Source organism: Pogona vitticeps, chromosome 3 (genome assembly GCF_051106095.1).
Source record: "Pogona vitticeps strain Pit_001003342236 chromosome 3, PviZW2.1, whole genome shotgun sequence".
In the NCBI taxonomy this organism is placed as follows: Eukaryota; Metazoa; Chordata; class Lepidosauria; order Squamata; family Agamidae; genus Pogona; species Pogona vitticeps.
In genome coordinates, this window is record NC_135785.1 from 180,585,622 (window position 1) to 180,729,800 (window position 144,179).

General features: G+C 41.3%; 1 protein-coding gene across 5 annotated transcripts; it reads right to left on the bottom strand.

Annotated features, from left to right (window-relative positions):
• Positions 1-23,681: 23,681 nt before the first annotated feature.
• PNPLA4 (patatin like domain 4, phospholipase and triacylglycerol lipase) lies at positions 23,682-60,325 on the bottom strand. 5 transcript variants are annotated; one of them, XM_020786989.3, is made up of 9 exons: positions 60,036-60,325; positions 55,927-56,241; positions 47,943-48,069; positions 37,656-37,840; positions 35,082-35,176; positions 34,758-34,893; positions 32,402-32,467; positions 29,007-29,159; positions 23,682-24,846 (listed from the first exon to the last, which is right to left on the bottom strand). In XM_020786989.3, exons 2-9 carry the CDS (start codon positions 56,080-56,082, stop codon positions 24,715-24,717), a joined length of 1,050 nt encoding a protein of 349 aa, XP_020642648.3. In that variant the 5' UTR covers positions 56,083-56,241; positions 60,036-60,325; the 3' UTR covers positions 23,682-24,714. The 5 variants fall into 5 exon arrangements, with proteins under 5 accessions (XP_020642648.3, XP_078246491.1, XP_078246490.1 ...); XM_078390365.1 differs by having other exon boundaries at positions 37,751-37,840; positions 60,036-60,299; XM_078390364.1 differs by lacking the exon at positions 37,656-37,840 and having other exon boundaries at positions 60,036-60,233.
• Positions 60,326-144,179: the final 83,854 nt, after the last annotated feature.

Below are 144,179 nucleotides of genomic sequence, written 5' to 3' on the forward strand. Positions count from 1 at the left end.
GTGGTGCCATTGAGGGTGTTGTGGTCTGTAATATGGGTGGTTATTGAATGAACGAGCTGTTTTCTTCAATTTTTGCAGGTTCTCCAAGATCTCGTCAGTCTTCTGATCAAAAAGACTGGAACCATCAAAAGATAAGTCCTCTATTCTCATTCTGATGTCATCTGAGATATGTGTGGATCTTAACCATACATATCTGCGTAGGGCTACTGTGGTAGCCATGTGTCTTGAAGAGGCATCAATAATGTGCCGGGCTGTGATTCTTTCTTGGCGTGCAAGAGCCATGGCCTCCTGATGGAAGGTGAGGCCATGGCATTTGTACTCGTCTGCAGCAGATTGGAGGGATGGGAGGGACTTGTTCCACAAATAACGGTGTTATACTCCCATAGCTGTGATGTAGTTCGCAGCGCAAAGAGTGAACAACACTAGGGAGTAAATCCTGCATCCTACAATGTCCAATTTTCTGCCTTCTTTATTGTTACGTGTCATGCTAGAGCAATTACATGCCCTGTTTTGAGTAGCATCCACAATCAGTGGATTAGGAGGTGGATGCTTAGACAAGAAAGCAGTGTTATCTCTGTGTGTCTTATAAAGGTTTTCAACCTTACGAGACATCTGTGGTACCAAAGAAGGTTTTGTCCAAGTTTGTTTAGCAAGGTCCAGAAAAGAAGGGATAAACCTCATGCTTAGAGGCAGAGTTTGTTGTTCATTGATATCTTCAAAGACTATGTCTGATTGAACTTGGGAAGGCTGTTGTACATCAAGTTCCATGGCTTTGGCAATACATAAGACTAATTGTGAGTAAGAAGAGAAATCATCAGGTGGAGAAGGAGGATTGTTGGTACTGATATCAGAATCTGGTGTTGGCAGATTGGGCGGGGATTCTTGATCCAGTATGGAATGGGAAGAATTTGAAGAGTATGAATGGGAGGAAGAACATGGAGAGACTGGGTAGTATTGTGAGAGGGCAGGAGTTGGTTCTGGCAAATCACAGTGAGATCTTGATGAGGTGCATTGAGGCGGTACCGAGGTAACCTGTGCTTTGATGTTCTCCTTACGAGGATGTTTGGTACCGGAGGGAGGAGGTGGAGGACCTGTGTAGATAGTGGTTACCTGTACTGAAGGGTGAGATGGCTGAGCTGAAGCAGATATGCGGGATAACTTTGGTACAGTAGATTGGATTTGAGGAATATCACAATGTTGTCTTTTCCTTGATTTATGTCTTGGTATCGGGACGGGTGATACCGAACCCTCTTCTGATGAAGACTGAGACTGGTAAGTTTCCTGGTATCGTGGTCGATACTGGGGTGAAGGAGATGAGTTGGAGAAGTCCAAATCGTAATTGTATCAATGTCTATGTCGACAGTCGGAGTAAAAGTCAAACTCAGACGGATAGTACCGATATGCTCAATATTGAGAGTGTCTGTAGGCAGGGTTGTAGTACTCCGGAGGCTAGTAGAACCTGACCCTCTTGGACTGCCTGTATCTCACGGACGGGTCTTGGGACAAGAAAGACTCGGTTGAAGTAGTGGGTCTCATGTAATCGGCACCAAGACAAACTGGTTGTGACATATGATGTTCTTTCCTCGACCTCTTATGGGGAGGAGAAATGTTGGGTGCCTGGTACACCGAGTCCAAATCGTTCACCGAGACGGATCAAACTGTTTATATAGGACTCAAACACAGTGATGTTGGTATCATCGTGACTTCGGCAGCATCAGTCAGTGAAGATGGAGACTGAGCAAGAATCGGAGATTTGAGTTGATCGGATGGGGCGATGGGTTGTCTTCTGGGGAGTCTATGTGTACAGTGGGTTGGTCTTGGAGTGATGGCTGATGGTTTACATGGATGGGGATTAGCAGAAGATTCCTTATGTTTTTTAGACTTGGATTGCTCCGATATCAAGGGAGACTTTGGTACCGAAGTAGATTTGGTTGAACTTGGAGGTTTAGATTTTGATTTCTGAGAACTTTTAGAAATTGATTTAACAGATGGAGAGACAATAGACAGGACCAGAGATTGTGGATTGTGTGGTTCCATGACTTGAGCAGTTGTGTGGTTCCATGACTTCAGCAGCTCCTTAGGTCATTTCCCAAAGAAAGGACCTAAGGTGCTGTTGCCTTAACTTGAGGACCTGCTTGGTAAAATGTTTGCAGTACTGACATGAGGAAGTTTGATGGGATTCTCCCAAACAGAAAAGGCAGATGTTATGGCTGTCTGTCAGAGGAATTTTATTTGAGCACAAGGTGCACTTTTTGAAGGGGGGAAGGGGTGCCATAAATGGCAGGGAAGAGGGGGAATGGTCCAAGGAAATAAATAATCTCTTACAATTCCTGAATTAGAAGAAGATTGTAATAGAAGCTTGAGAACGACAGAGACGATTGAAAACAATTTTATTCCTTTTAGAAAACACAACGGACAAATGCAGCTTGACCAGAGGAGAGACCTCTGCAGCGGCCAAAAGGAACTGAGGTGATTGTGAGGGCAGGCAGACCTCGTGGGCTAGCGGGGCGGTCCTTGACAAATGTAGCATAAAGCTCTAGAATATTCCTAGACCTCTGCGTAGGCGCAGATTAAACCCATTAGTGTGCATTCACAGAGACCACGAAGAATAAGCAATATTAAATAAATGTCATTTCTGTTTATTTGATTGACTAATTATCTGATTGATTGATTGTACACCACTTACCATATTGGATGGAAACAATAATTCAATGCAGTTTACTGTACAAAATGAGGAAACCAAAGCAGATATTAAATTGCAGTACATATTCATCAGTTTAGATTAGGAATATGTGTCCTTCCATATTAAAACTGTCATGATCCCTAGTCAGCATAGGCAATGGTGAGGAATGCTGGACTCCAGCTAGGTTTGCTGTATTAGATGGTGAATGGGTTTACCTGTGTTCTAGGCACACAACCCAGTGTTTGGCTAGTTCATCTGGTAGCAGTGAATTTAGACTTCTGGAAAGAAGTTGAAGCCACAGCAAGGAGATAATGACTTTTTATCTGGACTAATTTTACATTTTCTTGTCTTGGGATTATGACCCTTTGAACTGCTTGCTCAGATATATAGCCTGTTGAGTTAAGTGGGTATTACACCTCAGTAAATACTCATGGGAGATTAATATATTTGTGTTCATTAGGAACTAAAGATTGAAGCTGGCTGGACAGCTCAGTGGTTTAGATATCTGGCTGCGGAGCCAGAGGTTGGAAGTTCGATTCCCCACAGTACCTCCTATGAGTACAGTAGTCTGTGTGGCCATGGGCAAGTTGCACAGTGCCAGAAGAAGGGAATGGGAAACCACTTTTGAGTATTCTTTGCCTAGAAAACCCTGGAAATGGTTGCCGTAAGTCAGAATTGACTTGAGTTAGGCATCCTTCAGTCTCGAAAGACTATGGTAACGTGCTCTGTATGGAGGACTTGGAACAGCATCTAGTGTGGCTGAGGAGGCCAATTCAAGAGTGACAATCTCTTCCACACTGAACACAAATCCAATCGGTCCCCTGTCCAGCTCCCTGGTTTTGCTGCTTTTGTGATTTCCTATTTGCCTTGGCCTGCTGGACAAGGGTCTCTTCAAATTGGGAGAGGCCGTGATGCAATGCCTGCCTCCAGGCTGAACGCTCAGATGTCAGGGTTTCCCATCTGTTGAAGTCTATTCCTAAGGCCTTCAGATCCCACTTGCAGATATCCAGCTGTGGTCTCCCTCTGGGGCGATTTCCCTGCACTAATTCTCCATACAGGAGATCCTTCGGAATCCAACCATCAGCCATTCTCACGACGTTCCCAAGCCAACGTAGACGTTGCTGTTTCAGTAATGTATACATGCTGAATATTCCAGCTCATTCTAGGACTGCTTTATTTGGAACTATGTCCTGCCAGGTGATATCAAAAATCCGTCGGAGGCAACGCATATGGAAAGTGTTCCGCTTCCTCTCCTGCCGTGCACAAAGGATCCAGGACTCACTGCAGTACAGGTGTGTGCTCAGGGCATAGGCTCTATAGACCTGGATCTTGGTATGTGTTGTCAGCTTCTTATTGAGCCATACTCTCTTTGTGAGTCTAGAGAACATGGTAGCTGCTTTGCCAATGCGTTTATGCAGCTCGACATCTAGAGAGAGGGTGTCAGAGATGGTTGAGCCAAGGTACATAAAGTCATGAACAACCTCCAATTCTTGTGTGGAGATGGTAATAGAGGGAGGTGAGTCCACGCCCTGGCCCATGACGTTTGTTTTCTTCAGGCTGATTGTTAGTCCAAAGTCTTGGCAGGCCTTGCTGAAATGATTCATGAGTTGTTGGAGGTCTTCAGCAGAGTGGGCAACGATGGCTGCATCATCTGCGAAGAGGAAGTCCCGCATGCATTTCAGTTGGACTTTGGTCTTCGCTCTCAATCTGGAGAGATTAAAGAGCTTTCCGTCTGATCTAGTCCGGAGATAGACACCCTCGGTTGCAGTTCCAAAGGCATGCTTCAGCATGACAGCAAAAAAGATCCCAAAAAGGGTTGGTGTGAGGACACAGCCCTGTTTCACTCCACTTTGGATGTCAAAGGGATCTGATGTTGAGCCATCAAAAACTACAGTGCCTTTCATTCCCTCATGGAAGGATCTGATGATGTTAAGGAGATGAGGTGGACATCCAATCTTGGGAAGTATTTTAAAAAGGCCATCACTGCTAACCAAGTCAAATGCTTTAGAGTGGCTGTTGTTGTTCCCTGCGTTTCTCCTGCAACTGTCAGAGGGAGAATACCGTATCAGTGGTGGATCTACAACGCTAAGAAGAGAGATGCCACGGTAGTTATTGCAGTCGCCCCTGTCTCCTTTGTTTTTGTATAATGTGACAATGTTTGCATCCTTCATGTCCTGTGGTACTCCACCTTCCCTCCAGCAGAGACAAATGACTTCATACAGTTCGGTGATGATGATCTCCCTACAGCACTTCAGCACTTCAACAGGAATGTTGTCCCTTCCAGTTGCCTTGCCGGAGGCGAGGGAATCCAAGGCCGCTTTTATTTCTGCTAAGGTTGGTTCGCTGTCCAGCTCTTCCAAGACAGGCAGGCACTCAATGTTATTTAATGCTTCTTCAGTTACTACATTCTCTCTGGAATATAGCTCGGAGTAGTGCTGCACCCAGCGTTCCATCTGCTGTGCTCGGTCCTGGATGATCACACCAGTAGCAGACTTCAAGGGAGCAGATTTCTTCTGTATTGGACCTAAGGCCTGCTTGATACCGTCATACATTCCCTTGATGTTACCTGTGTCCGCTGCTGTCTGTATCTGAGAGCAGAGGTGAAGCCAATAATCATTGGAGCATCTCCTGGCAGCCTGTTGGACTTGGCTACAAGCAGCTCGAAGAACTTGCAAGTTGTACTCGCTAGGACAGGCTTTGTATGCTGCTAGAGCTCTTCTCTTATCCTCGATGGCTGGCATTAACTCCTCCGAATGGGCTTCGAACCAGTCAGCCATCTTTTTGGTCTTCTTGCCAAAGGTGGACAAGGCGGTGTTATACACAGCGTTCTTTAAATGTTCCCATCGTTCAGGTGCATTTACATTAGCCGGACCTGGAAGGGTTTCCTGAAAGACAAATTCCTTTTCACTTTTCTTTGATCGCAAGTCTTGCTGATGTCAATACATGGTCTTCCTTCCTTTTTTGTGTGATACAATCTCTTTATTCACAGTTTGACTCTGCTACACACCAGGGAGTGATCAGTATCGCAATCAGCACCCTGATAACTGTGTGTGATCATAATACTACAAGGCTAGAACTTCTAGTGAGGATCAAATCGAGCTGATGCCAATGCTTGGACCTTGGATGTCTCCAGGAAACTCTGTGCTGAAGCTTCGTATTAAAGAATGTGTTGCTGACACAAAGACCATAATAACAGCAAAACTCCAGCAAGCGTTGGCCATTTTCGTTCATCTTTCCAATGCCAAAACGGCCATAGACAAGTGGGCCAAGAATTGTGATCAGCACCAACTCTAGCATTAAAGTCTCCAAGAATGAACAGTGCCTCCCTTTCAGGGACTTTTTTGATAGTAGCTGACAGATCGTCATAGAATTTGTCTTTCATTTCTGTAGTGGATGACAGTGTTGGTGCATATGCACTAATGAGGGTGACTGGTCCTGCTGATGAGTGGAGCTGCAGAGACAGGATTCTTTCACTCCCCACAGTAGGTGGAACAATACATCTCAGAAGAATATTTCTGTCTGCAAAGCCAACACCATATTCCCTGGTCTCATTTGATGGTTTTCCCTGCCAGAAGAAGGAGAAGTTTTTTTCTTTGACAGATCCCGAGTCTGGCAATCTTGTCTCTTGCAGGGCAACCATGTCCATCTGCAGTACTCAGTTCCATGTCAATGACAGCTGTCTTGCACACATCGTCTGTTTCTTGCAGGTCATGATTATTATTCTTGCAGGTCATGATTATTCTTGAAGGTACATGATTATTATTATTAAAGATAGAAAAGATTACTTTTTTTGGACTTAAATCCCCCAGACTTCATGGTCAATGATTATTCTGTTTCGGCAATTCTGAATTCTGTAGTCGAAAAAGTAACTTTTTCAAACTCTGTTCTGAATTTTATTTTCTATATGTTGTCGTAAAAAGCAGCTAGTGAGGTGGAAGATTAGAAAATATTTCTACTGAGACCTGGAAACAAAATATGGGAGAATACTGTTAAATAGGTTCCATACTGGATTGGTTCTTGCTTTGATCACACACCATTCACAGTTTTTTGATATAGTTGTGTTTGTCTATTGCAATGAAGGTATCAGAATATCTTCTGGAACCTTGAAGACTAACAAGTCGTATTTGTCGAAAGGCTTTGTGGACTCCAGCCTACTTCATCAGATGCATGGAGTAATGCTCCAGTTTGTAAATTATGATATACATGCTTGAATGGATGGGTGTAATTCAAATTAATGTGTGGTTAAGCACTTACTTTCTTCATCTGCTTCTGGAGACTGCTTTTATTTCCCCAGATGTGAGAAATTTCAACTGTCAGCATGGCGTGAGATATGTGGGAAGTCTCCTCAGCTCTCAGTAAACAATGAATTGGCTGAATGAAACTCCTTCATCTTTAATATGGGTTGAATTTCTACAACACTTACTAAATAACAGAAAGTAACCATTCTTTGACCATTTAAAAAGACACACTATTTAAGGGGTAAACAAATTGGCAATCTCAGTCCTATAAACCTCAGCCAACATAGGCAGTTGATAGGGATAATGGAAGTTTTATTCCAAAACTTCGTAGGAGGACATCATGTTTACATAAGAGTGTAACCTTTTCAACAAGGGCATTTTTTTCAGTATTGATTTATTATTTGCACCTTGTTACCCCCATTATTCAAAACAGAAAATCACAGATTGGTGAGAACATTAGTGCTTATCAAGGCTAAAGTCTTTCAAGGGATTGTGTTTTATGCAGAAAATTTTGTAGGCCACTTACGTTTGTTATTTCACTGCAGAAAGAGATATGATGAGCTATAAATGTATACTCATGTGTTTGACCTATTTCCATATGAAATGGGACTTAGGAGGATCACATCTAGTTAGGTGTTAAGATGTTCTCCAGAAGTATACATTTTGTAATGTTTGGGGTACCTCATGTTGCAAAATAAGTGACTCATGGGGTCATTTGGATGTTTTAAAATGAAAACTTCGTGTGAAAAGAATTTGTGTATTCTTAAACCTAACAAAAACAAGTTTTCTGAGGCCCCAAACAAAGAACGAAGACATTTTTCAATGTACCAATACACTGCCCAATGCACTAATTGAACTTCATTGCTCACCCCCATGGCAAGCTGACTGTATTCCAGAATTCCTTTAACCACTTTCTGTCACCCATGCTATGTCATGAAAACAATTAGAGAATATGTTTATTTTCTTTCTTGCAACTAAAAAACCAAAACAAATTGTTGCAATTAAGTAACTACCCTGTTCCCAGTGAAACAAAGCCATTCCGCCTTAAAGGATTCCTGCTAAACACGGTATAGCATGCCAATATATATTTATAGGTGTTTCCTGATGACTTTGCCTCCTCACTGCAAGCCTGCTTCATTAATTTATTGTGTGAGAAATAAATATTTGATGTGCAATTAACTGGAGATTAGTATGGAACTTTCCCATAGAAACAGATGCTCTGTGTGTTCAGCGGCTGAAAAGCATTCTACAATGAAGAAAAATATAATGTTATTGTGTCACTTTGGGCAGCGAAAATTGTTCAGAACATTTAATTAGTGAATAAAATGGCTGCTCATTTAATACTTTGGGGTTGATTAATTGCTGCTGTAGAGGGAAAAAATCCCGTTACCATGTGTTCATATAAAATAGATGCCAAGTGCCAGTCTACTGGAAGTTTTATTGAGGAAGCATCCAGCTTAGACAGTTCTATACTTCACCCAGTTTCTTTAAGGCACAGTTCAAGCATAGGGTGAGCAGTATAGTAGCTCTTGGGGAAAATGAATGGCATGAACCACCATGTTATGCAGAATAATGCAGTTTTATGAGGTGAAAAATACTGGAAGTAGGGGAATGTTTAAGGCTGCCAGCTCATCAGCATTCTGTTCCCTGAGATGTCAGGGTCAAAACTTGAGACCCAAAGCCAGTTTGTTGAACTCACTGGAGTGCATTCCTGTGATGCCAGAGCAGCTGAGGGTTTGGAAGCGATCCCAAAATAATGTGAGACAAGCAATTATGAAAATGGGTGTGGGGGGAATATAGACTAATGGTTCTGCCTAACCAAATGATAAGGAAATGCAGAGATGACAGGTGTTGTGTACCCCCAGTGACCCCTGTATGTTTTGTCTCTCACACAAGTTCACCTTTGGACACAACTTGTTCTTTTCCCCTTTTTCGCTGCCACCAGAGGATATTATCCTCACTTTAACAATTATGAGTCTCACACTCCTGTTGGCAAACAAAAACAAGCTTTATTTAAGGATTAATAAGTAAACCACAGAAGGAAAATCATGGACGTTCTAATCATTCATTCATTAAACGTGGATTTCATTATTTATAAGCTTCCTTGTACTAATTTACTTTAATCAAGCATTGTGCTTTATAACCAGTAAGGTAGGCCAATGCCTTTAGCTACAGTGGACGATGCTGTTCTGTCCTGAGTAGAGATGGGGACGAATATAAAAACAGATCGGCTTTTTCAATGAAAATGACCAATTCATTAAATATTCATTGATCTGTATTCATCAAATTTTAAGTCCCAACGAATATGAATTGATGAATATTTTCCCATTTTTATTTGTCTTCATAAATTAAAAAAAAAAAACATTCGGCCTACCGGCCACTGATCAACTAATCAGCAGGCAGATAGGCAGCCACCTACCTGCACAGCCACCCACCCCCATATGGCCCCCGCAGCCACGATGTGTAAAAAGGGAGACTGGCTGCCCTTTGCAAAGATGGTGGCTGCAGCTTCATTTAGGGTAGGGAAGCTGCAGCAGCCATCTTTGCAAAGGGCAGCCTGGAGTTCCTTAAGGCAGGCAGTGGGGGTGGCAACGGGGGGAGTGGCAGCGGAAACGGGTTTTTTTTTTAAAAAAAAACACCCCATGAATCGATGAATAAGTTCATAATTCATCGCTTCATGGGGGAAACTTCGTGCTTCGTGAGTCATCAACTTTTGACGACTCACAAAGTGGGATGACTTGCCAGAATGGTGAGTTGTCACCATCTCTAGTCCTGAGTGTTAAAATAACTTTAGAGTACCATTCCAGCTGACTTCCATATATGAATTTGCAAGGATGTGATTCAGGCAGCAAAACATCTCTGTCAAGCCTGATGGTGTCACCAAATGAATTCAGTTCCATACACTAGAAAAAACACCAGCACCCAGTGACAGGACACATGATTTCTGCAATGTAAATATTAGAAATCGGCATCATGGATTGTTATCTATGATTAAGACACAATGTATTTATATAATAACCTAATTATATGTTGAAAGCCACTTTATAGGCTGCAAGTGCTTTATGAGAAAGAGAGGGAGGGAGGGAGGGAGGGAGTATGAATTCCTCAACCTGAGAGAGAGACAGAGAAAGAGAGAGAGAGAGATCCATGTACAATTCCTGCCATGTCCAGATAGGGCTAAGAAAGACACCTCCCTGAAATTCTGCAAGGCTGCTGTGTACTGTTCTACTGCATTTATTTATTTATTTGATTTATTGATATATTTATTTGATTATTATACCACCCTTTTAATATGAACACTACTATGTAGTCCCCTTCATGGATTGCTGCCTTGTTGTAGTGAACAGACTTGAGTAATTCAGAGAAGCTATTGGCTATGCCCTGAAAGGACACTGAAGACAGACAGGTCATAGTGGAGAGCTCTGACTATACGCGATCCACCTGGAGCAAGAACTGGCAAGCCACTCCCGTATCTTTGCCAAGAAAACCCCATCAGCAGAAACAAAAGGTTACAGGATATGACATTGAAAGATGAGCCCCTCAGGTCAGAAGGCATCCAACATGCTACTGAGGAAGAGTGGAGGAAAAGGACAAGTAGCTCCAGAGCTAATGAGGTGGTTGAGCCAAAGCCGAAAGGACGCTCAGCTGTGGACGTGCCTGGAAGTGAAAGGAAAAGTCTGATGCTGCAAAGAAAAATACTGCATAGGAACCTGGAATGTAAGATCTATGAACCTTGGTAAACTGGATGTGGTCAAACAGGAGATGGCAAGAATAAACATTGACATCCTGGGTGTCAGTGAACTAAAATGGATGGGAATGAGCAAATTCAATTCAGACAATTATCATATCTACTATTGTGGGCACAAATCCTGTAGAAGAAATTGAATAGCCCTCATAGTCAACAAAAGAGTGGGAAAAGCTGTATTGGGATACAATCTCAAAAATGATAGAATGATAGATGATAGAATACAAACCCAAGCAACATCACAGTAATCCAGGTTTATGCACCAACTGCCAATGCTGAAGAGGCTGAAATTGACCAATTCTATGAAGACTTACAACACCTTCTACAACTGACACCAAATAAAGATGTTCTTGTCATTATAGGGGAATGGAATGTTAAAGTAGGGAGTCAAGAGATAAAAGAACAGGTAAGTTTGGCCTTGGAGTTCAAAACGAAGCAGGGCAAAGGCTAATAGAGTTTTGTCAATAGAACAAGCTGGTCATCACAAACACTCTTTCCCAACAACACAAGAGGCGACTCTACACATGGAAATCACCAGATGGGCAATACTGAAATCAGATTGATTATGTTCTCTGCAGCCAAAGATGGAGAAGCTCTATACAGTCAGCAAAAAAAGAGATCTGGAGCTGATTGTGGCTCTGATCATCAGCTTCTTATAGCAAAACTCAAGCTTAAAATGAAGAAAGTAGGAAAAACCACTAGGCTAGTCAGGTATAATCTAAACCAAATCCCTTATGAATACACAGTGGAAGTGAAAAGCAGATTTAAGGAACTAGATTTGGTGGAGAGAGTGCCTGAAGAACTATGGATGGAGGCCCGCAACTCCGTACAGGAAGCAGCCACTAAAACCATCCCAAAGAAAAGGAAATGCAAGGAAGCAAAGTGGCAGTCCAACGAGGCCTTACAAATAGCAGAGAAGAGAAGGAAAACGAAATGCAAGGGAGACAGGGAAAGTTACAGAAAATTGAATGCAGACTTCCAAAGAATAGCAAGGAGAGACAAGAGGGCCTTTTTAAATAAACAGTGCAAAGAAATAGAGGAAAATAATAGAAAGGGAAAAACCAGAGATCTGTTCAAGAAAATTGGAGATATTAAAGGAACATTTTGTGCAAAGATGGACATGATAAAGGATAAAATTGGTAGGGACCTCACAGAAGCAGAAGACATCAAGAAGAGGTGGCAAGAATACACAGAGGAATTAAACCAGAAAGATCTGGATGTCCCGGACAAACCAGATAGTGTGGTTGCTGACCTTGAGCCAGATATCCTGGAGAGTGAAGTCAAGTGGGCCTTAGAAAGCATGGCTAACAACAAGGCCAGTGCAGGTGATGGTATTCCAGTTGAACTATTTAAAATCTTAAAAGACGATGCTGTTAAGGTGCTACACTCAATATGCCAGCAAGTTTGGAAAACTCAGCAGTAGCCAGAGGATTGGAAAAGATCAATCTACATCCCAGTCCCAAAGAAGGGAAGTGCCAAAGAATGCTCCAACTACTGTCCAGTTTCACTCATTTCACATGCTAGCAAGGTTATGCTCAAAATCCTACAAAGTAGGCTTCAGCAATATGTGAACCGAGAACTTCCAGAAGTACAAGCTGGATTCCAAAGGGGCAAAGGAACTAGAGACCAAATTGCTAACATGCGCTGGATTATGGAGAAAGCCAGAGAGTTCCAGAAAAACATCTACTTCTGCTTCATTGACTATGCAAAAACCTTTGACTGTGTGGACCACAACAAACTATGGCAAGTCCTTAAAGAAATGAGATTGCCTGACCACCTTATCTATCTCCTGAGAAACCTATACGTGGGACAGGAAGCAACAGTTAGAACTGGATATGGAACAACTCATTGGTTCAAAATGGGGAAAGGTGTATGACAAGATTGTATATTGCCCCCCTGCTTATTTAACTTATATGCAGAATATATCATGCGAAAGGCAGGACTGGATGAATCCCAAACTGGAATTAAGATTGCCGGAAGAAATACTGTTATCAACAACCTCCGATATGCAGATGATACCACTCCGATGACAGAAAGTGAGGGGGAATTAAATAGCCTCTTAATGAGGGTAAAAGAGGAGAGTGCAAAAAATGGTCTGAAGCTCAACATCAAAAAAAACCCTAAGATCATGGCCACTGATTCCAACACCTCATGGCAAATAGAAGGGAAGATATGGAGGCAGTGACAGATTTTACTTTCTTGGGCTCCATGATCACTGCAGATGGCATCAGCAGCCACGAAATTAAAAGACACCTGCTTCTTGGGAGGAAAGCAATGACAAACCTAGACAGCATCTTAAAAAGCAGAGACCTCACCTTGCCGACAAAGGTCCACATAGTCAAAGCCATGGTTATTCCAATAACGATGTATGGAAGTGAGAGCTGGACCATAAAGAAGGCTGACCACCAAAGAACTGATGCTTTTGAATTGTCATGCTGGAGGAGACTCTTGAGAGTCCCCTGGACTGCAAAGAGAACAAACCTATCCATTCTGAAAGAAATCAACCCTGAGTGCTCACTGGAAGGACAGATCCTGAAGCTGAGGCTCCAGTACTTTGGCCATCTCATGAGAAGAGAAGACTCCCTGGAAAAGACGCTGATGTTTGGAAAGTGTGAAGGCAAGAGGAGAAGGGGATGACAGAGGACGAGATGGTTGGACAGTGTCAGCAAAGCTACCAACATGAATTTGACCCAACTCTGGGAGTCAGTGGAAGACAGGAGGGCCTGGCGTGCTCTGATCCATGGGGTCACGAAGAGTCGGACACGACTTAACAACTAAACAGCAACAATCACGAAGTCAGTATAAAGCTAGATGGACCAATGATCTAATTCAATGTAAGACATTTTCCAATGTGCTAGCATTGTTTGTAGAGTTGTTAGAATTTGATACCCATGATAGAAAAATTAGTATTCTTCCTTTGCTGCCAGATTTACCTCAGTTTCTATCCAGAGTAAATTCATTTGATAAGCATTACTAACTCTTTGGGGGAAGGTATGCACATTTCTAAATGGAGATAGCAGGAGTACATTCAATTACATTTCTGACAAAACACATCTCAATGGCATTACAATTCTGTGTTGGATCCTAAATTAGCTATACCAGAGCAGACCATTGGAATCAATGGAATTAGAGTTAGTGGTGACTAGCTTGCCCCACAGATTTTAATGAGTGTGCTCCAAGCATGATTGACTCTAGATTCAATTTATAATTTTTTTAATATAAATACACTGTGCAAGTCAGTCCATAGAATTGGTTTGAATCATTTTCATCTGCATCACAAAACAGCATCTTGTAGAATTAAGAGAAAAACGTAAAGGAACTTCATCTGTGTGTCAGTGAGAGCTCAGTAGCCAGGACAGATGCCATTATGACCTCTGTTCACTAAAACCTGACAGCTTGTTTAGGCACCATCTGCCACCCATTTAGGAATACTCACCAGGGAGTATTAAACTGTTGGTGCATCATTATACCAGGTGTCATAGTTGATCAGGTGCATCATTTTGGGTGCAATGAATGGAAATACTATTTTCCTTTAGCATTGCAGAAGATCTTGCTTTTAACCTCACTGCTCATTAAATTAAAAAAAAACCTTCATTTTTCTCCCCCGATGAGACAAAAAAGGCAGAAATGAAAGAAATGATCAATCTCCATGTGGGTTAATGCATATTCATATAATCATCTGCCATTCCAGGACTTCTGTGTGACCTGCAGATTTTTATTAAAAGCAGAAGCATGGAATCTAAAATAAAAAGTATGCCTTTCCAGGGTTCCATGGTAGACTGGGTTATTAAGAAAAGAGGCATTTTTAAAATGATCAAATGGGTAGAGGAATGAAATATTATTTAATCCATACTTTCAAACATTCACTGTTTCATACCAGTATCTTCCCCAAAGATATTATAAAACTGTGTCTTTGGGGAAGATAATTCTTCCAATCACTGGCTAAAAGGAAAGAAAAATCATTCTACCTTTGATCAAATAGTTATTCCAAGGTAATAATTTAAGAGACTTATTTATCCGTACCATCTAAGTTAAAAACCAAACTTATGTGTCAGTCGAGAAACTACTTTGTTGTGTCAGTCAGTCAAGAATCTCTCTTAAAGTGAAACAAAATAGTAGATAGTCACGTTGGCAGCATATTGTGTGTCCCATCTCCTAAAGATGGCACAAAAATTTGAAGAATATCATTACAAAGAACTTCTTACCTTTGTCAAATACAAAAAGGGGAGAGAAAGAAGAGGAAAGAAGTGGTTTGTGATGCACATACAAAGAGAGGTTAAAGTTACTGGACCATTTATTCAGTCAAGGGAGCTGCTGAAAAGAGTCAACATCCAAAGTGGTTGCTGGCTTTGGTAGGCACTCAGGAATAGCACTTTTGTTCCCCATCATTCAAGCCCTCCGTTCTTATTTACTATCATTACTTCCATCCATTCTTTCTTCCTACCCTCACCTGGAACTTTGAGGAGTAAGTAACTCTTTTGTAGTGTTTCTTATATTGCCATCTTCTGTCTTTCTTTTGCTATCTATGGGAAATGGGAAATTAATCCATAGTGGCATGAGAAACTTCAGTGTCAAGATGTCCAACATGACACAGCTTCTACTGTTGGAAGTCCATACTATGGCTGAGGATGATGGAATGTTCCATATTGATCCCTTTGGATGCAGGTTTCTGATTTGACCTCGGCTGTGAGTGGACATACCTGGGCAAACCAGGCTACTGACTGGAGACACTATAAGGGGATATCTCAAAAAGGTATTTTCCTTGAACATAGCTCCCATGAGAGCAAGATGAAGGAAGGAAGGAAGGAAGGAAGGAAGGAAGGAAGGAAGGAAGGAAGTATACACAAAAGCTGGTAGGAGCTTTGCCTACAGACTGAAGGTCTATCAGATTTCTCAAGGTGATGATGCAACATAGAGGCCCCCAATCATCCTAGGTCACCATCTCTTTATTTTCCTAAATTTCAGTGTATTCTCTTTCTGATTCAGAAACATACAGTGGTGCCTCGACTTATGAACATCCCAACTTACGACCATTTCGAGTTATGACCAGGTCCGGCCACAAAATTTTGCTTCTACTTGCGACCGGAGCTTCAAGTTCCAACTGGAAAAAAGGTGGGGGAAAAGGTGGGGAATTCAAGTGTACTAACCATTGGTTGGTAAAGAGGCTGCTTCTTTGTAGTTCTTTTGCCCCAATGGTTAGAGAGTGCGTTGGAGGAGGCTTTGGCCTGCCTGGTGCTGCTTTCTGCTTCTGAGTGAGTACATACAGGGTTTTGCAGCATGGGTTTGGGCTGGGGGAGTTATGTTTCTTTGTTGTGATTTTTTGTATTTGGTGTGTTTGCTTTTCCAGTGTTCCAATGGGGCTTGTTGTGTTGTTTATTTTTTCCCCCGGCCCCAGCGCGTACTGATGGGACTTGCTCTTTTTTGCCAATTCTTTTTCTAGTCCAGATGCTTCCCGATGGGGCTTGCAGTGGTTTCTTTCTTTCTTTCTTTCTTTCTTTCTTTCTTTCTTTCTTTCTTTCTTTCTTTCTTTCTTTCTTTCTTTCTTTCTTTCTTTCTTTCTTTCTTTCTTTCTTTCTCTTTCTTTTGGTAATTTTTTTTCTGGCCGGAATGGATTAATCACGTTCCAATGCATTCCAATGGGAGATGGTGCTTCGACTTACGACCATTTTGAGTTATGACCATCATTCCGGAACAGATTAAGTTTGTAAGTCGACGCACCACTGTATATGTATGAATGCTTTCAGAAAGCTGAGAGCAAACCAGTTCAGGCCACCTCCAAATCAGCTTGGAGTGGGCCATTTCTGATTGTATTGCAAATATTTGGCAGCAAATCAGATGGGAGGGCATTTGCACACCCCTAATGGTGACCTTTCATAGAGGCATTGAAGGGGGAAATGGCACTCATGTATGCTATGAACATTACTGTTGTCTAGAGGTTCACAGTAAAGTAGTAGGAAGGGGAGGAAAGAAGGGAGAAAGATACTTTGGCTATGGTTGTTCAGAAAGAGAACACTGAGACAGTTCTAGCTCCTGTCCTCTGAAGATGCCGGCCACAGAGACTGGCGAAATGTTAGGAAAAAAACCCTCCAGAACATGGCCAAACAGCCTGAAAAACTCACAACAACCATTGGATCCCAGCTGTGAAAGCCTTTGAGAACACATACCTTGGCTATCTTAATTTTTAAAAAATATGTTTTATTTCCTCAAATTAAACTCAATATTCATTGGCCCACCAAAAGACTATGTGATCACATCCTTCTTTTCATTTACATCTTGCTCCCCAATAAAGAAATGAACTAAATCCTCATACTTTGGTTTACCATTATTTGAAATAGAGTTAATTTACTCAAAGTGAGAGAATCAATGTGTTGCTGTGATGATTAAGCAATCATAACAGGTTTGATATTTACACACATTTATATATCTAAACAAGAAAAGGTGGTGGGGAGCTATATGTACTTTCTTCTGACACACACTACAGGAATCTGAATTATATTGCCTTCTGGCCCATCTGTCTCTTATATTTCTCCTTTTCTTCCTTACATGGAAAAACACCAGATATTCATTTGGTATTCCCAAACATCTGTGATTTTGCAATCTGAAGACACATTTATGGGAGTGAAAATATGAAAGAATAATCCTGATTTACCAGGCATAATTTATTTTAAACTGAATTTAGTTTTGAAGAAAGGTGACAGATTTTAAGTATTATTATAAGTACTTTCTTTGGCTACACTTTCCTTAAATTCCACAGCAGAAGCACAAAAAACCCTTTTAAAAACCATAATTGTTCTTTCATACCTCCCTCACCCCTTTTATGAATGTATCACTGTAAAATAAATGCTATCTGTGGAATGTTGAGGGCTCTGCTTATTACTTCTCCATCTTGAAACACACAACAAATCCTTAGGGAGATGGTGCCTACTCTGGGTTTTAATGGCAATTAGATGTTGGCCAACTTTCTTGGCAGACATATCCCTTGTATTATTAACATTACCATGTGTAAAACCTTTCTGTACAGAAACATTTTGTGGATTTTTCTCAAAGAAGTCAAGCAGACATTTAATACTGAACTGCACTAAATAATATATGGGCAGTTTTTCAGTGCCTGTATAATGTCTAAATCATGTTTTCCTTTCTGTTGAAGTTAAATTCAAAGAATTGAGCTTTAACAGTAAATATAATATCCAGAACAAGCCTTTTGAAAATATGTGGCTGTTTTCCCCAAGATCATGAGAGATAATAGTAACAGATTAGCAAAAGTGCTTATTTAACTTTTTTTAATTTCAGAACTTTATGTGATAAAGAGAAATCATATTCACAGTCAGAACAGCTAGAAAGCTAATTCCCCCTCAAAAAGGATTCTATCAGCTGTCTTATATTGAAATCTTTTAAACTATCTTTTTTATATAATGCATACTTAATGTTATCTGTCCAGCTCACAAATGAACATGGTGAACATGTACAGTACTTCAAAAAGGCATGTATTAAATAAAATAATTAAAAATAAATAATAAATAGGTGAGTGTGTCTAAAATGTGGATTACAGAACAAAAGTACCAGCACCATGCTGGTTTCAAATTTGCTTCTGCATGTAAACATGACTAACGTTGGCCTTTGTTTCCTCTGAAACCCTTTGTGAGGGATCTTCTATCCCTTGACTATATGTCTGCTGGCTGTATGACCACATGGCTCCCTTTTTTCCCCAACGGAATTAGGAAGATACACAGAAAAAGCTGTCCCTCCCTTATCAACAAGACACATGGATTCTCAACATCAATATAGGAGGACTACAACCAATATTTTGACATTAATTTTACCCCAATTGGCTGAACCTAGCGAGTTTATAAGTTATTATTCCAGTTACCAGATGGAGGACTTGGGTTTTCTGTGTCAACCTCTGCCTCCCCCCACATCCCTCGCAGCCCAAGCAGAAATGTGTGTTTTCAAGGAAAGGCCAAACAGGAAGATATGTGTGTGTGCATGGCCTGGGGTTCTTTGTTTGAAGAACTGGGGCATGATATCCAAACTACAGCTGCCTCAGCTGTAACTTTAAAACAACACCTCTAACACATCCTGCATCCTTCCCGACTTACATCTAAGAAAGATGTGCCTGGCAAAATCCACCTTGCCAAGAACATTTGGACTTTACATCTAAGAGTAACCTTCCTGGTAAAATCCATCTTGCCATATATATGCCTTTGAATCCTAAAGGAGGGATCAACAGAGTTGTTGGACTTCCAGTGTTTCTAGACTGCAACTCACATCATCTCAAGATAAAATACCTGGTGTGTGGGGTGGGGTGGGGGGTGCTGTGGGTTGTAATTCAATAACATTGGGATGGTCATAAATTGCTCCTCCTTCTGTTGAGACATATAGAAGCAGCACTGACAGATCTTTCATGTAACAGCAACAACACTGCTTAGCAATTTATACTGGAATAACAGCCTAGCACTATTCAGTGCTTTTTCCAAAACTCAAAAGGAAGCAAATATTGAGATTGAGCCAGGGCTAATTTCAGCAGTTTTTCCAACCTATTCATGAATCCCAAGGGGAATTTAACTCTCTAACCAGCTCCTAAGCGGTAGGTCTTTTATACTTGGCTTCAGTTGACTGACAATAGCTTAAGTACATGTGGCGTGGAGGAAAAGCGTTTGCCAATTTTGCTTTATAGTTATATACCCACTAACTGAGGGAGGTTAATTTTCTTCTTCAGAGCACTCATTAATATTACAAGTGCCTCTTACACAGATTTGACGAGACAAACATGACCGGTCACCGAAAGAGCTACATGGAATGGGCCTTCTAAAAGCTTTGTAAAGGCCTCCCTTGAGTTCAAACAACACAAAATGGTGACATCATTCATATTTTTCCATGTAAAATCAGAAGGCCCATTTTCCAAAAGGAGAGCAACAATGTCTGAAACGAAGCTAGGAAGCTTTAGATTTATGTGGCTGTTCTCTTCCTTGTAAACCATGCAGATTTAGATAGATTCCTGATTTGTTGTTGTTTTTTTTTGTTGTTGTTTTTTTAAGTGTGAGGCCAATATTTTACTAAGCAAAATTCAAAACTATTTTGCAGAGTATTAGCACAAAGCTTCCTCTAGGAAAAGTAGTCATGCTGGCAAGAGTACACCACACAAAAGGTGAATGCTCTTCTCTGTAATGATTAATTGCTGTAATTTCTTATGACGGACAACACAAAGATTTTTAAAATAATCATAAAAGACTGCCAGTATGTGATGGAAGATCACATTGTCATCCTGCTTAATTACACTAAACTATAGAAAATATTTTTTCCAAAATTCTATGACTCAAGGAAGCACACATGACTGCTATGGTATTTTAACAACAATTCACCGGGTTGTCCCTCTCTTGTCTTTGTTTCTTATTCATAAACTGAGATAGAATAGAAGGAAGAAATAGCTAAAGAATAACATCCCACTTATAAAACTAACAAGTACCGATAGAATTAAACTCAAATATGATATAAGGCAATAATGGTCATGAGATTGTGGCAAACCTTGAACTGAAATGGACTAGCTCAACAATTCTGGAAATACAGTATCTGAGGCAAAGTAGCTTCCTTTGACTTGTTTTAATGATAATCTAAATCTAGCTCCCCCTAAAACATGGAATAGTTTTGATGCAAAGGACAATTCTATGGCACCCAAAACTGATACATTTTCCCCTTAGGCTTTCAATATGGAAGAGAAGAAAGGGAATGTGGTTGATACTGATGGTCCTAAGTTTCAACCGGAGAAAAACTTAACAAAGCTCTCCTTTTTTCAGAACACAACATTTGGGGATGCGGAAAGAAATTATCACAGATTCTGTTTGTGATTTCAGTGCATTTTGTGATTCTCTGTGCTTGACAGTAGAGGCAGCTTTAGTATCTGTGAGAGCATCTGAGAAAGGCCTGGTTGGAGGATTCTGGAATTTGTAGTCCAAGTAAGTTCTGTGGGTAGACCTTCCTTGGCAGTTGGTCTTGGCCTACTTCCATATGAAAATGGAAAATATTATATGGATGTAGATGAACTTTCCCCAGGCAAAGGGCTTACAAAATCGCCATGAACTTATAATACAATCCTATTCTTCTCTACCTACAATTGCTTCAGTAGAGTCTAACTTCCAGGTAACTGCATATTATCTGTGTTTTGGTTTCATTTAAGTTCTTCACACTGATACAAGCCCAATGAAGTGTTGTTCATCCACAAAAGCTCATGTATTATATCAGTGGTCCCCAACCTTGGGCCTCCAGATGTTCTTGGACTACAACTCCCAGAAGCCTTCTCCACCAACTTTGCTGGCCAAGATTTCTGGGAGTTGAAGTCCAAGAACATCTGGAGGCCCAAGGTTGGGGACCACTGTATTATATGATAACTTTAATGGTTTATAAAGGTATAGCCTGCTCTTGCATTTGTATGTAAATATATACAATATTCTGAAGATAAAACTGACACAAAATACTGCCTTTGCATACAAGAAAATTAGCTTTCAGGCCTGTGGCAAAGAAGCCAATGAGTATGTAAGGCTGCTTTACCCAACATTTCACAGAGCTACAGTAGGCTCCAGCCTCTAGGCATTATGAGGCCAGCCTCCAGAACAGATGAACTGAAGTGTTTTGTCTCTCACTAAGAAGCTAGGAAATAATGTGCTGACATTTAAAACATAAAACATTACCATTAATTGGCATTAATTTAATCTGGGTTAAGATTTTCAGATGTTAATTAAATGCATTTATAGTACAATCCTCTTCTTATCTACTTAAAATCACTTCAATGGAGTTTGTGTTTTGGTTTCATTTTTTGTTTTATGTTGCTTTATTTCTGCTCTGGTGCATTCTGTTTTTATGTGATTAGATTGTTTAAGGTTATATTATATTAATTGTTGGATTATGTATTTTACTGTGAACCATCCAAAGTAGTGCTATGGCACTAGCAGGAGGAGTAGATTTGAATAACTGAAATATTTAATAAATAAATAACATATAGGATTGCTGTTTTAATTGGTCTTAAGAATGTCAAAGAGGCATCTGGTTGACTATGGTGAAAAATAGGATGTTACATTAGACCAGCTGTGGTCTGTTCTAGCTGGTCTTTTTATATATTTTTAAAATGCCCCTGGGATTTCAGTCATCATAAATGAAAGATACGTTTCCATCAAGGAAGGGGCTAAAAGCACGAGGATTCTTCAGCCTAGAGAAGAAGGGATTCAGGAAGTATTAAATGCAGAACATCATATACAGATGTACAAAAAATTCATGGCAGTCTAGTATTTAATCTTTCATATAAAACTGCAACCTTTAAAACTTTAGATACAATCAACTCTAGGAAAAGAGACTGCATTCATTTCAAACTTTTTAGGTATCAGAGCTTCCACAGAGTATGTCTGGAAATGAATGCCTTGGTCTTGGAAGAACATTGCTTCACACTATCGTAGTCATCTCGTCTGTAATAGAGGTCAGAGAGGATGCATGTTGTCAATGATTTTCTTCCACTGCTCTCTAGCTATTGCATATGAGGTTGAATTTAAGGTTCAACTCTTTATCACCTTTTTTTTTAAAGGGCCAAGCTGCTTCAAAGCTGCACCACACTGAGATCCTGACTGGTCAGATGAGGTCTGAAGCAAAAGAAATGGTGCCTACATAGCAGAAATTTAGAAGAACAAACCTGCACGAGGCATTATTGAAAAGCTGTCTTTATGTATCACCTCAACAAATCAATTTCATAAGCCACTTTAGATGAAAGCAAATTCTTCTATTCATGCACAGCTTAATTGTGGCCATGTCTGGAACAGTGGATAACGTACCTAACCGTCCCACTTCAAAAAGGAGAGGACAGAGTTGGAAAAGGTGCATGAAAGGGCACCTTTCCAGGACATTCATTAATTATGTGCTGTCAAGTCATTTATGAGTTACAGTGACCCTCCTGATATTCTAGGCATAAGGGCCTCAGAAGCAATTTACCAGTCCCTCTTTCTAATGGTAGTCTGGGAGCATGTAGCATGTCCAAGGCCACACAGGTGGCAGGGCACGTAACCCTGCCAGCCACACACACTCTGGGTAATCCCCATTGGCCCATCTCCTAAGAGGCACCAAGAGAAAGGCCTCTCCTGATTATGTTAATGCCTGGGCAGGCACATACAGGGTGACGTGGTCTTTTAGATAGCTTGGACCCAGGCCTTTTAGACTTTTATAGGTTGAAACCAGTTTGAATTGTGCCCGGAAAAGGATTGGCAGCCGGTGGATCTGTTGTAACAAGGGTTATATGTTCCCTGTAGCCAGCCCCAGTTAACAATCTGGCTGTAGTATTTAGGACCCACTGGAGTTTCCAAACACTTTCCAAAGGCAGCCCCACATGGACTGTATTATAGCAATCCAGCCAAGATGTAACTAGGGCATGTGTCACTGTGCCCAGATCAGACCTCTCAAGAACTAGGTGTAGCTGGCACACTAGTTTTAACTGTGCAAAGGCAATCCTGACCACTGACCAAATCTGGGCATTCAGGCTCACAGATGCATCCAGGAGCAGCCCCAGGCTGCACCCCTGTGTTTTCAGAGGGAGTATAACCCCATCCAGCACAGCCTGAATCCCTATTCCCTGATCTGCCTTTCAAGTGATGAGGAGCACCTATGTCTCAGGACAGAAGAGAAGAATCTCCTCATTCTGTTTGTAAAGTCCACATTAGAAAAAAAGATGGACATGCATAGTTATTTACAAAAATATTTGTAGCTTTAAAAAAATTACAATAGTTGCAGTGTAAAGTAGTAGTAATATATGCATGTTGGAAGCTCAATGAAATGCTGGAACTGTTCCCCACTTAAGCAGAGAAAGCTGCTATTCAACAGTGGTCAGTTACATTACAAGTAAGAATTTCTGTGGTGGAATCAATGAATGAAGCCCTGACTGCACATAATGTTCTCCTCTGTAACTTATTTTCAGCATCGTTGGACTGTGTTCCTTGTACCCAAATCAGTCATTGGAAAAGAATCCAGAAACTAAATAACAAAACACTGTGAAGAATTTGGAGCTTTATTCCGAGTATTAATAATCCATTAATATGCTGATAACACAGAAACTGAACAAATTTCAGATTGTTCCTACATTATGTTAGAAGCACAAATACTGCTGGAAACTCAGATCCTGTGACTTCTCAGCGGTAAAGAAACCCTTTTGGACAAAGTGACTTCCTCTGTAATTTGGGCCATTTCGACTAGATAAGTCAATTACCTGATGACATGTGGGCAATGTTTGCTTGGCATACCTAGGATCTGCAATGGCCTTTAATTCCTACATGAAAACAATTCCCCTACTATAAAAATTTGCCTAAAGTATCATCTTTTCCCAATGTAGTTTATGTAACAAAAAATAAAAGCAAATACTTTGAAACATTACAGTATGCAAATCAGTATGGAAAAAGTTACACAATTTATTTGAAGAACAAGATGTACTAATGGCAAAACACATATGCATAACAATTAAAAGATATGCAATTAAGCTGTTTTGTCTCCCACAGTCTCTGTGTAATTAGAGTTCATGCTTGAGAGTACACCCAGGACTGGGGGAGATTTAAAAATGAAAATGAATAAGTCAATTAATAAGCACATAAACAGGATTACTTGTGAAAGGATGTGAGTGTGCAAATCTCTGCAGACACTGTATATTTCCTTGTTACATTCAGAACATACATCTCAAATCCAATTAATGCCAGCCAATCCTAGTTCCAACGTTTCTCAAATAATTATTCCATTCTGTACTAGAATTCTGCGCTTTAAAAAGAGAATCCTCTAATTTTTACTAGTTTTATCTGTTCTAGAAAGATACAACCAGTTATTTCTCAAATTCAATTCCATTGCGTTTGAACCTGTTTACAAATTCCATCCAACACACCTAAACATAAACACTTGTTTGACAGTGACAGATGCAATTCCTATGACATTCATTTTAGATAAACAAAAATTGTGACAGCAGTCCCTTGGGCTCTGCAGAGCATTTGAAGCTTTGCTCTGACAGCCATCAGACTTTGTTAATTTTCGACACACATAATCTATTCAAACCAGTTTTCCTTGAGTAAGAAATGGATGGCATTGTCATATCCCTCTTGGTACAAGGATTTCATTTTCTCCTGGCCTGGTGGAAATAGAGCCTGATGAAGTCTTACAAGGTTGGTGGTGGACAACTACAACCAAGAAGAAAGACAAATGAAAAGGATGTACTGTTGTCTTAATGGATTAGTGAGGATTAGCTTTGTTTTGAGGCAATACATTGTCACTTATTGTGAGGTTCCAAGTCTCTATGCTGAGTATACCTTTATTGTACAGTGGTGCCCCGCTTAATGGGCGCCTCGTTTAACCATCGTGGGACTGCTATGCTTGCCTGATCCCCACCTCCCATTTTAAAAAGAAAAAGCAAAAAACCTTTTGTCCCATACATATATTGCTGCAAGAGAAACAAGCAGAGGTAGATGCACTTCCACCTTCAAGAGGCCAATCCAATGCAAAGCTGGCTGATTTTCTTAAATGTTGGTCCCAAAGGGAATCCTCAGAACTAAAGTGTTAGGAGGAGAGTGGTCTCTGAGATTATCTCAGATCCCACCCCATCTATCATTTCTTGTGTCCAAGGATCTCCCCCCCCCCCCGAAAGAACTGCAAAGAACTGGCCATTTAATCAAGAAAGCACAGATATCTCTGCTTGTTTGTTTTGTGGCAGTGGGGCAAGAGGGTTTTTTAAAGGCATAAAAAGTAGGGCCAGTTGTGATGGTGGCATGTGAGTAGTGTTTTTGCTATCTCTAGAGCCCCACCAGCGGAGGTAACTGCCTTAGTGAAGCTAATAGGCAGGCTCTCCAATAGCTAAATGCAATAACTTGTCCCAGCTTAAGAAGACCCACTGAATCAACTGACAAATGGTAAATCAATACTTAATTAGTAAAGGAGTTGAGGTGGGAGAATTAATGCTATCAAATGTTAACACTACGCGCACACACAACTCCACAAATACACTTTAAGTATTTAGTTGCTCTGCTTTTTCTAAGCAAGCATTGCATATTTAGAGCTGATTGCACAGGAAGCCTCTCATTCAGCCCACTACTGGAATACAGTGGTGCCCCGCACAGCGAGGTTAATCCGTTCCGGATTAACCTTCACTATGGGGAAACATCGCTAAACGGAACGGAAAAGCCCATTGGAACTTCGTTTAATGCGTTCCAAATGGGCCCAAAACTCACCATTCTGCAATATTTCCCCATGTTCCAGTGGCCATTTTGGGTGTTCTGGTGGCCATTTTGGGTGTTCCGGCGGCCATTTTGGGTGTTCCGGCGGCCATTTTGGGCGTTCCGGCGGCCATTTTGGAACTGCCGAACAGCTGTTCCCCCCGTCGCAATGCAATAAAACATTGGTATGCGATCGCATTAGCGATTGCAAAATCCGCATCACTATGTGGATATATCGTTAAACGGTGCGCTCGTTATGTGAGGCACCACTGTAAATGGTTACAGTCCTGGACTAGAATGAAAGAGACCAAGGTTTCAAATGCCAGTCAGATGCGGGGCTCACTGGTGTTCAAGTTCCTAATTATGTATCACAAGATGTAAATGGAAAAGGGGGAAGGGCAAGTCTAACTATGCTTTCCTGAGCTTTTAGAAAGAGAAGTGAGCTATTGATATAACAAACAAATGAAAGCACACAGCCAAGCATTTTGCTGTGCATTATAATAAAAATCTTAAATTCTTAGGCACAGCTTATAACTCTTACCTCCTGCAATGATAATGTGAGATTTAATGGTGTGAATAGTTATGGGTAAGGGGAAACAGGTTTACATGAACACTCAGTTGGTGAGCCAAAGAACATGTAGAATACATTTGTATTAATTTATATATGTATTTACGTACATACTTAATTTGCATTTATACCCCACTTTTCCTTTGATGAAGTCCAGATGGCACATGTAACCCTCCTGCTACCTTTATTTTCACCACAATCCCAATGAAGTATGGCCCAGCACCATTCAATGAGCTTCAGGCCTCAATCAGGATTTGAATCTTTCTCCTGAGTCTGATCCCAACATTTTGGTCACTACGACACCCTGGTTTCATATGACAATGAAGCCAATCTTTATGTATTGGAACTTGCACAATTAATGACCCAACTTATTTCCTATCATTTAATATAAAGGCTGAAATCCAATTGTTAATCCCAGCTAAACCACATTTGCTGAATCAATTGGGACTTGGTGAATCAACTTTGATATAAGTTACACTGACTCAGTAAGAATAGCAATTTGTTTTAGGCCAGAGTTCAAAGCACTGCATAGTAAAATGATACATAAGTCTCCTCAAATTCCTCCATAGCTTTCTCACATTGCTGTGGATGCTTGAAGAAATCAATCTTTTTGAATTCTTGAACAAAACAACATGATCTGTATTTTTCAGACTGATATGCAGATTGGAACAGTTATCTACACAATTTTACCAAGTAAATATAGCCATTATGTGTTTTGGGGGAAATGCAGTTGTAAATACATATTATTATAGAAAGGCCCATTAAAATATGCTTTTAAATACTATTTTGAGAAAGACTCCAAAAATAAATAAATAAAGCTTAGCACTAAAACCAATCAGACTGGATGGGTAAAAAACATACAAATGTGACACAGAGCAGAAACAAATCTGTCCCTCCCTATGCACACACTAAAATAAAAGCACAAGCTTGATGAATGGCTGAAGCATCAAACATTAAGAACTGTTAGAAAGAGAAATAAAATCATGCATAATTTCCTGAGGCTAGTGAATTATCCCAGTTTCTACATCAAACTTGCCCAGGAGTCTGAAAATGCTCTCTCCACGCTGTCTATAAAAAGCTACTTCCCTGATGTCTTCCACTGCTGTCCCATCCTTCCTCAGGGTAGCAAACCACCATTTATTTTATGCTCATGGCAAGCCAATGTGGTAACTTAGGCTACGAAATAGGAACTGACCCAGGATAATCGCTTCTCTGCATGGGAACTGTACCAAAGCAATCCTGGACATAACATAACAACAATAAGTCTCACTTAAAGTTACTGTATTGTAAATTCTTTTCAGCACCAAATCAAATTTGTTTTCCTAGGCTTTTAAAACTGTTTTATTAAGCCAGCTGAGATAATCTGTCTCAGGCACTTGCTGTCTTTTACTGCTACTGTTGATGCTGTTCTATTGTTTTCATTGTTTATTACATCACGGTCGTTGTTATATTTTATAAGATGAATGGTGATATAAAAATATTTTAATGTATTATAAATATCAAGTGATTGAGTCAAATAAGCAAGCCCTAGGAAGTGAGATGATATAAGGATATAACTTTGGTATCATCTATATGCTCATAAAGCTGGCTGGAAAGCTCAGTGAGTTAGGTACAGTGGTGCCTTGCTTAACGAGAGCACTGTTTAACGACGAATCCGCATAGCGATGCATTTTTTGCGATCGCTAATGCGATCACATTGCAATGTTTAGATGGGCTAAACATCGCATTGTGATGTTTAGAAAACAGCTGATCGGCGGTTCCAAAATGGCCACCGGGTGCAGAAAATGGCCACCCGCAGCGTTATCGCGCCCTGCCCTCACTTACCGGGCAGTGAAAATGGCACCTGGATGGGGGAATTTTCGCTTACCGGTGAGTTTTTCCCCAATAGGAACGCATTAAATGGAGTTTAATGCGTTCCTATGGGTTCCCCCCCCCCGCATAGCGACGAATCCGGATAGCGACGTTAATCCTGGAACGGATTAACGTCGCTATGCAGGGCACCACTGTATCTGAATGCAGAGCCAGAGGTTTGGAGTTCAATTCCCTGCTGTGCCTCCAGGGAGAAGAGGCAACCTGTGTGGCCTTGGGTAAGCAGCATAGTTTCGGGGTGCCCCCAGAAAAAGGGGATAGCCTAACAGTTCTGAGTACTACCTAAACAACCCATGTCAGAATTGACTTGACAGCACATTGTTGTTGCTGGCTCTTAAACATGGTTTTAGTTTTTTTGTTTTGTCATCTGTGTATTTTAAACATGCAGTTTATCCTTAAAGCGTTGACGCAGTAAGGAAAATACAGTACTACACTTCCTAAAGGAACTAAACTTTTCTTTCTCTTAATGAGATTGCTTAAACCAAACATCTTCCTGGTGCCTTTATTTGGGGAGCTGAATTTATTCATCCTAACTTAAGATGAGGAGACCAGGAAGTTGAATTGGGCATAATAATAAAGAAAAGCAACACGCCCAGAAATTTATGTAAAATCTTGGTATCCAGGCTTTTGCTCCCTTATACAGACAAGATTTTTCTGAAACAACAACATATGTTACTTCATTTGCACAACTCACCAGTAAGTCTTGTTTGGCAACTTTAGCATAGACATCCATACGCCCTTTGTCTTGTGGGCAGATGTCTAGTCGTCCAGAAAAAGGAGAAACAGTTATTGTTCGGCCCACTGACAAGATAGGGAGACCGTTGGTCAAACCACCATCAATCCATTTCTGTTAAAAATAAAATAAAATAACATTATTTGGACATTTAACCTACTTCATTGTTCTTTTGTGACATTGGCAAATCTGTTCTCTCAGGGCACATAAGCAGTCAACACTTTATTCTAAACTTTTTGCATAAATTGCTCTTATACAGCTTCAAAACCTCCCCTTTTGAGGATGTTAATCAGAGGCAGTATTTTGCTTCTCTTTCAGTTCTTCTGTCTTGTGAAGGATGCCTCGTGTATGTAATCCACTTTTTAAATTTGCCTACTCACTGCATTTCTACTGAGCTTGACAGCCAATACTCACTGGACAGTTCAAAATCAGAATAACACATACTTTACATTAAGACATCTACGGCAAGATTTTCTGACTAGTCTTAATTCCTTCTTAATCTTCTCAACCTCACAACACCTCAAAGTGCATCATCTTTAGAGTGGTACGAATATGTATGTACACTTTATTAGAACCCATCACATAGCCACAGAGGTATTATAAGCTGGCTGCCAATAATGCATGTTGAGGCCAACAGAGCACATCAAATTTGCTAAGATAATTAACTTCCCATGTGAGGAGGAATTAAAGTTAAGGAACAGGCCTAAATCAGAGGCTGATGTCTAGGGATAGCCCCATCTATATTGCTTATATTTCAAAGTTTAAGGAACCATTTATATTTTTAACTGGAGCAACTGGTACGCAAGACAAACAAAAGTTCCGCTTCCTCCCATTTCATTTTCAGTCAGTTAAGCTGAATATTTGGCAACAGAAGCTATAAGAACCTATAAAAATGAAACCAGATAGCTAAAAATGTCTCCTTTTCCTATTTAAAATGTGTGATTTCTTGATGTGTATCAGTGACATTTTCAAAAAGGCATGAGAAAAAAGCTGACCTGTAGATTAAAACATTGAAACTGCAGGAAAGGAAAGGGATATCCTTGAGCAATGCAACCCACATCTAAAGTAGCAATGCAGATCATTTAATTGTTAGGGGGAAACACTCTCTCTTTCTGCTGCACTGTTTCCTACTTCTTCATAATTCAGAAGCTGCTGCATTTTCAGATATTATTTCCAGTAATTCACACATACATCACAGGCAGGAGAGACACTGAAATAGTGTGTAGTTAAAATCCACTTAAAAGAAGCGCATGAAGCATGAAGACTAAGCTTAATGGAATATACATCTACCAGTAAATTCAGGTATCTAAATCTATGTAACTCTGGGCTGCTTCATGAACCACAAAAAAGTATAATACAATGGGTAAATGAGTAAGTCTGCCTTACTCATCCTGTAAGCTATCATTCAGTATGCAGTCCAGAAACTACAAGTATTCGCTACAACTAAAATCTGGTTATAAGGTGCCATTGCTATCTGGAGTCCAACTTTAACTATAGGGGCAAAAAGATTTCTCTGAGATTAATGAGGCCCTAGAGCTCTTCTAGAAAGGGGAAGGTTTCTCCAAACTTTGTCCACAATTTGTCCCTGTCGGTCAGGATAAAAGTCTTCCTCCGCTTCACATCTACTTTTGAGAATCTTTCAAAACTCTTTCCTTTCTAAGAAAATCTAGAATTCTGTCTGCTATGCATAAAAGCCAATCCCCTGCTAGATTCTTGGATGATCTTTTTTGGGTACAGATTTTTCCCATGTGGATTGCAAATTGAAAGCTTCCAAGCAGGAAGCTCTGACTGTAGAAATGAATTCAAAGGGGAGCAACATACCATTAAACTCAAGTTCTTGGGGAAAAAAACAAATAAACTGGGTCTTCATGAGTGGACAATAAAAATCCACTTTTATTGGCAAAGTCATGGAATTTGTTGTTGAACATACAGAGACAAATATTGCGTAAATGACAAACCAGATACATTATGGAAAACAATGATGTGAAGAACACACACAGTTATTTTTTGTTTTCATCAGTTCAGGCTGTATTGTGACACCCTGGTGAAGAAGAAGACCTGCAGGTTTCCAACCTTTCCAGAATGAGAGCAAGACAAGGAGCCCTTTTTCCCTGTCGCAATTTGTGCAAAATGTCTCTGGGATAGTTTTCATAATAGTGGTGTTCTTTCTCCTTCAGAAACACTGTGCATGCATGTAGACGCACAGATCAAATATAGAAGGACTGGCTGAGTGTTTAAAAATATGAAAACAACCCATTCAATGATTCAAATTTTTAAAAGTTCAAGCAGCAATTCAGCAGCTACTATGATTTCATACAATTTGCACAAAAATCACCACACTGAAACCATTAGAAAATATCTCTCCCTTTCAGAAGGTGAGGATAAAAGTTTTACAGTTTTTTGTCCTCCCCTGTAAGGACAAGAAAAACAAATATTTATATACATATAATGCAATCTGGATTTAAAAAACAAACCAACTTATTTTGAAGTTGTTCCTAAATGATACCCAGACAGAGTTTTGAATCTCGTATGATTCCTCTGTCCAAGTGGAGACAAAGGAGACTATGACACCTGCAGTAGCTCAACAGGGCTGAATACATTCATATTTTAATAGGATTTCATCATTTGTAATCAAGGTTCCCTGCAAACTGGGTGCGGGCATGCATGCCTTTGCCTCCCTCCGCATAGCTGTCTTCTCCTTTTGTGCAGTGATCGCATTAGGTTCCAGTCATGACAGAACCCTGCACGCAGGGGGGAAGTTGTGTGCGCGCACATAGGAGCAAAGTCGAGAGAGAGGCAGATCCCCGCCCAGCGGAGCTGAAAGTTAGAGGATACGTTGCTTGTATTCAAGATGATTCATGCAGAAGAGAAGACTCCTGTATCTTTAAAAATTGCACAGTGGGGACAGTTTAGCATATACAGCCTCTCTCATCTTTGCAGCATGACCTGTTCAAACTCTTCTCCAATATAAATGTCAACATATCCATATGCTATCCCTATGATTGGCAGAAAACAAACAAATAAATACACTCTCCTATATGTATAGATTGGATGGGTGACCCAGATGATGAGATGAATTTCAGCATCAGGCACAAATGGAGGTACAGCACCATTATGCTAAGCATGTCATCCAGATTGCTATCTTTATATGTTACCATGATAGCTATTTAAGCACAACAATAGGAAACCAGGTTTTAAGGCCACTACGCTACGAAGGTTAGCTGTACATTTTTACTATTACATTTACAGAAATTTTATCTGTTGTTGGATCTGATCTGTCTAGCTGAGAGGTCAATTTTGACAGTGTCCCAAAAAACATAGCCTTAAGACTGAATTACAAGTTTAACCATACAGACCTGTCCTTTATATTCCACTGGATTGATTCCTGCATATAGAGGAATAAAACTGCTTGCTAGAAGGACCTAAAAAAGGGGGGGGGGATGAAACAGTATTAATGTATTAATGTCCTTTTCTTTAATTTATCTCTATGAAAAGATACCTGCTGAGTAATAACTGTTTTTAATTCATATTTCACACTGCTCATATGTATTTTTACTGCCAAAAATAGGATGCATAACATAATGCTAAACATGAATTAGTATTATAAGAACAAGATGCAGCAAACACTGAATGTGTATATAGATATGTGCATATGCACACATACACATCCTTCTCCTTCTCTGGAACTGATAACAAAATATGAGACTGAAAGTTTCTCCTTGCAGTTTAATGTAACCACCAGCACGGATCACAAATTTATCAATGTAATCACAACACATAAGGGAACACATCCAAAAGATAGAGCAATGCATTAGCTGTCTAAACTCTAAACTGTGGCTAATCTTAAACTCTAGTTTGTTAAAACTAGCTAGTTTCCTAAATTCTTGTTGAAGATACAGTCTTGCTTCAACAAACCTATTTTAAGAGTAAACGCAATTGGCTCGATTCAGAAAAAATGGTAAGCCAAACATCAGCAAAATATTTCAAACACCTCCTTGCAGTCCATGATGGCAGATAAGGAGATCCCTTCAGTCTCATAATGCTATAGTTTCGTGTTGCATGAAAATAAGTTATTTACATTGCATGTATATATGGAGGCACTATATTTTCTGCAGAACTCCAACTATCTAGGGACTACCTATTGAATACAATTACCCCGGTTATTCAAGGAGACCGGTTGTGTTATGTTTTACAATATGACTTTCTACCCCATGCTCAGAATAAGGTTGTTGTTGTTTTGTGTTTCATTTGAAGTAGGGTGCCTTAAGTGACAATTCATCTTGCCTATTTATTTATTCGCAAGTAGTTTAAGGAGCTCTACAACCAGAGAAGATCACAGAGAGGCTTACACAGATCAATAACAAACAAAATAGTCCTTCCCAGGACTTACCATCTGGAAGACACAAAAGGAAAAAAAAAAAAGAAAGAAAAGGAACTGGGGAAAAAATGAAAAACAATCGAACTCAGGCACCAGTTTTTATAGTTACAAAGCACCCATAGTCATTAATTTGAATGGAAACAGTTTAGGAATAGAACTTTCTTGGGAGAAAGAATTGAATGGGCATAATTTCTATACTTCTTCCTCTGCTATAGTCAGGGTCAGCTCTTTTATCCAATGTAAGCTGAATCTGGCTGCCTTAAGTAATGGCATGGCCAACAAATCGTTACATATGATGCTTCTCAGCCACTAAAAAAAAATATTCTGTTTTCATAGGGAAAAAAAGAGTTTAAGCACCATAAAATCGGTGTCTAAACTGGCTACTCAGTTTTCCATGAAACAGCCTGATTTTCAATGAAGCAACACTCTGGAAAGGATTGATACTGAGCTGGGTAAATATGACGATAAAAGAACTCTACAGGTGGATCTAGGATGAAATGACTCCACCGTACCCCAAATACATGCTTTAGAGGGCTACAAAATCCTCCAGAACAGATTCTTAAGTAGCAGAGAGGGACTACTATTGAAGGAAATCAGGAGGACCTGGATGAACACAGGGATGTAGACATATATCTACAGGGGCTTGCTGTGCAAAAACCTGCTTCTGCACACAAGTGTACTTTGTTAGACTGAACTGACAATATCCTCCAGCTCTTCCTTTCATGGCATAGAACAGATCAGGATTTCCTTGGCCTATATCCAATGATGGAAAAGGCTTCAGGAGTTAACCTAGAGCCAAAATCCGGAACTGGAGTCCTGAAGGCAGTTCATTTCGTTCTGCCAACTCCTGCGACATTGCTGGAACCAGTTGTATTGGCTCTTGCCTTTCCATTGGATCATTTCAGCAATGGGGAAAAGGGGGAATTTGCTGGTTGGGTAACAGCCTATCCTCCATATTACTTTACCCAGGCTTCATGCTCTGGAGAGGACACGCCTCGATTCAGAGCATGTTACCATAGTCTCTCGAGACCGAAGGATGCCTATGGATGGTGTTTGATATAAAGAGTTGGTTTCTTTCCTTTCCTCACCCTCAAAGAGAGAGGGAGAACCATAAGGGATGACTTTTAAACAAATAATTAAGGCCCAGTTGCTTCAGAAGTGTTAAGTCAGGCAATTCTTTCTTGAAACATGTCAGCAGTCCTTCTTAAAGCAATGAAGTTACTCAAGTGAATAAAATGAAGCGTTCTCAGGCCACAGTTAATAAAACCCCAACACTTAGATCCTGGAGACACTTGTGCATTTTCATTTATAGAAGTGATATGCAACTCTCCTACCTTAACAAGATCCTCCCTGGAGGCAAAATTTGAAAGCAAATGATTCTTTCCATTTTTAGCACTAGTGACTGATACAAAAAGACGATTTTCTGCTATCTCATGAGCATTAGGAGGGAGAATCGAATCAATGCATCCCCTACAGAAAAACAGAATGATAAACATTAGTCAGCCTTAATAATTAAATACCATTTAAATAATTTAGGAGGAAAAGAATGTGCTGTTTCCCACACAGTACAAGAAACCATCCAAACAGATTCCCTTCAGCTGCATTTATCTAAGGTATTATTTGAAGCCAAATCTGAGGGAAATTATAAAAGCACTTACCTAAGTTTTGCCATGAGATCATAGCCTGGTGTTAGGGCTCCAAAATATAACTTCCTAGTGTCTTCTGCAAATTCATAGATGATTTTTGTACATTCCTGAAAAATGCCCCCATTACATATTTTATACTTATGTATAAGACAGACCTGCATAAGTAACATATTTAATATAAATGTGTTAACTCATTTTCTGTAGTGTTTAAATGTTTTCTGTCAAGGAATAAACAAAAATACAGCTATACATTCTATCTGTATATGGTAAATCCTGGGTACCAATATTGGCACATTGTGCTTCAGTTATGGATACACGGAATGGAATTCAGACTGAGTTTATCTTAACCACCTTGATGAAGGGAAAGTAATATTCCTCACACTGGTGGTACTCCAACACCATCAAAGCCTGTGCTACGCCTTGGGAATTGTCTGGCTTTTCCCTTGTTATTGAACCTCAATACCCATCAGCCTTATCAGTGAGGTGTGAACTGAGTAGCAATTCATCAACATCTGGGTGCTCAACGTTGCCAACCTCTGAACCTAGCCTCCTTCTGTTTTAACAGCTCCCTCACCCACTCAGGTTTGGAAAACAAAGTAAGCTGCAGAAAGTTAAAAAAAAACTGAAGAGAAAGCTTTTAAACTTCCTGCAGTCCTCAGGGATGCCTGTTCCATTCCCTTCAAGGTAAATCATGGTTTCTCATGGTCTACAAATAGACCAGCTGTGCAGAACATATTTCTGATCCTCCTGTTTTCCCCAAATAAGAACATCAGTTGGAACACAGGGTGAATAGGACAAGCCACTTTTGTCATTGCAATCTTACCTCTAATACTTAGGGTTTCTATAAGATTAATCTAAACAGTATCAGCCAGAATCCTGTAGGGTTTGTGAAACACAGCTGGACTATCCTGCAAGCACTTTTGCAAGCTATCCTTCATGCCCAAATTGTGCAGCTGTTTGCACATCAGAGAGACCACAAAATGCAAAAACCACTTGTGTGACTGGCCTTATATATATGGCACAGTTCTCAGCAGCATCTAGGTAATACTGAAAGTAATTGATATTTAAAAGAAGAAGAAAAGCAGTGATACTCATCAGTGATTTGAAAGAAAAACCTTAAGAGGGTGTGACTAAAGTCCATTCACAGTGGCCAAATATGCTACCAAGCGTGATAGCAAGTGTGCTTTTTAGGATAAATGATAAGATTGTTAGTTAAAATCTAACCAGACATGATGTTTTGCCATTCAGCTTCAATGAGAAGCATGAGAAATATTGAATTAACAAAAGAAAACATTGCATTATAACCTCTTAAAGAAAGCATGTAAGAAACGGGCAATAGGACATCTAACATCTAACACCAGCTGTATGCATTCAGTGCTTTATTTTGTTTTAGTTAATTTAAAAACAATGACAGTTGTTACCAAAACAGATAATGTAGTTCTGCTGGAGCAGACAACCACCAAAAATCGACAGTCGCATTTTTCTCTACTGGATAATTATTAGAGTGGTTGTCAGCTACAAGCCTATATGTAGAGTGGAGATGTTAACAATTGCGTCCCCATCTAAACATACCTTTACAGGGACATCCGATTGAATGTAATGAACACCACCCATATCTGGAAGCCTAATTTTCTACATTTCTTAAAAGGAGGGACCAGTGGCAGCTAATGAAGCATTTCACTAGTAGGAATGACTGGCAAGCACTACAGAGCATTTTAGACAGAAAAGGCACTATATATCTATCACAAAAAAAGGAGAAGAGTTCAAATTGATGGGGAACGCTAATTATTCACCCTGACATCAGCAGCCTGCTGTGCAGGCACCCCTGGTCTCTCACTTTGATTTCTCTGCAGCACTGGCTGGTGGTTCCTATTACAGAAAATAGCTCAGACACCACTGGCTTCTAATGATACATAAGATTATGGGACACACAGATAGAAGTCTACAGAAATAACAGAAGATGTACTGGACTTCCCCACATCTACCTATCACAGTGGATACTATGACCTTTAATTCTCTCCTTTCTGCCACCGGTAGCCTTGCTTTCCAAGTGATCTCCAGCTATTTTGTATAAAGTGTGAAAACTAAGAATTGCTGTATTTTTATTGTTGTTCGTTTCCACTGAGAGAGTGAACGTCTATGCCGGCTATTAACACACAAGCTGTAACCTGCAGCCCATTTGGTATAAAGTGCATTTCTACAATAAATGTTTTATGTCTAGATTGATAGAATTTTTATAGCCCCAGTATCAAGCTCGTCTCAGTAGCTACATGATAAATCTTTCCATGATAAATACTTGTCAGTGTGTGCTATAAAGTAATTAAATAAGAACTGTAAAAGGAAATGTATTTGCAAGAAATCATTGACCAGCATTGCCCAATTCTGCACATAAAATCTTGCGGAACAAAAGACATGCACCCCCCCCCCCCAAATACAACCAAACAGATAAGAATTTATTCCCCATCTTTGCTATAAAATGTTGCATCTGGAATAAGCTCTATCTCTATATATAAAATCTCAGTTGATATCCTAAATGAGTAGATTTAAGTTTGTCTTTCCAAGATTGCATATTCTGTTTCCAATTACCTCTATATTTTCTGGCACTGTTAAAAGAACAGTGGCAATCAAAGATCCAGAAGAAGCTCCTGCAAAGGCCTTGACAACCTTCAATAACTTCTTACCATGTCTGTAAAGAGCAGATGCTGCCCCCAAGTGGTATATCCCCAGAAACCCACAAGCTGCAAATGACAAGTTGAGATGCTTCATTTTTGCTGTGGAAAGAACATTTAAGATAGATTATTTTCACCAAACGCTTAGCTCTGATCCGGAACATAAGACGTAAAAGGCAGCAGGATATACTGCATTTTTAAAAGGTACTCAGCTTGGCAACATAAATGGATATGTAATAAGCACTTTGATGTGCAAGTCAGAGGTTCTTTGAAATACAAATGAACGAAATATCACAATATGTTAATTTTTCTAACCGGAACTTCTTTTTTCATCCATACAAAAATGTTGCAAATGTCAATCTCAATCTACTGAAAAATTAAATAAATTATCACCAATATCTCTTATTGAAGTGGGTGATTTTTAACAATAATTGGTTCCTTCCAAGTCCTTTAAAAATAAAAATGCATACAGTTTCTAGCTGCTACTACAATTACAGCTGGCCACCACATTTTCTTTAAATCTGTTTGCTGAACTTAACTAAGGCTCAAAGTTGAGCAACACCTTTAACTAGGACCAACTGAAATTTGACAAAGGAGTGCAAGTATTAGAAGTTCTACAGACTTACTCATCAGGCTAAATATTCCCCCACTTCCTGGAGGCGCACAGCACTGAAAACTCTGGGGCGTATTTCTAACCAAATGGATAGGATTGCTCTCAAAACTTTTCTGGAAAGGGTTGACTTCCTTCCCAGAGTCCACACATGCATTACAAAGTTTCTCTCTGATAAGAAATGCTGCCAGGGGCACCCTGGAAAACTTGACCTCCAACATTTCGTATTGATATTGCACGGGATGTATGCATGAGCACAAGTTATACCCAGGACCAGAAAAGACAAAATTAAATGGATCACAACAAATAAAGTGAAGGCACAGGCTGGAGCCAAAAACCAAGCAGTTATCAAATGGCCTGCACCCTCTCTTCCCTCTCATAATGTTTGGAACAATGGCAAAAAATAAAAGCACTGCAGTTTCTCAAGCCCCTTCAAGAAGGAGCCAATTAAGCGGTGCCGCGGTTGGGAAACTGACAAAGCAGTGACATCAAATCATACGTTTCACATTAATAACCATTACTGGGAAAAGAGAAGTCTGCAATTTTCTAAATGTCCACAATATATACTTTCAGTTACAAGATTAGCTCATATTGGACAGGACAGTTCGGCATAAAAGTATTGCAAGACAATAAGATGAAACGATTACTGCAAACCGGCAACAGCTCATCATCTGAATGGACCTTACCTCAAATTTCAGGTCAAAGTACTTCCCCTACCTTCTGACCACAGGCATACAAAAAGAAAAAAAAATGTGTGCACTGGAGGATGGGGGACAGCCTCAGCACTTCCCAAACCATCAAGGCAAAAGTATTGCAGCCCTCCATTTCAATATAATGCTTATGCATTATTAGTACATTTTTGTGGTAGTACTAGAAGCACATTGTTTATTTTTAAAAGGGTTAACGTTGCTGTTCCAATTCACATGATTTGGAATTACCAGAAAAAAATGCAAATAAAATGGAATTAAGATGAAGGAGATAAATTGTGATGAGGGGTGGGAGAATAAACAGCATATGGTTTGAGCTCCTCTCTCTGTCTCCAGATACCATTAGCTCAGAGAATACAGTAGCACACAAAAGATATGTAAATCTAATTAAGTATATTTTTATATTTCCTGTAGCTAAGCCGCTGCTTGCATTACCAAAATATATATATTCTCATGTAATCCACTTACTTCACTGTCTTCTTTTGTATGCTTTTTTAACATTGAAAATAATGTAAAGTAAATGGAGAAACTAATCTTTTTGGACTGCATTCTATTTTTTAGATTAAATGTCCCAAAATATATTAACAATATTGTATTACCAGGCACACTCAACCTCAGCTACTACACATCACCAAGATCAAACACACTGGCCCTGAGAATAACTTTGGTTGCTATCACAATATAATGCTGTATGTCTTCTACAGCAGTGGTCCCCAACCTTTTCCCAACTGTGGATGATTTGGGTGTGTGTGGCATGCTTGCGGTGTGTGTGGCACGCTCAGGTGTGTGTGGCGCATCCACAGCGAGGGTAGAACATGCTTGCGCATGCGCATGGCAGCACTCATGCATGCATGCGGCAGGGGGTGGAGCATGCATGTACATGGCACTTGCAGGGGGCAGGGTGTGCTCGTGGGGGCGCTTGCGCACATGTGTGCAGCGCACTCACAGGTTGCGGAGCATGCCTGTGCGCATTGGTGTTCGCGGGGGTGGTGCTTGTGGGGGGGGCAGAAAATCTGTGTCGGCGGCCCGGTCCTGCCTAGGCTGCGGACCACTGCTGGGTCACGAATCAGGAGCTGGGGACCCCTTTCCTACAGGACATGCTAGTAATGTTGCTGCTACCCTAGGCAAGTTTAGCAATTAACTGATCAGCTTGAGAAAGCAGAGCCCTGTGACAGATGGATTCTTAGCACTGCCTTCATGATAAGATTTTGTACCCATTTCCAACCAATCAGACTTAATATTTCATCCTAGAATTTCTGATAGAATGTTACTCTAGAACCACTGGCCAAAACTAGAAGCAAATCATACTTCTCCCTTAAATTGCATGGGTCTGAGCAGCACAGTTTTGGTTATAAACAGATTTTTTCCCAATATATCAATCAATCTAGCAATCAATCAAATCAATATGGTGCTGCTGTTTGTCTCCAGGAAGTGGCCCAAGAAAGGTGAGTCTCAGACTTACCGAAGCCCCTGTTGTTAATGGTGCAGGGCGCCCCAGTTCGATGGTGATGTTTTGTTGGCCACCTCTCCTGGCACAGTGACTCTATGTGGCAGCCAAAGAGGGCTCTAGGGCATGCCAGGAGGCTGATGCGGGCCACGGGAGGGGTGGGTGTGCATGTGATTCAACTGCTTGTGTTTTGTAGTTACATTTTTGGGGCCATAAGAGTTATACATGAATTTTGAAGTCTGGCACCCCAGCCTAACCACTGTTGAAGGGACAAGTGTATATATAATCAGAATGAAGGAATACACAATTTAACTCCTCATTTTCACCTTCTTCACAGCTAACATAGGATGCAAGATTTAAATTGTTCCCAAACTTGGAGCCTCAGATGTTCAGAGACTCCAAATCCCAGAAGCCAAATGATCAATACCCCTGAAAGTTGTGGTCCAACAACATCCACGTCTCCAAGTTTAAGAACCAGTGCTATATTTCCAGTTCACAAATAGGGTTTCTTTCTTTTTTCATTATTCGTATTTCAAAATCAACATAGAAAATGAAAAAAAAAATGAAACAGTAATACAAACATGGAAGCATGTACAACACATCTCGGGCGTAATGTTTATTGCTTTTGGAGTTTAGTACACTTTTGAGTTTATAACATATTCTGCCAAAGGTACAGGCAGTGTCAGTGTCATTTTGGTTTGAATTCCCCTATGGATTCCACAATGATTTTAATAAAGTCGTTCCATGTTTCAAAGAAAGCATCTTTTGACAGTCTCACAGTGGTTCCCAAACTTTTGTGAGTTGTAACCCGCCTTTTATGCTAAGCAAGTAACTTGCAAACAGGCCCACACACACGCGTTTGCAGAAAAAGGCATATTTAATAGTGTAAAGCCATCCCTTCTCAGAAAGCAGAGGCTTTTTTTTTTCTCCCCTAAAGGAGCTGTTTCTCATACATACACACTAACTTTAATATCCTGCTCTGAAAGGTCAAAAGAAGAAATTAAGAAACAAAGGCTACAACATACAAAAACACTTTGTGACACACTTTTAGGTCACAACCCCCAGGCTAGAAAACACTGGTCTAAGAGGATATGTTGATTTTTCTGCCAGCATTGTCTGCCATATTCTTTTAAATCAATTATCTGCTGTAAACCCCTTCAGTGTCGTCCACCCTGCTGCTAATTCTAGCTGTGCTGCCCTCACTAGGAAGGATATCAATTGCTTGTGCAGCAAGTCTGCATTAGGACCCATAAAAAGCCCCACAAAGCTCAATGTTTTGATTAGCTATTTCTAAATGTGGCCATCCACTTCCCTCCAAAATATTTTCACTTTTTTGGCATTCCCACAATAGCTTTGCTAATGTTTCCGTCTAGTCACGCTCTTTCCAGCATGCAGGGAAAATCTAGACAGGCATATTAGATAGCTGAACAGGGCTAAGTTCCAGTTCAGGACTGTTTCTCAGGCATTCTTCATCTGGGCCAAAAGTGTTTTTAATGGTGCATTTACCCAATTTCTCCCACTGCTGCTGTGTAATGCTAACCGAGAAGTCTGTTTCCTGTGTTACTTTGTCTCCCTGCATTCCTGCATATCTCATATTGAAATATATCCTTTGATTTGCATTGAGCAGAAGGTTGGATGAGATAGCCTTGTAGGCTCCTTCCAACTTCATTATTCTATGATTCTATGACTATCCAATTATATTTTGGAGACTTGACCCTTACAATTATTTTCTGCCTGTATACATAGTATTTCAAGCTCTGTGATAAGAGTGTGGTGGTCCTTTATTAACATCTGTGTTGCTGAATATATCTGGTTTGTTGCCAGAAATTTAATCATCATCATCATCATCATCATCATCATCATCATCATCATCATCATCATCATCATCATCATCATCATCTTAGAACTGCAGAGCTGGAAGGGACCCTATGGATCAAATCCAGCTCTAGTCAAGGAACGACAGTGGAGAATCAAATTCCCAACTTCTGGTTCCACAGCCAAATATGCAAACCACTGAGCTATCCATACCGGCTAACATTTTATTCATTTAAGCTTTGAATAGGCTCACCTTACTGTGATTCTAAATCTCTTTCATCCATTGTACTGTCCTCTCATTTTGTTATTAGCTTAGTTAAATGGTATACTTGAAAACTGCAAAATAATACCTTCAGTGAGGTATTACCAATCCTCCCTTTTGTCCCTTCTTGTATAGAACAGTCTGTGCTCGTCTGTTTTTTTTATCCAACCAACCACCCCAATTACAAATTAATTTAACAGTCCTTGCCACTTTTAAAATTTATTATTAATAATAATAATCTTTGAACTGCAGGGCTGTGAGGGATCTATATGTCATCAAGTCCAGACCCTCTCAAGGAGGCACAGTGGGGCACTGCTCTCTCTCTCTCTCTCTCTCTCTCTGGCTTTGCAGCCAGAGACTTACTTAGGTCTCTGAGCTATTCAGCAGTTCTTGTTCCCTGGGTTTAATAGAATAGTTTGGAATTAGAGATGAAAAATTTCCATCCCCCCCCCCCAGAAAACAACCATCAATCAGATGACAGATGAATTTTTCTCTGTGTGTGTAAAATAGGCTGCCTATTCCAAATAGGAATACAAGATTTATCTTGGGTAGTACATACACCATAGTGTTTGCTACACAAGGTCACAAGGAAATTTTTAATTTAGCCCATTTTTGTTTTGATTCATCTGCTGATTTCTTGATATTCAAGACAGACACCCTCAAGTACTTTACATTATGATACAAATACAACAGTATATTGGGAAAAGCCATTTACTTCCCAGTTACTATACGGATTACAGTTAAACTAACAGTAAACAAGTAAACCACAATTTCTGCTGTTCAGAAAGTCATATGGTTTGATCCCACACTGTATATCACTGACTATAATATGAAATGGTACAGCCCAGTAACAGATGCATCCCATGATGCATCTGCTCCTCTTCTGTTCATTCATTCATTCATTCATTCATTCATTCATTCATTCATTCATTCATTCCCATGTTGCTGGCACTACTCTAAGTGGTTAACATGTATTTACTTACCTAAGGTGAAGGCCACAAGAGCTTACTTTGCTATTCAGATAAGCAAAGTGCAAGATCATCAGGCCGAACTATTTCATACAGTATGTGATTTATTCTGGATTGGTCACAGTGACAGGCCTCCTAGTAGTATTTCCTGTGACCAATTTGCGGTATTTTTAAAATATAAAGTGGAGGCTATCTTTGACCACAATTTCCCTTCAGTAGATCGAGTTGAGGTGTTCACTGCACTGCCCTGTCCAGTGAGTTTAACACAATTTCAGCCTGTGATGTCAGTGGAGGTTGAATGGGTGCTGGATCACTGCAGGGCCACTGCAGCCTCCCTAGATTGTTGCCTGGTCCAGCTCATAAAAGCTGCCAGGCCAGTAACAACAGAATGGGACACTGCTATTATTAATGGCTCTCTCCTTGAGGGCAGGTTTCCCCAAGCCCTGAATGATATGCTCATCAGGCCCATTTGCAAAAAAACTAATTTGGCAGTGGATGATATTAACAACTACAGACTTGCTGCCAATGTGTCTTTCTTAAGCAAGCTAGTTGAGAAGGTGATGGCCAACAATCTACAGGCACTCCTGTAGGAAACTGATCCCCTTGATGCAGTCTATATTCAGGTCGTATCGTGGTACGGAATCAGCATTGGTCACCTTGCAAAGATGACCTTTAGAGAGAGACTAACAGAGGCAAAATGTCCTTGCTGGTCCTCCTTGGTCTCTCAGTGGCCTTTGATACCATCAACCATGGTATCTTCCTGGAGAGGCTCTCTGGGTTGGGGATCAGTGGCCCGCTTTCGAACTGGCTCCAGTCTTTCCTAGAGGACCATCCTCAGAAAGTGCAGCTTGGGGAGATGATATCTACCCCTTGGATTCTTAATTGTGGAGTCCCACAGGGGGCGATCATCTCCCCAATGCTATTTAATATCAATATGAGGTTACTGGGGGAGTTCATCAGGTGTTTTGGAGCTTTTTGTCACCAATATGCGAATGACACCCAGCTCTCTCTCTCCTTCCATCCCTCTGTAGAAGATGCCGTTCCGTCCCTTGAGCGCTGCCTGGACACTGTACTGGAGTGGATGAAGGATAACAGACTGAGGCTGAATCCCGACAAGATGGAAGTCCTGCAGGTAGGTTTCCCTAGTGTCTGTGGATTAGGGGCTTCCCTCTTCTTTAAGCACAAGATACTAAGAAGAGCTAGCAGTCCAGTTTAATTCATTTCACTAACTCATTTCTGTATTAAGCCATGGAGATTCAAAGCATCAGAAAACAGCTATTATAATTATCCGCGGCTCTAATTCCCCCCCCCCCCCCCGATTTAACAGCAGTGTATGCAGCCAGGGCAAAAAGTAATTCTTACTTAATTATAATTTATGTATGTGAATTTGCATTATTTTTGAGAAAGAAGAGATAGTCTGCAGGCCAAATTAACCATGTAACAAGCAAGAAAAACAATATGTAGAAGGGAAGTAATTGAAGAAAATGAATACTTTATGCAGACAGTGGGGAGTGGGATGAAACACGACAAAAAAAGACCTGTTTTAAAAAGAAAGCAGAAATATCACTGGAAAGAAATAAAACAAGTAACTGGGCCCTTGCCAGATAGGAACAATATTTTCTTTTGAAAACGCTCTCTATCAGCAAAGTTCAGCTCTCACACTACATTTTAAGATGCACAGTTCTGCCCTGCAAGCTATGAGTGCCTTGATTTGAGATGCTGGTTCTTCTTTTTAGGTCAGGATATCACAAACGGAATCAAGATTCAAAATGACCTTGACAGGCTAGGACTATGGGTTGAAATCAAAAAGACAAAATTTATTTCAGCACAGCAAATTGGACTTGCCTTCAAACACAACAAATGTACAGCCAAAGTCATGTATATGAAGCAAACCTGGCTTGGATGCAAGACAGGTGGAAAGGATCCAGGTGTCATACACAATCACGTGATGAACATACGTCAGCAGTGTGACACTAGTGCTAAAAAGGCTAATGCAGTCGTCAGCTGCATCAACCAAAGGTCCACATCATGACAGTATTTCCAATTTGTTCTATAGAGTTCATATGTAGGACATTCTGTTTTGGGTACCCCGTTTTAAGGAGGTTGTAGTGTCTATCAAGTAGAAAAAGTGAAGCATATCCAACCGTAACTGAGAGCACTATTTATTTCAGTAGCAAAAGGATTCATGGACACCCAGCTCGCTTACTCAGAAGTAATTTGTCCAAGACTGAGTGGCTGAAAGAGCTGGTTACATTTCACCCAGAGAAAAGAAGATGACAAAAGGCTTTCCTAACCTCTTCAGATATTTGAAAAGTCCTCATACAGAAGACATGCTTTTTTATAGTAATAATGATGCAGAGGCTCTATATGGACCATTGAGACCAGCCCCTGTCAAGAAGGGACAGGACAGAATCGAACCCCCAACCTCTGGCACTGCCGCCAAAGACGTTTCAGCTAAATCTCAATAGAAATTTGCTAGCGGTAAATTGCTGTTTGACAATAGAACTTACTACCTTAGAAATTGAACCATTCTGTCTCTCCTTGTTAGAGGCATTTACACAAGAGGTTGGACAACTAATTGTAAAGGATGAAGTCCCGGCATCCTGCAGAGGCCAGCACTATTTCACTCCTTTAAGATCGATAATTATTTTGGTACTTCTTTTTAAAAAAACTTACAGGAATCCTTATATTATACATAATATCTGGATTTACTATCTTAAATATCCAAACTATGCATATTTACTCACAGTGGACTTCACTCCAAGACAAATGAACCTAGGATGACAGCTCCTTTTTTTCTCTCAAACAAAAGCAGAAATGTAATATTACTGGCATCACAAATAATTTATTTTATTCATTTATTTAGAATATTTTTACCCTACCTTTCTCCTTAAAAAGGACCCAAGGTGGTTTACATCATTAAAAGACAATATTTAAAGGTAGAAACAATGAGGATATAAACATGCCTTAGATCATTAAAAGACAATATTTAAAAGTAAAAACAATACGTATACAAGTATTTAGAAAGATCAAATACCTCTCCGAGAAATGGTAAACAAAAGCAAAACTAAAAATCATTAAAAGCAGTAAGGCATGACAATCCATTTAAAAAATCCCACTGAAGAAGCCAGTCTCTCAGAAAAAGTTTGTCTGAAGTCTTTGTCTGCTTGCAAAAGAACAGCAAAGATGAGACCAGTCTGATCTCCTGTGAAAAGGAGTTCCAAAGTCTGGGAGAAGCAACAGAGAATGCCTCTTCCATGTCCCCACCAATCTCACCTGTGAGGGTGGTGGGATGAAGGAAAAGGCCTCTCCTGGTTATCTTAACACCCAAGCAGGCTCATAATGGGAGAGATGGGCTTTGAAACAGCATGGGCCTCAGCCATTTAGCATAATACTGGTGTGTTCCAAGGATCTTTTGTCCTTTTCAGGAGATGGGTGATCATGTTTATCAGCTTGGCTCCCAGCACTGAAAAATACAGCCTGCAAAAGGTCAACGAACTCTACCTAGCCACAAGGACTGGTCATCACTACACACAAAAGACCAGCTAACGACACCCATCAATCACAGTGACAGATAATCTCTCCTCCTCATCACAACAATACACCCACAACAAAATCACACTGATCACCCTAATCACCCATCTCCTGAAAAGGACAAAAACTGATCCCACAGCTATAAATACTCAACTCCCAAACAAACTGCACCAGAGCACAGAGTGCTACTCCTGTCCTCTGAAGATGCCGGCCACAGAGACTAGCGAAACATTAGGAAGAACAACCTTCAGAACACGGCCAAAAAGCCCCCCAAAAAACACAACGACCATTAGATCTCGGCCGTGAAAGCCTTCGCAAATACAAGGCCAAGAAAGCTTACTTGTTAGGCTTTCGTGTGCTGCCAATTTCTTTGCTGCTTAAGCAGGATGACACTGGAATTTTATAGTCATGGACACAGTGAAAAATCTGCTCAAATTCAATAGTATTCACTCCTGGGAATAAATGCCTACAGTAAAATCTTTATAGACCACACTCTCCACGTGAACTCAGAAGCAACACCCACTGAGTTTAATAGGATTTACTCTCAGGTGTGTAGGTATGCCAAATTATCTGAGAGTAAGCTCCACGGAACTCATAGAAGACGTGCATGGGATCGTACTGTCTCACTGAACTCTGAGGAACTTGCTTCCAAAGATAACGCCACATGATTAACACAAAGTATCTCAAATGTCTCTAATCCTGAAGAGAAAAAAAGATTGTATATATAATGTGCTGCAGAATATAGATGCTCATTTTGTTTAGCGATTTCCTTGAGGAGTTTTTTCTCTCTCTATTTTTATGCATTTTTTGCTTTAAAGGCAACTAGGGTTCTAAAAATAACATAAAGACATTATTAAATACCTTCCATCTCCTGGTGTTTTCCATCATGTGGTGTTTGGGATGCGTTATCATCAATAGCTTTGTTTCCCAACCCATTAACGGCTGCTGCTATATCCATTCTCCAGCAAGCATTCTGAACTGGGGAGATCTACAAATGCAGAAAAAGAGTTAATACCTTAGGATTCCCAAGCCAAAATAAACAAATTCAGCAGGTCACAGTGGGTTTTTTAAAAACAAAAAGAAATGTAAGGTTCGGTTCATAGTGGAGAACCATTCTCTGCCTAGTAACTACAAGTCTGTGCCATTCTAGGTAATATGATCAGATTTTTCATTAGGGTTAGAGAACAAGGGATTTCTCTGAACATGTTTGTACAGCGGGAGGAAGTCCCACGGATTTTAATGCATCTTGTTTCTATGTAATTACGCCTACAATCTGAGCCTGAAATCCTACCTGCATCTAAGTTTAGTTAGAAGACTCTCAAAATTCAGTAATAATAAAAGATGTAGCATTATCCCCCCACTTCCTTCATTTCCCTTATTTAAAAATATCTCTTCTTGAATTTTTTTTTAAAATCCTGTTATAATGAAATCTGATGCATCTTTACTTGGATGTTAAGTCCAACTCTGTTCAAAGACTTTCCCAGGGTAACTGTGTATAAGAATTGAAACTTAACTCTTACATCCAAACTTAACCAAGCTTTAAGAGCACCTCTTAACCTCTCTACATTTCCTTCCTAACCTACAGAACGTTATGTTTCAATTTCAAGGACAATTATGGTCATTTTCCTATTGCTTCTTCCCCCTACTAGTCGGAGGGGGAAGTTGCATCCTTATGGACATCTTTGGAACCGAGTGGGGCTGACTTGCAAGCACACATGCATTTGTTCTGCTGCTTTGTTGTCACCACACATGAAATATCTTGATTCCTCCTTTATGCTTTGCACTCTTCTGCCCCACACCTGTGACCATGACAGTGAGCTTCTGTTTCCCCAAGGCACTGATCCCTACCATTCCTTCAGATAAATTTAGAAAGACGAATGTTTCCTATAAATGAAAATTATCAAACTATGTTTTATGTATAGGCAAATAGAGGTAATTCCTAATTTCCTACAGAATACCTTGGTTAGTACAGTTTTTTAAAAAAATCCATAGATTTAGCAAGTTTCTTTTATGCTACTCAACATATCAAGAGGACCAAGCCTTAAACATTAAGCTTAATCTGACAGTCTGAACTGAGTATAATTCTCGGCCAAATGAATAAAAACCAATGGATAGTTCAGTGGTTTCAGTATCTGACTGCTGAGCCAGAGGCTGGAAGTTTGATTCCCCACTCTGCCTCCTCAACAAGGGCTGGACTTGATGATCCATAGCGTCTCTTCCAGCTCTGCAATTCTAAGATCATTACTGAATCTTGGAAGACCTATTAAATTCCCCAGGAATGCTTTCAATTGTTTCTTTGAGTGATCTTAAGCCTTGCAGCCATTATTCCTCTACAAATCTGTCCAGACAAAAATCAAGCCCTTACCTTTCTCTGAAACTGCACACTATCAGACACTAGAAACATCAGTTAATAAAGGGATCCTAGAGGTGGAGTCAACAAAATATGTACTGTGAAAAATATGTGTTAAGAATATGCCAAACAAATATGTTCTTTTTCTGTGGCAAGGGGAGAGGGAAATCACTTGATTAAACTGAGTCTTTCTCAATTTAATTGAAACCATGATTTAAAACTATCTACCTATCTGTCTGTCTGTCTATCTCAACTTGTATAATGCACCGTTAGTGCGAACACTTTCTGGGTGGTCCATAACACATCACATCACATTAAAATCAACAATACAAAACTACAATATACAATAAATGCCATAAAAATAAATAAAACCCTGTCACTAGCTTAAACAGCCCCTGCATTTAAACAAAATTAAACAAATTTAAAACCAATTTGAAGATCTCAGGTCAATGGTTAAAAGCACTAATAAAAGTCACCTTTGAATAACTGTGTTGTTACTAATTTCCTAAGGACTGAGAGGGATGGTGCCTTGAAAACCTCTGTTGGAAGCTTATTCCAGATAGAAGGAACCATGATCAAGAAAGTACGGTTTCTGACATTAGCTCTTTTGGCCTCCTCCAATGTAACCATTTTTAACATTAAGGAAGAACAGGTTACCCACCTGTAATTGTAGTTCTTCGAGTGGACCTCTGTGATTCACACTGTGGGTGATTCATGCCTGCATGGAGCCTCATCGGAGGATTCTATAGCTTCTGCGGTAGCAATGAACACATTAAAATATGCCCCTCCCCACCCATATAAGTACCTTGGCACAAAGCGTCCCCTTTCAGTTGTGTCAACCGCCGCTTAATAGTAAGCAAACAATGCTGTGACAGAGGGGAGGATGGGCAGGATGTGTGAATCACAGAGGTCCACTCGAAGAGCTACAATTACAGGTGGGTAACCTCTTCTTCTTCGTGGCCTCTGTGAATCACACCCTGGGTGACTAATAAGCTGTCTTACCTGGAGGCAAGGTGTTGTGCCAAGGTAGAGGCTAGAACAGCACGTCCAAATGCCACATCAGACTTCTGCTGGAGTCAAATCTATAATGATGGATAAACGTGGACAAGTGTGCCCAAGTGACAGAGGCACAGAGGTCTGGAAGAGGTACACCACAGAGAAAGGCTGTAGAGGCTGCCACTGCCCTGGTGGAGTGAGGGCAAACCACTCTAGGGGCTGGTTGTTGAGCAATTTGATAAGCCAAATGAAAGGAAGAGGAGACCCATCTGGAGACAGATTGGGAAGTCACCTGACAGTCTTCTGTAGGTAGCTGATGGCTTATGAAGAGATGAGATGACTGTCTAAAAGGTTGGGTACGATTAAGATAAAAAGCAAGAGCTCTTCTGACATCCAACATATGGAACATTTTTTCTTGGTTTGAAGAAGGCGATGGAAAAAATCAAGGAAGGACAATCGGCTGGGAAAGATGAAACTGAGAGACAATTTTGGGGAGGAAGGAAATGTCCATGAATAACTTCACTTTATCATGAAAAAATTGTAGATAAGGGTAGTCATAACATAAAGCTGCCAATTCACTAGCTCATCGAGCTAAGGTGATGGCTACGAGAAAAGCTGTTTTAAAGATGAGGAGTCTTAAGTCAGTTGTAGCTAAAGGCTCAAAAGGAGCTTTGGTAAGCTGTTCCAGAGTTAGTGACCATTGTGGAGAGGGAGGTCGAGTATCGGGGTAGAAATGAGAGAGAGACCTTTCAGAAAACGTTTTGTTGTTGGATATTTGAAGACGTTTGCTGCTGGAGAATTTGGAGGTTAGTATGATATTATTGTGAAAAGGTAGACTCTCAAGGATGAGATGAAGAGGCCCTTGGATTTGAGATGTAGGAGGAAGCGAAGAACAGTGGAAAGTGATGGAGTGATGGAGGATGATGAGGAAGATTTGGTAAAGGATTGAATTTTTTTTTTCCATTTATACAGGTAGGCTTTCCTTGTGGATGATTTTTTTTTGGCATGATGATGAATGATCATTAACGAGGGAGAATCCTCCACGCTGCCATGTGCAGAACAGGTAAGTACCTGTGTAGGACTTGGGAGTTGTTCTGTGTGAGAAGGTGTGGCAGGCGGGGGAGATGGTGGACATCTGATGAGAGACTGCAGAGAACTGGGAGCCAATTCTGTCTCGGCCACCAAGGGGCTATAACAATGGCATTGTTTTTGTCTTGTTGTAGACGGATGACAACTTTGTGGAGGAGATGGAACGGCGGAAAAAGGTAGGTAAGAGTCTTGGGTCAATGGCCAACAAATGTGTCTCCCTGGGAATGTTTTCCTATTCCTGCTTGGGAGCAATACGGTTGGCATTTCCAATTTGCTTGGGAGGCAAATAGATTGAGAGTCAGTGTGCTCCATTTCCAGCAGAGTTGATGGAATATTGATTGATCTAGTTCCCAATTGTGAGCTTGGGCATTGGTACGGCTGAGTGAGTTTGCTAGGTCGTTGTCTTGACCAGCAATGTGTAAAAAGTAAGGATGTGAGACAGATGTGATGTTGCAGACACCACTCCCAGAGGTCGACCGCCAGGTAGAGGAGACCTGGGGAGTGGATACCGCCTTGTTTTAGGATGTAGTACATTACCATGGTGCTGTCGGTGGCAATCTGTACCATTTGGCGTGGACTGTGAGGGATTTGCAATGAGCCCCCCAGCTGGTGCAACTGGCGTCAGTAGTGACTTAATTCACGGGCAAGGCTGTTGGAATGGTTGCCCGATAGAAAGGATGGTATGGGAATGCCAACACTGAAATTGAAAGGCCAGTTCTGGAGTGACTCCTAGGAGAGTGTGGGGAGAGTCTGTTGGTGGATCAAATAGGGCCAAAAACCAGGATTGGAGAGATCTCATTTTGAGACGCACGTGCTGTACAACTGACATCATAGAGGCCATGGTGCCTAGAACTTGTTGCACCATTAAGGCAGGTATCAAGGCATGCAGAGTGAAGCCGTAAAGTAAGGTGAAGAGATTTTGTCTCTTTTCTGTAGGGAGGAATGTACACGCTCGTGTGGAGTCTATGAGTGTGCCTATGTAATGTACAGTCCTTGTAGGTTTTAATTAATCCATACTTTTCTCTCACTATTTCACCATCCCCAAGAAAGACAGGGGTCTTTGCCCTATTCTAGATTTAAGATTATTAAACAGCTACATCGTCACCACAGAATTCCTCATGGTTACTCTAGAATCAGTTCTCCCCTTACTTCAAAAAAATGACTGGTTCACCGTCAAAGACGCAAGAGATGCTTACTTTCATATTGCAATAAATCCCGCGCACAGAAAGTAACACCGATGGAGTCTGCAGCCAATGTCCATGGTCAAAGCCATCGAGGTCATGTCTGGAGTTGATGGACTGTTGATCGACTTCAGTGTCAAGAGGCAGAGTTTAGTAGTATTGCTAGTTATGAGTCGGAAAAGCTGGAGGTGGCATGCTCATGGACATCTGTCGATGTCGAGGATAGCTGACATTGAAAGATGGTGGTTGAGCATCGACGGACTTCAATTGGTAGAGATGGACCTTGGTGTCGAGCTCAGTGTCATAACGGTATCAGGGTCAATGACTTGAATTTACCGGAGGACAGGAACTGTGTTAATGTAACGGAATGAAGTGAGTGTCCATGGACCAGGATGAATATCAAAGATCGTTGATATCAGAGCCTGTGTCTCTGTGATGTCGAAATGGAGGTTGCCAATGCAATGGCATAGCACTAGAATAAATGGATGCTGGCGATGCCGAGTGTGAAGAGTGATTTACATCATCTATTGTAGTAGGAAAGCATCGGGAGGCTGGGGCTGCAAAAGCCTACGTGTGGATAAAATTTGCTCAAACGTCCGAGTTTTTTTCGATACCAAGTGGGGAGCAGGTTGAGGTATAGTAACCTCTTGGTGATGTGGCCGCTTCAACACTGATGGTTGTTTAGAAGTAGGCTGACTACTAGATGGTATTATCGAACTGGGTAAAACACCTGGTCGACTAGTTGGTGTAGTTTGTCGAGCAGAGCACTGGTTGGGGCAAATGGCAACCCAATGTGCATGCTGAGCGTGGGTTTGAACGACATGCAATGAAGCGAGTTCTTGAGATTGTTGATGTTTATTTATTTATTTATTTATTTATTTATTTACAATATTTTTTAGCCGCACCATTGCCAGTGGCTTCTGGGCGGCGTACAACATTAAAACCTAAAAACATTAAAAACATTTTAAGAAACAGTATAAAATACCATATATTAAAATATTTCTTAAAACAATTAAAACATTAAAATTAATTAATTAAAATGCTGGGTGAACAGAAAGGTCTTTGCCTGGCGCCGAAAGGCCAAGAGTGTCGGAGCCAGGCGGATCTCTCTAGGGAGGGTGTTCCAAAGTTGGGGGGCAACAACCGAGAAGGCCCTATTCCGACATGCCATCCCCTTCACCTCTTTCAGGGATGGCACCTTCAGAAGGGCCTCCTGGCCTGATCTTAGAGGACGGGCAGGCACATATGGAAGAAGGCGGTCCTTTAGGTAACCAGGTCCTAAGCCGTTTAGGGCTTTATATGTCAAAGTAAGCACTTTGAATTGGGCCCGAGCAGCAACCGGCAGCCAGTGTAAATTTTTCAGAACCGGCGTGATATGAGTCCGTGCGGCGGCACCACTTACCAGCCGCGCAGCCCAGTTCTGTGCCAGTTGCAGTCGTCGGACCGTCTTCAAAGGCTGCCCCACGTATAGCGCATTGCAGTAATCCAGTCTGGTTGTTACCAGTGCATGAGTGACTGCTGCCAGGCTCCACTCATCCAGGTAAGGGCAAAGTTGATATATTCTCCGCAGCTGTAAGAAGGCACCCCTGGACACCGAGTCCACCTGGGCTTCCAAGGTCAGACTGGGGTCAAGGAGCACCCCCAAGCTGCGGACCCTATCCTTTAGGGGGAGTGTGATCCCGTCTAAGGTAGGGAGATGGCCCTTTAACCTATCTGGCGGGGCACCTACCAGCAGCACTTCAGACTTGTCTGGATTGAGCCTCAGTTTATTGACCCTCATCCAGACCATTATCGAGTCCAGGCACGAGTTCAGAACGGTGACTGCCACACCTGGATTGGTAGAAAATGAGAGGTAGAGCTGGGTGTCGTCAGCATATTGCTGACTCCTCAGCCCAAACCTCCTAACGACCTCCCCCAGCGGTTTCATGTACATATTGAACAGCATGGGGGACAGTATAGAGCCCTGAGGACAGTTTTGGTTAGGGAATGGTGGGCGATCCGAGGGTATTGAATATGGAACGGTGTCAAGCCATTCGGGATGGGAATCCTCAGGCAATAGAATAACTGAAGGATTGCTGGAAGGAATAGAAGGTTGTGGACTGGGAGGAGAGGAAGTTAGTTGGTTGACTCTATCATCCCATTCTAGAGACTGAGAACAGGGCTGATGAGACAGAAATCTGTCATCTTCTGAGGGACATCTGACCGAAATTGATTCAGAGAGTTGTGGTTTTGGTGGGATGTCTGTAGGCTTCGACTGTTTAGCTCGTTTCAGAGGAGCAGGCTCCGGAGCTCGAGCAGCTTCAGTAGGTCTCTGACGTTTAGAAGTTGTTTTCAAAGTCGAGGACTTTGGTATTGAGGGTTTTGATTTGTATGTCTTTGAGGTCTTAGACGATGCAAATGGAGAATCGGAATGAGCTCCTGTAGCCGATGGACATTGTTTTGATGATTCAGTAATGGCTTTTTCCATTGCTTTGGTTTGGGAAGTGGCCCTACAGGGAGGTTGGACCATTTGAACTGGTTGTAAGGATTGTTTCCCAAGTCAGAGTTTTAGCCTCGAGAGGCAAGATCAAAGAACTCCGCGATTAAAATTTTTGCAATAGGTACAGGAGGAAGTTTGATGTTGTTCTCCCAAACAGAAAAGGCACTTAGCTTAAGAAAGTGGGATCTTATTATCACAGACAACGCAGTTCTTAAATGGGCCCAAAGGGACCATGAATAGGAGAAAATAATTAGGAGAAAAACCAATGATTTTTTTTTGGGGGGGGTGCTGCGGCCAGAGGCTGAGCGAGGGGAAAGGAAAACTCTCTGATGATAAAGAGTTTGATTTAATCGTTTAAAAGAAAAAGATTGATAACAGGAAGGAATCAAGAATAAGCTCTCTTTCTCTTTTACTCACAGAAGCAGAATTATGAGGCTGTCAATGCGGCAGTTGAAAGAAACAGAAAGGGGACGCTTGGTGCCAAGATACTTATATGGGTGGGGAGGGGCATATTCTAATGTGTTCATTGCTCTAGAATCTTCCGATGAGGCTCCGCGCAAGGGCAAATCACTCAGGGTGTGATTCACAGAGGCCACGAAGAAGAATATGAGGAACAAGTGAGATGGGTAGCTGTTTTGTTTAAATCAAATGCATCCTAAAACTCAGGAGCACCTGTATTTACAGGACTCTTGCTTTTCATCTAAAAAACAAGGTTGCATTCATAAATATAGTAAAAAGATAAATACTTACACTATATGTGGACACAGCACGAAGAGCTTGTAAAATACAGCAACTCTTTGCATTGTTGCCAAACTTCTGCATTTTATGAAGCACAGTACTGTGCAGTCCAGTCCTGAAGTGAATACTTTGTCTTCTGGATCTATATATGCGTCTCGTAGCCCACATTTCTTTGAATTTAGATAATACCCCAACTAGCTTAAAGAAGATTCATCTTGCTGTCCAGCAGTATAAGAAATACAGCACATAAAGTAGTTTGGGGTTTTTTTTAACAGTGGAAGTAATAATGAGGTCTACAAATAGTCCTATATATAATACGAAGGTTACCTGGTTAAAACAGGAAAAAAAAAAAACAGGTCAGGATGCTGTTGCAAAGCAAAGAGCTGTGCAGGAGAATCAAAATGATTGAGGTAGGAGGTGACAGTCAAAGGGGGACTTTCAAATCACTACACACAGTCACAATGCTAATGAAGAGAGTTTTAGCACATCCAACATAGCACATCTACACCATCTCTTAAAGGCCTGAAGTTGCATACACATACCCCGGGAAGGAACAAAAGTACAGTTCCTAACCTGACAGGAACAAACCGAGGGTATGATTACACAAGATTAATTAATTGAGATTTGCACCCATGGAAATCAGCTTCCCACAGGTGAAATAGCTGTGGCTGTCCAGACAACAATGTGAAAGAGTTGACAGAAGCGGGGGCAGAAAGATCGGTGTGCACTCAGCTCCAAGCGCAGAGGATGCCTTAAGAAGATGCTAACAAGTGCTGAATGGCAATTTCCATCTCTCGCTCTCTCTCTTCTTTATTTTTTTACTGGTTTCCCAAGGGCTTTAGTGAAATTCTGTTTCAGTGTTGCAGCGAAGCACTTTTTCAAAAAAAAGAAGAAACAGTCTGAAGACAAGGAGTGCTGAGCTGAGAGGAACTGACACACCCTTGTGGGCATCCTTTTGATTCAGATCAGGCAATTCTACCATGCAAAAAGTGGATAATTCCCCACTCAAAATAGATGATTCTGCAAGGGGCTTCCTTGCATTCAGCTTGAAGTCAGGTAGTTAGATTTTAATTTAAATTCACGAGTGCCTAATCCAAGGTAATTTGCAGAGTAAATGGCCAACATAGTTCCCTCTAGGATGAATATCAAGTGATTTCTTAGCAACTGGTCTTATAATTGCAAGTCAGTGTGGTGTAGTGGACTGAGTATCAAAGTAGGACTCAGAGGTGGGTTCAAATCCCTGCTCAATCCTGGAAACTGACTAGGAGGTAGCAAGGGTAATTCACTCACTGAATATTTCCCAGCAAAAACGTTGCCCTTTTTTCAGTAGAGTTCCTTTATTTGTTTTTTTAAGAGGCAAAAATTCAAGTTGTGTACTTTTTGTTTAACAAAAATCTACCTGTTTCCTTCCTGATAAACAGCTTTTGATGACACGGGAAAAAAAATAGGAATATTATGTTTATAGCTGCAGAGAACTAAAGGCTGTTAAGTAATTTCTGAAGACATGTTTAGGAAAGGTGGAGCTCTGATTGTCCTGCTTCCTATTATTTATTTGTGTACAATAGGCAAAATACAGTAATACAACAATCTGATGCCAAGATGCTTGAGTACAGAGTAAGTGCTCATTAGTGTCACATACCACTAGTTATTAAGATATTACTAACAAGGACTGAGACTGAGCCAACAGTCCAGAGATTTAAGGCATCATAATTTACTACTTACTTTGTTGAATCACCCAGCACTTTTGTACAGTGGTAACAAATCTAATGAGCTTGGTCAAGCAACCAAATTTAAATCACTAACAGCACCATTGATCTAGCACCACAGTAAAACTGGCAGAGCACATGTGAAAGCAAGCCTGTTTGGCAACAATTCACCTTCTCTCTCTCTCTGCTTCCCATCTGGAACTCAAACACAAGACCTAATCCAGTTTGAGAGTTACAGAGGGATGAAGCAAAGGTGGAATTCTGCCTGAATTTTGAGATTTCCCATATGCTGCTGCTTACAACTACCCAGGCACAACCTCCAGTCTATTCATAGAAGAAGATTATGATGATGATGATGAATTGTGTGCCATTAAGTCAATTCTGACTTATGGAGAGCCTTTCCAAGGTTTTCTAGGCAAAATATTCAGAATTGGTTTACCATTGTGGAATTGTGAAGAGCTCCAGAAGGAATTCTCCAAACTGGGAGAATGGGCAGCAAAATGGCAAATGTGTTTCAGTATGGGAAAATGTAAAGTAATGCACATTGGGGCAAAAAAGTCAAAACTTTATCAACCGATGGGTTTTGAGTTGTCCATGACAAATCAGGAAAGAAATCTTGGGGTGCTGGTGGACAGCTCGATGAAAGTGTCAACCCAGTATGCGGCCATAGTAAAGAAAGCCAATTTCAGGCCAGGGATCATTAAAATCAGGACTGAAAATAAAACAGCCAACATATAATGCCATTGTGCAAAACGCTGGTAAGGCTGCACCCGGAGCATTGTGTACAGTTCTGGTCGCAACACCTCAAAACAGACATAGTGGAAGTGGAAAACATGCAGAAGACAGTGACTAAAATGATGACTGGTCTGGGGCACCTCCCTTAAGAGGAAAGGCTACAGCATTTGGGGCTCTTTAATCTAGAGAAAAGGTGCCTGAGGGGGGACATGATTGAGACATATACAATTATGCAGGGGATGGATAAAGTGGAGAGAGGAAAGCTCTTTTCCCTCTCATGCAATGGCAGAACTAGAGGATATCTACTCAAACTGAGTGTTGGGAGAGTGAGAATAGACAAAAGAAAATGTTTCTTGACCTAGCATGTTGTTAGTCTGTGGAACTCCTTGCCACAGAATGTGGTGATGGCATCTGGCCTAAATGCCTTTAAAAGGAGATTGGACAGATTTCTGGAGGAAAAGTCCATCGTATGTTACAAGCTATGGTGGTGGTGTACAATCTCCAGGCTTAAAAGGAAGGTACCTCAAAATGCCAGATGCAGGGGAGGGGTATCAGGAGACAGGTACTATCTGTCTCGTGTGCTCCCAGAGGCACCTGGTGGGGCCACTGTGAGATACAGGAAGCTGGACCAGATGGGCCCTCCTTCGCCTGATCCAGCAGGGCTATTCTTACGTTCTTACCATTCCCTTCTTCTGGGGGCGCCCTGAAACTGTGCAGCTTGCACCAGCTCTTCTGGGATGCATAGTTGGTATTCAAACTCACAACCTCTGGCTCCAGAGCCAGATTCCTAACTCAGTGAGCTATCCAGCCAACTAATGTTGCAAATAAATAAATAAAAATATATCATAATTTCTATTAAAGTATAGGCCAAAACCCTGCTGGAAAAAGATCACACTCGCAACAGCAGCCATGCAAGCTGTGCCCCCACTTTTTGCCAGGCTGTTCTTTGGACAACTGATTTTGCAACCAGGTCACAGCCAGTTGTACAAAAGGCACCCGGCCAATGCGGAGAACTGTTTCCCCTTGCCTTTTATGCTGAAACAAGAGGGATATTTTCTTTCAACCCCACTGTTAGTTCCAAAGCAGCTAATTCCTGCTTTTCAATTTGTATACCATAGTTTTAACATTTTAATTAGCATGTTTTAAATTGGGGGGGGGGGGGTAAGCTACCTTGGGTCTCCCCAAGGGGAGAAAGACAGAAATTAAATTAACTAAACTTAAAATAAGGGATTATTTGTTTTTGTTTTTAAAAAGAGGACTCTCTTTTAAATTCACTTCATAAACAAAAACATATAATCTTAGGTTTGCTGGTTGGTCACTCACACAGTCCCTTATGAATGCACATATAGGTGTCTGTTGTGTGTATATCTGTTGGGGGAAGGCACAAATAAGCGGAGGAGGTGCAATAAATATAACAGTGAGGTCGCATACTCTTTGCATGCATAAACTTCAGTGCAATAACATTTCGAATGACAGGCTCTCATCAAGGCTGGCAAAATACTAAAACACAAGGCCTCAAGTCTAGGCTATATGAAATGGTGCTTATAATTCGGTATGAAACAGTATGATCCGATTTCTCTGGTCAACCCCAGGTCCCTGGGGAAAACACGACAAAGGCCCCCTCACGCAGCAGCCACCCAGGTTCACAGACAAAAGACAGCACTGACACAAAGCACCTACTTAATCCCTGAGCAGGAGAATCCTTTGCAACTAATCCTCCAGGACAGATGCTAAAAATGCGAGATTTCTTTCCCCGGGACCAGCTGTCCTTTAGGATTTAAGGGGACTTCCTTTGGCCTGGGGCCACTCCCATTAACACCGCGTTGGGGGGGGAGTGAAGCAAGGAAACGCTCGCAACTTCTTTAACTTCCCCCTTCTGCTTTCCTTTGGTTTCGTCCGAACTCTCCTTGAAGTCCCTCCTCTCTCATTAGAACAGCCCTTTGCGCGCTACGTTTACATAAATGCCAGTCAGCAGATTCGACGCGTTTCTTATTTCTGCCGCCTTCGCGCTGGTGAGCGTCTGCATCTGTAAACAGATACAAAAGCACGCGCGTGTTGTCTTTGCAGTGCGGGTTCATTTTTCATTTCAGTTATTCCGAAACGTCAAATGTAGCCTGACAACGACCCTGTAAGGTTGGCTGCACGGACCTAGAAACCCCTGGAAATGGTCACCATAAATCCATATCAAAATGAGGGCACAACATTCTTATTATTAATAATAAATGTATTTCCCAGCTTTGATTTTGGATTTTGTTTTTTTTTTAAATCCTTTTTTAATTGCTGAACATCTTTGGTTTATATTTGGGATTAGCAGGTTTTTAAAAGAGAAAATTAGAACAATTTTTGGCCAAAGTTTTTAAAATTAATTTATATTTAAAATAAATGACAGCATTAAAAATATTCAAGGATAAAACAAACACCAAGGATCAGAAAAGTAAAATTTCATATTGTAGAGGGAGGGGGATTATAAAGATGATTATAATAAATCATTAAAAATGTTCTTAGTAACATTAAAAGTCATAATCTAAAAGCTGCTTCGGTAGATGTAGAGTATGCAACTTTTTTCATTTCAACACTATCCATGCATGCAGCCAAACAATAAATCAGTGCACTGTAAACGCTGAGTAAAATCTATACAAATTACCCAGTTCATGACTGGCGATCTTTTTACCATTTTGCAGAATTCCTTTTCCCAGAAAGAGTAAATAATGGGGGAAGACCACCATCCATACTCATGTACGCCCAGTCCTTGGCACTTTCTCCAACAGAAAGGACTAAGGTCCTTTTTAATATAACATAGCTCAATAACATAGCTTTAACTACTGTGTGCCGACAACCTTAACACAGTGTTCATATATTCACAAGATCTTACTGGTGCCTTGTCCTCCACTTTCGGCAAATCATTTTGACCAATATTAAGACCCCCCCTGCCTCATATGCTTTTGCCCTCCACACAAGAAAACCTCCAAAAAGAAGCACAGATGCCAGTGGATGGAGATGGGCTTGAAATGCTTTCTTTGCGCATGTTTCTGAACATACAATATTTTGTGCAACCCTTCTGTTCAATCTGCTTTAGCATGGATGGAAGTGTGCCCCTCTATTGCCATGACATGAGTGAAATTAATTGTAGATGAACAGAGTTTGACAAGTTGCTTGAATAAATTGCTAAAAGGTGTGTTTTTTTAAAAAAACAACAACAACAACTCAATATTTTAAATATTGAGTTTTTTTAAATGGTTAAAAATCAAAAGCACTCTGGAAACCATTGAAGAAGTGAGGACTGATAACTTGTGTGGGGTTTGGGTTTTTGTTCAAACAGGATCAGATCCCGGAAAGATCCAAAGGTGAGCCGAATGTTACAGCACTGATCATATTTTATCTATGGGAAGAAAGAGAGTCTGTACTGACAGAGCAAGCATTTGAAGAGGAAATAAAAACTGCAGAAATATTTATCTGTGACATACAACAACAACTGTGTATACTTTTTAAGACTGAAAACCCAAAAGATTGTTTTGAAAAGAAAAAAAAGAAACAATTGACACGGCAAATGATACAGATACAAAGTCTTTTTTCTTTTCCTTCTTTTGCCAGTTCATAAATATTTTCATGTTTATGCACTAACATCAAACAGTATTTCCTAGTGCATTTTGCTATGCTGAACTTATTGAATGCATTTGGTCCAGATCATAATTTATCATGCAATGAAATTGCTTTGCAATTTACAGTGAAAACCAACCCCATAATACATGCAAATAAGAGGCAATGTATCTATTTATTTAAAGTACGTTTCTCTTGTCTTTTCAGTAGGGAAGGAGCATATAGCAAAAGATAAAACTCTCCCAAAAAGGCACCAAATGAAACAAATTAGCAGAACAGTCAGCTAAAATGGAAGGTCACTCCTCCAGAATACTGGGGGTGGAATTAGACTGTACACTTAGCATGTATTTAGAAGAGGTACGTATTCTCTGATGTGGTAAAAGCTGTGTGGCATAGCACTTGTTTTTCCTCACTTTGTATTATAGCTTAGCATGCTTTATTTTGAAACAAGTCACTGGAAGGTAAAAGAGACTATTTGCAAATCTCATTGTTGAGGTGTATATATCTGAAGATATTGTGTTATGGGTGGAAAAGCAGATGTGTCACACAAAATGTGTATTCCCCTCCATGTCTAGTTTGAGGTTAATAAAGAAGAGGAATTGCCGATCTCAGTGAAGGGCATTCCAAAGCCTCGAGGCAGTGCAAAGTCTCTGTTCTTATTTCATTTAAAGGAAGAAGGTTATCATAGGACATAATATACATAGCTCTTCATAAGCCTTATCCAGACTATGGAATTTTCCCATCTATCCGATGGAGTTAGGTGGGCAAGTTGTACTCCCTGCTCTGCGTCCTGGCTTTAATCTGGTGCCATATGTTTCACCAGGAAACAAAGGGAGATGGGACACAAATCCCAAGAAAACTTTTCCATACTAAGGAATTATCTAGGGGACTGTGCTACATAAAGGTTTGTCCAGAAGAAAAGAAAAATATTGCTCACAGCAAAGAAGAAAACAGCTTTTAGGTGTGCAAAACTCAATGTTTGAATCACAGCCCTTTGCACATATATAGCAATTGTCTGAACAACAGGACATGAGCCATAGTTTACTTCAAACCATTCTTTGCAACTTTAATGTTTCATGATTTATCCTTATCCATGCAGTTTCATTGTGAACTACAACATATATGGATTAAGGGGGCTGAATAATAAACAGCATCATCTTTTGTTCATAACTTACTGTGATGCTGCATTGGACGTTTTACTTTATTTGCCAGCTTGATAGTGGGATATTGAAATAGTTTTGCTATTGGAGAATCATTGAAATCTCAAGGGTGAAACCTGATCTAAAAATATTTCTCTCCCTGTAAACAAGACTTAAAATGTCAAAAGCCTTCCAGTATAATCTGCCATTTTATAGCACTTTTTTTATAGTGCGGGAAATGACGCATGGCTAAGTCTTGGCAGGGACTTGCACTAAGTTCATGGGGCCTGAATAAAGCTTAACACTGTAATATTTGGCTGCCTATAAGAATGGCAAGCAGATATTATCCTAGGGCTTTTTCCTTCCCTACTAATGTAATGCCCTAGATTTTATTACTGCCAGGAAGTGCTTACTATAGAAAATAGGAGAGAAATAGCAGCGCTGTAAAAATATACCGTATGTGCACACTCCAAACAGTACTCTCAGAACTATGAAATATGACTTTGCAGTATGAAACTTACCCAATGAACAAGAAAATAACCATTACTTGAATAAAAGTTATCAAATTCTCATTTTCTATAATTTTATAACACATATGTGAAATTATTGGTACCCAGGTGATTCAGTGGATAGAGTGATGGACCTCAATTCAGGAGACCTGAATTCCTGCTCAGCCACAGAAATACACTAAAGGAACGGACAGTGCAACTGGTAAAACCACTCTTAAACATTTCACTTAATCTAAAAGCCCTATTAGGGTTGTTGTAGGTCCATTCCAACTTGAGAGTACATTGTGAGGGTTTGGGTCTTAGGGGCTCCCTTTTTTCCAATAAAGCAGGAGTCGTCTTAACATCAAACAAATAGTCTCTATTTATTAAATCAGCCAAAGGAACAGCAACATCAACAGGTTTAGGTAATGAAGGCTCTTGCGAGTACAACGGTGCTCGCAAAGGTGACCATAAGTTTGTTTCAAAAGGGTTTAACGGATTAATGTCCCAGGGTCCTGATAACACCTTCTCAGGTTCTGGAAACTCCAACTCCTCCGCCTCCGGTGTTAGAAGCGGGATGGTCTCTTCATCCCCTGTCCATCCCCAGAACGGGGTGCCCTCTCCCAGCTGAGGTTCCCAAGGCCCGGGTAATACCCCATCTTCCGGAGCTCCTCCAGATGCCATGCCTTCTTCGCCTCCGCCTCTCTTGCGATCGCCTCCTTCTCCTCCCTCAGGCGGCGCCGCCACTCACGGGGCTCAGATTCTCCCCAGTACGAGGGACATTGAGGCAGGCCTTTTCTTCTCCGGCTTTCTGCTTCTAAATGGGGTACCCGGGCCTGTTCCCAATTCCCCGTCCAGGGATCCTCCAGCCAAATCGTCTCCCAACCACCCGGTATGTTGTCCCGGGTCTCTTTTATATCCCCGCCTCCACCATCAACCGTTTCTCTTCCCCTTTTCCTGTCAAAGCCATGTCAGTTTGGGTTGTGACATTTAACCCCTTCATACCTGTTTCAGTATCACGAGTGTCTACCCCTTGATGTTTTAACCTTTCCCTCCTATAACAGTCTTCCAAGTCCTGCGTGTCTAAACTCTGGTGCTCCATTTTTGGTGGTGAAGGTAGCAGGGTGGTCTGCATTCCCCTAGATGTTCTAGGGAGCGATGGCACTCCTAGTAAAGCTTCTTGACCCTGTTCTCGGGCTTCACACGCATCACATATGAAACTACTGATATAAGTGGCAATCTTGTGCACACTTACTTTGGAGAAAAACCCGAAGTATTCAGTTGAGACTTACCTAGAAAAAAGCATGCATAATATAGGACTACACAACTCAGTGGCGCGTGTTATTGTTTTTTTCTGTTAAATAGTTGAGATTCCAAACTCAGGATAGAACTTTTAATTTAATTTGATTTTTGGATTCCAACTACTCAATTTTTCAAATAATTCCTGAGGCAGAATTCTGGGTTAGACAGCTCAGGAACACACATCTATACTAGCCATGTTTACCTCCATTGGTGCCTCATACCTCCCATTCCTATATTTGAAAGCACAGAAGCTACACAGGGCTTCTTGGGAAGAATAAGTCTTTCTGGGAGGTATAGTCTTGCTGCTCAATAGGCTCTATTGAGGGTGCCTCCGAGAAGCACTGGAGCAGCTTTTTTGTTTTGTTTTGTTTTTTGCACATTCTCAATAGGAAGCGCACACCCAAGACAGCTGTGCAACCTCCAAGGTAAGACCTTTTCCAGGTAAGCAAAGTATAGGTGTCTGTAAGTTTGGATCTGTGAGCAAGATCTCCTAGAATTTTGACTGGGGTATTCTTGGAAAATTCTGGGAGTTAGATTTTTTTAAAATCCTTTTCTTTGGGAATGTAGTTTGACTGTTACTTTACAGAATCACCACAGACATCCAAGGAAGGTGAGATGACATGTTCTTCAGAACATATTTTATGGCATGAGATAGGGAGAGAAGCAAAAAAAAAAGTACAAAACAATCAAACTGGCATGCATCAAGGCAACATGGAGACTGCCAACTCAATGAAAAACAACAGTGCCAAGATATCCATTTACAGTCTCTTCTTGACTAAAGTGTAGCTGAGAATCCTCTAGATCTGTTTATGCTCTTGGCCAAGGAACATACAAAAAAGTCAATACTTCCTTCTTCAATTAGCAATACCCAGCTTAACGGTAAAAATACAGAAGGCTCACCAGCCATATCTGGAAGTTGAGTCATGGCAACTGGACTTCTTTCTTGTTACATTGAAAAGTTTTGCTGCTCATCCAAGCAACTTCTTCAGTCTGAGGAGAGTTGGTGGGAGATCCCTGATATAACCTCCACATTGGTTTCACTTCCCCCTGGCCTGAATAGACTCATTAGAAGGACAAAGGACTGAGGGTGAGAGATAAAAACACTTTTGCAATCATTCTCCACCCATTGTCATGGGTCGTTAAGGATCACTAACAGTGGTCTTTCTGTTGGCAGGTGAGATAGAGGATATACTATTTACCGTACTATACTGTCAACTCTATCAAAACCCCAGAGAAAAGTTCCTCAGTAACATTTTGGCTGCTCTACAGGAGGAAAGCCCTCAGATAAAGGTGGTCAGGTTACTTTTGGACTGTGACCCTTATGTTACATACAGAACAGTGCTGTTTGCAAAAGCAGCCAGAAATATTCGAGCTAATTACCTGAAAGCCATCACAATCAATTGTGCAGGGGACTCCCAAATATGAAGTGTCTTTTATTATTTTATATGTCCATGATTTTATCATGATTTTATTTGATCAGATTTGTATTTTTAACAATTGTGACAGCTTTTAGCTAATACAATAAACTTGAACTTGGAACTTGGTCTTTCTGTTGTGTGTGGTCCTAATCTTTCTGGGGACAGATGAAAGGGCAGCATGATAAACAAGTCAGATTGTATCTAAGGCTTCCACCCCTAATGAGTGAGGGATTTTCTGTATACATATCTATGGCCTCCCTGACCCCTCTCTCAAGCCACCTATCTTCTCTGTCCAAAATGAGTACATCTTGATCATCAAATGATCGTCCTTTGTCCTGCAAATGAAGGAACGCTGCTGATTGTTGTCCTGAGCCATTTTTTCTCTCCTGTGCTGGGCCTTTCTCCTGTTTAGCGGCTGTTTAGTTTCTCCAGTGCAGAGTTCCGAAAATTCTTCTTTGCATTGGACCACATATACTGTATTGCTCCTATTGTGTTTTGGTATTTGGTCTTTTGGATGGACAAGTTATCTGCCTTAGTGTGTTTGTGAGTTTGAAGTGCACTGGTATGTGGTGTTTACTAAAAATCCTTTTGAGTTTTTCAGACACACCTGCCATGTAAGGAATGACCTAGTTCTTCCATCAGTTCTTGGTCTCAGACTGTTCCATTGTCCTCCTGGGTCAGGATATTGCCTTGTTAAAGGCCCATTTTGGATATCCACAGGCCTTAAGGGCTGTCCTCAGATGTCCATCTTCCTTCTTCTTCACTTCTGTGGAGGTGGGGATGTGTCTTGCTCTATGGTTTAGTGTCCTGATGACCTCTAGTTTGTTTTGCAGTGGCTCATGAGAGTCAAATTGCAGGTACAGTGGTGCCTCGTACAACGAGTGCCCCGTTTAACGATGAATTCGCATAGCGATGGCATTTCAGGAGTCCGACCATGCATGGGGTAGCCTGCCGCGGGTCAGATCCAAGCTGCGGGGAGAGGGTGGGGGGATCCGGATGGATCCCACCACCCTCCCCCCGCGGCCTGAGGAGGGTGGGAGGCATGGCCGGACTCCTCGCCAGGCACCGCGGCTCCGATCCGATCTGAGCCGCGGTGCCTGCCAAGGAGTCCGGCCATGCCTCCCACCCCCACCCCCACCTCCTTCGGCTTGAGAAGGGTGGGAGGCATGGCCGGACTCCTCGCCAGGCACCGCGGCTCCGATCCGATCTGAGCCGCGGTGCCTGGCGAGGAGTCCGGCCATGCCTCCCACCCTTCTCAAGCCGAAGGAGGTGGGGGTGGGGGTGGGAGGCATGGCCGGACTCCTTGGCAGGCACCGCGGCTCAGATCGGATCGGAGCCGCGGTGCCTGGCGAGGAGTCCGGCCATGCCTCCCACCCTTCTCAAGCCGAAGGAGGTGGGGGGGAGGCATGGCCGGACTCCTTGGCAGGCACCGTGGCTCAGATCGGATCGGAGCCGCGGTGCCTGGCGAGGAGTCCGTCTATGCCTCCCACCCTTCTCAAGCCGAAGGAGGTGGGGGGGAGGCATGGCCGGACTCCTTGGCAGGCACCGCGGCTCAGATCGGATCGGAGCCGCGGTGCCTGGCGAGGAGTCCGGCCATGCCTCCCACCCTTCTCAAGCCGAAGGAGGTGGGGGTGGGAGGCATAGCCGGACTCCTTGGCAGGCACCGCGGCTCCGATCGGATCGGAGCCGCGGTGCCTGGCGAGGAGTCCGGCCATGCCTCCCACCCTTCTCAAGCCGAAGGAGGTGGGGGGCGAGGCATGGCCGGACTCCTTGGCAGGCACCGCGGCTCAGATCGGATCGGAGCCGCGGTGCCTGGCGAGGAGTCCGGCTATGCCTCCCACCCACCACCCACCTCCTGCGGCTTGAGAAGGGTGGGAGGCATGGCCGACTGTGCTTGCAGCAGGTGCCCGGTGGAGGAGAAGGCAGGAGCTGATCTGTCATTTCTCCTCCACCGGGCACCTCTTCTGCTGCTGCAAGCAACTTCGGGGCAGCCCTTTGGGAGGAGCCGGGCTGCTCCGAAGAAAGGCAGAAGCCCATCAGATCTCCCCTCCCAACCATCGGGAGCAGCGGGAGAAGCTGCCCGGTGTGGAGGGGGGGGAGATCAGATGGGCTTCTGCCTTTCTTCGGAGCAGCCCGGCTTCTCCCAAAGGACTGCCCCGACTGTGCTTGCAGCAGCGGAAGAGGTGCCCGGTGGAGGAGAAGGCAGGAGCCGATCTGTCATTTCTCCTCCACCGGGCACCTCTTCTGCTGCTGCAAGCACAGTCGGGGCAGTCCTTTGGGAGAAGCCGGGCTGTGGAGAAGAAAGGCAGAAGCCCATCCGATCTCCCCCCCTCCACACCGGGCAGCTTCTCCCGCTGCTCCCGATGGTTGGGAGGGGAGATCGGATGGGCTTCTCCCTTTCTTCTCCACAGCCCGGCTCCTCCCAAAGGGCTGCCCCGAAGTTGCTTGCAGCAGCGGAGGAGGTGCCCGGTGGAGGAGAAATGACAGATCGGCTCCTGCCTTCTCCTCCACCGGGCACCTCTTCCGCTGCTGCAAGCACAGTCGGGGCAGCCCTTTGGGAGAAGCCAGGTGGTGGGGGAGAAGGCAGGAGCTGATGCCGTCTTCCCCCCCTCCCCCGAGGCTTCTCCCAAAGGGCTGCGCCTGATAGTGGGGGAGAAAACCGGATAATCCGTTCCTATTGGAACGGATTATCCGGTTTTCAGTGCATCTCTATGGGAAAACACGTTTCACTTAACGATGTTTTCCCATAGCGATGTTTTTTGTGGAACCAATTAACCTCGCTATGCGAGGCACCACTGTATTGATCAGTAGTATGTGTGATTTGTGACATTATTATTATTATTATTATTATTATTATTATTATTATTATTATTATTATTATTATTATTATTATTATTATTATTATTATTATTATTATTATTATTATTATTTTTATTTATTTATTTATTTATTTATTTATTTATTTATTTATTTATTTATTTATTTATTTACTGGCCAGGTATGTAAACCATACTCGGAATTTAATATGGCTACCGGCCACACTTAAAAACACTACACACATACACACACACCATAAACAGAAAAGTTCACAAGACCATTAAGAGCAAATTCTACAAAAACCAATTGCCTCAACTCCCAGTTGCGTCAGATGGTTACAAATTCAGCAGTTTGATGGCACAGGGAAAAAAGCTATTTTTATGTCTCGATGTTTTAGTATACAGCGTCTTGTATCGCCGACCAGAGGGGAGAAGATTAAACAAGTTGTGACCAGGATGCCGTGGATCTTTCCGCTCTCTTTTTAACCCGTGCAATGTACAACTCTTCCAATGATGGCAAATCAGCTCTGATTATTTTTCCAGCAGTTTTGACAGTCCTCTGAAGCCTGTTCTTGTCCAGTTTGGTTGCCGAACCGAACCAAACAGTTATGGAAGAGCAGAGGACAGATTCAATAATGCCTCTGTAAAATTGGACAAGCAGCTCCCGAGGCAGACTGAATTTCCGAAGTTGTCGTAGGAAATACAGACGTTGGTGAGCTTTTTTGATGATGCCATCGATGTTAATTGACCATTTCAGGTCCCGAGAGAGTACAGAGCCCAGGAACCTGAACGACTCTACTACAGAGACCGTGCTGCCTAAGACGGAAAGTGGGAGTATACAGGGGTTCATCAAAGAATACCATGGTTTTGTCAGTATTTAGTTTCAGTTCCCTGACCTTGGAGGCAAATTCCTCTGAGTTGTGAACGTGGTGATCCGAGTGTCCAACCAATGGTTCTAAGATGGTGGCCAGGTATTTAGCAATATTGTATGTTACTGAGTTTATGCTGGTGGTGATGGGTCTGAGGGGGGCTCATTCCATTTGTATCTTGGGAAGTCCATAGAGATGTGGGGGGGGGGCTCTCCAGGATACAACCAGTGGTAGGTCTCCCTGTCAATGGCATGGTCCTTTTCCAAGTATTTCAAGCATTCTATCCCTTTTCTCCTGTAAATGATGGTGGGGTCCCTCTTCAGTTTTTCGTATGTCTGTTGGTCTTCCAAAAGTGAGCTCATTTTTCTATGGCAATCCGTAGCACTGGGGACGACAGTGCATCTTCTTTTGTCCTCAGGCAGTATGGTGATGGTCTCCTCCCTGCTGAAAGAATCTTCACCGTTATCTTGTTCACCTGCGATGCTATGATTCCTGGTTGATACTTGCCATATAGCTGGGTGCCAAAACCTGGCAGCTAAGATAGAAAACCTCTTTGGGCTGGATTAGACCTGAGCCATAAATAAACCTTTGTATCACAGTTGAAGCAGATGTTATAGATCACCCATAATTAGAAAAGGAAAATCCTTTGGTATTGATTGGTTGTGAGGATCACAGCAGGAACTTCTGGAGTTTGCAGATCAGTTTTCTTTGCTTTGTGTTTGGTCTTCAGGAGTTTATCATGTGATTTCTGTCTAAAATTTCTGTCTGTCTAAATATGAAAGACTTCCTTAGTTCACATCTCCTCAGCACTAACATATTTTCATCTCCGATGAGCTGTTTATAACAACTGTTCCCCCCACATATACTTTGATAAAACAGTTCAAGGGAGATATTCTCTCTCTTTTTTCTTCCTTATCTAGTTAGTTTCCTTTTCTCTTACATAAACCTATGATTATACATGATGTCAAGAGAGTAGAAAAATTAAGGATTATAGACTCTGTTGCTCTTCTGGAAATTCAAGCTTTGTAGCTGGTACCAAGCTGACCAAAAGAGGGGGGGGGATGCCCATTGGTAATTGGAAGGCAGTATTACCTACAGCTTATCTCTGTGAGAAAGAGACCTTCAGGGTCATTCTTGGCTACCAATTTAATTAGGAGAATGGTTTCATCTGAGTGGGGGAAGGCATGGGAGGAGATGCTCTTTTCTTCATAAAAGTTTGGGGAAACTCAGTGCCTGATTGGCAGATCTTCTGGAAGAGTCTGGAAACTGGAATTTTGGGTTTACAAGTGGGCTTCCTTTTTCCCAGTAAGGAAACTCAGTTTTTTGTCTTGCATTACAATGATTTTGGATTTTTGAAACAGGCTGTAGACCTTTTGAGGATTCACCTTTTTTAGGATGCATCATCATCACCCCAGCGTTCAAATTTTAGAGTCTAGAATGAATACTGCAATATATATAGGAAGCCAATATATATTGGCTGTCCTAAGTCAAAGTATGTAAATTGGAAAGCAGTTTGAAAATCTTGCAAATAAAGAACAAATCATAATAAGAAACATGTCTAGACCACCCACCAGTGGGGAGAAAGGTTGCTAGTCCATGGTCAGGTGTCTAAATGGTCAAATACTTCATGGCTAGTGTCTTGTGGGCTCTCCTGTGATTGAGATAGACTGGTTGAATGTTTTAATTTCTTGTCAGTATTAAGGGTAAATGGGTTTGATCAGAGTGAAAGTTTTTTGTTGGGATTACTAAAATTTCAAAATCTTTCATGAAGGGGTATTGGCTTTCAGATTTTTCAGCACTCTTTTTTAGGCAACACACACACACACACACATATGAAAACAAAAATTAGGGATAAGGGAAAACTCATAATGTTTTCAAAAAAACTGACCTAATATATTGCCATTTCATTTTGTGGATCCTGGATTTGGAAAGTAGACTCAGCGGAGCCAATAGGTGCTAAATATTGATGTACAACTTGCTGGTTCTCTGCACCAACCAGAGAACTGGATGACTATTTCACTTTCACTTTCTTTTTCTTTCTTTTCCTTTTCCTTTTCCTTTTTTAGACCCACACCCCCCTGATGTGGTTAGAAACAGAGAGGCACCAAGAGAGATATGAAAGTCTTTGTATCGGCTAAGCTTAAATTAGACCACAAACTTTGTTATGTGCCATTGAGCCCCCTCTGACCCATAGTGATTCTATGAATGAGTGAATGTCATTAACAGTCTTAGTTAACTATTGAAAACTCAAGGCTGTGACTTCCTTTATTATGTCAGCCCATTTTCATATTTGCTCTTTCTTTTTTCCTGTTGCCTTCAACTTTTCCTAACATTATTATCTTTTCCAGTGAGTTTCATCTTCTCAGGGTGGTAAACTAGGTTTTTAGAAAAGACAGCTTTGAGATAACTTGAATACCTCATTATATTGCAGTCTTTCTTAGATGTTGAAAATTGCTTTCCTTTAATGGTAGAACCCATTTTTGGAAGGCTGACTGAGGTCTTTTCAACAACAGATCAAAAAAATAACAAAAACAAAACAAAGTAGTTGTATGGTTCATTAGTACAACCCACAACAGAGTTTCCCATCCATTAGTTAACTGCATCTCATACCACCACTGGTCAAAGAGCTGAAAACCAAGTTTCCAAATGAATTGTTTACAGTGACTCAGTATGAGAGTTCAAATAATAACTTTAAAATTAGCACAGCAAATTATAATAATAACATTCTCCTAGGAATTCATAGAGGCATCATGTTAATTACCACTTATTCGCAAGTTTGAAGTCAAGGTCTGTTGGCTTTGTAAATGTAAAAAATCTAATTTTAACACTTCCCATGGTACCAAGGGAAACACAGATTAAAAGGCTGTAGTTGCTGCTGCCAAGCATGTTGTTATTTAACAGACAATTTAAAACTCTTGGGAAAAGCTACTATCTCCTCTCAGATACTGATTAGATGCATGCATATTTAAGTGCTGATTTGGTATGCTAGTAACTACAGGCAATGAGAAGCATGGGAAGATTACAACAACAGGTACAGAAAGACTCTTAAACTCTTAAGCTCATAAGGTGCTGTCTAAAGACATGGTTGAGGAATCTCTGTGTTGATGGTCCCATCAACCTAAACCAAAATAGGCTAATGCAACAGTAAGTATCAGCATTAGGGTTGTGTTGTGTGATGATAGAGGGTGGTATTTAACTGAATCCCATCATTTCAACAAGCCAAAATGGTTAAGGGACAAAATAAGTAGGTGACTTATAGGAAAAAATGATACCCTAGCTCCCACTTTTCTCTCTCAGGCATATATAATTCCACAACCAAATGCTTATGTGGTACCTTTTCCAGATCTAACCTAATGCTGGCCCTCAGCAAGATCAGAAGGACATTAAATCTTTTGAGGGAGGTGGTAAAAAAGGAAGTCAACACTTAACAGAAGTGAAATCTGTGGTGAATTTATCACCCAGGGACATATATTATAAATTCACTACAGATTTCACTTCTTTCTCAATCAGTACTTTTGTGGTCTATGGAGTATAACTGCAATAGATAAACATTTACACAAGCTTGCAGCTGAGGGAAATGGGAAGTGTAACAGAATTGCAGAAGATCCAGCAGAGACCTCATGATGCCACAAAATTTTTGTTGTTTTTGATGTAAATCTTTGGGTCATTTGAATCTCTAGCTGCAGTTTATGTCTGTCAACTTCTCAGGTATCAAAGTCCAAATCCAGATTTACCACATTACTGAGAAATAGTTCTTGGTAAATGTTTGATCATATCATTAATTCTTTCTATTTTAAATGGTGTGAACCAATTCCAAGCATCATAAGAAGTAGATTAGGAAATGGTACTGTAACTAGGAAGGTGTTACTGACATAACGAAGAAGGTGTCTTCCAAATTTATTCCTCTCTGGATCACTTTTCCTCATCCTGGTAATATCTAGAGGTTTTAGATCAGCCATTCTCAGCAGGGACCATGTGGCCTCCTGGCACATTTGAAGGGGGCCACAGACTGAAAAATGTGAGAAGCTTCTGAAAGATATCTGTTTGTATTGTTTGGCAGGGTGCCTTGGAATATGAGCTCCTAAAAGAGCTGTGGCCAAAAAAGGTAAAGAATGGGTGTTTTAGACTACAGTATCCATCAGCCCCAGCCAACATGCCCAATCTTCAGGAAGATGAAAGGTGCCATCCAAAATATCTGAAGGTTACCTAGCTGGGAAGGCTATTCTTGGTTATTATGATAGCACAGGAAATAACATGTTCATTAAAACCTTAATTCTGTACCTGAGAAATTTACATCCACATTCCTGTACATAGCTATCTTTGACAGCCTATTAATTTTGATTTAAAAAAATCAACATGTTATGCAACTTGATTGGTGCCCAAATTCTGTGTCTCTCCACAGTGCTGTGCCTGTGTAATACATTTCATTTTTGTTTTCATGGTGTTCTTAGTTTTCTTTATATCTGAATAATAAATAATGATATGATTGACAACAACAGGTTGTGAGTAAATAAGACAGGCTTGAAAGGCAATGTGGTATAATTTCCACGTACAGTCTTATTGGGAAAAATCAAAACTTTCAGGCTGGTACTATAAAGAAAAAGCCATACTTTCAGTGGCATAGATCCTGAGTTCCTACTGCAGGGGGCACTGTACTACAATGAAAGAAAGCTGAGAAAAACAAGCAACACATCCTCCCCGAACTGCGCAATATATGTTTATAGCACAAAAGCCTTGGGGTTTGACTTTAAATTCTTTTATTTTTCATGACTTTATACTGCTAGATGTAGTGAAAAGCCCCTCATAATCTATTTTCCATTTTGCTGTGTAAGATACTAAAAGAAAGACATGATTCAAGTGTATTGACAGAGTGATTGAGGTATTTCTGAGGGATTGATAACCACCTCGGGTGGGCATGAGGGAAGATGGAGATGAAAGAAGGACCGTGGCTTTTTTATATGGTGTGAGTGGCAACGGTCTGAAGTACTGAATAAGAGCGTGTCAGATTGTCCATTTCGACTGTCGGCGTCACAAATTCATTCATTCTCAATGTGAGCTTCTGCTAAACAGTGTAAACTATCTTTTAACAGGAAGATTATACTTCTGGCTGTTGTATCTGAGAGGAATAACCAATAGGTTATCTTCCATCCATTCCCCTATTTAAAACTGATATGCAAAGTATTCAACATGTTAATCATGTTACGTGAAAGTGTAATCATTCCCTCTTAACCTTAAAGCTGTTGTGTTTCAATTTCAGCACATACATATTTAGAAGGGAAATTATTTGGCACTATTAAGGTTGTCTCATACAATTCATAAATTTATTTATTCCTATACATTCCTCCACCCAGTTAATCTTTTCTTATCTGAGAGCTCCAGGTGTATAGAAAAAAGCAAAAGTATTAGGTGGCAACCCAGAGATTCTAATGAAAATCTCCAGTGAATAACCTCTCAGAAGCCCACAACCCCACTTCAAGTACACAAAGTGTGATTCACAGAGCAAAGTGAAACTGAGCAAAGGAAATAATTAAACCAGAGTACATAGTCATGAGCAAACACTTCCACAGGACAGAAATGCATTTAAACTGTGTTAAAACAAAAAATATTGGGTCAATATGAACTCTCAGATAACTTCTCTTGCTAGCAGTATCTTGCTGATATTATTTCTGTGCTCCAACCTTTATGAAGGAGAAAACTAAGGTTTTTTTATCTGGACGTGATGAAACAAACTGATCTCATCATTCCTCAGAGGTACCTTTCTCTGAAGAAAACAAGCTGCATCCAGGAATGAAAAAACAAATAAAGAGTTTATTTCGTTCTAGGGATTTTGTCTTTCTTTTTGTGCGATAAAGTCCATGTGCTAACTTAGGTTCCAAATGTTTATGAAGTGGTTATAAAATGTGCACTGTCTCTCATTTTGGTATAGAGATGAAGGTTTTCTATTAAATATGGTACTTGTATGACATAATCGTAAGATATCAATCAATACCTTGTGGAAAATTCAGCATCTGTATAATACTTGTAGTATGTGGAAAATCTCATTTATTTGACACAATATGCTGCCGAGGTAATTTTCTAGTCACACATTTGTAGAACAGAGGTTGGGAGCCTGTGCCACTTCAGATGTTTCTAGACCACAAGTCTATTAACCATGACATTTGATCCTGATGATTGGGTCTCACAGGAGTTCCTCCAACATCTGGAGGGCCACATGTTCGGCACTCCTGTTCTAAAAAGTGTGATATAATGGAGGTGCTGCCATAACATTACTTCAAATAATCTGCATTTGAATCTCTTCTCAATTACGGAGCACATTAGCTGACTATTCGCCTTACCTACCTCATAGCTTTGTTGCAAGGCCTTGCACAGCCTTGAATTCCATAGAGAAAATATACAATATAACATGATAAATGCACTCTCAGCTATTCCCTAGAGCAGTGGTTTCCAACCTTAGGTGTTCAGATGTTCTTGGCTGCAACTCTCAGAAAATCTGCTAGTAGTGGGAGTTTTAATCCAAGAACATCTGGGGACCTAAGGCTGGGAACCACAGCCCTAGACTATCCCATTAGCAGACCTAAAAAACAAATTGAAAGTGCCTATCTGAGCACTTCCTGATTGGTTGGGTTATTTTAAAATGCCAATTTCAGGTAATTTCTGGACTCAGTGAGGCCAATGGTGGACTGCAGTTTCAAGAACTTGGCCCGCTTACTTCTGGTTTACAGCTTGATCCAAGACCAAGTAAAAGAAAACCTAGAATGGATTATTTCAAAGGAACTAGGAGCTAGAACTGTCAGCTTTGGTAATTCCCACATCATTGAGGTCCCTTTGCACAGTGCTCCTCCAGCCTTTTTTTCCATTTTCCATTCTCCTCCCAGTTTTGATCTAGGAAATTCAGTCTGAACAATGCAGTTTCATTAACTTTACTCCTGAAAACACCCAGAGACAGACGCAGGAGGATCTCCATGGGGAGGTTGCTCCAGAGGTGAGGGGCCACCACTGAAAAGGACCAGTTCCTCATTCTTTCCTTCTGGACATTAGGCCCCTCAGCTGCCTGGCCTGGCTGGAATGAGTGACCTTAGCAGAACTGGGTGGGAGGAGCCGTTCTGCCAGATATTGAGGTTCTAAACCATTTAGGGATTTATATGTCATTGTTAGGACTTTGAAATCAATGTGGAAGCAAATGGGCAGCCAATGCAAGGCGGCCAGAGCGGGGAAAATATGGTGGCATCTTTTCACACTTGTAAGAAGTCTTGCCGCCATATTCTGCACCACCTGGAATTTCCACGTCAGTCTCAAAGGCAGCCCCACATAAAGTGCATTACAGCAGTCTAATCTCGAGACTACAAGTGCATGGACCAAAGTGGTGAGTGCCCCTACATCAAGATAGGGATGCAGCTGGGCAATCCACTGAAGACGGAAGTGTGCAGAATGGATCACTGACACCACCTGAGCTTCCATGATGAGCACCAGGTCCAGATGCACCCAAGCTGCAAACCTCACTCTTTGTGGTAAAAGTCATCCACCCAAAAGAGAGGGAGTTTCCCAAACCACTGATGTCTGGGTCACTCACCCGAAGGACCTCCATCATGCCTGGGTTCAGCCTCTGTCCATTCTCCTGCATCCATTGCTGAATGGCCCCCAGGCAGGGCTCAAGGGATGAAACAGCATCCACTATTGTTGGAAAAAAGATGTAGAGCTGAGTATCGTCTGCATACTGGTGACACAAAGCCCCACATCCTTTGATGAGCCCTCCCAGTGGCCTCATATAGATGTTAAACGGCATTGGAGAGATTATCGAGCCCTGCAGAACCACACAATTGAGGCTCCCTGGGGTTCGAGAAACTCTCTTCAATCTGCACTCTCTGGGGATGGTCCTCCAAGAAAGAACGGAACCAGGCAAAAGCCAGGCCACCAATTCCCAACTCAGAGAACCTTCCCAGGAGGATACCGTGGTCAACAGTATCAAAGGCAGCCGAGATATCTAGGAGGACCAGCAGAGACATTTTGCCCCTGTCGGTCTTCCTGAATAGGTCATCAAACAGGGTGACAAATGCCATTTCTGTGCTGTGGCGCAGCCTGAAGCCCAACCAGAATGGATCCAGGGCATTGGTTTCATCCAGAAGAGCCTACAACTGGTCGGCCACCACCCTCTCGATTACCTTGCTGAGGAAAGAAACATTGGCAACAATATCATCTGCCGCCAAGCTCGGTTTCTTCCTAATGGGCCTAATGGGTGTCTCTGTAGAGATTTTCTGTAGCAAATTACTTCCATCCTGTGGTTTCCACTGCTTCCACACAACAAAATAGATAATTCCTGCACTGGGCAAACCAGAGGACAGAAAGTGGACGTTTTTAACTAGCGAGAATCTCCCTTTGCTGGTGATGTTACTGCCCCCCTTCTGCAGGCATAACTTGCACAACAGGATTTTGGCCACTATTGAATTATTTTAAGCATAGAAAAGATGCTAAACATCTTCTTCCAAAAAAGGTTCCCAATAAATTTAACACTATTGTCCTAAAGAATTCAATGAAGATTGCAATATGAGAATTAATTGTTGTAAGAAAAATAAGATTCTCTTTATTGTAAAACATAACATTTAATTCTAATGTTATGCTAGTACCTAGCCATTAACCCAAGGGAAACGTCCATCCGCCTTGCCTTACAGCCTTTCATACCACCTCAAAACTGCCTGTGGTTTGTGATCCCAGACCTCTGAATTAGACATTTGCATGGAGAAAGGAGAATTACACTTTTTTTCAGTTCTGCTAGAGGAAGCATTTCCATTAGCAGAGCTACACTTCCCTCAGTATTGTAGACTAGCTTTTGTTCAAAGGTCTACATTGGTTTAGGCCAGGAAAAGCAATGTAACCTATTCCCCCCCCCCTCCCTCGCTCTCTTTGTCATGGCAAAATAGGACAAAACATAAAGCTTCTCATCACTAGAAATACATAATGTAATAATTTGTAAAATAAATCATGTGTTATTGCACTTGAGTTTGTTTTCCTAAGCAAACTGGCCATTGTCCAGCCCAGACATAAGCATGTTTAAATCTGTTGATTGCAATGGGCTGAAACATACTTAGTTTTTTGCCAGAGTGTGGTCATTTTCCTCACTGATTATGGAGTGGCATTAACCAACAGGAAATTATGTGGTTGTCCTCTCTGTTTATGTTCCTCCTGCAAAACTGAACCTCCACAATCATCTAATTACTTCCAGTGTCCCATCTGTCTGAAATTTTGTTGGCTCTTCATGGTCTAAAAGCCATTAGTGGCCCAGACAGGAGGAGTGAATTTGTATACTTCATCTTGGAGAAATAATATCATAACAGTGAAAATGAAATTCCAAGACTATATATGAAAAGCCCAGATTAAAAACATTTAAAATTACTTATTAAACAGACTGATAGATATGTGAGAGTCTCACAGGTCCTAAATAATATTCATTGCTCAATTTTTCTTGACATCATTAAGACAGAAATGCTACAGTCTGGCAAAAACTCTTTTTCAAATAGTTGTTACTTCTTGGCAAGTAGATTTGTGATTAATCACTAGCCTTTTTCAAACTATGTTTCTTCTTCTGCAAACTAGGGATCGTTAATAATCAATATGGGTTATGTCTGCAGAATTCAGTATAGTTTATTAGGGTTATTTAAATAATTTAATCTGAGGACAATAGTGACAGTAATAAAGGAAGTGTCATCTTGAAATGTCATTCTGAATTTGAGCAGATACATCTTTCTCTGTGTTGAAAGAAAATGGTATGATAGGTATATTTCTTTATTTCTTTGAAAAAATAGATATAGAGACTGTATACTTTGGTTCAGTCATCAATCTAAATGGAAACTGCAGCTGAGAAATCAGAAGACTGAGACTAGGAAGGGGAACAACGTACTGTAGGAATTAGAAAAGCTGATAAAGAGTAAGGATGTAAGACCAAGATCATCCACACTCTTATACAGAATTTCCGATCACCATGTATGGGTGTGAAAGCTGGACAGTACAGAAAAAACCCCGATTGATTTGAAATGCGGTGCTGGAGGAGACCTTTGTGGATACCCTGAACAAATGGATTCTAGATTAAATCAAGTCTTTGGAGACAAAAATGTTGAAAATTAAGGCTGTCCTATTTTGGGCACATAATGAGAAGGCAGGGTTCTCCAGGGGGGAAATAATTCTGGGATGTGGAAGGCAGCAGGAAAAGAGGAAGACCAAGCACAAGATGGACTGACTCCTTAAAGGTAGCCATACACTTGAGTTTACAAGAGCTGAGCAGGGCAGTTGAAGACAGGACATTTTGGAGATTGCTCATTCATTCTACAGAGATAATCATTTTGAAAAGGTTTATGCAAGATTTTGTTGGGAAAAGGGCTGATTTCTGAAATGTACATCAGCTCTGTCAGAAACTTTCAGCTTATCACTATTCCATTTGAGGAAACAGGAACAACACACACACACACACACACACACACACACACACACACACACACACACACACACACACACACACACACACACACACACACACACACACACACACACACACACACACACACACAATGCCAGCAGAGAGAGTATTGTTTATAGGATTTCCTCCAGAATTTTGAAAGAGCTGTTTTGAAGACAGCTGATTTTGAAGGTGGATGAGTAGCAGATGCCCTTTGTGTCTGGAAGCTTTCAATTTAGTGTGAAACTACTAAAGCAAAGCAAAGGTGGGGGGGGGGACCTCCAGGAGACACGTTTGTCTGAGAGGGACTTAAAGGGTTTTTTAATGTTCTTTTGGGGGAGGAGAGGAATTTTTAAAATCAATTTCTTAAAGAGATGCTGATTTCTTAGAAGAGAAGTGGACTTTTAATAATAAGTGTGGACAAAAATCCTAGTAGAATTTGCATTCAGGTGGCACTATCTGGCACCAGCTGGCACAAAGCAGAGAAGAACATTGCTCCATTGAGTTGAGCCCTTAGTTGGGTGTGCAAGAAAGACAAGGAAGAGTGAAGTTTTACAAGTTTGCATTTGTTCTCTGGCAAACATTGTCCCATTTATCCTGCTGCCTCTGACATCTCCAGCTTGGGGACAGATAGTAGCCTGGCTAACAAAAAGACTATATACAAGGTATCGGAGGATACAGGGAGAAGGTACAGCTGTAAGAAGAAGGAATGGGTGGAATAAAGAAAGCACTGCAAGGTGCTCAGACCCAGTGGCTGCAAAAGAAGCCCAAATCATTACCACTGTACTTGTCAGTTGATATGAGGTCTTTGTGGTGATATGCTATGTTTGCTTTTTGCCAAATGTGGTGCTGTGCATTATGGCTGAACATCTCCACTTTGGTCTCGTCTGTCTAAAGGATATTGTTCCCAAAGTCTTGTGGTTTGTCCAGATGCAACTTTGTTAATGTAAGCCACATTCTTTTTACAGAGAAGAGGCTTTCTCCTGGCAATCCTTCCAAACAAACCATACTTGTCCAGTCTTTTTCTAATTGTACCATCATGAACTTTAACATTTCAAATGATAACTAAGGCCTGTAGAGTCTGAGATGTAGCTCTTGGGGTTTTGGCCATTTCTCTGAGCATTGCGTGCTCTGATTTTGGGGTGAATTTGCTTGGACATCAACTCCTGGGAAGATTGGCAACTATCTTGAATGTTTTCCACTTGTGAATAATCTTCCTTACTGTAGAATGATGGATTTTAAATTGTTTGGAAATGGCTTTATAACCAGACTGATGGGCAGACACAATTATTTCTCTATGATCATTACTGATGTGTTCCCTTCTTGGCATTGTGTTAACACACACCTGTATGCTCCAGACGAGCAAACTGCTAAAACTTTGGTGGTCCCACTTGCTGATGGTCAATTACTCAAGGGCATTTGGTTAGAAGCACCTGCCTGCTTCTTAGACTCTTAATTCCTATGGAAGCAATAAGGGTATATTTAGTTTATCACACATGGCTTCCCCATTCTGGCTTTATTTTTGTTAAACTGTTTAATATCTATATGAGGCTGCTGGGTGGGGTCATCAGGGGGTGTGGAGCATCATGCCATCAATATGCTGATGACACCCAGCTCTACATCTCCTTTTCACCAACTGCAGGTGATGCCGTCCTGTCCCTTCTGCGCTGCCTGGGGACCGTACTGCAATGGATGCAGGAAAATGGGCTGAGGCTGAACCCGGACAAGACAGAGGTTCTGAGGGTGGGTGCCCCCACTGTTGGTGATCTGGGTGACTCTCTCTCATTTGGGGGGTGACCCTTGCCGCAAAGAGTGGGGTTCACAGTCTGGGGATCCATCTGGACCCGGTGTTCACGATGGAAATGCAGGTGGCATCGGTGGTCTGCACCGCCTTCTTCCACCTTTGGCGGATAGCCTGGCTGCGACCCTATCTCAATGTGGGGGCGCTCACCACCTTGGTGCATGCATTCGTAATCTCAAGATTAGATCACTGTAATGCACTCTACATGGGGCTGCCTTTGAGGCTGATGCGGAAACTCCAAATGGTGCAGAATGTGGCGGCCAGACTCTTTAGTGGAGCGAGGAAATACCAGCATATTTCTCCTATTCTGGCCGCGTTGCACTGGCTGCCCATTCGGTTCAACGTTGACTTCAAAGTATTAATGTTTACTTATAAAGCCCTAAATGGTTTAGGACCTCGATATTTGGTGGAATGCCTATTCCCACCAAGGTCTATCCATATCACCCGCGCGAGTCAGGAGGTGACGCTGAGGAGCCTGACGCCGAGAGAGGCCCAGAAGGAAAGAACTAGAAACCGGGCCTTCTCGGCGGTGGCTCCTCGCCTCTGGAACAATCTCCCTCTGGTGATTCGTGCAGCACCTTCACTGGGTATCTTCAAAAACCAACTAAAAACATGGATGTTCGTACAGGCCTTCCCTCCAGTTAATCCTTGATTACCTCTTCTTTCTCTTCTCTTGCTATCTTGAACAATTTATTAATTTATTACCTGATGTTATAATTTTTGTGTATATTTGTATATTATTTTATGCATCTGGAAGCCGCCTAGAGTGGTCGTAAGACCAGAAGGGCGGGGTATAAATAAAATAAATAAATAAATAAAAATAAAAAATAAATCATGACACAGTGTAATATGTCACAAAGCAGTGTTCCAGACATTTTATAATTTATTATTTTATTTACTTATATGCTGCCTTCCATGGACTGCTTCCTTGTCGTGGCAAAGAGGCTTGAGTAATTCAGAGAAGCTATGGGCTGTGCTGTACAGGAACACCCAAGACAGACAGGTCATAGTGGAGAGTTCTGACTAAATGTGATCCACCTGGAGCAGGAACTGGCAAGCTACTCCAGTATTACCAAGAAAACTCCATGGACAGAAACAAAAGGCTAAAAGATATGATGCTGGAAGATGAGCGCCTCAGGTTGGAAGGCGTCCAACATGCTACTCAGGAAGAGTGGAGGACAGTACAATTAGTTCCAGAGTTAATGAAGTGGCTGGGCCAAAGCCGAAAGGACACTCAGCTGTGGACATGCCTGGAAGTGAAAGGAAAATCTGATGCTGTAAAGAAAAATACTGCATAGGAACCTGGAATGTAAGATCTATGAACCTTGGTAAGCTAGATGTGGTCAAACAGGAGATGGCAAGAATCAACATTGACATCCTGGGCGTCAGTGAACTAAAACAGATGGGAATGGGCGAATTCAATTCAGACTATTATCATATCTACTATCGTGGGCAAGAATCCCATAGAAGAAATGGACTAGCACTCATATTCAACAAAAGAGTGGGAAATACTGTACTGGGATACAATCTCAAAATGAATGATTTCAATACGAATCCAAGGCAGAACTTTCTACATCACAGTAATCCAGGTTTATGCACCAACCACCCATGCTGAAGAGGCTGAAATTGACCAGTTCTATGAAGACTTGCAACACCTTCTAGAACTGACACCAAACTATGGATAGAGGCTTGTAAAAGGACAAAAATGGTAGGGACCTAACAGAAGCAGAAGACATAAAGAAGAGGTGGCAAGAATACACAGAAGAATTATACCAGAAAGATCTGGCTGTCCCGGACAACCCAGATACTGTGGTTGCTGACCTTGAGCCATACATCCTGGAGAGTGAAGTGAAGTGGACCTTAGAAAGCACGGCTAACAGCAAGGCCAGTGGAGGTGGTGACATTCCACTTGAACTATTTAAAATCTTAAAAGATGACGCTGTTAAGGTGCTACACTCCGTATGCCAGCAAGTTTGGAAAACTCAGCAGTGGCCAGAGGATTGGAAAAGATCAGTCTACATCCCAATCCCAAAGAAAGGCAGTGCCAAAGAATGCTCCAATTACCGTACAATTGCACGCATTTCACATGCTAGCAAGGTTATGCTCAAAATCCGATAAGGTAGGCTTCAGCAATATGTGGACTGAGAACTCCCAGAAGTACAAGCTGGATTTCGAAGGGGCAAAAGAACTAGAGACCAAATTGCTAACATGCACTGGATTATGGAGAAAGCCAGAGAGTTCCAGAAAAACATCTACTTCTGCTTCATTGACTACGCAAAAGCCTTTGACTATGTGGACCACAGCAAACTGTGTCAAGTTCTTAAAGAAATGGGACTGCCTGATCACCTTATCTGTCTCCTGAGAAATCTATATGTGAGACAGCAAGCAACAATTATAACTGGATATGGAACAACTGATTGGTTCAAAATTGGGAAAGGAGTATGACAAGGCTGTATATTGTCTCCCTGATTATTCAATTTATATGCAGAATACATCATGCGAAAGGGCGGACTGGAGGAATTCCAAGGTGGAATTAAGATTGGCAGAAGAAATAACAACCTCAGATATGCAGATGATACCACTCTGATGATAGGAAGTGAGAAGGGATTATAGAACCTCTTAGTGAGGATGAAAGAGGAGAGCACAAAAAATGGTCTGAAGCTCAACATCAAAAAAACTAAGATCATGGCCACTGGTCCCATCAACTCCTGGCAAATAGAAGGGGACGATATGGAGGTGGTGACAGGTTTTACTTTCTTGGGCTCCATGATCACTGAAGATGGTGACAGCAGCCACGAAATTAAAAGACTCCTGCTTCTTGGGAGGAAAGTGATGGTAAACCTTGATAACATCTTAAAAAGCAGAGTCATCACCTTGCTGACAAACATCCACATAGTCAAAGCTATGGCTTTTCCAGTAGCGATTTATGGAAGTGAGAGCTGGACCATATAGAAAGCTGACCCTCAAAGAATTTATGCTTTTGAATTGTCGTGCTGGAGGAGACTCTTCAGAGTCCCCTGGACCGCAAAGAGAACAAATCTATCTATTTTGAAAGAAATCATCCCTGAGTGCTCACTGGAAGGACAGATCCTGAAGCTGAGGCTCCAATACTTTGGCTATCTCATGAGAAGAGAAACTCCCTGGAAATTTCCCTGAGGTTGGGAAAGTGTGAAGGCAAGAAGAGAAGGGGATAACAGAGGATGGGATGGATGAATAGTGTCATCGAAGTGACGAACATGAATTTGACCGAATTCTGGGAGGCAGTGGAAAACAGGAGGGCCTGGCATGCTCTGGTCCATGGGTCACAAAGACTTATGGATGACCTAACAACTACATGAAACATGAACTCTTTGTAATCTTTTTCAATAATTGGGTAAATTGTTCTTGCAAAATGAAATGTATTCATGTGGATTAGTTTCCTCTGCCTCTAACAACTCTTACAGTGGTAATATCTTTCTCTCTCATTCAGCTCCAAAAGGGTACTTTAGGGATGGTGGAACTCTTCTTCAAAAACCAGATTTTGGAAAGATTCTTCTTTACTGTCTCACCAACCATAATTAAACCATGTTTTTTCTTTCATATTTTCAAACACTGCTTGTTGACCTGGATCTGACTGCTCATGATACACATCAGTAGATCAAATGTTTTCTTGTTCCAATGTGAAAAATGTAGTTTGCTGCAAATATAATGTAACTTGTACCTTGGCCAGGTTCACACAGACCACTGTGCATGTCCATTGTAAAGTTCTCTGTGACTGTTCTTTTCCTTCACTGAATAGCCATTCATATGTTTGAATGGTCGAATACAAACCAGTTCCTGATGCCGAGAAGTTGCTGCAGAAGATTCTGTCAGGTTTAAAGCCAATTTCTGGAAACCATAATGGTCTGAAGCAATGGACACTGTGCCTTTCATGCCATCCACCATTAGCATTGCTAATTCTGCCATTTGATACTCTGTTCAATTGATCCCTAGACTGAATGGTGTTATGTTTACAGATTGCTTCATATTATGTTTTCTTTACCACTATGTTCTATTTTGCCATGAGAGTTCAAGCCTGTTGTGCTTGGCTATAAATATTTGACCCTGCATTCTCTCGTTTGTCTTTTTTCTCCTGCTGAGCCTTTGCCTTGTCTTATAAAAGTCACCCGAATTGAGTGAGCCCGTGAATGATAGCTTGTCAGGGGCTGCTAACCCCCTTGAACTACTCAGCACTTCCCCTCAGCAGGTAACATCCTGGAAAAGCAATGAGCATGACAGGTTCAGAACTGAAAGGGCACCCGTTGTTGTTGCTATGAAAGAGCAGTGAACTTTTTAAAACCTGCTGCCTTGTTTTGGCCGTGTATGTTTGTTTTACTGTAGATGGAGATCAGTAAATACAGACAATGCACATAGTACCTGCTCTGGATGACCTTCAGGTTCAGCCCGAATCTGTTTGTAATGATAACCTTGCAAAAATACACATTGCAAAAATAACAAGTTATCTAACTTCTAAAGCATTTTAACTTCTACATCTATTCATTTATTACATTTATTACATTCTTATAGAAGCATGGATCCAAAAGGCTCAGAATGATGCCTATGTGCTTTTCCGTACTCCATTTCTTCCTGCAGTGATTTTGTATGGCAGATTAATGAGGGTGAAAAGTGATGGCTCTAACAACAGCTGTTAAACTTTATGATTTAGTTGGGGATTACGTTTGTATCCTTGTGAAGTGTAAAAGTTTGTTCTCAATATTTCACTGTCCCTCAGAGTTATTTTTCAAAGGTTATACAACTGTAATTAATGCACTTGGCAGGGAAATCCTTGCATATTTTGTTTCTTTTAACTACGAAACATTTGAATTAAAGTTTATTTGTGGTTATTTTGCTCATGAATTCTTACAAGGCTATATTAGATCTTTTACAGTACAAAATACCTACTAACAAACTGGCAATATAGCCTTGTTCAACATGCACACTCAATTGAAAAAAAAAGATTAAAAAAACTGGAGAGGGAAGAAGATAAAAGGGACATATCTGGTTGGGGGCTGGAGAAGAGATGAAAAGATTGGGAGATGGATAGCTGAAATAAACAAAGCAAAATGCCAGTGGCCCTGCACCTAATCATGGACTGTTTTCAACCATGCCCTTTATTTATTTTGAATTTACTACAGAAAACATATATGCCAATGGAGAGGAAATAGGTGCTTAGGGACTTAATCAAATCTTAAGGGCTACAAGTCAAAGCAAAGACAAAAAGGAAAGGATACCTATGAATGAACCAATATGAGACAGCTAGCTCTTAGAATCGCACCAGGCAATATATAATCTATGAACAACAGGAAAGACTCCACGCATGAGAGTGAAGGAGTCTAAAGATTATATGTTTCCTTCCATCCTTCTTTTCTTCCTTTGGTTGTTTTCTGGAATCTGCACTAGCTTGCCAAGACAAAGCATTCTGAGGACTAATTTATGTACTGAAAATGTATCTGCACTACATTGGTGCAAAAGTTTGACACCAATTTAGCTGCCATGGCTCAAATCCTGGGATTTGTGGTTTGGTTAAGGTACTTAGAAATCTCTGCTGCAGTTCAGGGGACTGTCCTGGATATCTCTCTAGAAGAGAATTCTACATTCTCCACCAGACTACAAAGTCTAGGATTATTTAGGATGGCACCATAACAGTTAAAGTAAACTTGATATAAATGTGTGATGCAGATGCACCTAGAGCCACAGCTGTGCTGTAACCATCATAGGCAGAGAAATATTTGCAAATGAAGAACAAAGTCGTGTAAAAGTTGAAGAGTAGAACTTCTGTATCCTTAAGCACATAAAGATTTGTAGAGGGCTCTTTTTCTCAGAAGTCATGCCTAATAATTGACACAACTTGTGGAAAGTTACTTGGAAAATCTTGATATCAACAACCTTTTCTCCAACATGTCATCTGCAACATGTCATGTGCGATCCATCCAACAATATATTCTTTAATCCTTGTCAAAGTTAATACTTGCTCCACCACAGTCCACCATGTGTGTGTGGGGACTGATTGCTTATACCACTGTATGTACACATATCCTCACCAACAGTGAAAATGATTATGTTTGCTTCATTTCATGAAGAAAAATACATGTCTCTGATTTGCCTTGGGTTTCTCCATAAATTGAAGATGATCTGTCTAAGTGAAGGAGAAGGAAAATACTTCTCCCTTGGCTAAAAATAGCAAAATTCCACTGAAGGGAACATCAGTACTTAAACCACTTCTGCTACAGCCAGCTGTGATTTTTGGCAGAAACAGGAAACACACACAAATGCTCATTTATGAATTCATGATTTCTCACAAAAACCTATTCACAACATTCAAGGTTTCTGTTTTAACCGTGCTGCTAATATCTGGCAAGGAAATAATGTGTGGTCCAAAATCTGCTTCGGAAAATTCCATTTTATCCTCTTACAGCAGTGTTCCATGTTAGTGAACAAACTAACTGCATAAAAGCACAGGATGTGTAGATTGCACAATTCACATTGTACTCTGTAGGTGCATTTTCCACTGGAAAAACATAAAAGTAGGAAGTGTATATGAACCTGTAATAGGATTGTGTACTGTCTACAGATCTTATGTCTTCAGCTTTAAAAAAAAACATTGAAAGATAAGCATTGCTAATTTGGACCTTAAATATTTTGCACCTGATGCCTCTTCCATTTTTAAAAGAAATAATCATAGAGAATAGAAGCAGGGAAATGGTGACCAGCTATAGATTAGGTTCCATGCTGGCTTCATGTAAAGATGGCCCCAATCAATCCTGCAGGCTACAGATGTCATAAGGAATGCCATAGATCCCACAACTGCAAGTATGAGTCCTCCATGGTATGCAAAAAAAAAAAAGCGCTACTCATCATGTGGTAAATTCATTAACACAATTCATCCACAACAGAGCCAAAATACTAAGATTCAGTGGTATGACAAAGATTGATGGTGTACTGGCAATTCCATAGCTGTTGTGAATATATAATCTGTTTTTAGAGCACACTGACTCTTTTCCAGATAATTCAGCTGTAATACAGGAGGAGATCCCTCAAGAGTGTTGATGGTTGTGCAACACTGAGATGCCAAGTTCTAGTCAAAATACTGCTTTGCTATGTTTATGTACAGGAGGTGTTCTTCAGCCAAAAAGTCTTGATTGCTAAACAAAATAATAAATGCCATGTGTCTAGCTTCCCCTGCCCCATTTGAATTAACTTTGTTAAGCAATTTACTTGGAAAAATACTGGTTTAATATGTCACAGGCTGTGACCTGACCAAATGACCTGTGCTGATGAGATGAAGAATATCTATTTCTCGGATTACTTGGGGAATGGGCAAAAATAATTAAATTTTTTTACAGCTGGGCCACCTTCTTCTTAAGCTGCTGCACTTCTGAGTACCAGGAGCTGTGCTGAACTGCAGGTGAGTGTGAATGCCCACACAGCAAGAAGACACCAGAGGCAGATGAAATGCAAACAACTGAAATCCAAAGAATTGAGCTGAAAGACATTCCAAGGCATAGGGCAGACCAACCTGACAAGAAAACATTTGGCCAGAAAGGAAGTTTGGCCTAAATCCTATTGTAGGTGTCAGCTGGAGTAGATACACCGAATCAACGGGAAATTGATAATCCACTCCTAGCATCCTTATGACTCAGCAGGTGTATACTCATTAGGCTACCATTGGATTTAGGCCATTTTTTGATTACATAAAAATCATGTGGCCAATTAGGATTTGCACAATCTTGTGTAGCAACTTAAAGGGCTGGTCCGCCAAAGCAGGAGCAGAATGGCAGGCAGGAAAGCTAAGGACACATTAGCAGTGAGCAGATAAACCGGACAAGACTCAGATTACATATCAACCATTGAAGCTGAGGAGTAGAGAAGAGGAATGATATTCTTCAAGGAATCAATTGTGAGCTCTAAACACAGTAATGCCAACAGTGGTTTCTTTCCTTTAATAACAAAATGCCACCAGCGGTATAGGCTAATTTAGTGTGACCTTAAGGAACACTGGAGAGGACGTTATGGGAGATCTTGCTGGCAGCTCCTGTATGTTTGTTTTTCCCCTGTGATGCTCCTGAAAATTATATGGGAGGATATTGCAAGGGAAGCTGTGCCGTATAGTAGATGAATCTTGCATGTGCACAGAGTCACAAAATCTAATAATATATCTGTCTCTATATAACAAAATCCCCCTGTCTTGGAAGAGCTGGACAGCGAACCAACCCTAGCAGAAATAACTGCGGCCTTGGATTCTGTCGCCTCCGGCAAGGCACCTGGAAGGGACAACATCCCTGTTGAAGTGCTGAAATGTGGTAAGGAGATCATTACCACCGAACTGTATGAAATCTTTTGCCTCTGCTGGAGGGAAGGTGGAGTACCACAGGACATGAAGGATGCAAACATCGTCACATTGTACAAGAACAAAGGAGACGGGGCGACTGCAATAACTACCGTGGCATCTCTCTTCTTAGCGTTGTAGGGAAGCTGCATGCCCGTGTGGTGCTGAAGAGGCTCCAGATGCTTGCAGACAGAGTCTATCCAGAATCACAGTGTGTATTTCGAGCTAATAGATCCACCACGGACATGGTATTCTCCCTCTGACAGTTGCAGGAGAAATGCAGGGAACAACAACAGCCACTCTTAGTGGCCTTCATAGACCTTCCAAAAGCATTTGACTTGGTTAGCAGGGATGGCCTTTTTAAAATACTTCCCAAGATTGGATGCCCACCTCGTCTCCTTAGCATCATCAGATACTTCCATGAGGGAATGAAAGGCACTGTAGTTTTTGACGGCTCAACATCAGATCCCTTTGACATCCGAAGTGGAGTGAAACAGGGCTGTGTCCTCGCACCAACCCTTTTGGGGATCTTTTTTGCTGTCATGCTGAGGCATGCCTTTGGAACTGCAACAGAAGGTGTCTATCTCCGGACTAGATCAGACGGAAAGCTCTTTAATCTCTCCAGATTGAGAGCAAAGACCAAAGTCCAACTGAAATGCATGCGGGACTTCCTCTTTGCAGATGATGCAGCCATTGTTGCTCACTCTGCTGAAGACCTCCAACAACTCATGAATCGTTTCAGTAAGGCCTGTCAGGACTTTGGACTAACAATCAGCCTGAAGAACACACAAGTCATGGGCCAGGGCATGGACTCACCTCCTTCTATTACCATCTCCACACAAGAATTGGAGGTTGTTCATGACTTTGTGTACCTTGGCTCAACCATCTCTGACACCCTCTCCCTGGATGTCAAGCTGGATAAACGCATTGGCAAAGCAGCTACCATGTTCTCTAGACTCACAAAGAGAGTATGGCTCAATAAGAAGCTGACGACACATACCAAGATCCAGGTCTATAGAGCCTGTGTCCTGAGCACACTCCTGTACTGCAGTGAGTCCTGGACCCTTTGTGCACGACAGGAAAGGAAGCTGAACACCTTCCATATGCATTGCCTCCGACGGATTTTTGGCATCACCTGGCAGGACAAAGTTCCAAACAGAGTAGTCCTAGAACGAGCTGGAATATTCAGCATGTATACATTACTGAAACAGTGCCGTCTATGTTGGCTTGGGCACGTCGTGAGAATGACTGATGGTCAGATTCCAAAGGATCTCCTGTATGGAGAATTAGTGCAGGGAAATCGCCCCAGAGGGAGACCACAGCTGCGATACAAGGATATCTGCAAGCGGGATCTGAAGGCCTTAGGAATAGACCTCAACAGATGGGAAACCCTGACATCTGACCGTTCAGCCTGGAGGCAGGCAATGCTTCACGGCCTCTCCCAATTTGAAGAGACCCTTGTCCAGCAGGCCGAGGCAAAGAGGAAGTCACAAAAGCAGCAAAACCAGGGAGCTGGACAGGGGACAGATTGGATTTGTCTTCAGTGTGGAAGAGATTGCCACTCTCAAATTGGCCTCTTCAGCCACACTAGACGCTGTTCCAAGTCCTCCATACAGAGCACGACACCATAGTCTTTCGAGACTGAAAGATGCCTAACTAACTAACTAAAATAACAAAATCCCCCAAAGTGTTCCCAACCTAATACAGGATTTCCCTGTTGGTTCATATTGTTGGTTGCTGAAATTCTCAAATCATTTAATCCCTATGAAAAAACTTCCAAATACCTCCTCAGCCCAGTCCCTCAATATGGGGTGCTGAAGTCAGGATACACATTTCCAGTCAGCAGTGGCTTTCCGTTTTCTTCTCCATTCTCACCTACCCGCTACAGGTCATTCTGATGGAGAGACCTCACAGACTGTGTCTCTGAAGTTGGTTCTGTATGGCCTGTTATTTATTTACTAGGAATTGATACTAACCTTTTCCTCTCTGTGTATGGTGTGAGTTAGACAGAAAAAGAAAGGAAAGCCACATAGCACAACTCTGACATTTAAAATCAAAACCAAATTAGCTGACAGAGGTAACGAGCATTTGTTCCAAATTGTAAATGGTTATTCCTCTAAACAGCAGCAAATACCTGGAACATAAATCATCAATTTATTATGACCACCGTGGGATAGGCTGAGATATTACTTTTGCTTCTCCAGGGAGGCCAGATTCCTTCCAAAAAAGGTCTGCATCATCATAGTAAGAGACCAGTTGGCTTTATCTATGAAAAGATGACTTTGCCTTGAACTCGTTAGAGGGACAATGTGGACAAAGGATGAATTTCGAGATTGGTCTTGAATTGTCTCCTATGCGTGCTTAATTAGAGCCTCTTGCATGCATTTTGGAGACACTGTGCCACAATTATTTTAAGATTTATGTACTGAGATGTATTTCAGCATGTCATTTGTTCTTACCATGCCATCAAGTCACTTCTGACTTATGGCAACTCTATGAATGGATGATCTTCAAAATATCCACTCTTCAACAACCCTGCTCATCTCATGGAAACTCAAAGCTATGGATTCCTTTATGGAATCAGTCCACCTCATTTTTAAATTTCCTCTTTTCCTGCTTACTCCAAGTTTCCCTAGCATTATTGTCTTTTTTTTTTTCAGAGAATCCTCCCTTTTCATGATGAGTCTAAGGTATGACAGACTCAGTTTTGTCATTTTTGCCTCCAGAGATAGTTCAGACATGATTTTATCTAGGATCCACTAGTTCATCTTTCTGGAGGTTCAGGATATCCACAAAGTTCTCCTCCAGCACCCTATTTCAAATGAATCCTCCCCTCCCCCCAGTCAGCCTTCTTCACTGTTGAGCTTTTATTTCCATACATAATGATCAGGAATACAATTGTGTGGATGATCTTGGTCTTAGTCTCCAATGACACATCCTTACACCTGATGAGCTTTTCTAATTCTTTCATTGTTACCTTTCCGAGTTTCAGTCTTCTGATTTCATGGCTGTAGTCTTCATTTGGACTGATGATTGAACCAAGATATACAAAATCTTTTGTAATTTCAGTTTTTTCATTGTCAACATTAAACTGCAGTCGTGATTTTTGTCTTCTTAATGTTCAGCTGCAGTCCTACTTTGACACTTTCCCATTTACTTTCACCAAAAAGCATTTTGTTGTTGTTAAAGTCATTTCATTGTTTTCTGCCAGTAAGATCATCAAGGTAGAGAATAGGGCCTTTCCCTGAAAGGGATTAATTGCATTTCCGATTGGTCTTGCAATGATTTTTTGATTTTTAAAAATATTTTTGGTGATTTTTTTTCTTCGGCCAGAACAGATTAATTGCATTCCAATGCATTCCAATGGGAAATTGTGCTTTGACTTATGACCATTTCAAGTTACGACCATCTTCCTGAACCAATTAAGTTTGTAAGTCGAGGCACCACTGTACTGCCATCTTGAGATTCTTCTTCTGAGAAAGGGGCTCCTATATACCATCTGTATTAAAAGTCTTCCAAGACAAAGTACTGACCCTGCTTCAGGCCTGTGTACACATCAGGGCACACACCCTTGAGGAAGTACAGTCTGAATTCCAGAGAATTGGCTTTGGTGTACCACTCTGTATCCCTAATACCCTATTTGGAATGGAATCTGGAATAGTCCCACTTGAAGTAACTGTTTGGCTTCAAATAACCAATTTTTGATTCGAGGTAAAACTTAATTCTATTGGCTTAACACACTGATTTTAATAAATACTCACCCCTCAGGCTGGAGGGAAAATGGATGTCTGATGGGTTCTTCCCTCCGGCCCTGTTGTATTTGGGATTTATGAAAATTAAGAGACTAATAGGAAGTCGATCTGCAATATAGACATCCAGCTCGACAGAGCATGGGTCCCATATTAGTTGCTGGGAATCACAGACAGATCCTTACTCCAGCAGATTATGTTTATCATTTAGAATTTGGGAGACACAGGACAGCTTTTACCCTGTCCCTTTTCAATGTTCCACCTTCAGCCTTTTTTGAGGAAAGGTACTCATGTATCTCTTACAATCAACATTTTTGCCCCTGCCAATATGGCATGGTGGAAACTATGGAGCATGTATTCACAAAGGCTTTCACAGCCGGGATCTAATGGTTGTTGTGGGTTTTTCGGGCTCTTTGGCCGTGTTCTGAAGGTTTTTCTTCCTAACGTTTCACCAGTCTCTGTGGCCGGCATCTTCAGAGGACAGTCCTCTGAAGATGCTGGCCACTGAGACTGGCGAAACGTTAGGAAGAACAACCTTCAGAACACGGCCAAAGAGCCCGAAAAACCCACAACAACCATATGGAACATGTCCTTTTGTATTGCACATTTTATAAAGATTCATGCAAATTACTTATTTCCCCAGTTTTAAAATATTATCCAGGTAGACCCAATGTATTTTACATCTCTTTTCTCCTCTCTGATTCCTCAAGTGAAACCACAGCCCAAAAATTCTGTGCTGTGGCTTGCACAATAAGAAAAGAGAAGACTGCAGTAACTTACATTTAATTATAATCTGAATTTCAGACTGCTTTATTTCAATTGTAAATATGATATGCTTTATTATTGTATTTCAGTCTTGTATATCTAACATGGCTGACCTTCATTCATTCATAATAGTAAAGTTGAAATAAGCATAACTATCATTTTCCTTTGTTTTTTCTGTCATTTTTCAGTGACAGTGCACTTAACACTACAATAAATGTTTTTGTGCTTTTTCACGCTGTGAGAACAGAAGGAAAACTGACAAGCAAAAGAGGCATTCCCTCTTCCCATCTCTCTTCCTTTGCCCCCATCACACAAATATTTAAAATTTCTGAAAAGAAGTCCATCAAAAAAAAAAAAAGCTGGCAAAAGCTGTGAATTCTGTTCAGCAGTTGAGATTGTCACTGTCTTGCTTGTCATATTCATACTTCAGTCATTCATGGAAGGTTTTGTTTCTAGCAGCTTCAGCAAAAGAGTTTGCAGCCTTCCTTGTCTATATATACTTTTTTGTTCTATGTTCTTTTGAGAAGCCATTAATTTCCCGCTCATCTAAGACTTTGTTTAACATGTTCCAAAAAGCACTCATAGCAGTACCTCAAAAAGAAAAGAAGAACAACATTCAAAATATGTGACAGACGTCAAGACTTAGAAATGATGTCCAGGTGCAGAATTACAGTCAAGCAGAATTGTTTAGAAAAAAATGATTGCTCATTATCTACAGAGACACTGCCAGACTGGCATTAATTTCTCTTAGCAATTTAATGAACCATCGTTGTTGTTTAGTCGATTAGTCATGTCCGATTAGTCATGTCGATTAGTCATGTCTTCGTGACCCCATGGACCAGAGCACGCCAGGCCCCCCTGTCTTCCACTGCCTCCCAGAGTTGTGTCAAATTCATGTTCGTTGCTTCACAGACACTGTCCAACCATCTCATCCTCTGTCGTCCCCTTCTCCTCTTGCCATCACACTTTCCCAACATCAGGGTCTTTTCCAGGGAGTCCTCTCTTCTCATGAGATGGCCAAAGTACTGGAGCCTCAGCTTCAGGATCTGTCCTTCCAGTCAGCACTCAGGGTTGATTTCCTTTAGAATTGATAGGTTTGTTCTCCTTGCAGTTCAGGGGACTCTCAAGAGCCTCCTCCAGCACCACAATTCAAAGGCATCAATTGAACCATATTCTGTCAAAACCAAACAAGCCCACAATGTCATAAACCAGCAAGAGATTTGCAGCTCTTTTAAACTAGCCTAGTTTGATTTGGCATAACATTTAAAAACATGGAAGTTGTCAGCAGTTGATTTACATGTAATGGATAAGCAGATAATGTGACTTTGAACTTCTGTAGCAGAGACAGCATAAGATGCTTCCTCCTTCCCCAACTTCCCCACCACAATGCAATTCTCAAGATAAAATACATATGGCTAGGAGAAAGGTATGTAGCCTGTATGTCGTTTATACTGCTGCTGTACCCAGTAGCCTGACACCCCAAAATGAATCTAGCAACACCTTGCAGCTAAAGGTCATTGGGGATGGCAATTGGTAATGGGGTGCTAGTTCTGCCACAAACCTATGAAAACTAGAGAGAATGGCTGTTCATCTAGGGCCATCATCTCTCCTAGGCAATGAGTAATCCTAGCCTCTTTACATTCATGGAAGGCCTTTTCCTGCACTCCTTTGAGCTCTTCCAGGGTAGCCTGGAACTTATTCTTGAGTAGTGGGTCTGGCTTTTGCTGCCTTCTACCTCTTCCTATTTGCCCATCTATATACCTCCCCACTTCCCTGGAATGGTGGCTTAACCTCTGCCTTCTGATGCTTCTTACCCTACACAATAGTCACTTGTCCCCGCAGTACCCACTTCATTTGCCAGCAGCAATGCCCTGTGCTGAGTCTTCAGGTGGCTGAGCATGCTACTGTTGGAGAGTCCTGCCCATGCTTGAGCACTTTCTAAAAGTGCATGAAATCAGCCATGCAAGCATTTGTTGCTTCTTGATGATTGACTTTGTAGAAGCTTCAGGTTTTGACTGCATGTTCCTAACAGGGATCACTAACTTGTGCTCACTACTAGTTCCAGCAACTGGTCGGATCAAGGGTAAATGCTTCCTTGAATAGCATGGAGGTGCATTTTATGACTATGGAAGACAATGTCTGGTGCTCCTCATTATTATCTTTCCCAACCACAATGACAATGTCAGTCTGAGTGTTCATGCCATCCTTGTCATTCTCTGACACATTGGCTCTTGGGAGAAAAATGCCACCTTCATCATCTTTTTTGGCCCCTTATCCTGGCTGCCCTGGTTGGATTGCAGAAAGACGCAATATGTCTGAGGTTCACTCATATCTGTCCAACTTTGAACCAGAGGCTTCGCTGCCACCTCTTTTGCAGAGACACACACACTGTACTGCTGTTTGCTCCTCTTTTATAGTGTCAGTACTGAACAAAGCAGCTGGGTGATAGATTTTATTTGGAGGCTCATAACAGCAGTTTTTGGTGGTTCTTTTTCCCTCTCCCACTCCTCTCAGTAGAAGCTGCTGCAGTGGGCACAAGCAGCATCCCTGCAACTTTCCCCAAGTGCTTACTTCTTCTACTCCACCCACGTTTCATACTGCCTGCAGATGCTACCCAAAGAAAAATAGCATCTGATTCTGCTACAACAGAGCACAAACCCTTCCAATGAAAATCTTGCCATGTGCACAGAGTCACAAAATCTAATAATATATCTGTCAAAATCTTCCAAAGTGTTCTTAACCTAATACAGTATTTCCTGTTGGTTCATAATGTATTAATCTATGAATCTCCTAATCCTAAATCTTATTCCTAACTATATTAAGTAAAAAATGTACAATGAGAAGTAGATAATGTAAATGTAAGTTTAGAATTCAGAAAAGAACATAGATAAAACTGCTGCAGTGCAGGTTTGCACCATAGCATATTGTAAAAGCAAATGTTCAGGGGATTTATAAGCAGATATGCCCACGTTTCAATGGGAAAGAACCAATGTGGGGAAAAAAACTTTCTGGTATCTGTGCCTGTTTTTAGACACACACCCCTTTTGGAAATCAATGGCAACCCCGTTCAGTAAATGCCAAGTTCTCTGCCCCCACTGCCTTTGGTACCAGATTGTCTTTAAATTTCATTTCTCAAGAAATCTCTTCAGAATATCTAAGTAAGTTTCACGTTCATCTTTTCCTCTAGCAAGGCGAAACCTAGCCTTATGCTTTCTAATATATAGGAGTAAATGGGACTTCAAATATTAGGAATTATTGTTGGATTACGATATATTTGGAAATATCTGAATATGGCATTATTTGGTGAATTCCAAATATTTCCAAATTGCATGCCCATCCTTAAATAATAGCACCAGTGCAATCCTGACTCAGCAATAACAGTAAGTAACAGGAAGCTATACATAGAAGTACAATCATCCAAAGTAAACAAGTACATTTATAGGCTACTTTGATAATGAGGCTCAGTAGACATCAACTGCATAAGGGGGTGCACAGTTGCTTGTAGCCACTGCTGATATGGCCCAGTCTCTCAAGTCCACCAGCCAAATTGCTAATACAGGTTATTACACTAGTAGAGCCTCCCATAATGATCTCAGAGTGAAATTTCATTGGCCAAAATCCTGTTGTATAGTTATGCTGATGGAAGGGAAATGCCACAATTCACAATGGCAGATTGCTGATAATTGTGTCCCTGCTTGAATTCTTGGTCACATGCCCAGCCACCCAACTAGAATGCAATGAGGAATCAAACTGGGATCATGTTAATTAGCAGCAATTTGCTACTGTGAATTATACTATTTTCCTTCTGATGGCGTAATTACATAAAAGGATTATGGCCTTTGTATATGTAACTCACCTCTGATTCCAACATTTGCAATAGGTGGTGGGTATTCCTCATAAATATTTTGTTCACAAATAGGATATAATACCTACCACTTCAATTAACCACAGTGCCCTGAAGCTTAGGGGAAATGGAGAAAACAGGCAAGTTTAAAATGTCTCCACTCAGCCACCCATACCAATTAGAACTCTGGCAAAAATTATTCAAAGCATGACCTGGGGCAAACATCCATAGTGGGTCATGAAGCCATGGAAGATACCCCAGGAGGATGCATTATGGCAGTAGGCATAGTTGCCACTACAGACAGCTCTATGTGTGCCAAAATGTCAACACTGAGCATTTCTCTGCATAGATTCTCAGGTTTGTTTCAGTTCTTTAAGTGACTTTACTAACAACACAAATGAAATATCTACTTGTCTACAGCTCCATTACAGAAAGGGCATTTGTATTCCTTTTAAGTTCCTTGTCAAGCAAGAGCCTTTTCAGGGATTTCTCCTGTCATCCAGATGACATTCCTTTTACCCCAGTATGTATAGGTCCTGATTTTTTTAAAAACGAAGAATTCCCACACCTTGTCATTTCTCCCCAATTCTTTAGTTCATTTCCCCCAAAATTGTTGTATTTCCCTTCCCAGACCAGAGTTTGCTCCCTTCCCCCCCTTTTCCTTTTATTCCATGTTAATACAATCCTATAACCTGCATCTAAAGCAGAAGATTTGCACCTTGGAACTCCTCAAAACATGACGTGTGAGATTTAAGGAAGCCAGAGGAGGAGGTGGCACAGCAGTAACAGGATTTAAAAGGCAGGGAGTTAGAAGTAAAAATGGATACTTTTTGGAATATACTTAAGTTGCATCAAGAGGTGCCATGTGGAAGGAAGGCAGAAACTGAGGGAGAGACATATAACTTTGGAAAACCAGAAGCTTTCACTCCAACTGTGCTCAAATGGAGAAGCCACTCAAACTGGACTACACACCATCAGGACACAACTCTTGTTACACACTGGCAAATTCCATAACAGGAAGATGTAAGTAGAGGTACATATGCCACATCTGGAAGAGTTTTGGAAAAATGTATTCTTGGCCATGCTGATTGGGTATCCCGGAAACTACACTCCAAAAAGGTAAAATTTCCAAGTTCTGCTCCATGAGTATATTGAAATTTCCATCCAGCAAGACATGATTGCATTGTTGGAACAGATTATAGATTTCTCAATAATTTCAAGTTAAGCAACATTGTAAGGTTTAACCAAGAGATAGAAAAACCTGAAACTCATGAAAATAAAGTGAATGTAGAGTCAGGTAGGGTTTTTTTTTCCCACTATGAAATTTCTATTTAACTAATTCCTTTAAAACAAACAAAACACAGAAAACCTGAAAACTGAAAATATGGACTATTCATGAGCACATCCATGCATATTCTACTAGCCTACACCACTTATTACTGAAAAAAAGTCTTTAAAGCATATTGTAGTTCATTAACACCATATGTCCAATGCTGTGCTGTTACAAAGCACAGGCAGCATGATATCCCCAATGGACTTGCTAAATTGCCATCCAGGAGAACATGGAAAAGACAAAGCTATTCCCTTACATTTAAAAAAATAGTAATGGAAATTCTTGTTTTTTGTTTCTTGGAAGAAAACCTCTCAACTCTCCAGCCACCAAGAATGGAAAATTATACATAAGATTAAAGCATAGATAGGGTGCGTTCATGAGCCTAAATATAATTCAGTAATTTGCGGTTTCTTAAATGAAACTAGTAAAGTGTTACTGTTCAAGCCTTGTTTAGTTTTCCACCTTGTCTTTTCAACAAAGTACTAACAAAAGGGTTTCATGTCAAGGATGTTGCATTTGTTTCATTGAGAGCTGAACACGGATTTATTTCAAAAATGATAATATGCTACGTTTGTATCTCAGCAATGTGGTCTCTTTCATATCAAGAAAATAGGCCTGAAAAGGTTAAAAGATGGCTTGAATCCAGAGTCCATATAAGCCTTACTCCATCCACAGAACACTCTCATGGGCCAGAAGAGAGGGCCATCCAGAATAACATGGGACAAAGCAATGGGGGCTCCAGCTGGTAGGAGTAATTGAGGAGAATCACCCACCACTTCTTTAGTTGGAGCCTCCACTGGATCTTTGTCCTTTTTGAGAATGAAAGAAATTCTTCATTCTGCAGGTGTCAAGTATCCTATCCACTCTATGTATTTGCTTCTTTTATAGCAACAGCTGCATGAAGCTTTCAGATGAAATGGTTTTTCAGTCACAAGACACTGTATTGCAGAAGTGCTATAGTTACAGGCAATAAAATGAAATTGTGGAAGGATATATAGAATGTATAAGTGTGTATATTTGTAAATTAGAGGGGGAAAATATCACTGTGGCACAACAAGCAACTGTGTCTTGTCAAAATGTTGTTGTTGTTTTTTAATTAAGTTTGGGAGAGAGTTTGAAGCTAAAGAAACTAGACGTTTGCCATACTGTATCAATGTATGATGGAAGGAAGGAAGCCGCTCCTGGCCCTTCTGTCTCAAGTCCTGTCACCCTCCTACACATGGAAGAATTCTGGGAGTTGTAGTTCAAAAATGCAGACCTGCACACTTCTATTCACTATATAACTTAATAGTCTCTCCCCCCCCCCACCAATGAGAGCAGTTAAGACACAGTCTGGATATCATTTGAATGGGTGAAAGGAAAAGGGAGAGCAAGGAGGGTGGAAATCAGCATGTTCATATCTCTCAGCGCTTACAGCCAGTATCCTGAAGAGGGGAAATATACCATAGAGATATATACCATGGGTTTGGGTGTGTGAGAGTATCTCCCCAAGCTAGGTGTGTTTCTGCAGGAAGGAAAGAAAAAGTAAATCATTTTGCAGAGTCTCTCACTATAGTTATGAAATAGGTTGCCTCCGGTGTCTGTTTGCAAGCTGTCAGCCACATCACTGGCTGAGTTTCTCAACAAAATTGGTGATATTTCACTTTAAGAAAGTGCACCTTGCCTCAGTAATGTGAACATTTGCCATGTGGTATGTTTCTGACAAATACAATGCAGACAAAACCATGTGAATGTTTTTTTAAATATGAGTGACGAAATGGCTAGAATAGAAAAATGTGCACAAACTTGCCTAAATCAGTGGGGAACATGTGTGTGTGAGAGAGGAATATGAACATGACAAACACATGCAAATTTCTATTGGGGAAAAAAACCCAAAGTACTGCTCCTGAAATGAACAAAGGGGGAGTTAAGAACACACACGAGACTGGGAGAAAGCATAGTGAGATCAAGACAGAGATATCCGTATCCCCGATATTAGTAATAACCGCAGAAGCCTTTGTGTGCTGCAAGGTCAGAAGACCTGCAGTCGTAAGATTGAATCCACGCGACGGACTGAGCCCCCGTCGCTTGTCCCAGCTCCCACCAACCTAGTAATTCGAAAGCATGCAAAATGCAAAAATGCGAGTAGATAAATAGGTACCACCACAGTGGGAAGGTAAAAAAAGGACCTGTTATAGACACAGCATTCAGTGTCTAAGTTGTGCTGGCCACGTGACCATGGAAGATTGTCTTCGGACAGAAACGCTAGCTCTATGGGTTGGAAACGGAGATGAGCACCGCCCTCTAGGGTCGGACACAACTGGACAAATTATCAAGGGGAACCTTTACCTTTACCTAGTATTATTAAAACATTTTGGGTTATGAAAGAAAGCTTCCAATTCAAAGGTAATGTTCTGAAGCCGAGTTTCTATTCCATCTGATTATAGCATATAAGATGCCAAAAAAGATTCATCAGTTTTAAAGAAAATGCTGTTCATGTTTCCCACGAAGCAAAATAAACAGGAACAGGTTCTTTTTTTATTGGGTATGGGAATTTTTGAGTACATCCATCATACTGACAACATTAGTTGCTTTTGCTGTTGAAGATATAAATTATATACAAAGACATGTAGATAATCAAATATCTACTAGGGGAATTTATTGCTTGTTCCCTTTGGCAGGTGATAATAATATGACATGATTGGATATGGAGAAAGGGAAATACTGTACTCACATTCTGGTTTCCTGGTGTGCTTGCAATGAGTTATGCTTACAGAAAAGCAACAGCTCTTTGATTATTCTCAGCAGTTGATTTCATGATGAGTGCAAAAGCAGGAAAACAGAACTGGAAATGAAAGAAATAGACCATGGCCCTTCAGCTGGATAACAGATTACCATGAATTATTGACTTGGTGTGTGTTTCTACAGCAGCCCTGTGGCCAGCCTTCTCATCAGCCACTTCTAAAGGTGTCATTCTGGAGATGAGAGAGATAATGCCAGTAATTCCTGATCCCCGCTGACTAATGGAGAGGATGGGGTGGCCAGGTCACTGGAAGGGGAAGTCTGTGACATTCCCCCTCATGCCTTCTTCCAAGCAGAGGGTGTGTAACCTTACATAATGCATTATGTGAAGACCAAGACCACAGAAAATTTGGTGTCAAGTGAGATGTTGCAAATTAGTGTGGAACTTGCTTTCTGCAAACTTTTCTTTTAATTGTGCATCATGGCAGCCCTGGAAGGCATCCAGTCTAGGAGAAGGAAAGCTCTGATTTCAAACTCCCACTGAGGCGCCGCCATCACCATCCATGCCATGAGGGAACAGGCTGGGTAGGTGGGACTCATTCAGCCCTGGAAGGCAGCCCATCTAGGAGAAGGAAAACTCCTATTTCAAACACCACTGCCTTGTGGCTATATCCACTGATGGAAAAGGCTTCAGGAGTTAACCTCGAGGCAAAATCCAGAGCCGGAGTTCCAGAGGCAGTTCGCGTCATTCTGTCAACTCCTGCGACGTCACTGAAACCAGTTGTATTGGCTCTTGCCTTTCCATTGGACTATTTCAGTGATGTGGAGAGGGGGGATTTGCTGGTTGGGTAACAACCTATCCACATTATTTTACCCAGGCTTTGTGCCCTGGAGAGGACACTCCAGCTTCTCGTACAGTGTCAAAACACTAGACGCTGTTCCAAGTCCTCCATACAGAGCACGTTACCATAGTCGATTGAGACTAAAGGATGCCTATGATGAGACACAAAAAAAATCAAGTAAAACTCTAGATTTAAAGCTCTGAATATAGAAGAGATTACCATGCAACCATAGCTGGCTGGATAGCTGAGTGAGTTTATGTATCTGGCTGCAGAGGACGGACACTCAGAGTTCAATTCCTCACTGTGTCTCCTGTGAGCGGAGTTAGCCTGGGTGGCCTTGGGCAAGCTGCTTAGTCCCAGGGCACCCCAAGAAAAAGGGAATGGTAAACCGCTATTGTGAGTTCTACCTGGAAAACCCTTAAAAGGGTTGCCATAAGTCAGAACTTATGGTTGTTATTATTATTATAATCAAACGTTGAGGAAGATTGCTCAGAATAATGTGAACAACTATGCTGTTGAAGTCAATGACTCATTGAAGTCAATGGTCCTTAACTTTGTAAAACATTTAGTACACATAAGACTTCACTTCATAAACTTATAAAAGGAATTAAAAAAAAAAGATACACTTTTTGGGGGTGGGCGGAGGAGTCTTTGAAAAGAAGTAAACAAAATACTGTTGCAAAATCACTTCTCTTATGTTTTTAGCTGTTTCCTATTTTGTATTATAATAAAACTGAAGACTATTTATGCTACTATTGTCTACATGGGATAACTTATTCAAAATATTAATTTATTTTAAATATTGCAGTACCACTTTTCCAAAGGACTCAAAGCAGCTTAGAAATAAAACAATTACATTTGCTGAAGAGAAGTTTTCTAAGAAGATATTTCAGGGAAGGATCTAAAAGCACTGAATTGTTTTAATTTAAATTTAATGAGAACTTATCAGTAGTGTGTTACAGTAGTCCAGCTGGGATGTAACTAAGGCATGTGTCATCATGGCCAGATCAGACCTCTCCAGAATGGGCGCAGCTGGCACACTAGGATTAATGGTGTAAATGCACTCCTGGCCACTACTGAAACTTGGGCATCCAGGCTCCAGAAATGAATCTCTGAATCAGGGGTTCAGATATGTCTCCCCAGTTCTAAGTGTGCAATTTTACTCATTCCAATGAAGACTAGGAAGATATCTCTTGAAATAATTGTTGATTTGCTTGTTCTGATATAAACCAAACTACCATTGTAGATCTTTACACCCTTAGACTTTTCCAGCTGTCTATGAATAATTGAACTTCTCAGGAGGAAAGCTGACATGTAGGTCCTGGTCTCAGTTTCCCAGAAATTGACGAAGGAAAAAGATTAGCAATGCTCATTGACCTACCTACCTCGTTGATAAAACTCTCTCTTCTCCATCCCCCACCCGACAGCTTTCAGAAGCACAAGTCAAGGCAAGAACCTATGGCTTTAATAGCTATACATTTCAAGAAAAGATGGATTAGTTCTCAAATAGTAGAGGTAGGTGAGCATGTTCTAACTGTGGGTGGTGTGGTAATTAAAAGTCGCAAAACTACTCTCTCTGACAGCTCATTAGAGAAAACAGTATGTAGAAAATGTCTTGTCATGTCTAATTACTACACTGGCTTGCAAACTGGGACATCCGCTCCTGTGAAACCAGCAGGAGGGATTCATCATAGGGAGGATTCCCTTGCTGTTTTACATTTGTCCTCCTGTGTAATTTAAAATGTTTGACTGTGATTTGTCTCAACAGTTTAGCTGAGGGGAAATAAAAAATGTTAATTTTGTTGTTATTGTTTAGTCATTAAGTCGTGTCCAACTCTGTGTGACTCCATGGACCAGAGCACGCCAGGCCCTCCTGTCTTCCACTGCCTCCCAGGGTTCGGTCAAATTCATGCTGGTAGCTTCGATGACACTGTCCAACCATCTCGTCCTCTGTTGTCCCCTTCTCCTCTTGCCTTCACGCTTTCCCAACATCAGGGTCTTTTCCAGGGAGTCTTCTCTTCTCATGAGATGGCCAAAGTATTGAAGCCTCAGCTTCAGGATCTGTCCTTCCAGTGAGCACTCAGGGTTGATTTCCTTCAGAATGGATAGGTTTCTTTTCCTTGCAGTCCAGGGACTCTCAAGAGTCTCCTCCAGCACCACTATTCAAAAGCATCAATTCTTCGAGGATCAGCCTTCTTTATGGTTCAGCTCTCACTTCTATAAATCGCTACTGGAAAACCATAACTTTGACTATGCGGACCTTTGTCAGCAAGGTGATATCTCTGCTTTTTAAAATGCTGTCTAGTTTGTCATTGCTTTCCTCCTAGGAAGTAGGTGTCTTTTAATTTCATGGTTGCTGTCACCATCTGCAGTGATCATAGAGCCCAAAAAAGTAAAATCTGTCACTGCCTCCATATCTTCCCCTTCTATTTGCCAGGAGGTGTTGGGACCAGTAGCCATGATCTTAGCTTTTTTGATGTTGAGCTTCAGACGCTCTCCTCTTTCAACCTCATTAGGAGATTCTGTAATCCCTCCACAATTTCTGCCACCAGAGTGGTATCTGTTACATACAGCACTGATGTTACCTGTCTGTCATGGGTTTGGAGGGAAAGTTCCATCCTATGGGGAGTGGAAGGCGGGACATCAGGAGGAGGGGCTGTACTGTATAAATATGTGATGCCTGTGTGGTGAGAGAGACACTATGAGATGCTGAGAGACACTGGGTTGTGACGAAGCAGCAGCTGGGAAGAAGAAGCTGTTGTGGGAGTCTGTGTGTCAGACAGGGTACTTCTGTGTGTCAGAGTACCAACCTGATAGGTTCAGGTGTCTGTTGGTTAGCCAGAACTGATAGGTTCAGGGTCTGTGCTTTAAGTTAAGGGTTCTGTGTGAACCAAACTGTATGCTTGTATGAGTGAGAATAAGCCACGTTACTTTATTTTATACACCTGATCATTTTATTTGCCTGTGTGTGTATTTAAATAAACCTTGTTCTTTTTATTGTTTGAAAATCCATCCCTGGTCTGTGTGACTTCTTGTAGGGAATGGTTGGTGGCAGCTTAGTGTAACTGTGTGACATATCCCAGTAGGTCTGGGTTTGTCACATTGATTGGTGTCCAGCGTGTGGGATACGACTGGTCCAGTTGTCCAGTGGTCCAGCAAAGCCTTGGCAAGTGTGCCCAGAGCAAGGGGGGTCTAGTCAGGGACAGTCTGAGGCGCGTAGGTAATCTTCTAGGTGTACCTCACGGGGAGGTGCGCTAGTAGAAGAACGTGCCAACTGGGGAGACTTAGATTAAGGTGCTCTGAGGCAGCCTAGTTTTGGCGGGAAAAAACTGAGGCAAAACTGCGTAGTAACAGTGATCTAGCTTGCCAGCTGAGAGGCCCAGCAGAGGGGGGTAGGCTCTGACTCGATACTGTTGCAAGTTTAGTGCTGAAGAACAGCAGCAATCTCTAGGGAGAGCTGGTTCTGAGGCAAAAAGGAAAAAAGTGGTCGTTTTATTTTGAGGCTTGACTTTTTAAAGCAGCCTGTTCTGAGGGGGGATTATGCCCTTGACTCGAAGCCAGATGGCCGAAATGAGTGAAGTGAAAGACCCCCAGATTGACCAAGGTTCTGAGGATGAATTTGGCTCAGTGCAGGGTGACAGCACAGGAGAGCAGAACCCAGAACTTAGAAGATTGCTCATAGCCCAACAGCATGAACTGAGGATGAGGCAATTTGAAATGGAGGAAAGGGAAAGAGAAGAAAGGGAAAGGGAGAAACAACGGCAATTTGAACTAGAGAGAGAGAGAGAGAAAATTGCTCTGGAAAAAGAAAGGATGGCGTTTGAATTAAGAAAACTGGAGCTGATGAATCAGAACAATAATAACAATAGGGATTCTGAGGGAGGCCAATTGTCCAAGGCTGACCTGAAGAAATTCCCTGTGTACCACAAGGGAGATTGTCCTGAGGTGTTCTTTTCCCTAGTGGAAAGAGCGTTTGTGGACTTCTCAGTGAGGGAAACTGAGAAGATGACCATCATGTGGTCTTTAATCAGTGGTAGCCTGGCTGAGGTTTATGCCGAGATGCCTGAGGAACTGATGAAAGATTTTGCAGAGTTTAAAAAACTGGTGTTTGCCAGACATGGGATAAATGCAGAGCAGCTGAGACAAAGATTCAGGTCCCTCACCAAGAAACCAGAACAGACTTTTACCCAAGTGGGGGCCCAATTGGTGAGGCTGCTTGAGAAATGGCTATCGCAGGAGGGAATAGAGACCTATGAGCAGCTTAAAGACTTGATAGCCCTGGAACAGTTCTATTCAGTCCTGCATGGGGAATTGAAATTCCAGGTGAGGGAAAGGAAACCGAAATCTGTGGCAGAAGCCGCAGAGGTCGCAGGTTTTATTTCCCAAATAAGAAAGCCCTTGGGTGAGGGGAAATCTGTAGGTAAACCCAAAGAAACCTACAGCAAGTACTCTCAGGGACCAGGGAAAAGCCAGCAAGGGGGAGGGGCCCATGGTGAAGGGAAGCCCTCAGACATGAAACTAAGACCTCAGATTTTGGAGGGAAAACCAAAACAAGATGAGAGAGAATCAAAATACACCAGAAAATGTTATTTCTGTCAGGGAAAGGGTCATCTAATCTCAGAGTGTGAGAAATTGAAGCAGCTAAAAGGAATGGTGCCTCAGGATTCTAGTGGGACCAAGCCAAAAGCTGTGTTCTGTGTCCAGAAAGAGCAAAGCTCAGTGTCACTGAGGGAGCCGGTTGCCATGGCTACTCAGTCTGGAACAGCTACCTCTGCTGATCAGGCTGAGGAAAATGGTCCTCTTGTGGAAGTAAAGCGCTGCTTGCTGGTGAAAACAGATTCTCAGTTGTTTGAGACAGCAGGGGTGGACGTAGGAATACTTGACCGTCAGTATAGGGGGCTGCGGGACACTTGTTCCCAGGTAACCCTGTGCCATCCAGATATCATCCCTAGGGAGTTTATAATCCCAAATGAGAGCATGAAGGTGGCAGGGATTGAGGGGCAGGTAATCTCTCTGCCAGTAGCAGAGGTACCTGTCCACTTTCAAGGCTGGAGGGGAGATTGGCGGCTAGCGATTTCATCGACTCTGCCAGCAGCCGTGCTCGTGGGAAATGACCTGGCTGAACATGTGAAACGGGTGCTAGTGATTACACGCTCACAAGCCACCACGGGGACAGTTCAGGGGGGTAATGATGAGCCAGAGACGGAAGCAGAGGGGAGTTCAGAGGCTGTGGTGGAAACCTTAACCACAGACAGCAGATTTGGACAGGAGCAAAAGGCAGACGCCACTCTCCAAAAGTGTTTTGAACAGGTGACTGACGCCCAGCTAACACCTGAAACCCCAGTGAGATTTCTGGAGAAAAAGGGGATTTTATATAGAGAAACCCTGAGGAATATCTCAAAAGGGGGAGATGGGATCAGAAGTCAGCTGGTGGTACCTGAAAAGTATCGCCCCATGATCTTACAAAGGGGTCACTCTGACATGTTTGCTGCACACTTAGGGGTGAAAGGGCCCCTTGATTTGATCAAACAAAATTGGGAGCAGATCACCCAGGATGACCCACAAGACGTGGTGACTTACATAGACACCTTGATGAATGACCTAAGGAGAAATCTAGAGCTGGCAGCAGAAAACCTGCAAGCTCAGAAGGTCAGACAGAAAACATGGTATGACCACAAAGCTAGAGAGAGGCACTTTGACCCAGGGGAGGAAGTGCTTTGGCTTAGGCCCTGCAGAGAGAATAAACTGCAGCTCAAATGGGCAGGACCATATAGGGTCATTTCCAAGATGTCAGACCTGAACTACCTAATAGAGCAGGAGGAGAACCAAGCAAGGAGGGTGGTTCATGTGAATGCCCTAAAACCCTACTACAGAGGGGAACAGAGGGTTTTATTCGCGATAAAAGCAGCTGAGAGTGAGGAAGCTGAATTACCTTTCTGGGAGGGTAGAGGGGAAGTAAAATACAACCCAGAGGAGGTAAAGATCAGTCCTGCACTCACCCAAGACCAGCAGCAAGAACTAAAAATGCTGCTTAGTAAATATCAACAGGTGTTTTCCAACAAGCCGGGGATAGTGAAGGGAGTGATGCATCGGATCCACACAGGGGGTGCACCCCCGCAGGCAGTATCCCCATACCGAGTAACGGGACCCTATAGGGACAAGGTGCGGAAGGAGCTGGACGAGATGCTGAGGGAGAACATAATCGTCCCCTCTTCTAGTCCTTGGTCCTCTCCGATAGTCCTTGTGGACAAGCCTGATGGGAGCATTAGGTTTTGTGTCGATTACAGGAAATTAAACCGTGTAACCACTCCTGATGCCTACCCAATGCCCAGGCTAGACAACCTGATTGAAACCATAGGGGGTTGTCGGTTCATCTCATCATTGGACCTGGTAAAGGGATATTGGCAATTAAGAATTGATCCCAGGGATCAAGAAAAGACTGCCTTTTGCAGCCCTTTTGGTCTCTATGAGTTTCGAGTCCTGAGCTTTGGTCTCAGGAATGCACCAGCCACATTCCAAAGGCTGATGGACCAGACCTTGGCAGGGCTCAGTGACTTTACAGTGGCCTACATTGACGACATAGGGATCTTCAGTAATACCTGGGAAGATCACCTGATACACCTGGAGTTAGTGCTGCAGAGGTTAAGTGCAGCAGGGCTAACAGTAAAGGCCAGCAAGTGTCAGCTGGGTAGCCCAGAAATAAAATACTTGGGTCACATGGTAGGGGGAGGAATGATAAAACCCCTAGAGGCCAAAATAGAAGCTGTTCGTGATTGGCCTAGACCCAACACCAAGAAAAAAGTCAAATCATTTCTTGGGTTGGTGGGCTACTACAGAAAGTTCATCCCGAGGTTTAGCGAGATTGCGGCTCCGCTGACCGATCTGACGAGGAAGAAGGCTGGTGACCGCATCCCGTGGACCAGCGACTGTGAGGCGGCGTTCCAGAGGTTGAAGGAGGCGTTAATCAACTATCCTGTCCTGCGTGCTCCAGACTTCGACCGGGAGTTCATCATCTACACCGATGCGTCCAACAGCGGGGTAGGAGCGGTTCTGTGCCAGGAGGATGAGAATGGTGACCAACATCCAGTGTCCTACCTGAGTAGGAAACTTCAAAAAGGTAAGAGACATTTGGCAACCGTGGAGAAGGAGTGTTTGGCCATAGTCTACGCGATCCAGAAGGCCAAGCCTTACATCTGGGGAAGACATTTTATTCTGTGTACTGACCATTCACCATTGCAATGGTTAAAGACAATGAAAACCCACAATAGCAAACTTATGAGGTGGGCTTTAAACCTACAGGACTATGACTTTGAAGTGAAGGTGGTCAGAGGGTCAGTGAACTGTGTTGCTGACGCCTTATCAAGAAGACCTGAAGAATGAAGACGGCGAAAGAACATGGACTATGTGTGTATAATGATGACAAAAAGTTAAATGTACCTGGTTTTGAATTTGGTTTGTATGAATAAAGGTAAATTGATGTAATGTATATGGTAAACGTTTAAATGCCTATTTGCTATGGTTTAACTTAGAATGTAAGTATAAGTAAGTATAATATGGTATGTATAACTGTTGTTGTGTATTTTATACAGGTTGTTTTTTGGTGAAAAGCACCTTAGCTTTCCCCCTACAAAACAACTTATAAAGAGGGGAGGTGTTACATACAGCACTGATGTTACCTGTCTGTCATGGGTTTGGAGGGAAAGTTCCATCCTATGGGGAGTGGAAGGCGGGACATCAGGAGGAGGGGCTGTACTGTATAAATATGTGATGCCTGTGTGGTGAGAGAGACACTATGAGATGCTGAGAGACACTGGGTTGTGACGAAGCAGCAGCTGGGAAGAAGAAGCTGTTGTGGGAGTCTGTGTGTCAGACAGGGTACTTCTGTGTGTCAGAGTACCAACCTGATAGGTTCAGGTGTCTGTTGGTTAGCCAGAACTGATAGGTTCAGGGTCTGTGCTTTAAGTTAAGGGTTCTGTGTGAACCAAACTGTATGCTTGTATGAGTGAGAATAAGCCACGTTACTTTATTTTATACACCTGATCATTTTATTTGCCTGTGTGTGTATTTAAATAAACCTTGTTCTTTTTATTGTTTGAAAATCCATCCCTGGTCTGTGTGACTTCTTGTAGGGAATGGTTGGTGGCAGCTTAGTGTAACTGTGTGACATATCCCAGTAGGTCTGGGTTTGTCACAGTATCATCTGCCTATCTGAGGTTCTTGATATTTCTTCCAGCAATCTTAAGGAAGGCTTGAGATCTGGAAGCTTGGGATTCCTCCAGTCCAGCCTTTCGCATGACGTATTCTGCATATAAGTTGAATAAACAGGGAGACAATATACAGTCTTGTCATACTCCTTTCCCAACTTTGAACCAATCAGTTGATCCATATCTAGTTCCAATTGTTGCTTCCTCTCCCACATATTGATTTCTCAAGTGATAGATAAGGTGGTCAGGCACTCCCATTTCTTTAAGAACTTGCCATAGTTTGCTGTGGTCCACACAGTCTAAGGCTTTTGCATAGTCAATGAAGCAGAAGTAGATTTTTTTTTTTTTTTTTTTTTTGGAATTCTCTGGCTTTCTCCATAATCCAGCGCATGTTAGCAATTTGGTCTCTAGTTCCTCTGCCCCTTCAAAATCCAGCTTGTACTTTTGGGAGTTCTCGTCCACATACTGCTGAAGCCTACCTTGTAGGATTTTGAGCATAAATTTGCTAGCATGTGAAATGAGTGCAATTGTATGGTAGTTGGAGCATTCTTTGGCACTGCCCTTCTTTGGGATTGGGATGTAGACTGATCTTTTCCAATCCTCTGGCCACTGCTGAGTTTTCCAGACTTGCTGGCATATTGAATGTAGCACCTTAACAGCATCATCCTTTAAGAATTTGATTAGTTCCACTGGAATGCCATCACCTCCTCTAGGCTTGTTGTTAGCCATGCTTTCTAAGGCCACTTGACATCACTCTCCAGGATGTCTGGCTCAAGGTCAGCAACCACACTATCTGGGTTGTCCGGGACATCCAGATCTTTCTATTATAATTCCTCTGTGTATTTTTGCTACCTGTTCTTGATGTCTTCTCCTTCTGTTAGATCCCTACCATTTTTGTCCTTTATCATGTCCATCTTTGCACAAAATGTTCCTTTAATGTTCCTTGAACAGATCTCTGGTTTTTCCCTTTTTATTATTTTCCTCTATTTCTTTTCACTGTTCATTTAAGAAGTCCCTCTTGTCTCTCCTTGCTATTCTTTGGAAGTTACCATTGAATTTTCTGTAACTTTCCCTATTTCTATTGCATTTATTTCCCTTCTCCTCTGTTATTTACAAGACCTCGTTTGACAACCACTTTGCTTTCTTGCATTTACTTTTCTTTAGGATTGTTTTTGTTTCTGCCTCCTGTACAATGTTATAGTCCTACATCCATAGTTCTTCAGGCACTCTGTCCACCAAACCTGGTTCCTGAAATCTTTTCTTCACTTCCACTGTGTATTCATAAAGGATTTGATTTAGATTATTCCTGACTAGCCCAGTGGTTTTTCCTACTCTCTTCAGTTGAATTTTGCTATAAGAAGCTGATGATCAGAGCCACAATCAGCTCTAGGTCTTGTTTTTGCTGACTGTATAGAGCTTTTCCATCTTTGGCTGCAGAGAATATAATCAATCTGATTTCGGTATTGCCCATCTGGTGATGTCCATGTGTAGAGTCGCCTCTTATGTTGTTGGAAAAGAGTCTTTGTGATGACCAGCTTGTTCTATTGACAAAACTCTATTAGCCTTTGCCCTGCTTCGTTTTGAACTCCAAGGCCAAACTTACCTGTTCTTTTATCTCTTGACTCCCTACTTTAACATTCGAGTCCCCTATAATGAGAAGAACATCTTTCTTTGGTGTCAGTTCTAGGAGGTGTTGTGAGTCTTCATAGAATTGGTCAGTTTCAGCCTCTTCAGTATGGATGGTTGGCGCATAAATTTGGATTACTATGATGTTGAAAGGTCTGCCTTGGGTTCATATTGAAATCATTCTGTTATTTTTGAGATTATATCCCAGTACAGCTTTTCCCACTCTTTTGTTGACTATAAGGGCTATTCCATTTCTTCTAGGGATTCTTGCCCACAATAGTAGATATGATAAACATCTGAATTGAATTCAACCATTCCCATCTATTTTATTTCACTGCCATCTCCTGTTTGACCACATCTAGCTTACCAAGGTTCATAGATCTTACATTCCAGGTTCCTATGCAGTATTTTTTCTTTGCAGCATTGATCTTTCCTTTCACTTCCAGGCGCGTCTGCAGCAGTGCCCTTTTGGCTTTGGCCCAACCATTTCATTAGCTCTGGAGCTATTTGTCCTCTGCTCTTCCTGAGTAGCATGTTGGACACCTTCTGACCTGAGTGGCTCATCCTCGAGCATCATATTTTTTATCCTTTTGTTTCCATCCATGGACTTTTCTTGGCAAAGATACTGGAGTGGCTTGTCAGTTCCTGCTCCAGGTCGATTGCGTTTAGTCAGGACTCTCCACTATGACCTGTCCATCTTGGGTGTCCCTGCATGGCTGAGCCCATAGCTTCTCTGAATTACTCAAGCCCCTTTGCCATGACAAGGCAGCAATCGATGAAAGGGATGTTAATCTTAGAAGCTTTCAAAGGAAGGATAGGAACACTGGAATATAGGAATGGCCTTAGACCGGATTGCACCACTGGTCCAGGCAATCCATTATTCTCAACCCTGACCAAACTTTACTCACCAGGATTTCAGGCAAGAGATTTTCCCACCCTTACCTGGAAATTCCAAGGAACAGAATCTGGATTCTTGTGAGTGGTAAGCCACAATTGAGTAGCCCCTTTCAATCAGTAGATATTTGGTGAGTCAAATGCACTTTAAGTTCTATTGATTCAAACAGGCCTATGCTAGTTATGACTTAATATAGCACAGTAAGTTGCAACTTACTCTAGGGTACAGCTGTGAATATTAGGCTTAAAACAGAAAGAGTGGAAGAGCTGAAGAGGCTAGAGCTGCTCTTGCCACTGAGACTGCCAGGCCCTAGCCAGCTTTGTATTGGAGAGGTGAATTCACATACATAGTGAATTCATGGGTTTCATCCAGTTGTATTGATATTTTATTTTAGGGTGTAAAGATTCCATACGTGGAGCTGATTCTTCTATGTGTTGGACTTACATTGTCAGTTATATAATTGTGAATAAGAAAATACTCATTTTGTGAAGTTGCGTTTGTAAGGTTCATCAAAAGATATCTAAATAAGCAAATAGCCCAATAGAACTTAAAAGTGTTACACTGGCAAACCTTTGTTAGAAGACAGAAAGGGACAATTGATTCTACCTTACTAGAGGTGCAACCCAATAAAATCACACCTCCAGTTCCTATGGCTTTTAACATATAGCAGAATACATTTTGAATTTTCTTTTTTCCCCATCCCCACCCCCAGTTGTTTTTTCCCCCAGCACCCTGCCTGAGTAGGAGTTCTGAAGGATTTGAAAGCTAAATTTTCTTTTTTTAAAAAAAAAAGTTATCTTTTGATTTTCCAAAATCTAAATAGACAGAATGAGATAAACATAGTCCAGTGGTATGACTCATACAGCTTCAATGTGCTTTCTTTGATGGATCATACTTTGTACAACTTGGGTATAAACCTAACCATTTTCTCTTTAAGTTTGAAATGTCCCCTGAAACTTGAGACACTTCTCCCTGTAATAACAGGACTATAGCAACATGAGGTGAAAGGTTTTAACCGTAAACCTTAATTATGACAGGAGGAAGGAAATATGACAGGAGGCAGTAGAACTTGTGCATAATATAGGAGAGAGGAAATATGACAGGAGTCGGTAGAACTTGTATATATTACACATAAGGTATATGGGGTGCGTGTCTAGGACACTCCCTTGGAGCATGCCCAATCCCTATTTATGATGCACAGTTGCAAACTGCATATGAATCCTACCTTCAAAGCATCTTCTGGCGTTTGACACATTCATCTACTAGTTGCCACAAACATCACCCCCAGTCCTTTGGCTCCAACAACTGAGATGAGATAGCAAACTACTGCCAGGTTAGAAAGAGCATTATCAACAAAACCATGTGGTTAATCCATAAATCCATGCAGCTACCTAGGAGGTACCTGTTTTGTGGGGAAAAGTACGTCTTATGGTGCAAAAAATACGGTAATTCTTATAGTACTGTATCAGTGAATTGACTGCTCTCCTTTTAATAAAACTCATGTCCTGAGCAGAGGAAGGTGTTCATGTATAGATCTTGAATTGTGGTTTGCTTAAACCCTTGGCCAAATACAAATGGGACTACAATGTATAACCAGGTGAACTAGTTAATTCTGTTCATTTGCTTGGCATCACTGTATCAGGACGTCACTGTCTCACAAGATGGTGGCAGCATGCTGTTCCTGTTCTCTACTTCTCTGGCATCTGCACATCAGCATATATGAAATCCCATTTCAGTAGCTTAGTTGGAGCAGCCATCTTTATGCAGCAAGTCTTATTTGTACAGCAATTCACCATGGTTTCCAGAATATTCACCCTAACACCATGCTGCTACTGCTTACTGTTAAAGGCTACAGTTTCAGGGTGAGGTGGGGATGTTTCTTGCTCTGTGATTTAACATTCTGATGATCCCTAGTTTGTGTTGCAATGGGTGATGAGAGTTAAACTGCAGGTAGTGATCAGTGGGTGTGTGGGGGGGGGGAGGGGGGGTTCTGTAGATTTCTATTCATATGCTGCCATTGGATCCTATGATGGCTGTACAATCCAGGAAAGCTAGTCTGTTGTCTTTGGTGTCTTCCCTGGTGAACTTGATATTTGGGTCCACTGCGTTTATGCAGTCTGTGAAGGCTTGTACTTCCTGAATCTTGATCTTTACCCAGGTGTTGTCCACATACCTGGACCAATGGTGTTGTCCCCTAGAAGGTGTTTAGTGTAGAAGTGGAATTTTCACTCACCCCCAGTCCTTTGTCCGTCTAACGAGCCTATTCAGACCAGGAGGAAGTGAAACCAACGTGGAGGATATAGCAAGGGTCTCCTACCCAGTCTCCTCAGACTGAAGAAGCTACTTAGTTGAATTGCGAAACGTTTCAACCTAGTAAGAAGGAAGTCCAGTTGCCATGACTCAACTTCCAGATACACAAACACATGTGTGTGTTCCAGAAGAGGGAGAAATCACCTTTTGCAGTGCAGTCACTGCACCTCCCTTGTCTTGTTTCCAGATATTTTTTGTAGCAGCACTGCCCCACAAGATAACTATGAGAGGAACATATTGCTGCAAATGGACTTTTCAAAAATGATGCTTGCTATTTTAAAGCTGACTTTTTTTTAAACCTACATGCATATCTGCAAGATACAACAGAATTCTTTAATTTTGCAGCAGTGCAACAATGGAGGTATTTAAGAGAAAATTGGACAACCATCTGTCAGATCTGCTTGGATTTAGATTCCCGCATTAAGCACGGGGTTGGACTCCATGACCTTATAGGCCTCTTTCGACTCAATTATTCTGATTCTAAGATGCTGATGCTGATGCTGACGATGATAACAATAGGGATGCTTTTTCTTCATTTTAACACTAGCCATCATCACTCTAGCTGATTTATGTTCCCTCAGTGGGAAAAAGACCACCTGCAAATTAAGCAAATAAGTACATTGTTGGAAAATATTATAGTTATTATCTTTCTGTCCTTTCCAGAACTATGGCTTTATAGGAATACTTAACATCTGATATATGCAAATTGGTTGGTGAAAGGATTATATCTTTTAAAAAAAGTATGCAACCCTGGAAAAAAGAGGGAAAAATAGGACAAGACAGCAGACTTCTACATGGAGGGTTGCCTTACAAGCAGTTCTCCAAATCTTGGCAACTTATTTTGCATATTATGCAAAATAGAGGCATAGAACTACATTGTTGGAAGGGACCTTGAGGGTTACTGAGTCCAAGCTCCAATTCAGTGACCTTATTTTTGTATTATATACATTTGCATGATGCATAAAAAAATAAAACACTTGTTTTCCTACCAATATCAGTGTTGGCAGAATGAAGAAAGATAGTATAGCATAATGGTTAGAATGTTAGCCTTGGATGTGCAGGAGGATATGCAGAAGAAAGCAAGGACAAGCTGCAGAAATCATGTGCAAAAACAAATTGTCATTTCCTTTAGAGATGCAGCTTGGATATCCTGTGACTAAAAAAATACTCAAGCTTACCTTTGCCGTATTTGACTTGATATTTCAAGAGACACTGGCTAGAAAAAAAACTCTGCAGAGGTAAACAGATACTGTCATAATGCCTAACGACGAGGGGAATGCTGTCTTAGTTCGAAAAACCATGGACTAGATAGCTGAAGGTGAACAATAACTGAAAGGTGGAAAAACATACAGATTCTTGGGCTGAAACATCACTACAGAAATGCATGATTGTTGTATTATTGAAATCATATACAATCTTACATACATTGAACTTCTTAATGGTGTGAGAAATGATCCTTATAAATCCAAATCCCACTGTTGGACATTTTTACATAATGCCTACAACATAAAGATAGCAAACCCAATTGCCCTTCTGTTTTAGTTAATAATACTCTTGAGAGTATTTTTCTCTATATTGACTTAAATTTACAGAAGGAGGAAGAGAACTCTGCTATTGTAAGATCAAGGACACCAATGACTTCTTACTGAGATCTGAGTGTTTCAGTGAACACTATAAATTTGATAATGATACCATACTTCTTGCCTTGTATGTGACATCTCTCAGCACGAATACACAACCTAAAGACAAGATGCTAGGCTTAAATGAATTCCTTAACACCAGGAACTCTAAGGATCATCCCACAAAGGTCATTACCAGCTCTGCTATGCTAGTTGCCACTTTCAATGATGGCACATTCAGCAAAGAAAATTTAATGTTAACCTTCAGCATGCAGCAAGAGGTGCTCATATATCTCCTTTTTCTGTAGATTGCTTCATGGGTAAGCTAGAAGGAAACAGTCTGAAAGAGGCCAGTGATGAACTTTTTATATAGCAGTTGTTGTTGTTGTTTAGTCGTTAAGTCATGTCTTACTCTTCGTGACCCCATGGAACAGAGCACGCCAGGCTCTCCTGTCTTCCACTGCCTCCCGGAGTTGGGTCAAATTCATGTTGGTTGGTTCAATGACACGGTCCAACCATCTTGTCCTCTGTCATCCCCTTCTCCTCTTGCCTTCACATTTTCCCAACATCAAGGTCTTTTCCAGGGTGTCTTCTCTTCTCCTAAGATGGCCAAAGTATTGGAGCCTCAGCTTCTGTCACTCCAGTGAGCACTCAGGGTTGATTTCCTTCAGAATAGATAGGTTTGTTCTCTTTGCAATCCAGGGGACTCTCAAGAGTCTCCTCCAACACCACAATTCAAAAGCATCAATTCTTTGGCAGTCAGCCTTCTTTATGGTCCAGTACACTAATGGTATCTGTATGGATATGAAAGGCAAGGAATGCCCAGAAAATGTTAAAGCTTCTATGAACTCACTTCATCATACTATCAAACCTACATTTAGTAACACCACTGGGAAAAAAATCTATCCTTTTCCCCTTTGGTTTCTTCCTTGCCATCACTGATTTCTACAACAAGTCTGCTGATGGCCGGACATATTTCAACAGAATAGCTTGGCATCTTAAATATACAAGAAGGAATTTTATATACAAATGGCTTTCAGAATCTCATGCATTTGTAAGGAGGCCAGACCTGTTGTATGTTAACCTGGCTGCTGTGAGTAAACTGGTCAGGAATGCTGACCAGGAATGTTTAATGCTTTTAACCTGGGGGGGGGGGAATAAACACCAGGATAATTAGTAAGGTAGCTAACCAGCAGGCAAAGCTGTATTGAATCTTCCACAGCTTCACCAAACCTGGTCAGCAAAAGCCTCAGTATGGTGAATTTTCTTGTGAAAATTTCTTGGACTTTTTCAAATCTGAAATTGAGGCCATCCAGCAGGACCTATACCTCTCTGGCAATTTGGTAGATTGATCTGAGATGGCCTGGACATCATCCCTTCTGGTCTGCCTGGATCAGTTATAGCTTGTACCATCAGCAGATGTAACCAGGTTGCTGGGGTATTGCCAACCCACCACCTGGTGCGCAATCCTTGCTCAGCTGAGATCACTGTGAAGTGGGCTGTTAACATAAATGCTTCACTGAGGGAGGGCATTCATCCTCCTGTGTGGATGAAACTATTTTTCAGCCCATCATAAAGCATTCCAACCTTGCAGCAATGATTTGAATAACTTTAGGCCCGTTACCAGCACCCCTTTTATGGGCAAGTTGATCAAGCAGGTGCCGGCAAAGGAGCTCCAGACATTCCTGGAAGAGGGTTAGGATCCATTCCAGATCAATTACTATAACACAGTCCATCTGGAGCTACACTTGAGACTGGCCCATAGATTGCAGCAGTAGGAGGATGCGGCACCAGACTAGTGTTGGGTGCTAATAAATTTGACCAAATCTTGCCTATTCTGGTACACCTGCATTGGCTTCCTGCTGTTTTCTGGGCCAGGTTCAAGGATTTAGTTTTAGTATATAAACTCTCTAATGGTTTGGGGTCCTGTTACATGTCAGAGCATGTCTCCCTCAGATCATCAGCCTGTGTCACCTGTTCTCCTCAGGCCTTACTTCTCTGGGTTGCCATGCTGAGAGGCAAAGAAAACTGTCATCAGAAATCACGCCTTCCTGGTCATGGCCCCATCCTTATGGAATGGGCTCCCAGTAAAAGTACATAAGGCCTCCTCTCTCCCATCCTTTAAGACAGGGGTCAGGGAACTTTTTTACCTTTTACCCCCTGAAAAATGTATATATGCTGACATTACCCCCTTGATTTGAAAGGAAGGATGTCAGTCATGCGCGTCTCAATCACACACAGCCAGTTCAGTGCCGCTGCCGCAGCCTCACCACCCGGGCCACTGCCGCAGCCTCTTCCTCCGCCTGGTGGGGCCATGCTCAGTCTTTGGCCACACGGGGGCGGCTCTCTCCACCGGCAGGCAGCTCCTGGGTGACCATCAAAGAGCAGCAGGTGGCTTGCCTGCCAGGGGTGCCCGATGTCACCTCCCATTCCGGCACCAGCTCTGGTGGCTGCTCGCCAGGGCAGCCACATTGGGGCTCAGCATCAGAGCTCCTGTGAGCCTTGCCGTCAAAGTGCCGCGATAGCTGCCACATGGAAGCCAAGAGGCTCCGCCAGGCCCACCCAGCCAACATGGAGGTGCCACCAAAGAAAGCCATGCGGCCGGGTGAGCACCACTGCTGCCTGACAGGCTCCTCCAGGAACGGGGACTGGGTGTGAGGCGGCGGCATCCCTGCGCTGGGAGGCTGAGGCTGGCCTGGGCCGCTGTCGTGATCACACCCGCCCCCCTCTGCCGCAATCCACCTCTCCAGGCACTGGAAGGAGAGGCCCTCTTGGCCAGGACACTCCGACCACTCACCCTCTGCCATGGGCGGCCCCGTCACCACCGCCTCGGCTGCCATATGCCACCGACTGGGGCCCATCACCGGCCGCCATCCGTCATGGCGGTTGGAGCCAGGCCAGAGAAGGGGGCAGGAAGGGGGCGATTGGGCAGCTGGGGACCCCCCTCCAGGTAGAATAGGAGGAGGAGGAGAGAATGGGGTTAAGGTCATGCCCTCATTACCCCCAGGATTTTCATTTTTACCCCATTTGTGGTAATTTACCCCTGTTCCCTGACCACTGCTTTAAGAGGATGCTAAAAACTATTCTGTTTCATAAAGCATTCAAAAGCATCCTCTCTTAAGCTATTCTACTGTATATGTGTTCTCCGTGTCACCATCATTTTCGGTTTGTATCTATCTATTGCTTGGTTATTTGAGATATTTAGGTCAGTTGGTTTATTGGTGTGTTGGTTGGGCTTCTGTTACATTAAAGAAGAAGTGCTTTGTACTGAGTCAGCAGTAGAGAAATTTATGAAGTGAATAAATAAATACATCTCACAGATCTTAATTTCATTTTTCTCTTAAGTTAATCACCCAATTGGGGGGGGGGGGAAGGATAGATCAATAGATAGATCAATCGATCCTTTGTAAGTTCCTAGCTGTTGTTCATTTCATCACTATAAACTGTACCATTCAGCATCTCCCAGCTAGAACAGATACTGACAATGTTGTCTGGGGATTCTGAGAGATTTAGCCCAATGTTAATTTTCCTATCTCTACTTCTCAATAAACACAAATACATCCATCTCCTATGTACAGCTCCCAAGACAAATATATGTGGAATTAGTTCTTTGAAAATGATGTTATGATTTCTTTATCATTGTTTGAAACTTCTTTCTAAGAATGCAAAATTTACATTCTCAATAAGCAAATAGTAACAACAAACTTCCAATGATCTATCCTTGTCATCACCCCCTTCCTCTTCTCTTGTTTTTCCCAAGTCTTCTTTTCTTAGAGTAACACGTAGCTAAGCTCTTAGCAAAAGTCCCAGAGGCCTGTGGAAAATAAAACGGAGCTTGGTTTTTCTAGAAGCCCAACATGACACATAATATCAAAGGTGGGAACTTTCTTTTTTAGAATAACCTCCTAGCCAGAATCCATTCATATGGCTTCAGTGCTTTCTAATTCAGGTGTTTGCAAACCAGCTAGAACAGGCTTTTTCCCCCCACAATCCATGAAAGTATGAGTCTTTACTAGTTTGTGTACCTATGAAAGTCTGTCAAACTACTGATAACTTCACTCACTGGTTAATCACACAGAAAGGCTGGTGAATGTAACACTGTCGATGTTAAAGTTCTAAGATGTTTATAGCAAGAAGTCTACATCAATGCAAAGAGGATTTCTTGATAAAGTGAATCTTTGTATGTTTTCATACCCTTTGCCCTTCCAGCACAAGCTGTTAAGTTATTGTGATATTGATAGCATTTCTTATTTGGAACTTTTCTATAGGCTTTCATGTTCCACAGTTACACCATGGCATGGTGTTTCTAACGAAGTTGAACCTTATATATTTGAATTTATTGTTAGATTACATTTATTAACTTTATCAAAGTGCAGGTCTATGCTATGAGTCTTATCTTATAGCTTACTCTTAAAAAACAAAATGATAAGGTTTCATATTGAGAAAAGTAGTTCTTGCTCCTTACACCACATGCCTTTAGGAAAAGAACAGAAACTCTGTATTTCCATGAAATTGAGATACTATTAGGGAATACAAATAGCTTCAGATGATGTAAATACCTAAGAGAACCCCAGGATGATAATGCTTTATGCTAAAATTTGCAGGAGGGATATTGTAATTAAATACCTCTCCTGTAGCACAAAGATAAATAGTCACCTTGTAAGATTTGACAGAAGCAAAATTTGAATCCGAAGGCATCAGTTTTGACTGCACATCTGCAAACGATAGGAGTCATGATAGGAGCAGGCAGGAAGAAAGGATTGCAAAGTTTATTTTATCCTCAGTCACTGTAGTCACTTAACCTTAAGCCTGAGAAGGGCAGATATAATTGACAGCACTTGGTGGTCTCTTAGGAACATTAAACTATTAGAAGGTGAAGCGTATTGCAGAATTGCACTTCAGTGCCTTTGTAAACTTGTTTGATTCCACATCTGGGTCTCCTTCCTTTTTAATGTATAGCACATTTGGAAAATATTGTAAAAGATGGTTGATTTTTAAAAGTTCTGTATACATTTTTAAGTTTAATAATTGAAGTCACAACTCCAGATGTCATTGTTAAGGAAATTTTACATTGAAGAAAAGGTGCCACACATTAATATGATTAATATGAAAGTTGTAGAATAATATTTATCAATCTTATAGAAGACTACAGATACAATAATAAATTTTTCCGCTCTTATAGGCCATTAATTTGACTTTACCTCTAGCACTCTTATATGGTTTTGACTCTTACAGTCTTGGCATGGGCAAGCTGTGCAGCCCCAGGGCAGTCTGAGACAAGGGGAATGGTAAACCATTTCTCAGCATTGTTTACCTGGAAAACCCTGGAATTCTGATGGCACATTCTTCTTCTCCTTCTTCTCCTTCTCCTTCTTCTCCTCCTCCTCCTCCTCCTTCTCCTTCTTCAAAAAAACCAGGCACAGTCAAAATTATAAAAACATTGACTGGTATTATATAACAGATACAAGTTTTGACCAAAAACCTAAGTATCTGTTAAATATCGGCGCAGTGTGTATGCTGTTCCTAATACTGCCATTTTTTGTAGCTCTGATGGTGTGATTTATGAGATATGTGACTGCTTACAGTACTGTGTGAAATTTCTTGATATCGTTCCCAAAGCCCCAATGAAAACGGGGACCACTGAAGTGTGTTTCTTCTAGAGGAGAGATGCTTCTATTGCCCGATCTCTGTACTTTGTTAGTTTTTCCAATTCTTTATTTTTAACTCTGGCATCCACTGTAATTGCAATGTCAATGATCCAGACAGTTCTTCATTCTATTACTACTATGTCTGGTGTGTTATGTTCAAGGTGTCTATCCATTTGGATCCAGAAATCCCACAAGATTTTGACTTCTTCATTTTCTGACACCCTCTCTACCTGATGTTCCCATGGGTTTTTGGAGGCCGGCAAGTTATATTTTTTTCATAATGACCAGTGCACTAACTTTGCCACTCTATCATATCTAACTTCGTAATCTGTGCAATCTTTGGACATTCACAGATGAGGTGTGTCAGTTTCATCTTTTTCCTGGCAGAGTCAACATTTGCTGTTAGCACTAATTCCTCGGATCTTCATTTTCATCATGTTGGTTTGGAGTGCTTGTTCTTGTGCAGCAAAAATCAAGCCTTTGGATTTTTTCTAAAGGGTCCCCAGTTTTAGCCATGCCCATGTTCAATTATGATCATGCTTTCCATCAATATTTCTCAGGTGTTGTCCATATAGTGGTTTATTTTTCCAGCTCTTTAATTTATTTTCAAATTGTTGTTTCTTGTATTGAGCCTTTGTTTCTGTTGTTTTCAAAATAGTCTCAGTTTTCACTACTTTCAGTAATTTTTCTCTGCTTGTACTGATACTGTATAGTCATTTAGGCTTCTTTTTTTCTTCATCTATTACCTGCTGTATTTGCAGTAATCCACAGCTTCCGATTTTTCAAGGTAAATATAATCTGTCCACATTGCTTGTTGGATGTAGTGTGTGATGCATGTTCATTAGTTTCCATGTTTTTGATCCAGTTCTTATAATTCATTTTGGGTCCAATCTATTATTCCAGCTGGATATCTAATTACTGGAACGGCCCATGTGTTTATGACTTTGATTGTATTTCCCCTATTTAATTTTGATTTTAAGATTTTCCGCAGTCTTTTGATATATTCTCTTTCTGTCAGTTCTTTAACTTTTGTGTGCATGATGTTGTCTGCTTCTAGTATTCCAAGGTATTTATAGTTTTCATCACTTGATAGTGATTTTATAATATTGCCATGTTTAACTCTATTTATTTAGTTTTTGGAAGTTGCCACAGTGTATAAGAGCTGCACAGTTGTCAATTCTAAATTTGATTTGGATATCTTCACTAAATATTTGTACTGTGTTTAGCAGTGATTCTGTCTCTGTGGAAGTTTTTGCATATAGTTTTAGGTCATCTGTGAAGAGATGATTGATTTTTTCCAGCTTGTTGTGAAATATGGTAGCCCAATCCAGTTTTATTTAAAATTATTGACATGGGGATTAGTGAGATGTTAAACAGCAGTGGTGACAAAGCATTCCTCCGAAATATTCTTCTTTTGATGTTAACATCCCCAATTTCTTCACCATGGGCCATTAAGATAGTGTTCCATTTTTCCATGTTTTCTTGAGGAACTTCTGAATGTTTTTCCTAATCCCAAACATTTTAAAGCAGATGTTAATCCAGCTGTGTGGCAATGAGTCAAATGCCTTTTTAAAGTTTATCCAGGCCATGTTAAGGTGTTTTTTCCATTTTTTGCAATCTTCAGTATAGTTTTATTAATAAGCAGCTAATCTTTTGTGCCTCTTGACGTTTTAAAGTTCCCTTTCTGTTCCATTGGGTATAGTGAGTTTTCAGTTAAGTAATTATATATTGATCTTGCAAGTACTCCTGTGAGGAGCTTGAACATTGTTGGAAGGCATGTAGCCAATAATTGCTGGGTTCAAGTAATTATTCATTGCCCTTTTGATGATTTTTTATCATCAGAAATTTGTGGCCTGTTGATATCCAGTCTGTGGTTGTAGAATTTTGAAGTAGGTGGTTAAACTGCACTGCTATACATTGATGGACTTGTTAGATGCTTTAACCAATATCCGTTCAGCTTATCTGGACCAGGTACACTCCAATTTTTCACAGCCTTTTACTTGCCTCTTAATCATTTCAGTTGTTATTACAATATCATCCATTTGTTTTCCTTGAGTTTCTTTACAAATGTCTCTGATCGATGAGGCATTTTTGTTATGTCTGGTTCAGTTTTCCCACATTTCTTTCCAAAATTTTAGAGCATCATCTTTACAGGGGCCTAATTTCTTTTGCTCTGCTTTTTTTCCTAGTGATGTATAGAATAATCATTGGTTATTTCAAAATTGTGTGTTTTCTCTATATTGTTTCAAGCGTCCATCATATCTTTCAATTTTCTTTGCTGTAGTTGTTACCCACTGTTTTAATTCTTCCATAGTTTTACCTATTGTTTTCCTTTATGGGTCATATCTTTTGCATATGCATCTTCCGGCTTTTAATTTTTAATGTTTAAGTTTTGAATCTTTCAAGTGTTTTAAGTTGCTAATATCTGCACATAATTTGTTTATTTTTTTTCCCAGTCGAATTTTCCATTTTGGAGTGCTGGGAGTTCTCTGGTTTTTTTGCAGCTTATAACCAAGTTCCATGGTTATCGTGGTAGCTGTGCTATACATGAGCTGGTTTGTATCCTTTAACATGTGGTTGGGATTGTTCTGATGACAACATTTGCATCATTCAGTAGATCTTTTACTGGTTTACTTTGTAATTTGTGCAAATTGGGGAGCCTCTGTTTTTCCGTGTTCTGGCTAATATGGGTTACTATTTTTTCCCTCAGTGATGTTTGCCGCTCTGTCAACTCATAATTTCTGGGTTGTTCCATAAGTTGTTCCTCTATTGATATGTTTTCTTCCACCATTGTATCTACCTCTACCTTCCATTTGTCTTCCATACTATGGTCTTTCTTCTGTGTTGATTTTTCTTTAGACACCTTTTCTAGTTCTTGCAATTCCAGTTCTGAAAACACTTTACTCCAGATGATAAACCTTATCTGGTCCATTAATTGTTATTCAGTTATGTCACTACTTGGGTGTTTCCTTTTCCAAATCTCCATCCTTCTTTTTTTGTAAACCACAAGTTGTTGGGTTTTGCCTCATAATATTTCATAATTTCTCAATTTTAGGTGAGAGTCCAAGTTTTGTGTTTACGTTGTTCCACTAGCTTTGCAGCAGCCTATTCTGGTTCCCCAACAGGGTCTGATGAGCCCTGTGGCCCATTTATCACTAGATGCCCAGGGGCTATAGCATCTGATGTGGTCCTTGTTGACCTGGGTGATGACCAATCCAGTATGGATTTATTTCCTCTCATCATAATTGATGGTTGGTGGATGCACTTGGTCTGGCTTCTCAACTGAGACCTGTCTGGCTTGGGGGACCCTTCAGCATAGCTCTCAATCTCACTGAAGCACACCCCTCTGCCTCATCAAGGCCTGTGCCCATGGAGGGGTTGATTATGATGCTGATTTAAAAATAGTAGGCACAGTCAATCAAAAATATAAAAATATTGACTGATATTATATAACAGATACAAGTCTTAACAAAAACCCTAAGTATATGTTAAATATTGGTGCAATGTATATGCTGTTCCTAATATTGCCATTTTTGTTGTTCTGGTGTTATTTCTGAGATCTGCAGCTGCTTGTCCAGAGCTTGTGTTCTGTAAGCTGCTCCTGACAGGAGGCGGGAGGACCAGCCTTGCTGCCACGTCGAAGAATGGCTCAAAGACTGCAAGATCTGGAGTGATAGGAAGGGAGTGCAGAGCCCGTGGCAACAGCAGAAGGTGAGTGGACTGTTATGTCCACCTGTGTGGGGGTATTCGTATATATATACGAATTTCTTGATATTGTTCCCAAAGCCCCCATGATAATGGGGAGTGCTCTAGTTGAAAAAATATAATAGGATTTATCAAATAGAGCAGGAAAACAAGCATTCCCCACCCCCAACAAGCAGCTTTCCTCACAGGTACCAACGTTGCTTGACCTACTGTATGTAGAGCATTTTTCACATGCTTCCCAGTACGGACATAAACTCACACCTTCTGTGCATTCACAGTACAGTAGGCCCACTGTATCCACAGGTGATCAGTTCCAAGCCCCCCCCCCCCCCCCGCAGATGCTGAAAATGTAGAAAATAGTGAACACTATTTTAATTGTGTTCCCTTTAGTGGCCAGTTCTGGTAACTTCATCCTTAGAAATACTTATTTCTAGGGTTTTTCTTTTAATATTTTTAATATTTTCAGACTGTAGACAAGAGAACCAGCAGATATTGATCCCATGAATAAGGAGTCCTACTCTATTTCTTTTCATGGGAGAAATTGAGAAAATAAACAAATTATCGTAAAGTGTTAATTGGCCCTCAATTTGAGCACCTATAGCATTTTGTACTTTAAACTATTTAAATGGATAGGTGCAGAAAAATATTACAAATCTTGGATGTGCACAAGTTGTATTTTAAGAAGCAAAACATTTCTTGTACTTAGATATTCTATTTGAAACTAATTACTGAACTGCTCTTTTTTCCTGCTTAGTATTATTTCACCCTTGGTATTTTGTGTGTTTTGTTATGACTGCCTAGTAATGCATTGATTCCAGCTTTGCACTTACTGCTGGTTTGGAAGATTAAACCTCAGCACTAAGAAATTCTTAAAACTTAGTGGCCTCATGGAATAGACCATGTAAACCCTTTTAATTCAGCTATTTTATTCTTCTGGTTTAATAAGTATTGGCAGTATGAATAGAAAGGCTGATTTTAAAAAGGAAACCTGGATGTTTTATAAATACTAGAAGGTTTTTTTTTAATTGCAGGTATAGATCTCAGATGAAGAGTTACAACTTTGCAAATTTTAAAAATGGGGATTTAAATTACTCAACAAGATTGAAACGTAACCTTCCAGTTCATTCCTAATCACGTTACAGCCCCTGAGGATATATTTGCTGTAGAAGCAATTGATGTTTTTGAACTTATCAGCAGGAACGCTTAAACAGCCTTGTGGTGAGTAGGGCAAAGTAGCCATTGTAAGAATTTTGCAAGGGTTTCAGGTTTTGGACGAATGCCCATATTAGCCTGTGTTGAACCTGCCACTCAAAATCTCATTTGTTCCGAGGTCAAACGATTTGACACAAATAATTTTGTGCGTAACTACCCTTTCTTTTGAACACTGTAGGAGCTTGACATCTGTATTCCCTTTAAGCTGCCTTTAAAAACAAGAAGGAATTGAAGGGTCATTTGCAATTTGTACTAATAAAAACAACATTCATTCAGAAAATCAAAAACAAATATCCACTCCCTCTCATGCATACATAAACACATGATGAAATTAACACAGAAAACATCCCAACACTGGCAAGACAAAAACAGAAAACCCTTCAAGCCCCTTGTAATTTCATGTATTGAGTGATAACTACCTTGTATTGATTATTATATGGAGATTTTATCACATACGGATTTCAACTTCATGAAACACAGTTATAATGGTGTATTGCATATCTCTACTTTGTCATTAGTATTTTAAAACCAGTGTGAATTCCTGTGATTCTGAATAAAATGAATATTAGAAATATACCCCCTCATGAGAGCTGCAAATATGATTTGCAATTAACAGGCAGGCTCCATAGACAGCCTTGTGAGTGCAGGTGTTTTCAGTGGAAATCTAATTGCATGTTCAAGGCTGTAATCTATGAGCGTCTATCCAGAAAGAAGCTGAGGTCAATGGGATTTTGACTCCCAATTGAATGTGTGTGGCCTCAGACTTCAAATCAATGTATCTGTGCTTCATGGTGTTCAGTGGGATATTTCTGAGTAGGCATGCTTAGGAATGTGCTGTTAATCTCAGGAAATTAAAGAACTTCCAAGGATTGTTCTCAAAGAGTAAGCAGGCAGCAATACAGGACTGTTAACTTGTGGGTTCTGCCCTTTGAATCTTGAAATGATTGTCTAACCACACTTCCCCCTTTGCAAAAGAATCACACCCACACTTCTTTCTTAAAAGAAAGAAAGAAAGAAAGAAAGAAAGAAAGAAAGAAAGAAAGAAAGAAAGAAAGAAAGAAAGAAAGAAGCTTGTGTTTATTAAAGAAATACACTTCGGATAGGAAAAGTGATAAAAATCCTAGTTCTAGCTGAAAACGTTGGAGATGTCAGGAGCCATGGCTGTCCCTTTCATCTCTAGAGGAAAAAGTCATGGTGTGGCCTCCCTGGAGGAACAAAAGAGTGGTGTGAGAAGAAAGTGATACCAACAGCCATAAAAATAGCTGTCTAGAGTTGAAGGAAGGTCAGTACAGGTCAGAGCAGATAGAGTACAGTCTAGGAAACCTGAAGATGTCCTCTCTCTACTCTTTCCCATGAAAGACATGCATCTTCTTGACTTTAGGCTGAGTTGCATCTAGCTGCTTCCAACAATTGTGACCAGTAAAATCCAAATTTCATTAATGGAATCAAGTCTGGAGCTCATTCTGAAGAATATTGTGAGCCAGCTACAGCCGGCTGGGGGAAGGAGCTAATTGCCAGTGTGGGCAGGCCCCCTCAGCAAGGGCAGAAGGGTTGTTAACCTTGAAGGAAACACCTGAGGCAGTTGAGGGTGGAGGCCCTAAAACCACCCCCAGAGAAACAGCTGTAGCTGAGGTAGATATAGAGGCAAGTGAGCAAGGAGAGGGAGAGGAGGAACTGGACATTTGGGAGGATACCTGGGAGTTTCCATCACCTTTGGAGAAGAGAGAAAATAGTCTGCCGGGGGAGATGCTGAAAGGAGCTTCTAAGAGGCCTGCATCTGGCTTATCTGAAGGCTAGCTGAAAGCTGAAAGATAGAAGCTCCCAGGGTCAGCCAGTGCTGCACAGCCTCCTCTGCTTGCTGAATGCTGTGCTGAGGGACTTGGCTGGCAAAGACTGTTTAACAGCTTGGACCTTTCAGCCAGGATGAGCTGCCATGGGAGTGAAGTAACTCCCTCGGAGCTGGGGGGGCTCAGACAGAATATTCTCTCAGCCCTGGAAGGACTGGAAGGGTAGAAGGGTACCAATTCCATCCCTGCTGCTTGGGGCTAGAGGCCTCATCCTGCAAAGGACTACAGAGACACTGTTTTTCGTTTCTTTGTATGCTGAGTCCAATAAAGCTTAACTGATCATCAGTACCTGCCGCCTCATCATGGATACAGCGGCTGGGACTGCTCACAAATATAAAGCCTATAAACGATGTTCTTGACTTACAAAACAATAGCTGGGATAAGTATAAGTGAGGCTACATTATTTATTTGTCTCATTTATAGGCCAATGAGGGGACACCCCACCATTCAGGGGTGATGAAACTCTCTGGCCGATACTTTGGGAGGGTGTGTCTTAAGCTGTCTGATCCTGTGACAAAACTATGTGAAGAAAGTCAGATATATCCATTGGCCTTGCTCCAGTTGCAAAGATGGTTTCATTTTGTACTTTTGGACTGGAATAGCTAGATCAGAATGACAGGCGATCCTCCACTGTTCATGGGGGCTCGCTGCATGAATAAGGCCCCTGCTTTTCCAGAAAGTTCTTTCTTTTTCCCATGGTTTTCTATCGTTCTGACACAAATCAACAGCCTCCACAGATCATGGAGGGTATCCCTTTTTAGATATGTCACCCTCCATATATAAAAGCTCCACGTGAGTGACAGCAGAGAGGGTGGACCTAGTGTGCCCTGCCCTTTGTGTGAGATTCGTACAAAGATAATTATACCTGACCAGGAATGTTACACATGTGGGCGCAACCACAACCAATTGCATAAAATAAGCAATAGAGCAGATGTGTTAAGCAAGATGCCTGCTGTATTTTGGAAGGAAAGATAAGCTTTCCAATAGTAAGTATGTTTTATCGGTTTCATCTCATAAACTACTGCAAGGGAAGAAATCTTTCCAGAGTGCTTTGATGCTCTTCAGTGGATGGAATAATTCCTGAATCAGAGTCATCCTTTCGAGCCTGGAACCAGAGTACAGTATTTATAAAAGCCTAAGAGTATGGTGAGACTGTTGTAAGGGTCACCCAGTGCTCTGAGCAGCAAGAGGGCACCTTTGAATTAGCCATGCTAGTTAGGAGATTTGGGGAAATGCCCTAACCTTTCGGAACTGTTTTTACCATATGTTGCTGGCTGGTGGCTCCAAGAGTTTTGTCCTTGAAAAGCAAATACTTCCCACAAGAAAACATGCAGAGTTTCTAGAATGTCACAGCTCATGGTTTAGGGAGAACAATCAAGATATTTGTGGCAGAAGCTTATACAGTGCTTTTCCCCCCAGCCAAATGTTATTGGTCCTTTGTGAACATGAAATGCACTTACAAATATGTTAAGTCAAAAGGACCAGAAATGCTAAATGTGAATTTAATGTTCGACTGGATGGGGTGTGTGCATGAATGAACTTATCCGGTTCATTTATAATCCATACAGAATGCCAATAGCCAACAACCTTAGCCTCCAAAATAGCATCAACAGAAATGCCCATCTGCAAATCCTTCTTAGGTTTATGCTACAGAGCCTGGTTTTCATTTCAGCTCAGATCCTGCTAAAAGGTACAAAAATTCTTCTTTGTTTATGTAGATCCTGTAATCGTAAAAAAGCAAGGTACAAATCACTTAACGCAATTGTATAACAAACATACTTATTCCAAGCAGGTGAGAGCCATGAATACTGTGTGTATTTTTCTTTTCCTCTTCAGTACAGCTCTGCATTTTGGCTTTGATAAGGCCCAATTTCATCATTTTAGAGCTATGGATAACATATCATATCACAGACTATATATCACTGAACTCTAGAATAAGCTCTACTATACTTAATCGCCATTTTCATTGGCTCTCAAAAACTTCTGTCATAGTTCAGATTCTCTGCCTATTTAGCACAAGAGATTTGTGTGAGTTATATATAAGAAACCACTTCCCATATTTCAGAATAATCTTTCATTTCACTAGAGCAGCTGGGGATTGAGAAAACATTTACATGTTCCCACACACCTTTGCCATTGAGACAGGATTTATTTTGCTTTTTTCTTTCAAAGCCAAAGACGAAGCCACATCAAAACTGCTATTTAAATGCCCTTCCGACTCAGAACTCACCCTCATGGGTCCAAAGCCTTGTTCAGTTATGTGTAATTTTTGTGTGTGCAGCGGTCTTCATAATGAAGGGAGAATAATATGAAGGTCTTACTAATTCAAACTATGATTAATAAAAGAACTTTCATTTGTAAAATGGTTTGTGGGGAACCAGGATGTTTGACTAAGTTTGCCCTCTTCACCTGCAGCCTCTCCATGTTGCTAAAAATTATGTTGCAAGAGAAATATGTGAATACAGTGGTGCCTCGCTAGACGATTGCCTCGCGGGATGAAAAACCCACAAGACAATGGTTTTTTGCGATCACTATGGTGCCTCGCAAGACTTTTTTTCTATGACCGTGCTTCGCAAGATTTTTTTTTAGACCGATGCTTCACAAAACTTTTTTTTTTTTTTTGGACCGATGCATAGGGATCCTCACAAGATGATTTTTTCACAAGACGATGATTTTCGTGGAACGAATTAAAATTGTCTTGTGAGGCACCACTGTATAAAGAAAGAAGTAAGTGTGTGCCCTCTATTTCCTTCCATGTGTATGAATAAGGAACAGTTGGACAGGGCTTGAGGTTTGTGATCCTCAACCAATGTGATATAACAACGGAAATGTGTAATTGGAGAGAGGTTCACATTATAAGTCTAATTCTGCTGGACGCTGGCAGGGGATAACACTCTTGTCAAGGTAGCACACATGATGCCAGTAGGCAAATAGGGATATCTGTCACAGAAACCGGTAAAAGACAATACTTAGCCTTGAAGAACCCCAGGAGGTAATGGCTGGTCATTCAGCACCACCTTCTCAGATCATTTTGCCAAGTAGGCCTTGAAGCACTGCAAAACACTGCCTCAAAGTGCCATATCAACCAAATGGCCTGTTGCAATTTCATGACCGGTTATGTAGGCAATGCTGAGACATCCAGTAGATCCAATAGGGATGCATTTGTCTTGTTCATTTCCTGGCATGGGTCATAAACCAAGGGGACCAAGGCTGGTTCTGTTTCAAAGCTAGGTTTGAACCTGAACCCAAACAGGAGTGAATCTAAAAAAGCCTATGGAACTGACTAGCTGTATTCTACATGAACTGGGAACAATGTCTCATATTTAAGATCCACACCAGTTGGTTTTTCAGTTACCTTGACCACCTTTCAAATACGTAAGGTGAATCCTGAAGGGGCCAACATCTGGGCCAAGTCAAGGAAGATTTCAAGAAAATGTTTGGAAAAATTGTAACAGAGAAAAACCCTTAAATAAATTGGTACAGAAAGCAATATAAAAGGTCCTAATATGAGGTTAGAAATTGAATTGTTTTCATTCCTTTAATAGCCAGTCTGACATTTGTGATTTTGCACCTTTTGCAACGGTTTGGTAACATTACATGAAAGAAGTGAAAAATTGGACCATTTGGTTTTGGAACAAGTTCAAGCTTTTTGCTGACAAGCAATTGCATTTCACAGAGGTGAGTGATATGAGTTGCCCAAATTGCCCTGAAAGTGCTTATGAGTGGTTTAAAAGAAAAAAAAAAGAAGGAAACCTGGTAAGCAAACAATCTGCCCTTTAAAAAGCCGTTGCTTCCAGAAGGAGTGGAAAATCCGAAACATTCAGGAAAAACATTGAAAAGTTTAAGATCTCTGTATTCGCGAGGGCTCTTTGACTGACCAGTTGGACTGTGATGTGCTGAGGTGTCATACATGTTAGCAATGGGAGACATGTAGGTCAAACCATCTGGCCTCTGTCCCATTTCTTTCCATCATGGTGCAAAAGCTGGTGTAAAAAAACCTGTGGAGGAAGTGGTATCTAAGGCAATAATGTGTTAATAGTAAGCATCTTTCCCAGTAGACTGTTGACAGACCGGGCCACTATCTCTTATTCCCTTTTCCAAATTACTCTTCAAGAAAACTAACTGATGGTCAGAGCTAAATATGCTACAGTTTGTAGCCTTGCTTCATGATGTGGCCCAGAATAGGTCCATATGCATGATGGAAACATACTCACAGAGGCTTCTATGACATTGCAATGAACAGAAGAGTCAATGCATACATGGGAACTTGTGGCATACATTGATTGGTAAGGTAAAGGTAAAGGTTCCCCTTGACATTTTTAATCCAGTCGTGTCCGACTCTAGGTGGCAGTGCTCATCCCATTTTCAAGCCATAGAGCCAGTGCTTGTGTGAAGACAGTTTCCATTGCCACGTGGCCAGCGTGACTAAGGAACGCCGTTTTACCTTCCCACCAAGGTGGTACCTATTTATCGACTCGCATTTGCGTGCTTTCGAACTGCTAGGTTGGTGAGGAGCTGGGACAAAGTGACGGGAGCTCACTCGGTTGCGTGGATTCGATCTTACGACTGCTGGTCTTCTGACCCTGCAGTACAGGCTTCTTTGGTTTATCCCGCAGCGCCACCACGTCCCTGGGATACATTGATTGGAGTTCCTCCAAATGGAAATCTCTTTGAATTGGATTCTCAGGTTTGACCAAAGTGCAAAATGGTTTGGAGCAACTTTGTCTTGAATGAGGAATTAAGATGAAGTAGTATTACAAAAGGGTTGCTTCGGATAAAGACCATGGGAGCTATCAAGATAAACTCCTGCTCTTCAAAACTAACCACTGTGCCACAGGTACTCTCCCAGGAGAAATACAGTCAAGACGGTTTCAGAAGACAACATTGTGGAAAACAATAGTGTCTTTCTGTTCATGGAAAGGTCTTTGATTCTGTGAAGGCTTCTGTGAAAGGAAAGGGAAGTGATTTTTGCTGATTCTCACATCGCAGTCTCCTTTGCCTTGCTCCCCCAATCTGGTACTGAGGATCTGAGGACTTCATGGGATGGTGGAGAAGATGATAAGAGGGACTGCAACAGCAAGAGACTGTTTGCAAAAACTCCCAGAGGGCTTGCTGAATGAAAGAACACCATAGTTTCTGTAAGTTTATCTTCCATAATACATTTTAGATTATTTCTCTGAATGTCAATGTGTCATTCTACCATTATTTTTTGTTGCTTCTTTCCCTGATGCTGCCAACTTTCAGCTGCAGTTCGGACTAGAATTATTAGGATTTGAGATTTTGCATAGCTTAATAGACTTATTTCTATAAGAATAAATCACACGGCAATGCATCCATCAGTTCTGAGTCATTGATTCTGTTCCTTTTTTGTGATGAAAAATACGGAGTCCAAAACTAGATGAATTGTGTTAAAAGCTCACTCAAAAACAATTCTGTAAGTGTCCACGTGATATACATGATCTTTTCCCGCATCAGCAGTAGAATTGATGATCTCACTATAATGTTTTCTTAAGTAGCAGTAATACTTTTCTAAAGCATCCAGCCTCCGGCACTGCAGGAAGACATTGTACCTAATCAGTGGAACATTAGAATTCACAAGATCAGTAAATATTTTCCAAAACTATTATGATATGTAAGTAAAAATCTGGCAATATGATATATATTTAAATAAGGCATTTCAAAACTATGCAGCATTACACTTGAATGTAATGAATTGATTGAATTGACAATTCAAATCTTGAACAATATTCTGATATTCATTTTATGGCATCTCACATTTTTTCTGTCTCTGCACACACTTAAGGAGTAACATTGGCAAGAAAAAGTTTTGTTTTCCTTTTGTAACTTGGCAAGCTGATCGAATCTACCGCCAAGAATGATGCAAAGAACGCCCAACTGTCTCTGTTCAATTTGTCATTCTTTCATCCATCACATTTCAAGAAGATCTATTATCATTTTTCGGTTTGTTTTTGTTTTTCATTAGATACTCATCAAGATAATTGAAACTGTGATGTTTCATTGCAGAACAGCAACTCCCCATTGGTGGGACAGTGGAAAACTAAATTTCCTGCTTCTATCCAGTGGGAGAACTTGGGGCTTTCTGCTGTCAGAGTGTATTTTAATTATGTGTTTGAATAAACAAAGTTACAAGGGACTTTTTTTTAAGTGTTCATTCTCCCAGATTTGGCTGTTGTGATAGGCAACTCTTTGGGGTATATGTTTAGGATTACTGTACATAATTCCCATTAAGGGCTACATTAAGAAGTTACCTTTTGGACATAATACGCATATAGCCCTGGGATCCCGTACAGCTTAGGTTTAGGAAATTGAGGCTGTTGTGGAGTGTCGTTTTGCTTGCCTAAAAGGGTTAAGGTTTAAAACGCCAGTGGCAGTGAGTCTTCCTACCTTTCAGCATTTGCATAGTGGATGGAATAAGACTGTCTGCACAAAAATGCACTCCCTTTTAATTTCCATGACATTGATTTAGGATAGGGCTGGGGGACATCAGTCCTACCAGATGTTGTTAGACTCCTATTCCCATCAAAAGAATAATGAGTGTTAAAGTTCAATGATGCAGGTGGTAAGGAGATGCAGCACCACCTAAAACCCCAGCCACTACTACATTTGGTAGGTACCTCCCTTGTAGGATTGCTAGATCTCAGGTTTGGGGGTTTATTCTCCAGTTCCCAGGCTTTGACCCTGAACTCTCAAGGAACGGGAGATTCTTGAACCGGTAATACTGCTCTGTTTGGGGTTTGTCTTGGAATATGGCAGCGATCCATACAAGTGCTTCTTGCAATTTTTGTTGAGAAAGCAGTGCTCCTTCTCTTTTTGTAATGTGTCTCACTGTGTTTTGTAATCTTCAGCCTGCCACTCTCTGCCATTCTCTGAGGGAAATCCTTGAGATTCCTACTACATTGGTTGTTAAATTCATCATGGTGTTTCCACATTCTCTGTTACACACACACAGCCCATAATGCAGCTGTTGCTGAAGGGCCTGCCCTCATGACATCATAAGAGCACACCCTCTGTGATATCACAAGGACATACGTACCATGACGTATCAGATTCAGAGCTTCACATGACAGGCAATGGGATGCTGTTTACCTAAGCAACTTTCCAAAAGAAGGTTATTCCCCTCCCTATGCATTTCTTTAAAGCAGGGATGGCTCATGGACAGAGGTAAAATTTGAAGGGTGAATGATCCAGGTCCTTGTTAAGAGCCTTGAACAATGAGGTTATAGAGCCTTTGAGTATGAATCTCACTTATGTTTAAAACAAATAGAGCTAGTTAGTATTTATCAACAGTTGGGACATCGTAAGGTTTCTCATTATTACTGATCATGCTGTGGCTCTCTTACATATAATGTCATCTGGCAGGCCACTATATGGTGAGATATTTTCCAACTTGTCATCCTAGGTAACCATACACAGAGGGAGAGAGATGCGAAAGAGGAAATTGTTCTAACGATATAAATGTTGCCAGGTTCAAGGTTATACACACTGTTGCACAGGAGGGAACTGAATTATTTAGTGCTCTAAAAAGCCTTATCTTAGCTAAGGTGATGTAATGGGCATTCAACTGTCTTGCTGTAACATTAGAGTATATAAGCAGAGGCTTCAGTGTGTGCTTTTAAAGGATGTAAACAGCAGTGTTCAGATCTCTTCACTGACAGGGAATGCTTTCAACATTGCACACACATAAAACCTTGTATTAATGTGAGAGACTATGGCCAGAGTCTGATTGATTGACATAGCAGAAATCAAATGAAGTCCTGACTGTTGCCCACTAACAAGGTGCTGGCTTCATTCCTAGAGAAGCACCCAGTTGTACAATCCGGCACATGGCCAGGAACACAACCAGCATCTCACTAGTGAGTGGCAATTTGCCATTGAGACTTACCTGAATTGCCTTATGCCAGCATGAATGTGCAACAAGATGCTGGCCAGTGATGCAGTCCATACCTGCATGTTCTTCGTATACATTTTCGCTGCAAATGGACTTGCTGTATCAGCATGAGTGATTGTCCATTTCTTTTTTTTCCTAATGGCAGACCAGTAGATTCGGCCATGCCATTGTGCAATATCACAAACTACAAATGACAGGTCCTTCCTGTCACAAGTTGACACACTCCAGGAATGGGTTAATATCTAGAGAGGTTGGCAGTGCTGCAGTTCCTGATGACACAGGGGTATTCATCAATCAGGCTCATTCAGAGGTTTATTCCTTAAGCTAGTTTTCTTTGTTTTTGTTTTTGTCCTAAACTCTGGTGTGTACATAGACCCATAGACAACTCAGTCCTTGCCAGGGCCATGATGGCCAACCACAAGGAACCAAGAGCAATAAGCTCACCATAGTAAATATGTTGATTGGCTAGAATGCAAACAAAAAGCAACCCTCAGATCACATTTTAGTGAGCGCGCTGAAGCCTCTGTTATCTCAGGCCTTCAGGAGGTGCTCACTCTTCTTCTTTAGTTGCTGCCACCAATACCAATTCAGTACCAATTATTTACTGAGACATGTGTTGCTTTGAAACTTAAACTTGTTTATTTGATCAGTAATATATAATAGGTAAATCACAAGTTGATAATCAATTTCTCTCACTCACTGAACCCACTGACACACAGAACCCTACTCTCACTGACTTTCTGGTTCACTCTCTCTCAGACTCACAGATCTCTCCACTATACTCAATCCACTCCCCTTTATATCCCAGCACCTCCCCCTTTAGCACCACCTTCCATTCCTTCATTGGCTCCTTTTTTCACTGTTCAGCTGTGACGGACAGGTGAGGGCAGGGCTGAATGCTACACACATATGAAAGGGGAAAACACTGGAGTCCCTCAAGCCTTCAAATAACTTCTTTTAATAGCGTCAGTTAAGATTCTTTATTCATTGACTGATTTGCTTGATTCATGTATAAATAGATTCTTTATAGATTTACTGATTTGCTTGATTCCCTGAGAATTAACCCTATGGCCTAAACCTATTGTGATGTCATGATAGATTTTTGGCTTTTTCAGCTCCTCTGATCCTCTGCAGTACTCCAAAGGGGTTCTACAGCATTCCTGAGCAAGGTTTTGGTTTGATTTGATGTCTTCTGTTTGAGGGCTCCAGCATGGAGGCAAGACTGTACTGGCCTTAACTTATGCTGGATTCCACCACACAGAGCCATAAATTCACTGGATACAATATGCCATCAAAGCCTTAAAAAGTGATTTAAGCCTTTTAGTGATTTTGGATATCAGCTCAGGGTGGCAACAGAAAAATGACCAAAAATAGTTCAAACCTACATTCTGCCACTCAATCAATGACCAAAAAAATTAATTTTTTCCATGTACTTTTAAAGATTTCTCAGCATGAGGGTGATGGTACCTAATGATAGAAGGGAATGAAACCTGCTTTTTATCAAACCGAGCTTTCTGGAAGCAATTAAACTCATGTAAACAAGAATATAAATCAGAGTCCATATGATATGCCATTTTAAGCTCCTTTTCCCCTCATAATACATAATCCTTTTCATGCTATGAGACTTTAACCTTTTTAATGGTTTAATGTGCAAAAACTGGCAAATGTGAGTTCAACATGGGAATTTTAGACCAGCTTTAATCCTAAATGACAGGGGAAAGTTTAGAAAAATCCACACAATCCTGCTTAGAATTTGTTAAAAGCCTCTATTTCCTGTTCCACAGTTGGTACCTTATCACTCATGCCTACTGTTCACTTGTGATTCCACTATAGAAGTGAAATATCTCTTTACTTCATATTGCTTTTCAATGGTCTGTATTTCTGATTTTTTCTCAGAAATAGAGACTCTTTGGAATCTAAGGCACACTTGTTTTCTGCAATCCCCAAGGAAGCCATCCCTTCCAATCCCCTCTTGCCCAAGTTCCCAAGTTCCGCTGTTTCCCTTTTATTTCCACCTCAACCCCTCCCACCTGTTCTTCTACTCCATCTACCTCGTAGTGATTGCTGAGGGTCGGTTTTTCTCACCCTTTGCCAGAATTGACAGAAAAAGAGGTGTGCCCAGTGGTGTCATGTGATGCCACCCATCCAATAAGGAGAAAGTCACAAGCTACCGGTACCTTAAAAGGCCAGCACTCCTAATTATGTCACAGTTTGAGTTTACAGTCTTGCCCATAATCACTTTTTAAGATGTACATGGATTTGTGGATGTGAGAGACATTTTAAGAAAGGATTACTTTTGTTGTCTCTGCTGAACTTCCTTGCTTGCCTATTCTACTTTTTTGGCTGTAGTGGAGTGAAATTTTACAGACTGAAATACAGCAATATGGGAGGAATTTAAGGCTAAGCTAGGTAGTGAGTACTCTGGTCATCTTATGGAGGAAACACCATTAGATAGCTGCTCAACACTATTTGGTATGGTAATTCATATAACCAGCCTCCTGCCTTGATCTCTTAAGGTATATATTTATGTCCTCTCCTCTGACCATCTGGAGTAGTGCTATCTGTTTCAATAGCTGCATCAATGGGGTTTTGGATACAATTTCTGTTTACTCATCCTCAACATTTACAGCAAGTCTCAAACCTATGAGAATATGAGTATGAGACCCGAGGTGAAGCTATTGAAGTCCTCGCCGGCGTGTCGTCCTCAGTTAAGAGAGAGAAGGAGACTCAGACAGCGCCTGAGGCTACTCGTGTCGCGATCAGACATCAGGGCATAGACACTGGGGATTTGGAACAGGGTATAAAGAAGATGTCTGTAGCTACCCAGACAAGGACAGAAAAGGCGGGAACCTGGGTGGAGGAACAACCATTGGTGGAGGCGGGGCTTGGAGAGTTAAGGGAGGAAAAAGACAAGATACCCGGGGGATGGGAATTAATCTGGGTAGAGGATCCCTGGACAGGGAGATGTGAGAAGGTTAGGATGCCTCGAGAGGAGGCAGACTACCGCAGAAGGAGAGGTTTACCCCCCCAGACCTTCTTACTGGGGTGAGTCAGAAGCTAGAGAGTGGAGTAGGCGTTTGAGGGAGGAAAAGGAAAAGGTAGAGAAGAGAAGGAAAGGAGAGCATGGCGACTGGAGGAGGCTTGCCGGAGGAGGTATTTACCGGACCCTGGGACCCCTATCCAGAGGGAACTGACCTCTATGACTCAGAAAGGGGAGAGGAAGAGACCTTACCCTTAATAGAGGTGGACATTGAAGCTACTGTAAAGGACCGGGTGAAGCTAACCTGTTTACCAAAGGACCTTGGTATGAACCCAGTTTCAGCCCCTTTTATCAAGACGCGTGGGCACCCTCGTTTGACCCGTTGGCGATGAGGGAAAAGACTAATGACAAGTTTAACGTTGATACTTCTTTATATGATGTTCAAATAAACCCTAGTTCTGGTTTTCCAGAACAAGCGCCTCCTGTGTTTATGTCCGGTAAACCTGAGGTATCCATAGAACCCTCACAATGAGCAAGTCTGACTCTTGCCAATCCAGCTGAGCACAGGAATCTGCCCAGCCTGCCTCGTCTGTCCTCTTTTCTTTCATCATTGCCATGGAACCTCTAGCAAAATCCATTACATCAAACTGATAAATGGAAGGAGAAAAAATGAATGGTACATCCCACTTCATTCACCTTTTTGTGGATAATGTAATTCACGTTCCCTCCAACCCAATAAAAGCCTTTTCTCCCAACATGATAAAGGCTCCTTTGAAGGAAGTATTGAATTATTTCCAACTTTTCACAGGGTTTCAAGTCAGTCACTCAAAATCAAAACCTGAAGCCCTAATATGCCACTAAATCAACAGTGTGAGAGAAGAAACGCCTCAAGCCCTGGCATCAAATTTTCCAGACTCAAATTCCATATGCGTGGTTCATAGGAATTGCAAGCACCTTATTAAGCAGGTTAAACTGAAGCTGAATTTATGGGAAAGAAGAAAATGAGTGCTTTTAGGCAGGCTAGCAGTCATAAAGATGATCATAATCTCCAAGTTCACATCTTTATTTTAGATGATTCTACTGCAGCCAACCAATTCTAAACTGCTGTACAGGCAAAATCGTTTATAGAAATTTATGACTGGAGGGAAGAGATGATTTACTGAAATGATACTGTATAGATCTGCTACAAAATGAGGAATGGCAGTCCCAAATTTGAGGATATATGACTCTTCCAACTCCAACTAGCAGTCCAGCTAATAAAGTAGGATGGTTTGGTGACGTTCATCAAAGATGAAACTGAGTGGTTGCTTAGTCACAGCCAGAGACTTTTTAATCTTAATAAATCACCCATAAATAAAATTATTCATCCCTTCAAGGCTGAGGTGCTGCATCTCTGGTGATTACGAACTACTCTCCTAATATTATCTTTTACTTGATTCCCTTTTTGCATCAGTCATGTTTTAATTGTCCAGATACATAAATAGTGCATAGAAATCAAGGGGAGTGTATAGAGTATGCGATATTTTTCATACTCTGAGTCCCTTAAGTCCTGGCCAATTGCAAGAAAGTTACCCCCATTAATTCATTCATTCACATGCCGCGAATTTTGGCTATCACACTAGGCCTCTGGAATCTCTTCCTAAGTTTGAAGAACTTTGTTTCCCCTATCAATCAAAGCACCTATGAAGTATCCAAAATTTGTAACTGGCTACTCAACAAAAACTATGGTGGATCAGCAGGAGCTAGTTTGGCACGGAAGGCAGACATAAACCTTTGGATTAAATTGTGGGAGTCCCTCTGGGGTCCTTTTACCTCTGCTTTGATGTGAAAAAAAATGTGCTCACAGTAATTTACAAATAGCTCCTTTATCCTGCAAAATTAGTTAAAGTATATGAGGATAACTGCCTAAGTGCTGGAAATGGTGTGGTCAAAGAGGTTCTCTAGTGTGGGTAAATTGGCAAAATGTTATGCAGTTTTGGGAAGACGTCTTGGATATAATGAATGGAATGACAGAATGGCAGGTTAGGTTTTGCAACGCTGTCTTCAAACACTGCCACTGTTTTGTTGGGGGAAATGGTATAGCAGTTTGAAAAGAACTGATCTCAGCGTTGTTAGCTAATGCATGCCAGAAAGCGGCAAAAAAGGAGGGGAGGGGGTGGATTTTGGCAAAACTCAATGTTTCAAACTCACTTGACAGAATTTGGACAGCTGCCCTTTCTGAAAATCTCATCTATCAACTGGGAGCAAAACAGGAAAAGATGGGATCAATTGTGGGATACCTGATATGCAAACAACACTGCACAGCACTGTTTCAGAGACGATAAATACATTATGGAGGAATATTGGCCATTAATTGTCTTCAAAATGAGATGACAATATAGGATTTGTAAAACAGTG

Bases quoted from the DNA above. Each gene is read 5' to 3' on its own strand.
- PNPLA4 (XM_020786989.3), bottom strand. From the start codon at position 56,082: ATGTGGGCTACGAGACGCATATATAGATCCAGAAGACAAAGTATTCAC. The intron at 35,177-37,655 runs GTAATTGGAAAC...GGCATTTTTCAG, and splicing joins CAGTGCCAGAAAATATAGAG to GAATGTACAAAAATCATCTA. The intron at 24,847-29,006 runs GTGAGTTGTGCA...TCTTGGTTGTAG, and splicing joins TTGCCAAACAAGACTTACTG to TTGTCCACCACCAACCTTGT.